The sequence below is a fragment of the Anoplopoma fimbria genome, chromosome 6 (assembly GCF_027596085.1).
Source record: "Anoplopoma fimbria isolate UVic2021 breed Golden Eagle Sablefish chromosome 6, Afim_UVic_2022, whole genome shotgun sequence".
NCBI lineage: Eukaryota > Metazoa > Chordata > Actinopteri > Perciformes > Anoplopomatidae > Anoplopoma > Anoplopoma fimbria.
The window spans coordinates 21,208,075-21,327,488 of record NC_072454.1 but is presented as its reverse complement, the minus strand read 5'-3'; the positions used below and the strand labels follow the sequence as shown (position 1 = coordinate 21,327,488).

The window sequence follows — 119,414 nt, the reverse complement described above, 5'->3', positions numbered from 1 at the left end:
GTTGATGGAATGGAGTTAATCTCATTCCTTAGACAGGGACAGTGCAAATAGATCAATTCTGGTGAAAATCTCCCAAATCGTTATCTTTCATATGTAATGTTTAACTTTTAATTCTATATTTTTGACATAAAAGTCATATTATATTTTTCCATAAAAATGTAATTATATTGTAATAAAATTGACACAATTTATTGTACTAGAATGATGCTTGGGTTAGATTAATAGGAGCTCAGAGCTCTCAACATACATATGAGATAAATGACCAAATGAGCTAATTATGATAAATATAAATGAACTAAAGTTAAAGATATTTATCACTGTGAAGTACCAAAACACAATAAAAGCTAGTCAGGTACAGGTTTTTATATTGAAGATAACTGAGTTAAGTATACAGAAATGGTGATTATGGTTGGTTCACTCCATGTGTACATTCTGATGGAGCTAGACTTCTCATGAGGACAGCGACTGTGTTCTAAATATGTTTTTAGGTCTGAAATCCAAGAAGCATCAATACTGTCTGATATGTGAAAAGCACTGAAGGTCACTTCCTGTTGGATGTTCTCTGGACACTTAACTCATGCTCGTGGAACAGCGCGGACAACTTTATTAAATGATTAAATCCTCACATGAACAGGATCAGTACTGACCTTCAGTGCTTTCTACATATCAGAGAGGTCTGCTGTTTTAATTATGAATTTAATTTCATCTTTATAACAGTTTATTTTTTACGTAATATACAGTGAATTTTTTTCACATGCAATAGTATGACTTTTTCAACATAGTATACTGTGACTTTTATATGACTTTTTAAAACCTACTATACTATGACATTTTTTATGACTTTTTAAAACCTACTATGACTTTTTTCGACATATGCTATAGCGGGATTTTTTCGATACACTATTACATTTTTTCTATGACCTTTTCATGACTTTTTTTGACATGCATTATATCACTTATTTATGATTTTTTTTGACATGCTATACTATGACTTTTTTATTATGCTATAGTGACCCTTTTTTAGATAACTGTGACTTTTTTGACATACTACACTATGACATTTTTTTAATTTTTACGACATTACTATAATATGACTTTTCTCTGACTTTTTGAGACATACCATACCATGACTTTTTTCAAATTTCCTATACCATGACTTACTTTACTGTGACATTTTATGACATACTATATGATTACTTTTTTTTAAACTTTTTTTGACACACTATATTATGACTTTTCTATCGACTTACTACAATATGACATTTTTTTACTTTTTCTGACATACTATGCTATATCTTTATTAGACATAGTATACTTTTTCAAAATATTATAGTAGGACTTTTTTTTAACTTTTATCGACATACTATACTATGACTCTTTCATCGACATCCTTTACTATTAATTTTTGAGAAATACACTATGACATTTTTTTTTTGACATTACAATAATGACTTTTCTCTGACTTTTTGAGACACACCATACTATGATTTTTTTCAAAATACTATACTACGACTTATTTTACTTTTTGAGACATACCATACAATGACTTTTTTCAAAATACTATACTATGACTTATTTTACTTTTTGAGACATACCATACTATGACTTTCTTCCCACTCCAGCGTAGTCTTCCTTTGCCAAACCACTCCACTTTGGCATCAAGTCCAAAATTCTCCCCGAAGTTCAGATATGCTCCTTCTTCCCCTCGTCAAACGTAACTAGACAATCACTATTTTTGAGATTTGATCTGGATCACAGTGGAAAGAGCCTCTTTAGAGATGCTCTATGTTTTTCTCCTCTGTATACCTTTTAACAGCGGTTGAAATGACTTTAACATATATTTAATATATTAAAGCCATTGAGGGGCTGAGATTTTTTCCAGTGCGTTGTATCTCTTTGGATCTGTTGATCCATTTATTCAACCTTAACATTAAATGAGCATTGTTGTGATCTTAATTCAGTTACCAATGAATCGGAGCATGCCAGTGTTGGTATACAACTTTATAGCCATATATAGAACTTGTTATGTTGAACCCCAATAACCTGGTTGTTAAGATCATCTGTGGAAATAAGTTGACTTGCCAAGAACAAGTTGTTGTTTTTGGCAATTCCCATAACAGAGGTAACGTCATGCCAGGAAATAAGAATGACATGTCCGGTAGATGGATAAGCTGGTTGCCAAAAAGGTTATCATGACATTTAAGAACAGGATTCAAGTAGAAAGCCAAACATTTTTTATTTTTCTAAATAATAGTAGTAGTTCCAACTTGAAAGTCTTTACCCATTTAGTTAAGTACAACCAAATTATTTGCTTTGCTCTCTAAAATATTATTTAAGTTGAACCAATTCAAAACATTTTTCCAAAAGTTCTAGTAATATTAAAGTGACCCTATTATGCTTTTCCACTTTTTCCCTCTTCTTTAGTGTGTTATATATATATATTGTTATGACCACATGGCTCAAACATTAACAAATACATGTAAAAACAATAAAAAGGTCAAGGAAATGTATCAGTGTAGATGGCAGCTTAAAACCAAAACCAAAATAAAGAAGTCCACGTCACCCAGCAGCGAGCCCCGAAATGTCTTCCTCCTTTTATAGGCCAATCAGGCCAATCAGGTCAATCAGTTGCACCTTCCCAAATGGCCCAAGTAGTAGCACCACACAGGGGAAGGACACCTCCTGAGCTTGTAAACTGTAGAGTGTAAAACCTTTGAAGCTCCTGAGCTGCCTGAAACTCCTCTCCTTCACTTCCGTAACTTTATGAGGTCATAATGTTATAGAAGTGACGTAAAACTCTCCGGCTAGTTTGGCCTCAAACAACAAAAGAGAGAGACGGTGCTGAAGCTCCGGAGGAAGAGTTTTTTGAAATGTGAAACGTTGACCAATCACAACAGAGCAGGCTAGCTGACCAATCAGAGCAGACATTGCTTTCTGGAGGGAGGAGCAAACGTGGGAGAAGAGATTCTGCAGGACAGCCAGGATGAGAAAAACAAGGCGGATTATGAGCATTAACGCATGTAAACATGTTGTAACTGTAACTTGAGATAAAAATATGCACTGGGGAAATAGCATAATAGAGCCTGTTTAAGTTAACCTGTGCTTGACATCCTCTCGTTTTTTGCTCACCTTCCTCATGTGCTGAATTTAAACCAAAACCAGCAGCACTCTGCTCCCACTGCCAACCGTCCCCATAAGAGGAAGCAGACCTCCGCGGCTCTTCCTTCCAAACCTTCTGCTCAAACTCCAGAGGTGGTAAACAGTGTCTCTCCTCAGTCCTCCACTCCAGCTGCTGACATGCCATTGTTGTTGTCTTTGTCCCCAAGGCCTCTGTCCACCATCCCACCTGCTGAGCTGCCGGTGGACTCCAACGTGGCCCCCAGTCCTCCACTGCTCCGCAGCACCACAACGGCCTTCTGAGGATAATCAACCACTCTGAGGAAGAGTACCGGCAGATCTACCATCAAGTGGTGGATGATATGCTGACGTATGTTTGACTCTTTCATTCAGAATATTATTCTATTATTCAATAATTGCTTTTTAAAAATCTATCATAGATTTCTTTTCCAGATTAAAGCCTTTTAATTTGATTCTTCCCCCTCTCACAGGTTCGAAACTGGACCGTCCCTCGATGAAGTCATCAGCCCCAAGACATGTCCATGTAGACATCTCATACGGGGTTGGGGTGTATTTTACCCCTACTTGATGTGGACAAAAACATTTAACGCAACCACTGAGGAAGAGTACAAAGCCATCAAATTTAACTTTCAACATGGAGAGCAGGCCGGTGATGCTGAATTTCATCTACCAGAAAGAGCTGTTTCTGGTTCTGTTTTCCTTTGGTTTCTCAGTATCTCCCCATCTATTTTAAGACAGATAGAGATGTGTTAGAAATGATCAAGCCTTTAGAAGTCATGAAGTGACAACAGGGATATAAAACATGTTTGAAGGTCTGATTTTTAACTGAGGTTTCTTACTGTATGATATATTCAGAAAATACATTCTCTTTGTGGTTATCTCCAGGCCCTGGTGGACTTCCTAGACTTCCAGATCCGCCAGCAGCTGATCAAGAACCGAGCAGATAAATTCCATCTACAAGATATATGCCACGTCCTCCATGTTAACCACCAACTCCTGCTCTTCTTAGAGCCAAATACAGTCCACCAATCTCAACAGTCATCAGATCAGATCAGAGTCCTCAACGATTGCATAAAAAAAGATTCCTTAATATTTCAGATCTTAGTGGACACCATTTTCTCATGAGACATTTTATAATTTGTTGTTCGAACTTAGAAATTTCAAGTAATAACTTCAGTAGTAGCAACAAACCAAGCTAGTCCTAAGACTTCACTAAAAATATGAACATAATTCATGAAATAAAACATCTATTTGATTCAGTACAAAGTGAGAAATATTGTTTTTGCTTTTGAACAATTCAAAACACTCTGGAAAATGCAGGATAACCACATGGCTTAATCTTTACTTAAGTGATGGAAGAATCAAAGATTTTAAACTGGTAAGAGATATCTGCACACTTTATTCTATGCAGAGCTTTGGGTCTAAAGGATTGCCATCAGAGCAAACAGGATTCAACTGGAACGGCCAATGTAGAAACAAATACATCACATTCTAATCAACTGTATCCAAAACACCTGTGCTAATCATGGTGGTGGAAGCTCCGCCTCCCTAGAGCTGCAGCCTTAAAGTGCTGAATGGAGTACTGAGAGGCATACAGGTGGATGCCACACTTCCAAACCACAGAAAGGGGTGGAGCACAGTGTGTATAGAAAAAAAGAACAAGAACTTTCAAAAATGAATGCATCAGACCAAGTTGTTCAGAAAGGTTGTTAGCTAATGAGCACACTTCCCAGCATGCATTGAGTTTAGAAATGGTGAAAAAGTCCTGCATCATGTATGAATTGTTAAATTGTCATAGTTATAAAAAACATTTTTATCATCAATGAATTGTTAAATATCATCTAAATATCAAACAATCTTACATTTCCTCTTTATTTATTTTCAAATTTGAACAAATAAATTGTAAAGTCAATCATTAACAAATCAAAAATCACAAATATATGAGCTGTAGCATCTTAACAGAAGTAAGAGAACAGGAGAGTCAGAAGGTGAAAGGGTTATTCAAATAAAGAAAATATGTCCACATTGTCATCCCACTTTTCAGCTGCTTAGTTTGATATAGACCGTCACAACAGGCGAAATTAACTTGAATAAAATGTGAAGTTACTGTTTTCACACTGACTGCTTTGTAGGATGAACTGGTGTTTCTTTACCTGATACGTTGTGTTTGCTCACTGGGCTACTTGAACACAACACAGCCATGTTAATGTTATCGTTGACACATTTGCTTGTCCTATTAGGATCAGATACTATGACAACTCAACATGTTGTAAAAACGCTCTTCGGCTCATTACAGAGTGAATTAAGTAGAATCATCAGTCTTTCATTTTGTATTGAGCCATCAGGTCTGCGGAAAAGAATGTTGGTAAGTCATTAACTGATTCTCTCACTGACATCTTGTCCTGCTGAGCCTTCGTGTGCTGGAGGACGGATATGACTTCCAGCTTCTCCATTATTGGGCCATAATGTTAAAAGGGGGAATTTGTTTTCTTGACAGATTTAAACGTCATTTACATGAATGCAGCATGTCAGGACAAACAGTTTGTCCATAAACTTTACAGAGAATGCAAAAGGACGTTTGTGTAGCGTGCATAGATGTCTCCAAAACATCACAAATCCTCTTTCATATATTTAGATTTCTGGCATTTTCACATTGGTCCACATTTTCATAGTAAATGCTCATCAAAATACAACTTTGAATGCGTTAAAGTGAGTGACACGTATTATCATTATAATTATTAATTAAATTAATTATTTTTTATTTTAATCATGACTTCATTAAATAATTGAAGTCATCATACAGCAGCAGAGTTGATATGTGTGTCTCCAAAATAAGGGAGGATCTTACGCTATTGATCTTCAGTGCTTTCTACATATCAGACAAGTGTGCACAGAGACAATCCCCATGAGAGCTGTCGGGAAATCTGTATTTCTAATTTTATCTTATTTACGGTCACGTTATTTGTTGTCCAGCTGACCTCATTTTGGATGATTAACGCCAATCAAATAATATTAAAGTGTTTTTTTTGGGAATATAAACTAACTTTGTTGTTGATACAGTAGAGAGAGCTGAAATATAAAAATTATAAAAACATATTTCCAGCTCGTTAATTTTGGGTTACAATATAGCTACACATAAATCATATATATTTTGGTATTGATGATTCACTGAAATTTATTTTACCAACATTTATTAAATACTGTACTCTTTCATAAGGCATGCAATACTATGACTTTTTATGACATATGCTGGGACTTTTACATGGCATATACTATACTTAAATGTTTTAATGGCAGACCAAAGTGCTGTCAGATAATATTTTTTAGTATAAAACAAATAATAAATCCACAAATAATAATTATCCAGGATTTAAATTTTTCACTTTGTTTCATTGCAGCCATTTGCTAAAATCATTCTTTTTTTTCGCATTAATTAATTGCAACCAGTCGTCCTGTCCCTGCAGCTGAAAAACACCCCCATAGCATGATGCTGCCACCACCATGTTTCACTGTTGGGATTGTATTGGGCAGGTGATGAGCAGTGCCTGGTTTTCTCCACACATACCGCTTAGAATTAACGCCAAAAAGTTCAATCTTGGTCTCATCAGACCAGAGAATCTTATTTCTCATAGTTTGGGAGTCCTCCATGTGTTTTTTGGCAAACTCTATGCGGGCTTTCATATGTCTTGCACTGAGGAGAGGCTTCCGTCGCGCCACTCTGCCATAAAGCCCCGACTGGTGGAGGGCTGCAGTGATAGTTGACTTTGTGGAACTTTCTCCCATCTCCCTACTGCATCTCTGGAGCTCAGCCACAGTGATCTTTGGGTTCTTCTTTACCTCTCTCACCAAGGCTCTTCTCCCACGATTGCTCAGTTTGGCTGGATGGCCAGGTCTAGGAAGAGTTCTGGTCATCCCATACTTCTTCCATTTAAGGATTATGGAGGCCACTGTGCTCTTAGGAACCTTGAGTGCTGCAGAAATTCTTTTGTAACCTTGGCCAGATCTGTGCCTTGCCACAATTCTGTCTCTGAGCTCCTTGGGCAGTTCCTTCGACCTCATGATTCTCATTTGTTCTGACATGCACTGTGAGCTGTAAGGTCTTATATAGACAGGTGTGTGCCTTTCCTAATCAAGTCCAATCAGTTTAATTAAACACAGCTGGACTCCAATGAAGGAGTAGAACCATCTCAAGGAGGATCAGAAGAAATGGACAGCATGTGAGTTAAATATGAGTGTCACAGCAAAGGGTCTGAATACTTATGACCATGTGATATTTCAGTTTTTCTTTTTTAATAAATTTGCAAAAATTTCTACATTTCTGTTTTTTTCTGTCAAGATGGGTTGCTGAGTGTACATTAATGCGTATACATACAATACACTTTTTCGATTTTAGCAAATGGCTGCAATGAAACAAAGTTTAAATTTAAAGGGGTCTGAATACTTTCCGTACCCACTGTATATCAATCAAACAAGCTGAAATTGGCCATTCTACATCATGAGTACTTTTACTTTTGATACTTTTAATATAGATTGCTGTTAATACTTCCATACTTGCACTTTAAATATACAATTGTTTTGAATGCAGGATGTTTACTTGTAATTTTAGCCACTCCTATTACTGCATTTGCTTAAAAAATGATCTGAGAACATTTTCAACCCTCCCTTAAAAGAATGTATTCATCTGATCAGTTCTGTATCTATTGTTTAACAATAAATATACAGGTACTGGTCAGCTCTTATATGTATGTTTCTGCACGCATGTGTGAGTTAGTAGGTCCAACAAAAACTTACCACAGGACAAGGCTTATGTTACCTTAAGCAAAGACAACTTTATTAATGCTCAGGTAGCAAAATTATCTCTAAAATGACATTTTAAACACCTAAACACAAAGTAAACCATTCTGTTGAAAAGTTTCTTGTGTATGAAGAGGTAAAGCTTGGACACGTAGAGAAACGTATCGTCTGCAAACACTCTCACTCTCCATCTCTTATATCCTACGCTAGCAACAGCATGCAGTCATCTAGGATATCCAGTTCAAACTAAATCCAGTGCCATCTAAAACTCATTGGACCCTCATCCCAAAGTACGTAAAGATTTACCATAAATTATTTATTATATTGAAATATCTCCATGCGAGTAAACAAAGGACAATAGTTTTGAGGTCTCAAACACATCAAAGGGGGGTACAAGGGAGACCTAGGATCTATGAAAATATATTCAACAGATATACAGATTGAGACAAAAAATATATAAATACATTTACACCTATCTATATACATATGTACATCAGCAATATCACCCATGTGAATATCACAAATTATTTAGAAATATCCTCTACAAGACGCCTCTTTTCAAAATGTGAGTGCCTTTGTGGTAGTTTGGTTAGTTTCAAAGACATGGTACCCTATGTTTTGATGTTAGGTACATGCAGTGAATAGCAGCACAGAATGTAGTGAACCAAATAATCTGTAGCATCAATTGATAAATGGTAAAGTGCATGATACAGATATTTTCTGATATATATGACAAACTGAAAGAAACGCCTTGGGTTATAAAGATATTGGTAATATTTCAAAACATTAAAGGATGATTGATACCTTGTAACCAGTGTTCTTTTCTTTAACAGCCAGCATATTGTAATACAAAGTAAATATCTGTATCTTACCCAACCGAAAATGAGCAGTAGCTAGGTTGTGGCTAGTGATTGATAATTGTTTGAGTCAGGAATGCTACAATAAACATGCTTGAATATCCGCCTCTTAATTTAAGTGAAATCACCAACTGTTGATGTTTTGAAACTTAACTTTGATCAGTGTTGATTTTCAAAGTACCAACCATCATCAACATTATTGGATTTGAGTGATATACATTTTATTTCTTTGGTCCCATGACTTCCTAACATTTTCCCAGAAAGAAAATATGCAGTGTAAATTCTTAAGAACATCCCGGGATACTATGTAAAACAAAGACCGTGCTCAGTTTGTACACATCCAATTAGTAATTGCTACTGTAGCTTAAGAAGTATGCCTAAATTCAAAATTGATATGTTATTCCAAATTTGTGATGAAATTAAGTATAACATCTGGACCAGCTCCATAGACAGTGAATTGGGAAAGATGTTAAAATGACACCGAGAGAACCAAGAGGAATGTTCTGAGTATATAGGTACATTTTGTACTGTTTTTCAATTTTAGTCAAAAATGTTGTTTTTCAATTTTAGTCAAAATGATGATATAGTCAATATAATATTAATTATTTTGACTTAGTATTTTAATTTGACTTACAAATTAGACATTTTGACTAATGATAACTTTTATTTGTGTAACTCCTAGCATTTAATGTCTTATTTGACTGATGGAAATGGGCTTCCATATAAATCCTCTGGAGATCAGCAACTGCTTCAAAACTTTCCCTTTAATTAGAACTACATTACATAGTTCTTTCAGGGAAACATAAATTATTAGGAAATAATGGGACGTATAGTAATATTTCTACCCTTATATGACATGCTTATGATAAAGAAAATGATTGCCTCAGATTGTAAACATCAATGCCTCCCTTTAGGCAGACATTCTAACCAGATAATAATAATAATAATGATATAACACCGTTCATTTGATTATGCTGTGTGGTAAAACTGACCACGATGACGATTAGAGTTGTAGGACTCTGTATGTTAATAACAGTCCTGTATTGATTGTTTGTATAGTCATTGATAAATCATTTCATAAAGAATGCTGTTACAGTGTGACAAATTGAAAGACATCATTAACAATTGGAGTACATTATGGTAAACTCTTATAAATTTGTCTTTGATCATTAAAGCGGCATATTTACAATTTGTATATGCTCATAGTTATTGCATTACACAAGATTCAAAACACATTTAAACCCTGTTGTCCGGTCATAGCACGGAGTACTCTGCCTGTGTCTCTGAAATAAATAAATATGTATAATATATATATATATTATATATATATATATAAACAAAAAAAACAACATTAATTATTTTTACATTCGAACATTTACATTTTCTCCGATTCTAGATTTTATATTACTGATCAATAAATTAAAAATATCCCTGAAACCAATCAGACTTAGTTGTGTTTTAGAAACAACAAAAAAGTAGAGCACTTGACATTTCAAATGAACTTATCTGGAGGAAAACGCTGACAATTTGATGGATACTGGTGAGAACGGACAGGCTCGGACAGACAAAGCGTTCCCGTCCGCGGTGGAAGTCTTTGAGGAATAGCGTGACTCAAACTCCCGTAGTGGAATAAAAAAACTCCCCGATGGGGTTTTCACAAACCACATTGTACATGCTCTAAAAACTATAGGAATATTTATATCTCAATTTACCACAAACCCTACCATATCTGGACAAATCTAGACATTAGGCATTACAAAATACAAAGAACTCCTGGATAAAAATAAAGTTGAAACACCCAACCTGAAAATATTAGAGCTGGGATAAAAGTCCTGATGCTTTATATTGCATCTTTACTCTACTCCTACGATCGCACGACCACTTTAATTCCTCTCCGGGACCACAGAGGAAGTGAAGCAGGACATCCATCCTCGTCCAACTCGCTTATCTGTTTCTAAATAATGCCACCACCATTTTTGAGTCTATTTGGTCGGTTACTTTTAGAAGAGGAAGAAGCAGCAGTTCATCATTTTCCTTCCGTAGGTGACTAGGACACCTCTCCACAAAACAAACCCCCCAAAACGTAACACTTGCTTCCCGAAAAAACCTCGACCCGATAATTTCATACAAACCTGCTTCATTTTACAAGGATGCTCTCCCCATAATCAGCATGCATTAAGATGAGAAACATTTACAGTCTCTCTGTGAAGCTAGTTTAAGCTCTTCAGTGCAAGTTTAAATTCTGTTTTTTTTAAACACACACACACACACACACACACACACACACACACACACACACACACACACACACACACACACACACACACAAGTCATTCGTGAAATCAACGAGACAAATACCTTCGGAGGAAATTGTGCTTGTTTGTACATGAGTGGTCGTCTGAACAGATCTTAGGTGTGGATTTCAGCAAACCCCCGGGTTCATAAATAAAATCCCAACCACATATTTTGTGACCTCTGGAGGAGAAATGTGCGCATAACATGAATAAATAATAAATATGACATCTGGGTGGTATTTACAGAGGCGTGCTATTTACATAGAAGGGAAAAGAAAAATAACAAAAAAAAACTCCATAAAGCTAATTCATTTCCAGTACAAAACATAGAAGCTACAGCTGTGATGCTATTGAAGTTAATTTATAAAAAAAGGTGACTGGATAATGCCCTGGTTCTGTGTGTTGTGATGGTGGGGGTTGTGCTTCAGGATATATTTGATCTGTAGCTGTGTCTCTTTAAATGTTCTGAACTCAACAGACTTAATTATGACCACGAACTGGAAATTTAAATAGTCCTAAAATGGAAAAAAAATGTGCTCATCTGCATAACAGATTTGGTTCTGTGCCTCAAGACTCCCTAACTTTGCAACATTATTTGCACACACACACACACACCTACTTACGTCATTGCTTTTATAATTATTATTCTCAACTGGTGGATCTAAAAGACCCACCTTTCCTCTCAGGAAAGGTTAGCAGCTAGTAAACATTAATACTTTCAAAACCTAAATACGGGGCAGTTTTCAAAATAAAAGGTCCTCACGCCAGAAGCAAGGAGTAGTTGGACAAATAGATATTTTTTCTGTTGTCCGCTGTCCTGTCCTGGCTTGTGTATAGTCAGTCATTTCCATCTCTGCTCCGCCCACACGGCCCCATATTGCACAAACCAGAAAGACAAGCATCAGAAAAAAAAGGGCAGAGTGGGATTTCTTCTCGTAAAAGAGGAGAACAGCAGGAAACAGAGTGAATCGGACCTTTGTCAATTGGTATTTGCGAAGAATTGTTACGGTTGATTAGATTTAGAAATATACTTTCTGGTTCTCATTCTAATGTCGGACATTGCCACATCTGTGATTAATACTTCACTTTGAACTTCTTGCAAACACCACTCCTAGTGTGAGTGTGTGCAACATATTTATATCAGTATGTGTGTGTGTGTGTGTGTGTGTGTGTGTGTGTGTGTGCGTGCGTGCGTGTGTGCCTCAGACATCCCGGCAGGTTGGCAGGTTGACAAAGGTGAAGATGTTGTACTCGATCAGGCAGGAGAAACACAGGAAGACGGAGTAGAGGAGGAGACACATGAAACCCAGGCGCTTGTCCAAAGTCCACTTGTTGAGGTGAACTCCCAGGACCTGGAATGAGAGATGGAGGCAGGTGGGTGGCGAAGCAAGCAGGTAAACAGATCAGTAGGCAGATCGACACAAACGCATGGAGAGAGACGTCAGAGATCCGTCAGAGGAACTTGTGACGAGACATGATGTCCTAATATACTCACAGTTAGAAACACGGACGCCAGCAGGAGACCCACGGAGAAGATCAGTCCTTTGCTGTTTAGTTTGATCTGCAAGAAGATAATGTATGACATCAGTACCATTATGACATAAGTGGAAAAAGGACACTTTGGAACTTTCATCACTTTTCACAATCTTAAAAGGATAGTTTGGATATTTTGAAGTGAGGCTGTATGAAGTACTCATCCACAGTGAGTGTATAACCTCCAGTAGATGGTGGTTGGAATGCTCTCAGTTTGAAATTTTCGCTAAATTTAGAGTCTTTTCATATTTTACCTTGCCGTCAGCCGGCCCTTTCAGAAGGGGAACTCAAGCCGTTATGTCCATCTATTCTCCGCAATTCTCCATTGACAAAAATGGTAATTTTACCTCGCAGAACACACAAGTTGGTGGTCTACAGCTGCCTCGATCAGTTAGTTTGTTGGTGTTGTTGTGTGATTTTGGGTGACTTTGGTATTTTGAAGGGTTAAGGATTCACCGAAGTCACACAACACAGACGTACAGATGGAGGCAGCAGTAAAGTCTTGTGGCTTTGAAGAGAGCATAGATGGCAAAAAATGAGAGATAAAGCAGTGAAAATAGTATAAATATAGCGCACACTTATATATATACTTTTTTAGGTGAGTTTTTCTTTTAGGAGGCTAAAATATGTTTTTCTGCTTCCCCGTTCCACATCAGTACATTGCTATATACTGTCGGTAGTACACTGACAACAGATAAGTACATATACAACCCCAATTCGAAAAATCTGAACTATCCCTTTAAATCTGCTCTAATGAATATGTCTTATGGCCTGGACACAGCGGGATTTTAAAAAGGCGACATTTTTGCGGCAAAATCCAATCCTTTTTAATGGAGACGGAGGAGATCAGATGATCACCTCAGAGAGGCAAAAGGAATCCGTGCAAATGTTCCACGTATAGTTGAAGTTATAGTTATGGACAACTTTTATCATTGTAATGGACTTTTATTTATCTTGGTGCATTGTGCTACTACTTTTCCCAGACCTATGATCCTCTATGCAGTTAATACAAGCAATAAATGTGGACTTTTTCACATTTCAAGCACATCGTCTGACTACTTAATGCCGAACAGATTATGCTTTGTTCAAAAAATATTAATCACCTTTGCTATATATATATAAAATAACTCTGGCTGAGAGTACCTCGTTTGATTGCATTTTTTATGTCTTTGTACAACAATAAAACACTTATTTATTACTTTGTGTTGATTATTTTTGGATGATGCAGCTGCTTTCATTTAGAACCAGTAAATCAGCAACTAATTCCTTATTATCTCTCCCTACACACACACACACACACACACACACACACACACACACACACACACAACACTTATTACAACGATCACGCCGTAACAGTCTCTGTTCATGCTTGTTTCTCTGCCACTTAATTGCTTTTTTGTTGTTGTTTTATTTTGTATCCTGTAGCCCGTGTTATCATTCAGACTGTGTTATCTGATGAAGCAGTGTGTCATGTTTATCAAGTTGACTTTTTTCGGGGGGGGAGGGATATTTAAGATACGTTTTTTTTAAAGGCAGTTTATTATCTCTAGTTCACAGGTTATCGCTCAGCATCTTTTGACAGTTTTTATCATATTTTATGTGTTTTTATCTCCAAACAACTCAAGAGAACGCAACGTAAAAAATTTTTCGCTTACACTTTACACTGGAATATGGATTTCACATTAAAAAGATGATTGTGTCTGATACCGCTTGTTGTTCACAGTCTGCCTCATGTTAAACTGTGAAATAACAATTTCTTACTCTGACGGCGTGCACGCACAGCGAGCTGCAGCTTTAGACGCCAGTCTGTCAATATGAAATGCGTCTCACAACTCTTTATTCACCAAAGGTTTTCAGCTATTTGCCTTCATCAGAGTGCTGACTGAGGCTATTTCTGATGTCCGTGAAATGATAACATCAAACAAAGGCCAGCAGTGTCCCTGATGGTCTGTAAGCTGCGCTTGGAAGATATGTTGGGTTTTAAAGTGTTTATTTTCACTCACTTTTATTGGTATGTACAATATTAACATGCCATTTCTCTGTTTATGAGCAGTGCTTTCTTTCTAATAAGGAGCTTTATGATCTTTCAAATGCCATTTGATATTTAGCTGAAAGTTGGTGATTTTGTAAATCATATAACGTTCATATCGAGGGTTGCACATTACAAAAAGCAGCAGCCAGACAGCAGGTGAATCACCGCTGAAATATTTACTTGATCTCCCTTAAAGTATGTTTGTCATACTTTAAGGGATATCTTTTGTTAAAAGTTGAGTTATGGACAAGAGGAAATTGAACATTGTCATTCTCTCTGTATTCCAGTTTTCTCGTCAAAGCAGTTTAAACCCTTGTTCACAAAAGCATGTGTGTTTGATTTTTGTATTTATGCATATGATTGTTCCAACATCAGATTGGGGGAAATGCAATGGGTGTCAGTTTTTTTATTTTTTTATTCAACTTTCATTTTGTCACCAATTCTGTTTTTCCTTTTCTATTATTTCCATCTAGGATACAGGTGTTTTGAGTTTTGGCACTACAACTCCCATCCTGCTTGGGTGATGCAAACAGGACGAGATATGTTTCAGCCATGGATGTGTGCAGACAGCAATCTAGAATACTGAAACTGCAAAAAAATAAGATTATCTGAAGTCCGAAGGATCAAATATGTTGTATTTGAGCACCTACACTGTATGTGATTTCTAAACAGAGAACTGCAATCACCACCATTGCTGGAGAGAGTAAGCTGCACTGATTGCAGTAATAAAATGCGATTGATATCTGAGGATTGGTGATTTCTATGATATAATGGTAATATTGAGCGCTTTTGTACTCACATCGGAGCCGTAGTTGATAGCCAGGGTCTTCAGGGCCCAGGGGAGGCCAAGCCCCACCAAGATGTCAAAGACGTTGCTGCCGATGGAGTTGGACACGGCCATGTCTCCCATTCCTGGACAGACGGATAAAGACGGTGGTGTGAAGCGGCAGAAACGGAGAGGACAGGAAAGGGACAGTGAGACGGCAACAAGAGAAAAGTGAGTGGCCAACGAGGAGACGGGAAGTTACACTGGGGGGGTGCGACAGGTTTGGAAAGAGTTAGGCTGACACAGGGTGAGATCAGTGGAGCTATCTATCCGACTGACATCCCACGGAAACAACGAAGCCATGAAGAGACAGCGGCTACAAAGTGGAGGAGGGACGCCAAAATGGCAATGGCGTTTAGTGGTCCACCACCCCACACACAGACAGACAGACAGAGCCGTTTAAATATTTGATGACGGGAGCAAGTATAAACAAAGATGAAAAGGATGGAGGAAGGGACCCTGTCGGCCTGTCTTTCCCCCATCACACCACCCCCACCTCTTCTTCTAAAGCCTCGCCACAGGGACAGAAGAGGGACATCGGAAAAAGATGACAGCCCCCCCCCCACCCCCCCCCCACACACCCCCACCCACCCATCTCTATCCCCCTCATCTCCTCCCATCTTCTCTGGCTCTTTGATAGTGGCTTCACTTTGATGCCGTTGTTTGGCTTCCATCGGGCCGTAGGTGTGTGTGTGTCTGTGTTAAATAACAGATCGGTAACCTGTCATTTTGTGTGTTTGTGTGTGTGTGTGTGTGTGTGTGTGTGTGTGTGTGTGTGTGTGTGTGTGATTACCTTGTCTTGCCACTATTAGGCTGGCCATGCAATCAGGCACGCTGGTGCCGGCTGCCAGGAAGGTGATGCCCATGATGACATCTGGGATGCCGAATGTGAAGCCTATCACTGTTACCTGACAGATGGACAAACACAGAGACTATTACTGCTTGTATCTTTGGCACTTGTGAGTATGTGTGTGTTTTTAACTACTGGGGAGAAAGGGGAAAAAAATTGGCAGCTTTAGATGGGTTTGGAACAGAAAATGCTGTTATAAACTAGACAAAATGTTCAATTATCAATGTTTTGTCATATTAACAATTGATTTGTGGAGTCATGTATAGATGTAGGTCGTATATGAACCCACACAGAATTACATCTGCAGTTCCCGTCAGCTCTACCAGACTTTGCTCTCAATAAACTTATTTCAAGCAGCAGCCAGAAACTGTTCTCAGTGAAAAAAGCTCTGACAAACTAAATGCACACCACCTCGCCATCACCGATAAAAGGAGCCCTGTGGACATTTTCTTGAAAACAAACCAAAGTTGTATTTAAATTCAGCGTAACGCATCATGACGCATTGCGTGTACCCTTTGGGGTCTAACAAACGTGTTACTCATACAATATTTACATAGTAAAAAAACTGTGAGTAAAATTATTTTAAATCCAGCTTTGTTTACATCCAGCTTTTCCTGTTTGCAACCTATTTTTTTGTGGCGTCTTCTTACCTGCTTTTGCATTAATATTCTACTAATGATAGTAAAAACATATATTAATAGGGTTACATGCATACGCATAAGTGTTTTTGGACTCAGAATGACCTAACTGAATAATTTAGTATACCATACATCATAGACTACACTGATATAATACGACAATTAGAATGGATGTTTTTGGATTCAAAATAAAAACAGTATTCTTGCCATACTTAAAGCCGTTAAAGTCATGGACTTTATTCTTTTTTTAAAGGCTTGATTTAATCCCGAAAAAATTAGCAAGAAGAGACTGGATAAGTAACATGGGTCATTACAGAGTGAGTGTGATGTGATTTCTTTGAACAAAGCAATGATGTGTATTACTGTTTTTAGGTTTCCCAAGCTTTATTATAAAAGATATTGACTAATATTGAGATTTTGAGGTGGCATCTGGGGTGGCCAATGTTGATGATATGTCTATGATATATTTCCAGATTGTTTCACTACCCCAAAAGTGACAAAATGATCAGTTGAAACAACTTTAAAACCCGACTTTGGTTGCTAGTGCTCATGACGCAATGCGCCCGCTCGTTGCTAACGCAGAGTAGAGTGCTAATAGGTTGGCCATGTCAAAGCGAGGACACATTTGACACATAATAGGCTTGAAAACTTTGTATGGCTAATGTTTTAGCAACTATTGTCAATTTACACATCCAGCAGAGCAGTCATGGAGCAGCATTAGCATTCATTTATTCCAGGTCTATCACTCCTGACTTAAATATCCGTCTTGTTAGCCGCTAAAGGCTCTACTGTGTTCACCCATGTGCTAACTGTGTCTGTCTACTGTTTGATGCTGGGCGGGTAGAGTGCAGTGTGTTTTTACAGCTTGAAAATGGCAGGGAGAGTGAGTTAAAGCGCTTATGTCAAAAAACCTAATCAAAACAATATCTAAAAGATGCTAAAATTGATAGCTCTAAGAGCCAAAATATGCAGCTCATGTCTACTAACTAATGCCAATTATTTTTTATATGGCTAAACTTTATCAATTTTCACATGTTAAAGGGTCCAGTGTGTTGGATTTTGGGGGATCTATAAGCAGAAATGTAATATAATATTCATAACTGCTTTTTTTATATTTTAAGTTTTCGTTAACTTAGCAAGAGCCCCTTCATATCTATTAGGGGAGTGGATCCTCTTTATAGAGTAGCCCAGAATGCACAAACCAAACACTGGCTCTAGAGAGGGCCTATTTGCATTTTTGCATTACTCGAAGGCCTCCGTAGTTCTCTGACACACTAGGAAAGGGAGGGGTGAGCAGAAGGATATTTAGTTGCATGCAATCTGTGCCACTAGACACGACTGACTGCTACACACTGCTCCTTTAACTGCTACACGAGACATTGAACGATTTAACACATATTCAAATGTATAAAATCACACGAGCTATGGCAGAAAAGTATATAATTTAGAATAATAAAAAGAAATCTAGATCTATGCCAGATTGCCTTCCCCCTCTTTTTTGTTACACGGTTTCTCACCATCCAGACCATGACGTAGGAGAAAGCGGCGATCCAAAGGGTGGAGCAGACGAAGGACAGCATGAAGTAGTTGTCCCAGCGAGGCGCGGAGCTGTTGGGGACCGTGAAGTACAGCATCAGGCACAGAGGCCAGGCCAGCAGCCACTTCAGCTTGTTACACGCACCCGCTGCGAACACACAGGGCCAGATACAGGGTCAGATACAGGGTCAAGACTGAGATACACATGACAGATTATTATCCCCTGTCACACTATAAACACCCCTCTAAAATGTACCACCCATAAGAACAGTTGCATTGTTACAGTATGTGAAATACAGGATATATATTATTGCAAATTGAGACACAGATGAATAAACCAATGGTTAAATGCAGTAAAATGGGTGATATGTTAATATGTTAATCTAAAAACGGATACAAAAATAATATATTTACTATACTTGATAAACTGTTCTCAAATTTCAAATTAATTTGAGGAAAACACAATTTGTAAAAGAAAAAAGTGAAATAAATCATTTTCAATAACAAATCCCACCGGGACCCGTCTCCAGCAGGTACCTGGGCACTGGAAGGGTACTAAGGGTCCACCTCCTTCCTCCTCTTCTTCCTCCTCGTCATTCTCGTTGTTCTCGTTGTCCTCGTTCTCCGTCTCGTTGCCAGCCTCCCGGTCATCGCGGCGAACGCCTCCACCCCTCTCGGCCCCGGACAGCCCGTTTTCTATGCCCCGCCTACTTCCTCCTTTGACTGGAACGTCGGAATCGCCGTTGGTCAAAGTCCGCGTGTTGATGAGACGCTGCCTCTGTGTCACACAAACACACACAGAGTTAAACACAAACCTATTGATATAACTAGCACGTTTCCTATTTATACAACAGCTTCACTTGTCAATTTCAAACTGAGAATTAGGTGACATCTCGATATAAATACTGGGAATTTCTTTCTTCTTTTAAAGTCAGATTTTTTTTTTTAAATCAGTGTAAAATCACCCTTTGTCACGATTGAAGAGGAGTTTTTTTAAGCTGTTGAATGTAATATAGTTGACTGGCCATCTAGGCTCTAGGTTATACCCTGATGGATGATTGTTTGGTGGGTCAGTCGGCAAGCATAAGTGTAAGAACAAGACTTATGTGTCTTTGTTTAAAGATAAGCTGATGTGGGGTTGCCAAATCCCAGCTATAAACTTGCAAAATATAAAGTGTTGTAAAAAGCTGCAGTAGAGTGAATATTGAAGCCAACATCTGTCAATATCACTGGCTCTCATGACAACGGGCACATCCACTCAGCTGTGTGGCAAGAGATTGTTTGCAGTTGAAGAAACACCACTCTACAATTCCCCATTTAATATTTTAATCACATGATTTAATTTGATAGTCGAGGCTATCAAGAGTAACGCTAGCGTTAAACTAACGTTAGATTAAGCAGAGCAGAGTAACACTAGCGTGAGCTTAAGCAGTGCTGTGGACTGTTCATGTCACCGATAGATATTAAACCAAACCTGAATCACTAGCGGTTTGTCATCATTACATTAACTGGCAAAGAATGCAGCTGTTCATGACAACATGTTTAAAGTAGAATAATTTGATTAATCTGCAAATGATTTTATCTACATAGACAGAGAAATGACTGCATTCTGGCAAAGACAGAAAGAAAGAAAATTGGAATCGGCATGTCAGACTTTTGATTGGCCGAGAATACTGCAATCAGAAATAATTGAGGAATGATATATTGTTATTTATTTGACCAGGTGTCAAATGTGTCATGTCCTTGGGAAATGTACAAATAAATACACAACACCTGGAATCTTCAATGGTGGAACTGATTTATCGGCTGGGCCACGGTGCAGCAATAAATTACTTTCCTAAAGAGGATGTCTGAAACACTTTTCCCTCTGAGGGAAAATTCACTGCGATCTCCTACTAATCGAAAATGTCAGCACCCTTTTTTTTCTCAGTGCATCAGTGTGTGTATGTTTTCTGACCTCAGTGATGAGCATCCGGGAAGCCATGGTGAGGCGGGTTCTTGGGGAGAAGTGGCTGGTGATCATGATCCTCATGCCAGCCTCAGAGAAGGACAGCTGGTGGGGGTACGCCGACAGTAGCTCGTCCACCATCAGCACCGAAGGCTTCCTGTGGTGGTTTGCTGTAGGATACACACACACACACACACAAAGACAAACACACATGCATGTAACCACATGTATGCACTTATGACCGCAAGAGAATGCATCCAAGTACCAAAATGGAGATGGAGCAGGGAAGTCTTCAGCTTAGCTTAGCATAAAGACTGTAAGCAGAGGGAAACAGCTAGCCTAACTCCGTCCCGCTCAGTATTTAACCTGCATTTAGTTTCTTAAAGTGGTAAACAAACTTAAATGCTTAACATGTAAACAAGTTTAGTCGTAATGTAACTATTTCTTGTTTAGCCTGTTTACATTTTAAAGGGTACCTTTCTTCAGTAGAACAGAGGTAGCATCACAGCCATCGTCTATCTCGGCGTTATTGGCCGCTCCGTTCCTCAAACCGGGCGAGCTCTTCTTCCGCCTCTCAATAAAACGAACAATGTGGGAGTTCATCCTGAAACAAAGGTTGGGTGGATTCCAATTACCTTCTCACATTTATCAACAGTATAAGTGAAAGATTTTTTTTTTACCACAAATTACTTTGCAACTGTTCATCAGTTTTGTTTTATGAGCGGCCATGGGGCTCTCGGTAGACCACTTTCACGCCACCTGAAATCTCTTACGGATTTATCGTGTTTCACTACACTGCTTTTCTGCAATTTATATCGTATGTAGTTTTCTTTCTTTCATAATTGTTTTTTATCATTTTTCCATCATTTAAGCTTCAACAAGGAACTTTAATTTTATGTTGATTTTGGCGGTCGCTGACGAAATAAGCGGTAGTATTTCGGAGCACCAGAGTCTCTTTAGAAAACCATTTCCCCCCCCTGCAGCAGTGTCTGACAGTCTGCCCTGTGCATTCCTGCTTCTGGCTCTCCCGTACCTACCTTCCTTTCAGCGGACCCAGCGATACGGTGGCTGGCCGGGTTGTAGTGCTGGAGGTCCCGTTTGGTTCTGAGCTTTAGTAGTTTCTGGTAAACGTCTGATTTCGCCAAGCATTAAGAATATATCGATCGGAAGAGTCAATCAACTCGGATTTGGCTGCATATCGGGGTGTGTTATTTTCAGGTAACTGAAAGGGGCTCTGACATAGTGTCTTTATCAACATTCTAGTTTAATACTCGTACAAGAGAATGTCAGTGATGTTGAATCAGACAGTGCCAAATTGTTTCCAAAAATAAAAGTTTACATAATTTTGGCCATGGTATAAATGGGATTATAGAATTTCACCCATGATGTTATGAAAAATAATGATTACATGGAGGCAAGTCCATGGAGATACTGCGGAACCTGACCACAGCTGTTACAATACCATATTAGTTGTTTATACAAAACGTGATGTAATGTGAATTACTGCCTTGTGGTTGTATACCTTCGCCAGTTAGTGAAGTTGCAGTTAACATCCATTTCTGTCCAAATTATCATCACTTCATTTTATCATTTAAGACATTTGGGAGAAATGTTTGTCATAAGTTGCATTTGGCCACCACATTTTAATCAGATCATCCTCGAGTCCATGTAAACAAATTTGAAGAAATACCCTCCAGGCGTTCCTGAGATATTGCGTTCATGAGAAAGCTACGGACGGATGAACGGTTGTCTCTGGCTACGAGGCATAAAAAGAGCAGCAGGAAGTGATGAGTCCAAACATGTGTCTCGGAGAACATTCTGACTGGAGAAACCGAACAATGAGACACTACATGCTTTTTTTAAGTGTCCACATTTTGTCAACGAGGTGTTCTAACCTTGTGTCAGAAATGAAGCTAGATTACTTACTTCATGATCAAAATGTAGACGAAGTACATCAGAATCAAAGTGAGAGCTTCCCACCTGGAAAACACACAGTTTGGATCAATTTAAATTGCTGCTTATTTCTTTCTTTAACAGTCAAAATCTATTCAAAAAAATAAAAAGAATAACTTACCACACTACTTTTTCGTCATATATGAACTGTAAAGTGGGAGAGGAACGTGAGAGATAAGTGAAAATTATAGATGTGAATGTGTTATTTATATACAGCTGTTGATATCACACATTTAAAAAATGTTCTTATTTCTCCACCCGCTACAGGTTGATTCACAATATAATAATATTAATAATTGAAAAAGTGCTATATTAATCTATTTATGTAGCACTTTTAAAAAGCGAGTTAACAAAGTGCTTTGACAAACAAAGCAGCAAAGGCAGTGAGGCCCAACAAAGCAGGTAAGAGTTAAATCCTGATAAAACAATACAATAAATGAAAAAATAAAACTAAACAATCCGATACCAATAGAAATAAAATTAAATAATTTAGTCAAATTAAATAATAATAATAATAATAATATATGACTGTGTTTGGGTATGTGAAGCTGTTCCTTACCACTAAAAGAGCAGAGATTGACAAGGTGTAGTACGTAGAGTCTCTGAGCAGAGGCCAGCGGGTGAGATGTATTGTCTGGGAGAGAGAGAGAGACAGACAGACAGACAGACAGACAGACAGACAGACAGACAGACAGACAGACAGACAGGGAGAAGGAGTGAGACCATGCAAAAAACTTGCAGACACTGAACTACATTTTTTTGGTCCTGTTGAGTAACACATCCCACAAGGTACTCAGTGCTGCACCACTAACAAGATAAACCAAAGCCCTGTGCGTGTGTGTGTGTGTGTGTGTGTGTGTGTGTGTGTGTGTGTGTGTGTGTGTGTTTGTGTGTTTGGTCTTATATAACATGTAATCTAAATAGGGAAAAATCTTTCAAGTATGTTTCTTTTTTCCTCCCGGGATTATAGCCACACACACACACACACACACTTTTGCTGCTAAATAATACAGTTATGAGAAGAGAGACATTATTAATATTTTTTTAAGAACAAATAGTGCTGGAGGCTTGGGGCTGCCTGCATTTTGGAGGGAATGGAAAGAGAGAGAGAAACACAGAGACATAGTTGATAGGTGTGTGTGTGTGTGTGTGTGTGTGTGTGTGTGTGTGTGTGTGTGTGTGTGTGTGTGTGTGTGTGTGTGTGTGTGTGGTTTGCGACCGTACCTGGACGGCAAATATCCCACACACTCCAATAATGCAGAGGATGTTGAAAACGGCCGAGCCCACGATGGTGCCGACCCCGACGTCACCTTTTGTGATGAAAACTCCTGTACAGCAGATAACCAAAACACTGGTTACCACACAGGACGAGCTGTTTGTTACAGAAGCCCTGTGGGCCGGTTAGAGCTTGTTATTTGTTCACATTTCTGGGATAAATCTTTTGTTTTTGTGTTTATGGTTCTGTGGTGTGATTGTATGCTTATAAGCCCTGTAATTGGTAAAAAAAATATATTAAAATAATAATTTAAGCTTAGTTGTATCTATAGTTTTTATATTTATGTTATGGGGATTATATTTTGAAAATTTTAATACCGTTAAACTTTGGGGTCTGCACACCATAGCTGCCAAATTTAAGTCTGAGGGTCACCAGACAATTAAAGGGATAAAAAAAAAAAAATCCTGTCACCAAAAATGTTCTTTCTTTGAAATGTGGGACACTCTCACCTCTTAAAGCATCTGGAATTATAAATAAAATGAATGACGAAATAAATTGAACTCTTTTAGGGTTCACAGGCCTAATGTTTGCAACAAGCCTATTTGCAACTTGAGATGGAATTTTGTGAGAAAAAATACCTATACAATGCAATAAAATACAAAAATACACAATAGAAAAATATACAAAATTATAAAATCAAATATACACATTATTATAACAAAGGTATCATGAGAAAGTAGATAATCAATTCACTTTACAAAAACTTTGTCAACAAGTTGGGTCAATTTATCTAAAGGGTTTAGTTTAATCTCATTGTTATATAAGACATGACTCAGCGTTATGACTAAAGTTAAATGTGGAAAGATAAAAATGATATCAATTTAGTCTTGACTCAAAAATATTTGACTTTTCACTGGTTTCTTGATTTCAATTCACTCGAAAGATGTTTAAATAAATATTAATATATATGGAAGCACATGTGCGTGTGTGTTTGTGTGTGTGTGTGTGTGAGAGTGTTTCTCACCAATGACAGAGGTGAACAGTTCAGGAGCTGAACTGCCCGCTGCCATAAAGGTTGCACCTGCGACATCCTCACTCAGTTGGAGACGCTGGTTGAGAGAGTATGAGAAAGAAAGAGGCAGATAAGGCAAGAAAGAAAGTAAATAAGGTAAAAAAAAAAAAAGAAAGAAAACACTATCCTTCACAGCAATGCATCACAGCGGTTTACAAAGAGAGTTCCTGTGAAGTGATGTAAGCTCAGTGGAAGTGCAGTAATAACCTGCAGCGTTTTCTTACCTCGCAAATCTTCTCCAGAGAGGGGACGAAATAGTCATCGCACACCAAGGCCAGGGCATAGAACATGTAGACCGCCTGTGGAGGCCAAACACACACACAGGCACACACACACACACACACACACACACACACACACACACACACACACACACACACACACTGGTAAGGTATAATACACAACTGGCAAAGACACCTGCTGAAAAAAGAATGGATTTGTGCTCGGTTTGCAGTGGAATCACAGGCTCTATCATCATTCACCTGTTGTGCAAAAACTAAGCCCCGATACAAACTAAGTCAATAGTATAATGCTCCCATACATTATTATCATTGTCTGTTTGTAGTAAGCCTCCCAGAAGGAGCCTTGGTCGTAGAAGAAGAAGTGTCCTCGGGTAACGTACGGTAGCATATTTAGCTACTTTACTTTTCCAGGTCCAAAGGTAATAAACCCGAGAGAGTGTTTCTTATCTCTTGTTAAATAAATTACTATTGAATAAATACATCTATCTATTGGCTAAAGAAACAAGTGGGCTAAAATGTACACTAGAAGCAACACTTCAGCTCTTAAAGCAACCGTCTGTAGACTAAACATCAAACCCAACTTTCCCACTTGGACTCGATGCCACCGGTGTATTCCACTGTAAAGCCTGTAGAAGAATGGGTAGGCAACCTTGAGCTACATTTGCTTTCCTTTTTGTTTTAAAGTATGAATAGCCACCTATAAAAATAATATTGTCCCTGCTTATAGTTTGACTTCAGACAGCCTGATCTGACGACAAACTGAAGCTGTTATCTTTGCTCTCTTCCAAGCCATTTACATTACATTACATTAAAATAAAACAAGCTTTTATCCAAAGCGACTTAAAGGAAGTGTATTCAACATAGGTATTCAAGAGAACTACTAGTCACCAGAAGTCATAATATCTCCTTTCTTAAACAAGCATCTTAAAGCATAAACAGAGCAAAAGTATTTTGCCTGAGGCAGAATGGGTAAACAATAATTGCAACAGACTAATACGAATATAATAAGTGCTACAAACTACTACGAATAGGATAAGTGCAGTAAACAAATACAAATTCAATAAGTGCAGCGAACTGATACAAATACAGTAAGTGCAACAACTAATACGAATGCAATAAGTGCTACGAGGAAGGCTCAGGGTAGTACTTCAAGCCATCTGACTACTTGCACAAAAACAGTAATTTTACCTTGCGGCATAAGTCATATATTATGTGTCTGGTGTTTTTAAAGGGTGAGTTTGTAATCACCAGTCACACAACAACGCAAACGAACTAGATGACTGCTGCAGCGTTAGACATGCCACTCCAGTGTGAATGTTTTTGTCAAAGGAGTCTAGTAGCTTTGAAAGAGCCAAGATATATATACCTGATTCAGTTACCTGTCATAAAGGACTGTCTGGCAGGGAAAGCAGTGAAAATATTTTAAATATAGCGCACACTTAAAGTGATCAATTTTTTTTTTATGTGGGCCCTTTTTGGTTTGTTTGCTCGTCCACAGCTGTACATTGCTTTTTCTTCCATGCTGGTACTTTGGTCTTCTTCTGCAAACTGTAGACTGCCATCTACTTCAAAAATATCCTAATTATCCCTAAAACAGCTTGTTAGATACAGGTTGTAAGGAGTAACAAAGATGCTGTTTCTGTAAAGACACACAACAGAAGTATGAGTTCAATGCCATTCTTTTATACAAGCTTTGTTCTTTCTTCCATCCAGGGACATAGCATACATAGCAGTGTAATATTTGAGCATCTACAAAAAACATATTTGAGAAAGATATATATATATTTTTTGCATATGTTGATATGTGATATGAATATAGCATTCATAGATGAACAGACCAGACCTTCCACAAAAACGAATGCAATTAAAGGGAATGACGTAACCTTGGTTTTTACATGCTGAACATTTTCAGTGTCTAAATCTTTAGACGGTCCGTCAGTGTGTCCTCCCATCACCCATAAGCCTCTGCTCAACATCTGCCAAACACTTATCGCATTACACCACACTGGCTGCCGGCTCGGTGGGTGGCTCCTATGTGTGTGGTGTGTGTGTGTGTGTGTGTGTGTGTGTTTGTGTTTGTGTGTGTGTGTGTGTGTGTGTGTGTGTGTGTGTGTGTGTGTGTGTATGTGTGTTAGTTAAGATTAGACACAGGTCTTAATTTCTAATTTCCCCACTTTTATACAGATTTGTATTATTTCCATCTTTTAGTAAGAATGTTTGTGGTTTCATTTGCTGAAATAATGTTCTTGTTCACAATTACATTTCAAATGCGTCTACTTTGCCGTTTTTTTTAATTGCTCTTACCATTAACAAAAGTCAACACCTCCTGCACAGATGTTTCACATTAAAAGTCTTCCAGTGCATCCAAGGACATAATCTATCCCTCTCCTGGTAGGCTTTTAATTTGGACTGCTAGGATTCATTTGAGGTAACATAAAAAGAGTTTGAAATTTGAATTTAAATTCCTATACATCCTATACCTAAAATATACAAGATAATTACAATAAATAGAATATACAAAGTATTATAACAAAAGTATCTAATCACTCCTCCCAAAAAATTATCTAAAGGGTTTTGTTTAAACTTATTGTCATACAACGTATGAATCAGTGTTGAAGTTATAATAATTCAGTCTTATCACAGTGCATCAGACAAACCCTTATCCTGGTAGGCTTTTAATTTGGACTGCTATTATTCATGAATGGTGACCTAGCAGTGATAAAATAAAGCATAGTGGAGTTTGAAATTGTGAATGTAAATATTTCAGTTGAAAAAAAAAAAAGGTGTCTAAGCAGTGGAGTGGTGAGTATGACGTGACTGTGTTGTGTTACTAAGATTAGTGCTGAAGTAATTGTACACTATGCTGATTCACCGAGTCATCTTTTAGAGTACAGGTCGTCCCAACCCCCCCCCCCCCCCCACTCATGTGTTTGTGTGCGTCATTATTTGAACTAGTGTAGTGAGGTGTCCATTCAGAACAAGCCGATTGCTCTGCTCCCGCATATTGCTGTTTGCAGCGTTGTCCGTTTGGAGTGCATGGCCATTCATAACCAGACGCCATGGAGAAAGTGCCTTAAACTTGCATTCTTTCTACTGGCCATCAGGGGGCGACTCCTCTGTTTGCAAAAATAAATCCAATTGTATAGAAGCCTATGAGGAAATGACTCTACTTCTCACTTGATTTATTCCCTCAGTTAAATTGTAAACATGAGTTTATGGTCTCAATCTCTAGTTTCAAGTTTTTTTCAAAACAGCATGATGTTCATTTAGTAAATTATGGTCCATTTAGAGTCAAATAGACCATGAAGCAGAGTATGCTTTAGGGCGGGGCTACATTGTGATTGATAGGTCTCTACCTGGGCGATGTCAGGTCTGGGAGTTGTGTTTTTACCTTAGAACTTTAACCCTTTCAAAGTTAATTGTTAAATTTTGGCCACCATCCATCGGGTGGCGTCACAGTTACTACGTCCACTGAATAAACTCCCAACACTGCACTCCCTTGGGTCCCAAGTAATACACCAACATGGCGGGAAGTAGATCAGAGGAACGATACTAGAGAAATGCGAAGTACACACACATACAGACAGAGAGACAGAGATTCTTGCTTTATAGTTAAATATTGGCTCTTAATTGAGAATTTACATTACCTTGAAATTTGTAAATACTTTAGGCTTCAGGTTACAATAAGTTCAGTTTGAGAATGACTTCCAAGTCTTAGTTTAGTGTTGCATGTCTCTGATTTTGGTGCCATTACTGAGAGCAGAGTGGAACTGAACACATTTACACACAGAGTGGAAGCAAAGACACGTGGGTTGTTTACAGTCGGTTGTCAGAAAAAAAAATCTGGCAATCCATTTTTTATGGAGGATCTCAATTATTTTCTCTCATGTGTTTAAGAACAAGTGAAAAAAAAAAAGGTTTTTGTAATCTCTCTAAGGTCCTACAATATTTTTTGTATCTTTGAAACAGATCGAAAAGAAAGATATACCAGGATAGAAAAAAAGCTAAAGTGCACCACTACTACCGTGTTTTAAATAGAGCAAAAAGCATAAATTTGTTCTTCCAGGTGAGCTTTTTTTATTTCCCCAGTACATCATGTGTTAGCAAGTTATGTAAATTAAAACTCAAAGTAGATCTGGACGAAAATGTGAATGCTTTATTCCTATTGAAAACTTGGGGAAGAGTTGAAATTCAGCCTCTTGTGGCAGATATTTGTATTACAACAAAAAAAATATACTGACAGAAAACGAGGGAAATAAGCAACTGCAAAAATGTTCACAAATGAAATTCCCCTAGCAAAATTCACTTTTTTTTAACCTAGAAAAGCTTTTATTCCCCCTTTTCTTAAGTCATAGGGGAGGGTGGAAAACAATCTAGATCAAACTAAGAGAACGGATCACCAAATGGTTTTTTTTTCTCACCTCCCCTCTCATGACTTCATTCAGCAGAAAAGGTTTAGTAGATTTAAGAGTTTCTCCAGAAACCACTGGACAGAATCCTTGGCTTCTACATCATTAGATAACAGTGCACACTGATTTGATGCTGCATTAAAAAAGCCTTAAAGACACATCGCAGCACTGATGAAGCTCTGATAGGAGATATCAGTCGCATTCATAATTAACCGTTTATCATTTTTTTATCACTTTGATACGCATTTCCTTGAAGAAAGCCTTTTTCCAATGTGTAATGTGATTGTTGATTTAAGGACAAAGGAAATAAATCAAGAGTTTAATGCAGTGACTATATAAATGTATAAGCAATGGCACCCTTTTCTAAATGTTTAATGCAGGAAACACTCACACAGAGGACATGAAGGCCTACAGCTCCATCAACACGCTCCTGGTAGGTGAAGTAATCCCTGGGGAACTCGTGGATTGCTGCAGAGAAAAAAAGAACACACAAACACATGCTTTAACACTGAAAGAATAATATGAAAAATGATACATCAACTGCAGGTGTGAGTGGGAGATATCCTGAGGGACTCACGGAATCTCTCATCTAACAACGAAACATACATAAAAAAAAAAAAATATATAAAATCTTTATTATATACAATGAGTAAACGCACAAAGCAGTGACACTACGGTGAATTTAAATAAATCCACTAGTTGAAATTCAAAGAATTGATTTCATGATCTGTTTCATCTTTTTCAAGAACTGTTTTTTCCCCTGTGATGTTGGAAAAGAGAAAGACATGAATGACAAGCCACTGTACCAAAATGTATAAACTTGTGTCTGCTTTCCATAAAAAAAATTACGTATGTACTTTTGTTCCGGATTTTGGTCATCGGTCATATAATTAATATTGATATATTTCCAAGACCTCAAACTCATCTGTCTCATCTTGAGTCTGGGACGGTACAACCATGACAACCATTTTAACTGTAAAAACTCATCAGAACTTATTATCACCAACTCAGGCTGCTCTGTGTGCCCTAACCCCCTTTATAGATTTGATTGATTTTATTTAAGTTGATTTTCGTAACATATTCAAACTTCAAATCTTACGGTTGAAATGAAAATGAAAAAAAATCCTTTAAATCCTATTTTAGATCTGATCCCCGGTCATGTATGCAAAAAAAAAATATATATATATCTATGTCTTTGTATTCTTTTATCAAAATCCAATAATCTTTTTCTTCCTGTAAAAAAAAGTGTGCTTTTTAAAGCTAGTACCAACCCTATTAAAACCAATAATATAATGACATCCATCCATCCACAAGCAACAACGGATGTTTGTCCTTTCTCCAGAGGGCCTTGCTGTTCAAAGTAAAAAATATTAAGAGTTTAACTGATTTTTACAATTGTTTCGTAGCACCCTCGCACTAGAAAAAGATGTTGTAATTCAATTTAAAATATTTAATTCATCAGCATAGCAACATATTGCCATTCATGTTACATTTTTCCATCCGGCCATTCTGTTTATTTATTTTTCCGTTGCCCTTCAGAGGGTGTTGTGCGTCATGTGAACTAAGCCCACCCACTTTTTTGGGGGTCCAATAAACTGCTGAGGATTTGTTCTCAATCCCTCTTGGGGGAATTCTCACAGTACAGAGGCTTATGTCATCCAAATTTTCATTTTACTTTGACTTTAAGTCAAACTAATGTTTTCCCCTGTGTAAAAGAAAACAGAATTATTTATATATAACTCATACAACAAGTCTGAGACCACTCCTGAATTCTGCCTGTAATGAGAACATTCTGAATACCAGAAAGTTGGTAAAAGGACATTTAACAAAAAAAATTACTTGCATGATAAATTAGGAACAAATCTATTCATAATAACTGATGTTTTCACTCATGTCATGTTAAAGCTCTGTTCGGAGCAAAAACTGCATATTAAGGGAAAACACGTGTAATTAATTGGTGTCACTTGAGTTCAAAATTAAACCAAAAGCAAAAACTGAACCAAAAGAAAGAATTGCCAGGGGTTTGAATCCAGACACGCTCGGTGTGAAGTGGTCCTGATTGAGATACCACCCTGACTCACTGTCTGACAGCGGTGGCCAATCACAACACGCCAAAATACAGCGTCTTCATCCGCAGCCATCATGTGCATTTCCTGTTGCATATGAGTCTGCATACGAACGGCCGGCTCTAAAAATAGCCCAAATGTTACTGCGTGTGTGTATTTGGGATTTGCCTGACTTGCTCTGTGTGTGTGTGTGTGTGTGTGTGTGTGTGTGTGTGTGTGTGTGTGTGTGTGTGTGTGTGTGTGTGTGTGTGTGTGTGTGTGCGATTTTTCCTTGTTTGTGTGTTTGTCCGCCCATGTTTGTCCGTGTGTGCGCTTGTGTAACGCTGAGGCAACCCAATGTGCAGTGACATTCTCTCTCTCCCCAACAGCCCCGAGAGCTTGTGAGTCAGGCGGCTCCGGCTCCAGCCGGCCCCGCGTGGCCCCGAACACACAAACAGGGGCCTGTCTGCTCATAGGAAGTGACAGCAGCACGGAGGGAGAGAAGAGATGAGAGTGGCAGGAAGGGAAACAAAAAAAGAGAGACAACATGGACAATCTTGCATGATTTGGATCTGTCACTGAAAAAAAAAAGAAAAAAAAAAAGAGTTTGACCATAAAGGAAGGTTATAGAGTGGATTGAATTAATGAAATAGACCTTTACCTCTAATTCTATGTTTATTATGGTCAAACTCAGAGACTGTACATATGTCTTAAGCAAGACAACCAACCCTAAATTGCTCCCGAAGGCTGTTCCTTCAGTGTATAAATGGGTGTGAATGGGTGAATGATGTAGTGTTAAATTGCTTTGACTGGTCGTATGACAAAAAAAGCGCAATACAAGTACAGGCCATTTCCATTTTTTTTTTTTACACTTTCAATCCAATATAAATTCTTTAAAGTTTTAGTTTGAGCTGTCCTCAGTTTGATACCGCATACTTTGATTGGTCAGTCTGAACAGCAAGCAAGGTGTCCGGAAGGTCGTTGGTTCAATCACCGGACAGGCATGATAAACCAGGCAGCGCTTGACGCCTCTCTTTATTCCAAACTTAGAATGGCCCTTGAGCAAGGCCTTTAACCCCAAGCTGCTCAGTGGGCTGCCCAGTGGTCAGGAGGTCAGATGTGGTTGTACTGGATAGATTCCAGATGTATCGTCTACTACAGTGACCGGTGATTGGCAACAGCAAATCATTTCCGTTAGACATCTGAATATATATCCATCTTTTTAGGATTAAAAAAGATGGAAATGCTTATCAGGAAGCTAATTTTGCACAAATTGCATATATTAACAAACGCTATGGATAGCATTTTGTGCCACAAATCTACATAAACATTCTCCCATTTTCTCTCTTCATTTTTAGAGTGCTTTAAATTCTGTTCTAACTAAACCTGGTTACTGTAAGAGCTTCAGCCCAACGCCTCAGATGCTAAACGCAGAGTCATCTTTAAAAAAAAAGGAACAACTTCAGTATCTTTGCCGGGCCTTTTCCAGAAGTAGAATCTGTTTTCCCACAGAACCTTCACAGCAAGGACAGACTGTGCCAAGAAGTAGTGCAACACACACAAACACACAGACACACACACACACACACACACACACACACACACACACACACACTGACAAACAAAGAACTTGGACAAAAACAGAGAGCAGCAGCACACTGAGAACAACGGGGGGAAGACAACAATTAAGTTCAGTCTCCGTGTCGTCTCACATCTGACACATATTGTATGCATATTCATACAATCAGCAATACACACTCACACCACACATATCAACACAAGCACGCACAGGCCTCTATACATGCCGATGAGACGAAGCTTCAGCCAAAATAACCGCCACAAACAGCGTTGGTCTGTTGGCGTGACTGGTTCTCTTTGGAGTCTTTGTGTTTTCGCAATTCACAGATTAGAGGCTCACTGAGCCTGGACGATGCAGGCAAGGACACGGGCCAACTCTTCTATAGGTGTGTGTGTGTGTGTGTGTGTGTGTGTGTGTGTGTGTGTGTGTGTGTGTGTGTGTGTGTGTGTGTGTGTGTGTGTGTGTGTGTGTGAGAGACAGGCCATTGTCACAAAGCTGTCCTTTCTCTTTCCTTTCTTTTCCTCAACCTGGCACTAATGCAGACACTGACCAAGGGAGGGACAAGCTCCAAAAATAAAAAATATCTACTATTCAAACACTCATTCTGACAGACATACATACAGTAATACAGTAGAGGTGTTTAGTTACAGAGACAAAAACAGTCAATACTATCTAAAAAAAAAAGATTATTTTGATAGTACTGATAGTAAGAAAATGTATTCATAATCATTATTTACATTATTCATTCTTTGACCAGACCATTTTCTAATTCAATTAAAAATTTGGCAAAATTAAAAAAAACTAACTTAACTAAATTTAATAACTTTGTCGCTACAAAACCATTTCATTTTCGGGAGTGTACGAGACCCCACTTGGTTTAGACCTGATAGCCCCTCAAAGCATCAACAGCAATATTTAGGGGGTCTCGAAAAAAACGTAAAAAAAATATTTGTCACTTGCAATTGTCTCTAAGTGTCTTTTAAAAGCCTATTATGTTTTTTATTATGCAGTCATTATTAAAATTGCAAAACGTGTAGTCACAAATATGATTACAGAACAATATTGTTGTGGTGTTTCCTGTTATATTGCCATTGAATACCCAGTTGTTTCTGATAAAGCCTTCTTCCAGACATGGCGCTGTTGTGAATTGTCTGCAATGGAAACGTTATGCCCATGTGAACGATAGAACAGTCTTCTATCTCTGGACCTGCTGTATATAGGGTGACACGTTGTACAGCTGAGAAGTCACCCATTGGTTTGTGGACTGCAGTTTTAAAAGCCTTGAGTTTCGGCATTTTGACCTTCACCATCTTGTTTTTTTGCAACCAGGGAACTGAAGTGACCATATTTGGACTACGACTTGAAGACTTTAACTTGAAGATTTTCAAGACTTGAAACTAGAGATTGAGACAATAAACTCATGTTTACAATGTTTACTGAGGTAATAAATCAAGAGAGAAGAAGAGTCATTTTCTTAGAGACTTCTATACAACCAGAGCAGTTGCCCCCTGATGGACGTGTTTTTGGGTGGTGTAATATGAACCCTTTTCACATTTTTTTCCGTGCCATGACATGTCAAAATAGCTGCTGTGAAAAGTGCCTATAGTAGCTAGCTTTGGTCCTCAGCAATACAGTCGCCAAGTGTGAAGTTGATCGGATGTGCGTTGTTGAGAAAATCAAAGCACAGGCATAAAGGCAGAGCTTTTTTCCATTTGAGTTAAATACATGCATATAGATAAAAAATGACTTTTGCAAACTGTATATACTGTACAATAAAGTGTTGGCACCCTTATTCTACTTAAACTTATGATACAAGCTTCTTGGTTACATGGCATGTGTTCATGTATGCCATACAGGATTTACGTTACTGCTGGCCTCTGACACTCTGGATTAAAGTCTCTGCTAAGTGTTTAAATTGTACATGTCAAAATGCTTCTGCCTCATGTCAAGCACAGTCAGTCATATATGAGCATCCATCCTGATTTAGCATTAAACAAACTCGTACTGAGGACAATGGTGGTGGGACCATCCTGACATCAGCACTGAACTGACATCACCCTCTCACACCACTCTAATCTTGTTAAATATTCTGTGGAGAAAAAAAAAGAGGTTGTCATACAGAGAGTGAAACAAAAGCGTTGCATAATCTCTGGATTTAGAGAAAGAAAAAAAGAAAAAAATCAATATGATTTACAGTAGCTGCTGCATTAAAGCTGTTTCTGAAAATGTGTAATCTGCGTTATCTGGTAATTTGTGGGTTTAAGTGCAGTCTGCAGCCTCTCTGAACAGCTTTACACAGTGTAGGATGAACAGAGGATGGGACACACTATTAGAGCACTGGAGTCTTTAGCATAGCACCATATTTGGATTCACTCAGCAGCATGAAAATGTACTCAAAAGCACTCATTCAATAAACACAACTTTGCCACAATTCTGTCTCTGAGCTCCTTGGGCAGTTCCTTCGACCTCATGATTCTCATTTGTTCTGACATGCACTGTGAGCTGTAAGGTCTTATATAGACAGGTGTGTGCCTTTCCTAATCAAGTCCAATCAGTTTAATTAAACACAGCTGGACTCCAATGAAGGAGTAGAACCATCTCAAGGAGGATCAGAAGAAATGGACAGCATGTGAGTTAAATATGAGTGTCACAGCAAAGGGTCTGAATACTTATGACCATGTGATATTTCAGTTTTTCTTTTTTAATAAATTTGCAAAAATTTCTACATTTCTGGTTTTTTCTGTCAAGATGGGTTGCTGAGTGTACATTAATGCGAAAAAAATGAACTTTTTCGATTTTAGCAAATGGCTGCAATGAAACAAAGAGTGAAAAATTTAAAGGGGTCTGAATACGTTCCGTACCCACTGTATTTTATTGAAATAATATATTTCTATGTAGTTTTATTGTATTTTTAACTGATTGTTTGCAGCATTGGAATACATTTGAATGCTATTTCTGTTGTAATTGTTTAAAAATGTGTAAGCTATAGAAATAAAGTGTATCGTTCTATTTTTAAATGAGAGAGAGGAATATGATGTCCCCTTCACACCTTCAGCCAATGACATTTACATATTTAGTCATTTTAAGGGGAGACACTTCAGGCTATTTTGCTTCCATAACATGTCAACTTTTAGAGAAGTGAAGTGAAAACAACCAAAGTTTAGATTTCTATAAAGTTGACCAAAAGTTAGCATTCGATAATGCCTCATTTCAATATTTGAACATAAACATATATTCACAAAAAATGATTGTCTTAATGTGAGGAGTCATCTGGGGAAGACAAACAAAACATATCTTTAAGAGGGGTTTGTTCATATATCATTAATACCTGATTTATGTATTATTTTTAAAACATTGGTAAAAGTTTTATCTGATTTATGGAGTGATAATAAAAGACATATCCAAGAATTCCCTCTCTAGAAATCTAAAATTGAAACAAGAATTTTGAACCTGCCTTAATCCAGTATTCAGATTTCTGAAATGTATACAAATATGCACAAATTTATTAAGATATTGCCTCAAATGCAGTATATCATTTAGAAAATAATTGTCTTAGTGTAAGTAATCAACTGGGGGAAGTGTCATGGAGATATCGATTAGTTAAAGTTTTTGCCTTATTCCCGTGGGAGCCTCCCTTTCGATTCTGCCGTGGGCTTTGATGGTTCACATTACTGAGGTGTACTCCTGTAGTGGTATATTGGAAGAAATCTGACTGAACTGAGAGCAACTCGAAAAAAACGGTTAGATGAAATGTCGACCCTAACCCTAGACGCCTCGGTGAATCCTTGGCCCTGACACTTTGAAATCAGCAGTTCTTTTTCAACAATGCATTGGGATTGTTATCATTTCGTATCATTATTTTGTTTCGCCCAGCGGTTCTCGAATGTTATAGGGTCAAGGACCCCTTAATTTATAAAATGATTAGGACTGCAAACAACTTTGCCATATCATCTTCAAATGTCATGTCAAAGTTCTGTTCACAGCTTGTTTCTGTTGCCCACTAGTGGCCAAATAAATCACGAAGTTCTGTTTTTTTTTAAGTGTGTAGATGTAAACGTATGTAAATATGATTTAGGTGGCGTGAACTGTGGTGAAGACAGATCTGAACGACCTGATGTTTCAACTTGAGCTAAACACTCACAATTAATGTACAGAGACAAGAGGAAAAAGAGAAAAGCAAAGAATGGGATTTCTGGTAAATTGTGAGATTTTTTTTACGAGTATGGAGGATCAGTTTTTGTTTTACAGCCTGAGGAAAGAAGCTTCTCTCTGGTCTGGTGGTACAACTGTGGTTACTTCTGCATTGCTTGACAGAAAGCAGCAGGGTGAACAGGTTGTTGTCGTGGTGGGTCAGGGCTCAACAGCAGGGGTTGCCAGGTTGCCATTGGCAACCATCTTGAGAAATCTGCAACCAATCTTGGCCTTTGGTTGACGTCGGTGTAAAAAATAGGGGCCGCAAACAGCAAAACGTGAACCCAGGTCAAGAATGCGAGAAGGGATTTTGATTTATGCTTTGGCGAGGGTCGTGAGTGTCCACATGAACAAAATCTGTGTCCATCAAACGTTTTCTAACTACGCAGACACAAATGGGCGGAAAAATGGGGAACTTTGAGCAGCTTTGAGATCGTTGGCTTTGCCAAGGTTTCCTCTTCACCATTCCACATGCAACCACCTTGAGCGGCTGTGGCTCAGTGGAGAGCAGGGTCGTCCCCCAATCAGAGGATCGGCGGTTCGATCCCTGGCTCTGGCAGTCCATGTCGATGTGTCCTTGGGCAAGACACTTAACCCCAAATTGCTCCCGCAGGCTGTTCCTGCGGTGTATGTATGTGTATGAATGTTAGTTAGGGTCCTGATGGTCAGGTGGCACCTTGCATGGTAGCTCCTGTCATCAGTGTATGAATGGGGTGTGAATGGGTGAATGATTAGTAATGTAAAAGCGCTTTGAGTGGTCGGAAGACTAGAAAAGCGCTATACAAGTACAGTCCATTTACCATTGTGGAAAAGTACAAGTCAGGCTTCAAGCAGAATCAAGACGGATGGAGGTCGTTTCTGAAAGTAGGGACGTTGGAGTCGCTAACTCCAAGCAGAAAAAACTAAATCTGAATCTCTTCAAGGGTACTGGTATGGGAACTAGAATCCTCATTATTTTACACGATACCCAGCCATATTGATTTAGCTATTGTGTTAACAAGCAATTTCCTTTTTACACATCCAGCAGCCACAGAGCAACATTAGCGTTTATTAAAAGTTGCGTTGTCACCGCAGTCCTGGGTGTACAATCCTTTCTCAAATCACTTTCCTTGACCAAGTTCACCGGCCCTTAAGTACCTCAGCACTGCGGGGATGTGTGACAGCTTAAGATCGTTTAATTGAATGTGTGAATAGAAGAGCTGGGTTAATCACACTATCTAACCCAAGCCTCTTCTTGTTCTACTTCTGAATGACACTTGTGTGTGTTGCTCTAGCGTGTGTAGGTCTTTGCTGACTTTATTCCCCTGAATTTTTTTTTTCTTTTATCTTTGATTAACCTCTGACCTCTATTTTAGGAGTCCTCACAGCCTACGTTATTTCATGACACAGTGTTTTCTGTTAAAACAACGACATTTGACATGTTTCACAAAGGAATCTTTTTTTTTAAGGTGAGTTGGTATCAAATTAATATGGTTTTCTGTCTTCATCAGCTTGACAGTTCAATTTAACAATTTTCAATCCTGGACAGTTCAATCAATTATATTGGTTTTCATTCATTTCTGAGAATGCTACAAATGTGAGGCACAGCTTAAGCCACACACACACACACACACACACACACACACACACACACACACACACACACACACACACACACACACACACACACACACACACACACACACACACACACAAATATCAAATCCCGAGCCGTGTGAGATCAATGTGGATTGACCTTAGTGAAGACGGAGGGCTCGTCACTCCAGGGGCGGAGGAACAACAGTTCCCCCCCCTATCCCAACCCAACCCAACCCAGGCCGATGCCACCCCCAACACTTACATAATACCACAAGCATTACATAAGAGCTCTGCAGCTCCAATAAAGGCAGAGACAAACATAGAGAGAGAGAGAGAGAGAGAAAATGAGAGAGAATCCTCCAAATCCTATACATCATTAAAGGGATCGGAGGAGGCCTCTGTGCTTTAAGAGCAGCAGAAAAGATGCGGCTTTATGCAGATGACAGATGGCTTTCCCTCCATCTATGACAAAGCATGGTTAGCATCTGTTGTGATGGAGAGATAACACGTGCACACATGCAGCGTGTAGAGACAGAGCGCTGTCGGAAATCAACAACGGCCACTACAGCCCTGCTGCCACATGAAAACCATGTATCTCCAAAATGCTCACTTTTCCACCTTGTTTGAAGCATTATTACATAAATATGAGATCAACGGTCTATGTATCTTTCTTAATATTTTTTGGCAGTGTGTCAACGTTTTTTTCTGTTGGGCTGATCCCTCTAAAACTGCCCATCACTGTCCAAGAAGTAGTGTCGTCACATGCCCAATATCACTTGTTAAATTCGGTATGTTTCTGACAAGACTAATAATGCATACAGCTAGCATCAATGCTGACTTCAATATCATCAGGATTTATTTTTACTTTTTAAAAGATTTAATTACTGACAAATTACTGACACAAACTGCAACAATTTTTCCATTCAGCCAATAGGACAAAGAATATATAATTATTATTGTAAATGAATATTTGAAAAATCTAGTTGTATTAACATTGCATGTTTTTTCTTCCTTGATTGTCTGTCTGTCTGTTTTGTGGGCTCATGGTCCCCTTTGACCTGGGAAGTCAGAATTTCCGGGTTCAGAGTCAGTTATATCAACTGGAATGCCCCCTGAAGTCAGATTTCAGACTTGGAAAGTCGGGAGAACTTCTCCAACCCCAAACCCAAAATCCAAGATGACCTCTCCGCACATCTACAGAGGGGAAAGCTGTTTGTATTCTTCAGTTATGACCCCAAAAAACTTGTTTTGTGAGGTCACAGTGACCTTTGACCTTCAAATTTGAATCGATCAAACCTAGACTTCAAGTTGACATATGTGCAACATTTGAAGTAATTGTCTCAGTGTTCCTGAGATACCACGTTCTGTCTTGTTTGTTTGACCACGTAGCAGTTTATTATCAAAAATTATAACATCACCTTTTTCTTGTAGAGAATTATCAGAATCCCCAAAATATCAACACAGACCTTCAAACAATATCACATTCATAAGGAGCAACAGTTTGGTCGGTGAACATTGTGTTGAGACGAGGAGCTTTTCGATGTTCAGTCAAGCGCTCACACACATAATCCTAATATCTCCCCTACTACCTACTAACACAGTTGACTCACACACACACACAAACACACACACACACACACACACACACACACACACACACACACAAACACACACGTATGCCAGTTTTGCGGTATCTGTCCCATTCCTAAAGATGGCGGTTTAATGCATTGGGAGCTAAGCCCGGCGCTGAGGCTCAGCCCCTGACAAAGTGCCATTCTGACAGTGTCATTTGGGTTCAGTGTTTAATGCAAACTGTCTTTGCCTCGTGTATTTATTCTCTTAACTGAGCGGCTTAAGACGCAGTCGGCACGCCATGTGCATGTACGCGGCGTTAAGAAATATGATGTAAGCTTAAAACGTTCAACCCTGTGGCCTTACGCCTGCTAGTGGTTAACAGTTTAGCCCATAAGAAGCCATGCAACTACACACACACACGCACACAAACACAAACACACAAACGGCAGCATGTGGTTGCATTTATTTTCTGCCACAAGTGCTTACAAGTAAGTGGGTGGTATTACCTAACACATCGGACATTCGTCAGCGGGAAAAAAGAGTGAAGAAATTAGAGAAAACGAGGGGGAAGCACGAAGAGAGGTCGACTCTCTTTACAACGTCTTCCTGTAAATCGCCTGCCAACATCAGTGTTGAATAGATACAAATAAACATGACTTTATGACGGCTATTTATGTCTGCAGTAGTGTGAAGGAAAAGGGAATCTACAGAAATGATTTTAAAGGAAGCAGTAAAATAGGAAAAACAAAAGTAAAGCACGGAAAATGGGAAGACTGGATGAGAGCGGAAGCAGAGATCAGATCGACTGTCCTCCGCTCTGTTCCTCTATAAACTGCCGCTTTAACTGTCTGCAGCCTCAGGCCACAATTAGCACCAGAGCCGGCTGAGAGAGGGAGGGCGCCGGGTCCACCGTAGCCCACCCTTGAGCTACAGTAGCTGGGCAACTAACCTAAGTACTGCCCGACTTGATAGTTCGGGAAAAGAAAACCAAAAATCCGATCTTTACTATGTCACTTGAACAAAGTCTTACAACTAGGAAAACACACTACACTTGCTATCATAGGGTGTTTTTTTCCACTAACAACCAATCTTCAACAGCTTGCAGAGAGTCTACGATTAGCGTCTTGTCATTGTATGCCTCTGCCAACCAGTGGAGTCTCACTTTACATCCATGTATGTCCAAAATGTCATCACTTCATCATTTTATCAAAAAGATATATGGGGGAACAGGAACTAAATTCAAGATATCGTTTTCAGAAGAATGGCACCAACATGTGGACCTTTGACAACTAAAATCTAGTCAGTTCATCCTTGGCTCCAAGTGGATGTTTGTGCCAAATTTGAAGAAATACCGCCCAGGTGTTCCTGAGAAATCAGCTTCACGAGAATGGAACAGCTAGACGGACATACAATCCAAAACATAATGCCTCCCATAAAAAAACAACAGACAAGTTTCATTCTGGCATATTAGAAAGCTTTTAAAAAACTTGCTACACTTATCAGTACTTGTACAGTGGGTACGGAAAGTATTCAGACCCCTTTAAATTTTTCACTCTTTGTTTCATTGCAGCCATTTGCTAAAATCGAAAAAGTTCATTTTTTTTCGCATTAATGTACACTCAGCAACCCATCTTGACAGAAAAAAACAGAAATGTAGAAATTTTTGCAAATTTATTAAAAAAGAAAAACTGAAATATCACATGGTCATAAGTATTCAGACCCTTTGCTCAGTATTGAGTAGAAGCACCCTTTTGAGCTAGTACAGCCATGAGTCTTCTTGGGAATGATGCAACAAGTTTCCCACACCTGGATTTGGGGATCCTCTGCCATTCTTCCTTGCAGATCCTCTCCAGTTCTGTCAGGTTGGATGGTGAACGTTGGTGGACAGCCATTTTCAGGTCTCTCCAGAGATGCTCAATTGGGTTTAGGTCAGGGCTCTGGCTGGGCCAGTCAAGAATGGTCACAGACTTGTTCCGAAATCTCCTTTGTTATTTTAGCTGTGTGCTTCGGGTCATTGTCTTGTTGGAAGGTGAACCTTCGGCCCAGTCTGAGGTCCTGAGCACTCTGGAGGAGGTTTTCTTCCAGGATATCTCTGTACTTGGCCGCATTCATCTTTCCTTCAATTGCAACCAGTCGTCCTGTCCCTGCAGCTGAAAAACACCCCCATAGCATGATGCTGCCACCACCATGTTTCACTGTTGGGATTGTATTGGGCAGGTGATGAGCAGTGCCTGGTTTTCTCCACACATACCGCTTAGAATTAACGCCAAAAAGTTCAATCTTGGTCTCATCAGACCAGAGAATCTTATTTCTCATAGTTTGGGAGTCCTCCATGTGTTTTTTGGCAAACTCTATGCGGGCTTTCATATGTCTTGCACTGAGGAGAGGCTTCCGTCGGGCCACTCTGCCATAAAGCCCCGACTGGTGGAGGGCTGCAGTGATAGTTGACTTTGTGGAACTTTCTCCCATCTCCCTACTGCATCTCTGGAGCTCAGCCACAGTGATCTTTGGGTTCTTCTTTACCTCTCTCACCAAGGCTCTTCTCCCACGATTGCTCAGTTTGGCTGGACGGCCAGGTCTAGGAAGAGTTCTGGTCATCCCATACTTCTTCCATTTAAGGATTATGGAGGCCACTGTGCTCTTAGGAACCTTGAGTGCTGCAGAAATTCTTTTGTAACCTTGGCCAGATCTGTGCCTTGCCACAATTCTGTCTCTGAGCTCCTTGGGCAGTTCCTTCGACCTCATGATTCTCATTTGTTCTGACATGCACTGTGAGCTGTAAGGTCTTATATAGACAGGTGTGTGCCTTTCCTAATTAAGTCCAATCAGTTTAGTTAAACACAGCTGGACTCCAATGAAGGAGTAGAACCATCTCAAGGAGGATCAGAAGAAATGGACAGCATGTGAGTTAAATATGAGTGTCACAGCAAAGGGTCTGAAAAATTATGACCATGTGATATTTCAGTTTTTCTTTTTTAATAAATTTGCAAAAATTTCTACATTTCTGGTTTTTTCTGTCAAGATGGGTTGCTGAGTGTACATTAATGCGAAAAAAAAAATGAACTTTTTCGATTTTAGCAAATGGCTGCAATGAAACAAAGAGTGAAAAATTTAAAGGGGTCTGAATACTTTCCGTACCCACTGTATAATGCCAAAGGAATAAGTGACTAGGTGTCAGGTTAAAGGTGATGCTTGAAGTGACAACCCAACTCTGCAGTTTGGACATCAGCTGTTTGGAGCATGTTGGCATCTTTAAGCACATTGTTATGGTTTCACAGACAAAATTTTACTGTTTTGGTTCACTTTCTGTTCTCATCACCATCATTTCCACTTACAGCAAGCAGCTGTTTTTGGTGAAAACCCTCTGGTCTGCCCAGCAGCAAATTACTGATTAAAAAAATGTGCAGCCAGCTGGTGAACACAGCGGAGTATTTAGCAAATAAATAGCCAGAAATTCCATAAGGACTTGGTAGAGACCAAATAGAGCTTCAAGAAAAGTGAATTTTGGACTTATATTCATCAATTCGTCAAATAAATGCAACCTCAAATAAATGCTAATGTTGCACTGTGTCTCCTGGATCAATAGGCCGCTTGCTATCACATTAGCCACAAATTCATATGTCAAAGTTGTGTTTATAGCTTGTTGCCGATCCAAGAGACCAAAAACTAAAAAAAACGTTAATCTGCGGTTGGCGCTGGTCAGACATATGTAGCCTGCTTGCTGATTGATTTAAACATTGCTTTTTTCCCCCAAATAAAATAGCTGTAATTGTTATAACAAAATGGAATTGTCTTTTAATTAGTCTCTCACATTTAAATTCAAAGGAGAAAAGACACCAAATGAGCAAAACACCACCCATAACTGTCTCCAACAGGCCTTTATGTTGGATTCAGATTTATTGTCTCAGAGGCATATTTGTTTTTACAGCCAGCACACAGAAACATACTGTAGCAACCAGTGATGGAGGAAGAATTAAAATCCTTTACTTCAGTAAAAGCATGAATACCACACTGTAAAAATACTATGTTACAAGTAAAAGTCCTGCGTTGAAAATGTTACTTCATTCAAAGTATGTAAGTATCATCAGGGAAATGTACTTAAATTATTAAAAGTAGAAAGATGTCCCCCATGACTGTTATACTAATATAAACTCTAACAATAGATTTGTATTATGCAGGTTTTATTATTCTTGTTATTTTAATAATACTATTAATGAGCTTCATTTATATTAAGGATTAAATAATGATTATTTTCTTTATGGATTCATCTGCTGATAACTTTCTCTATTAATCCAGTGACAGTCTGGTTTTTAAAAATAGTAAGGAATGACATCTCAATTACCCACAGCACCTCAGTGACATATAAACAACGTTTGTTTTGTCCAGCAGCCGTCCAAACCACAACATTATTACTGATAAGTTACAAATAATTAAAAAAGATAATTATTGAAAGGAAAAGCAGCAAATCTTCACATCTGGGAAGCTGGAACCAGGAAATGTCTTTGTATGAGAAAAAATAATTAATAACAATAACTAAAGCTGTCAGAGATATATATAGTGAAGTAAAGGTAAATGTAGTGGATTAGACGAAGGTGGTGTGGATAGAAGACTCAAATGGTTTAGCTGGTGATCCGTGTCATTTGCTATTGAGAGTGCTTGGCGTGCGATGGCTTCATATCAGGGAACCATATTCATTCAGGACGTGACTGACTGGTTTCACAGCTCTCCTGACGGGACACATTCCAAATCAATCACCCTTCCTTTCCGCGATGACAGTAAAAACTTTTAACAAGCGCTGCCCTGGAATAGGTTTTCTCTCTGTACTCTCTGCATCAGAAAAAAAAAAAACTCCTGCATTCTCATCTCCAAAGTGTGTGTAAGTGTGTGTGTGCTACCTCCCAGCTAAAAGGTTACATGGTAATGCTGGCATTTAATCAGCGAGGCAGCGAACGTGGGCAGCAAGAAATCAGATTATGACCCGTGCTGACCTGGGAATCATAATTTATAGAGAATAGTAATATCGATATAATACATCTTCAATGTCTCGTGTGTGGATGATAATATGTGTCATATGTCTCCTTCGTATGTCCTTTGTCTGGGATTCTCCCGCTTTCAAGAGTCCTGGATGAAATATCTGTAAAACACTAGTGTACAGGTTTTCAACATCCAATCACACAAAACATGTCAATGAATGGTTGTCAAGGCTGTTGCTATGACAAAACATGTCAGACGCTAACAGTTTTTTTGCTGAATAGAAGGTCAGACTTTTCAAAAAAGCTCCGTGAGGCTTACTCCTTCCTTAGTAAAGTGTCCGGAAACTGAAATACAAAGTTCTGCCCAAACTGCAGGATTTCCTTTTTTGGTCGGTGGAAACATCGATATATAAGATCATATTAAGACAGCTAAACATAAGCGGTGGATACAAGCGGGAAGCAGCACCTTTGTGATCTTCTTCAGTGGGGTAAACGCCAGTGATAAGGAAAGGGCAGGTCACTAGGGAAGTTACGGTACGTTGGTATCAGAGAAATGTCAATCTTGACAAGCTGAATGTTCAGCAAGAAACGTTTACTATGGTCACCATCTTAACTGAGCACTAAAACACAGAGTTGCATTATGGGAATGTTGTTAGTTTTGCAGGTATTTGGTCATTAACCAAAGTTAATGACAGCTTGAACATTTAACGTTATGGTGCTAGCTAGAAAAGACGCAAAATCTGATATTTATTGAGACATTTCAGACCAAAGATGGGTATTTTTCTGCCAATTAACTCATCAACCACTACATTTTTGTTTTTTCCTCGCTACCAGATAACTCCATTTCTTATACACTGTTCACAGTTTGAACATTGACACAACTTATGATGCAATGGAATATTCATTCTGATACTGTAGCTCAAGGGTGGGCTACGATGAACCCGTCGCTCTCCCTCACTGAGCGCTCTGGTGCTAATTGTGGCCTGAGGCTGCAGACCCTTAAAGGGACAGTTTATAGAGAGAACGGAGCAGAGGGCAGCTCTACCTGGAAGCTTCAATCTTTTTGCCCAGTCTTTCAATTTTCCCCTTCATTAACCTTTCTCATGCCTACTTTGTGGGTTTTACACACTTGTTTCTTCGTTGGAGGGATAATGAAATGTATTCCCACTGTTGCAATATTTCAAAGTAGTATCTACCAAAATAATACCTATATCTAAATATAGACTCACCTTCATCACGCAAAAACATAGCTGTTTTTTTGCCAATCAAAACTTTGACTGTGGGTCACCTCCCTTTTTAATATTGCAAAGGGACGGACCCCATCTGTGTGCTAACAGCCTAGCAATAGCTAATGCTATGTATGCTACAGCTGTAGGGTTGGGCGATAAAACCATGCATGAAGAAGATTTTAATGATAAAACCCTTCTCGATTAAGATGATAAACCTATGAGATTTATTTTCAACCTGCTTTCCTCTCCCTACAGAAGCACCAGACCAGGGCTTGGCAACGTTAGGGTCCGTCCCTAATATTGCAAAGGGACGGACCCCATCTGTGTGCTAACAGCCTAGCAATAGCTAATGCTATGTATGCTACAGCTGTAGGGTTGGGCGATAAAACCATGCATGAAGAAGATTTTAATGATAAAACCCTTCTCGATTAAGATGATAAACCTATGAGATTTATTTTCAACCTGCTTTCCTCTCCCTACAGAAGCACCAGACCAGGGCTTGGCAACGTCAGGCATGCATGCCACCATCGGCCAATGGAACACTAGAAACAAGTGAGCAAAAAGCGTTTTTGGGGAAATTTTAAAGTGCCCTCTCATCCGCAAGCCAAGTGACCTCTTTCACAGCCATTGGCAGTTATTTACAGCAGTTTTGTTAAGTTTAATTTTAGGGCGATAAAACTAATGCAAACATTTTCACAATAAAAGTCTCCCACGATAACAATTCAGTTTTCCTCCGACTTTAGAAAAACTACAAACAGCCAATAATTGTACGCCTACTACATTGCAGCCGCATAATGGCGGATCAATTATTTTGAGCGTCATGAAATGACTCGTTTCACTATCTGAATTTGATTAATTTGGTGTAATAACATTTGTAAAGTCTTGAAGCATGATTGAATCGTTTTATGCACATTTAAGTTAGCATAGGCTAACCAGAAGGTAGCCAGCTTGGCCCGCAGAAATCTCTTTTGCGTTTGCCATTTATACTGTATATATGTCTAATCAAAGCCCTCACCAGCCCGGCCTGTTCTGATTTTAGATAATTGCATATTTTAAACCATAATTAATTTCCGGTTTGCACTGACTGGCACTAGGCAACACCATCCAAGCCCACAATAATGCTTTAGTCCTTTTATACAGAAAAGAAAACACAGTACGTACAAAAACTAGATCGTATGTTACCATGTACAGAACACAGACCTCGAGCCACTTAAGCAGTCGATTTCAACCTGACGACCAACAATGGGAAACAGCAGGAAGTAATGTGAGACAATGTGTAGCTGGACTGAGGTGTTCTCATTCACAGTACACTGGGCCAGTGTAATCCACGTCTCTGACAGCGTGCGACTATGAGCCTGCTGCTTAATTACAAACACACGCAAGCCAGTCAGTGGGAACAAAGACGAAGAGAATGAAGACCATCCTTTTCATTTTTTTCCTTTCTTGCTTCTGAATGAATGTGTTTTGGTCTGTGTTCATCTGTAAAAAAAATCTACTGCATTGCTTTAAGAAAAGAAAGAAAAACACTATGCTCATATCTCTAGATAGTTTAGTGACCTTCAGGCACTTCTGTCGACCAATTTTAAAAATCATTTTAAGCTCATATTTAAATGTAGCTGCTGTATGTGCTCCCATTTTAATCATTGTGACTTTATCTTATCATAAAGACATAACTAAGAATTTGAAGAGCCAAAAGCTGTGCAATTTCACATCACTTTTATACTCAATTTCCAACTCGGGCTTGGTAATATGGCCAAACTCTTCTATCCTGATGAAGGTAATTTCACATCACAATAACGATATAATAAAGCAGGTTTTTCTGGTAATTCAATTATTAAATAGAATATTTTTTGCATACTACTGTGTGAATTAAGTACTTGACAAATGAAAAGTATTTTCTTATTTATTAAGAAATGTTAGACTAAGCCTATATTTTATCTAAAACATCTGATAAATGCATTTCACAGGACAGTTGGCAGACCCTAACACCCCTAATAATTCAATCACACTGTTTTGATCTGAATCAACTGCATGTAAGGTGTACAAAGCCTTTATAACGTCATCGATGATTATATTATTGAATATTATAACCAATGTCAGCTGAAGAGAGTAGTTATTTGTACTGGCTTTGAGAAAATATATTGGGTTTGGGCATACTCTCCTAAAACAAATTGAACGATGCATTTTACATAATTTTGGACAATTAATATTACTACCAATAACAAAACTTGCTATGGTCGAATGATTATATAAGTTTTTACGCCTATCACAGCCTTTGTCTGAACATTGATTCTCTGTGAAATGTTTGGCCTGTAAATCATACGGCTTACGAGGCGCAGAGCAAAAACACTTGCTCTGCAAGGTTATAAATCGCCGTTTTGAATCACCCACATGAACTGACGCCACTGAACTGCCCCAAGGAGGAGATGGAGTAGAGCCTAGATGAAAGCTAAGCTAACCCAGCGAGGACCTAAGACTACTCCACTACCCAGCATAATGCTGGCTGTCTGATGCCCGGTCACAGAAAAATAATATAGATGAAAGCAGCGGAAGACCTGGATCCATCGTTCATTCAGGATCAAGCTGCACTTGACGGGCGGACAGCAGGAAAGAGAGCTCGGGTGAGACGAGAGCAGGAGGACTATGTGTTTACATCATGATGCTTGGTGCTCAAACACAGTCAAGGTTGATGGACAATGTTTTCCTCATGTTGAGTTTTTAATGTGAAGATGTCCGCCATGTTATCTGCCCGGAGAATTATTTAGTCGCTGCTGTTTACATTCCTTATGATACAAATTCAGAAAATGCACTACAAGAATGTTTTACAGTTTTTGTTTTGTTTGTCATGTGTTTTTTTGTGTTACTCATTGGCTACAACTGCATTTGGTTGTGCTTCCCTGTGTTGCATATTGACAATAAATTATCCTTAATGCGATTTGGCCACAGATTTTTTTTACATAACAATGGAAAAGATGTAGAATAACTCATAAAACAGCATTTTGAAGAAATGTATTGCCAAAATAACAAGTTATCTATCTCTGGATACATTATCTGGATAATGACATCTGATCAAGAGACTTCTAAACCTAACCCTGGAATGAAGAAATATTCCATTATTGATTCTCCTTGCACTGCGATTCGATGTCAATATGCCAATTATTGACAATCTAGTCATCGAACACGTTTTTTTAGCTTAGCTAAAGAGAAGTGAGTGTCACCTGACCAATAGAAACTGTCAAAGGGATCCTCAGATTACTGTTCTGAATAAAAATACTGTGCATATAAGTGTTTTAAACCTGGCTGAGATGGGAGATCTAAGATCTTACATTTGCCTGCATTTTCTCTGTAATTCCCATTCAATGTATTTACATTCATTTTTATTAAAATACATATATTGGTGAAATCTGCCCATTCCCATGCTGGATCTGACACTAAAAGCAGCACGATTCACAAGAAACACTGCAGTGTGTAATCTGGAGTAGTTTCATCTCACTAAAACCAACTTCACTGTTTACCGTTGGCTCTCTTTACACCGTGTCGGAGCTGTTACTGAGTGACTGATAATAATGCACCGCCGCCATGGAGCTCCGATTTGATGGTGCTCTTCAGCTGAGCCTGGCCTCCCTCTACTGCTGCTCACCGCAATAGATACAGGACGCAAATGTGTGTGTGTGTGTGTGCTTGTGTGCACATGAGAGAGAGAGAGAGAGAGAGAGAGAGAGAGAGAGAGAGAGAGAGACCCTGTACAAAAAGTGCAGATGTGCTGATGTGTGATGCAGGAGAGAGGCATGGATATTATACAACAATTTTGTCAACAACACAAATAGTTTTGGATATAGTGCGCACACACACACACACACACACACACACACACACACACACACACACACACACACACACACACACACACACACACACACACACACACACACACACACACACACACACACAGCATAAGTGCGTGTGTGTGTTTGTGTTCAAGAGATGTTACTGCACACGTAATCACAGTCCCAGGGCTTGAGGGAAACACAGAGAGACAGAAGTGTTGCTAGTGAACAGGACAGGCTGTTTTGGGAGCCGCTGTTTGAATATGAGGCATCTGTGACATCTGACCCCGGGTTGTATAGAAGTCCATGAGACAATTCTCACTTGCTTTATTCCCTCAGTAAATATTGTGTTTATGGTCTCAATCTCTAGTTTCAAGTCTTCTTCAATACAGCATGATGTTCAGGGTTTAGTAAATTATGGTCCATTTAGACCGTCAAATAGACCATAAAGCAGGGTATGCTTTAGGGCGAGGCTACTGTGATTGACATGTTGCTACCATGGCATTGACCCGTCTGAGAGTTAGCCGTGTTTTCTTCTAAGAACATTAACCCTTTTCCTTCCTTAGAATTTGAGGTCATGGAAACGTTAACCATTACCGCCATTATGTAGTCTTATGTTCGGCGATTTTGCCATCGCCATCTTGGATTACGACCATCACCATGTTGTTTTTTGCAACCAGTGAGCGGAGGTTACCATATTTGGAATGTGGATGAGTGACGTAGAGATGCCATGTATATCTCTGGTAGTGGTAGTGACCTGTCAATCACAGTAAAGCCGCCCTAAAGCATACTCCGCTTTATGGTCTACTTGACTCTGAATTCCACATTGGCTTCACTCGGCAGAAGTGGAGTTTGCCTTAAAATGCATTTGGTTGTACTCAGCTCAACAATAACGCATCTCTTCTAGTTCCAAAAAACCAAGATGTCGACAGTCAAGATGTCAAACCTGAGGCTTCAAAATGAGGGAATTTCAACTTCATCTACTTCCAAGGTGCTTGGAGACAGTTAAAAAGTCTAAAGACGTAAAACTCCAGCAACACCTTATTAGTCCAACATGTCGCCTTCATCGGGGTCATTATAAAAACATAATACAAAGACAATTTTAATAGGGTTGGTATGGAGCTGATACATTTTTTTTAAATATAATTGACAAACCAACATCCACCCAGGTATTAGCCAAAGGGGCACACATGGACGGGCTTGATATGTGGTCATGTGGCCTGGGACAAGTAATGTTCTACAATGACAATGAAAAAAAGAAATGCTAAAGAAGCAATTGGGCCTTAAATGCCTTTCTCAGAGGCAGAGTGTTAACTGTGTAATTGATTCTGAAACAACTACATTCATGATCTCAGGCACATGGATGTTAGATTACACTGGTAGTAAGAAATAAACTTCACTGGTTATTTTGAATATACTGAGGCAATATCCCAATGCAGCAGTGAATCTGTGATTCAGCTGTTCTGCACCAGGCTTACTCTGTGATTATGGCATCAAACAATTGATTAAAAGGTAAATATGTTTACTTTTCTCATAATTATTAAGTTCTGTATGTTGAAATTACAAAGTAGCATCTCATAATTAAAGGAAAACGATTCCCATAATTATGTGTCTAAATAATTACGAGACAAGGAAGCCGTAATTAAGAGTTTTTTTCTTTTAAATAAATGGAGGCACTTGCATTTACTAAATAATTCTGATGGCATACATGCCGTTTGTAGAAAAAAATGGGGTGTAGTGACATGCCACCGTGGAACGCCAGCCAGAAATTCCACACATAGTGAATTAATATATTTGAATCTTTGTTAAATTGAATTGCTGTCAGTAAAAGTTGGAGATTCAGTTTGGAACTACTACGAGGACCTTTCAATTTGTGTTGATTTTGGCAGTCCCTGTGGACAAAAGCGGTAGTTTATGTATGTCTTTTAACAACAAGACGATTGAAAGCTCTTTACATAAATCATCAATAGCCAAAAGCAACACTTTATTAAAGGACATTTATACACAATTAAAATAGTCAAACATTAATTTAAGAGCCAAGAGAAGGTGGAGCCCCAGACTCCCTTTAAAAAAAACCTCTAATTACTGCAGCAGGGGGTGGTAGTCTGCCCAATACAGTCCTGATTCTGGTTCTCCCTTGCCTTAAGAATAACTACATAGAAGTTCCTCACTGCAACTTTAAATAAAATCCAATTGACCCCCAACTCTTGGAAGATCATTTGTGAATAAGACGCTGTTTTAAATCGCCTCTCCGACCTTCTGGCATCAGCTGCGTGTTGTTCGGTCCTGTGGCTTTCTCCTGATGCTCTCCACACGAGTTATAACCATGAAATCTACAGCACGATCCTCCTTCTGACCAACAGGGAGATTACACGCGTCCTCTCTTTAGCATGTGCCCTCTTGACATGGAATACACTATCCTCTTTATGCCATTATCGTCTGTAGAGCTTCATAAAGCCCCACCCACCGGGTCACCCATGCTACACATGCACACCGGACCGCAAAACACTTATTGTTCCATCCACACACATATACACACACACACACATATGTACATCACACATTAGCCTGTGCTTCTATCAGATGACATCAGTGTCTACATGAACAGATGGGCCTGACATTAATCCTATCTCACATGTTGCCGTGTTACTTTAATGTTCCTTATATTCTTCCGACTACATACACTCTCCTCTGCGAATCATGACATCACTCTGTAGACCCAGCATGGGCCTGCATGTGTGTATACGTGTGTGTGTGTGTGTGTGTGTGTGTGTTGTGTGTGTGTGGGTGTGTATTGCATCACTGTACTCAGGCTGATCTGTAGCGTTTCTTTCTCTCCACCACTTTTCTCCTCACTGATGTATATTTTGAGCTGTCATCACTGCAGTAGCTTTTGAAGTGAGGAACTGGGCTGGACAATAAACAATATGATAATTAACGTCTTTCAGTGGAATCATATCATGACGAAATCATAGTCTTAATCAGTCGGACCACTGTTGATCTCTGATCAGTACTGATCCCCCCCCTTGTGCACGTGCATGTGAATTGCAGATTAATTACACAGTTCAACGTTAACCATCACAGTGTGAAATAAAGTTTTACTGACGCTTGTTATCCGCCAATATTCAGTAAAATATAGGAATCAGGTCATTGGCATTTATTCTTTTCTAGTAGCTGATCGCTAAAATGTTACACTGTAAACAACTAATCCAGGTTTAAATTGACAGGAGGAGAGCTAGTAACGTTAGCAGCACCGCTAACAGCTAACGAACGAAGGTTCCGTTCAGTTACATTATGATGCGTTCCGTCTCTGTTTCGGCAATGGTAAATTATAACGTTATCATGATGTGTTCAAATGTAGTCTCGTAAAATGTAATGTTGGTGATAAACTTGAATAAATCCAGTTGTTTGAAGGAGATGTTTTCACATTAATATAAAATAGATATTAAAGATGAATTATGACCTGTCTACACTAGCTCTATGCAACTTATAATACATAATTAAAACTATTAATTGATATTAGTTTTAATCCATAAAAATACAATCTTTTATTTCCTTATCATTTGAATTGTGTTTTTAAGAAGAAACAATTCTATAGTTGACTATAACAACGAAGTAATTTTTTGATGGTTTTCTGACTTTGACTATAATCAAACAACAAAAGGATCTGTATCTGCCAATATGGATCATCAACGATCGGCAATGGTATGGACGGCCAAAAAACGTGATCAGGAATCTTAAAAAGTTCAGAAAAGTTAGTTTTATGATCCATTGCACCACTAGTCTTAATTAATAATAACAGGCACATACTCGTTTAAATATCTCAGAAAATCTGATCATTTTGCACTTAAGTTTTTAATTGAATGACAAAATACTCAAACTTGCACTTTAAGCAGGAGTATACAATTATAGGCTTTACCATGTGGTTATTTCACATAGACTAGGGATGTCAGGATACCAGAAAGTTAGTAAGTTGATAAAAAAAACAATTTTTAATACCCAATTCTATACCAGGGTTAAAATAACCTAAAACAAAACATAAATACTTTGAGCCAGTGTTAAAAAGTTAAACATCAATCTATTTATTATTGCTGTGAAAATATCTCCATTTAACAACTGTACTTATTCAGATGTCTCGACAAACACTACATTTTACAGTATTACATTTGAACACATCGTGATAACCTTGTAATTTAGTTTTAACTTAATACACATTTTGACTGACTAGAGCTTGAACGATGCATAATGAACCTCAATGCGACCTCCGTTAACGTTAGGTGTTAGCTCTGCAGAACTGAGCTGCCCACCAGCAGCTAACAGCTAAAGTTGACTAGCTTTCCTCCTGCCGATTTCAACACAGATCTGTTGTTCACGATATGGCGTACCAAGGAGAAAAATTATACTCGTCGATAGTGAGTCAAAGCCGTCCTCTCGGATTTACCAACGGTACATGCAGTACAAGTACCATCACGTTTCCAGAATTTTGGCATTGACTTGCTACCAAAAACTTGGTTTTCATGGCATCCCTGATATAACCTATTTATTGAATAAAAAAAAAAAAACATGTCATATCGTGATCGAAACTGTTATCCATATAACCTATTTTGGGAAAGAAGACTGTGGCCCAGTGGGAACACAAGATTGAGTTGAACATCAGTGTTTGCATGTTTCTTCTGTGAAAACCAGCAGAAGTAAGCCCTATATCTACGGATTGTGAGGGTTAAAGTATGGATCAGGTGTTACAAGATTGTCATCAAGTACAGCGAGTAAAGATATACAGGCCAGTGTGTGTGTGTGTGTGTGTGTGTGTGTGTGTGTGTGTGTGTGTGTGTAGCTGGTTGGTTATGTCATGATATAATCCTCATCTTTTTGGCTTCATGGTGATATCACCACCGCTGCAAAAGCAACAGCATCATGATAGAAAGCTTACTGATATAGAGCATGAAAACCATTTGAGCGTGGACACAGAAAAAATACCAGGTTGGAGAGGAGAGGGGAGGAGGTGAGGGAAGATGAGGGGAGAGGAGAGCTATGAAGATTTTGATACACAACACTGTGCCTCTAGCTTCTGTGTTCTTAGTCTGTCCTAGACTGTATATAGGAAGAGGACGTAGTCATCGTGACGTCACCCATTGGTTTGTGGACTGATGTTTTTGGAGCCTTGAGTTCAGTGATTTTGCCGTGGCCATCTTGGAGTAGGGCCATCGCCATGTTGTTGTTTTTTTCACAACCAATACACTGAAGTTACCATATTTGGAATGTGGAGGAGTGACGTACGGCTCTGTTAGCTGCAGCGATCTGTCAATCCCATTAAGCCCGCCCTAAAGCATACCCTGCTTTAAGGTCTATTTGACTCTAAATGGACCATCATTTACTAAATGAACATCATGCTGTATTGAAGAAGACTTGAAACTAGAGATTGAGACCATAAACTCATGTTTACAATGTTTACTGAGGGAATAAATCAAGAGAGAAGTACAATACAATCTGACTTATTTTTGCAAACAGAGAAGTGGCCCCCTGCTGGTCAGTAGAGAGAATGCACCTTTTAGGACACTTCTGCAATGGCTTCACTCAGCGGAGGTTGCTGCCTGGAGTTATCACACATTCGTAAAGCTTACTGTACATAGTAATTTGCCTGCAGAAGGAAAGGAGATCACAAGCAAATTACCATGACCTAACCTTTCTATTATATTCTGTATTCCAGTGTCCATGTCCCCCGTCCCCCGTCTCCCTCCTCCTGAACCCTCTGACTTTTGTTCCTTCAGCTCCGTCTCTCTTGCCTCCACCGGGAGCGTTTTTGAAATGTAAACATCCCCCGCGGAGCTTAAGGAATGCGGAGCGGCATGCCGAGGCCCGAGAGACCGCCAAGTGCTGCCGCAAGGCCTCTGGTATGCCAACAGCTGGCACCATGCACCGCATTATCGGCTATCAGCCGAGACGTAGTCGGAGAGAGAGAGACGGGAAAGAAAGAGAGAGATAGAGTTAGAGAGAGAGGTAGGTGAGTCCAGGTGTGTCACTGGAAAAGCTGCAGTATTGAAATATGCATTGGACAGTGTGTGTTTTCGCTTCTTGCTACATACCCCACCCTGCATGAACAGCCGTGCAAAGACACACACATACGCACACAACATCCACTGGCAGGGTCACACAGTTCACTGGTTGCCATGGCAGCAGTGGGGAAGTGGGTCTATTCCCACCAGTGGGAAAAATTGCAGATTTGCCTGAGCTGCAGAATTATCCTAAAAAGTGTAACACACACACGCACACGCACACGCACACACACACACACACACACACACACACACACACACACACACACTACAGCCACTGTCATCGTGACCCGGGCCAGGTTATAGTGTGAGTGCCATGTTACAGCTCTCCTCTGAGAGTTTGTTTGTGCTGGCTGCAGATCAGTGGGGGGCTGCAAGGGCATCTGGTACGTCTGTAATACATTCCTGTTGTTAAAGGGGAATTTCACTCTGTTTCTAGTCCGCTATAAAGAATTTGGTATAATTACAGCGGCATGTGTCCCTGTTTCAACTTATTCTGGCTATGTGGACCTGCTCTTGGTTTCAAGCCCGGCTGATGCTTTGGAGAGTGTTTGCCGAGGTGATATAATATAAGAATCCATTTAAATAATGTTCAAGCTTCCAATATTATCGGGGGATGTGGCGTGCACGGACAAATAAGAGCCAGTTGTTAATGAAGGTGGGGAGTTGGGGAACATCATGTCAAACTGACCCTTCTGCTGCTCTAAGGCTCTGTTCAATAATGGAATACGGATGATAAGTATGATGTAAGGTTGAATATGTAGTGCGTTCTGACCTCAGAGCATGTGGATTCCGTGCATGCAAGAAATTCCCTGGATGTATACTGGAATGGTAAGGAATTTTGGAGTATAGGTTGTAAGCTGACTGGATAAACTTGAATGCAAAAATGCATTGCATCTCTTCAGAGCTAAGGGCTAGGTATACCTCCATCAAATACACGGCGCTCTACTTCACCACGGACTCTATCGGTTGTAGCTGCTATGAAAGTGAACCAATCAGATGTCTTATTAAATCAAAGAAAACTTGCAGTGTGTGGCACTAAGCAAAACCATACAATTATTTATATTTTTATAGATCTGGGTAAACTCAGCAGGTATAGTTCCAGCCCTATGGACTGTGAAGAATTTGGTTAAAAAAATGACAGCAATGAAATAGAAATACCTACTATAGTAAAAAATATTCGTGTCATTAATGGGATATCAGTAATCATTTTGTGCATTTCCATTCATGAAGGGAATAATTAAAAAACGATTGAGTTAAATGAGTGTAGATTAGAAGGCATTACCAATCAATCCAATACCAACAATCCCTTCAGGAGCAGTGGAACTCTCCTTTAATTCCAGTATTTAATTGATTCATTAACTTATACGTGTGACCATGTGCATCGCCTACAAGCTGTGTGTTGTCCTTCTCAATGGAAAAACCTGCAGTGAAAACCTGCCAAAAAGGTCAAAGGTCATTCTTCAGAGGACTGTGAGTCTATCATCACTAATAAGAGATCCCAGTCACAGGGGACGTTTGACTCCTGATTTCCTCAGAGGATTTTACACCGGCGATATAAAGTCTCCAACAATCAATAGCTTTTGCACGTGCAGGTTTAGAGTTCAGTGGAGGCCCAGGGGGTGAATTCAATTGAGGTCCCGCAGGGCTCCATACTAGGACATTTATCTTTTTCTACTGTCTACTTGGAACACAGCTACAGTCAATTAATATTGATTTTTTTTTTCCTTCTACGGAGGACTGCAAGGGTGTGATAGTGTTTGTGTGTGCATTTAATGTGGGGAGACGGTGTGCATTTGGAGGGTGATTCAATGGCTTGTAATTACAAAATTGGGTTTGACATCATAAACAGTGCCATTTTTCCATATCTGTAACCTCAAAAGGATTTTTTTAAACGTAGCGCCCAATCAGCCTCTGGACATTCACTACTGTCATTCATCAGTCTAGCCGGATGCTCACACTGACCACCAGCCATTGAAGATGGTAATTAATTGTGACATGTTGATGAAATGTCACAGGGCATAAAATCAACTCACAAGCTAATTTTCATTAAATGGCACTGTAGGTGCATGTGAAGCTGGTGGTATATTGGTAAAATGTAGTTAGGTTCGGGTAAGATCTTAAAAGGGAAAATGCACTATTCAATGGTTTTTCAACAGGAGAAAGTCTCTAGAGTACCGGTCTTCTACGTGATGCTGGATAATATGTCTCATGGGGTTTCCTGTGTCATATAATCACTCCCAGCTGGGAGCCGTCCTCGGGCCATGAAGTACCAGTTGAAAGTACCTCGCTGTCGGACATTATGATTACGTCCCTTTGAAAAATGGGTACCGTATTTTCCGCACTATAGGGCGCACTGGATTATAAGGCGCACTGTCAATGAATGGTCTATTTTCAATCTTTTTTCATATATAACGTGCACCGGACTATAAGGCGCATTAAGCGAAACAAAACAGTCAGTCAGTCAAACTTCCTCCACTTCCGTACCATTGATTCATTAATGTTGAATTCTCTCGCAGCTGCTCTATTCCCATGTTCTCCTGCGTGACTGATAGCCTTGAGTGTTCAGTCCGCGTCGTAAGCGTGTCTCTTGACAGGAGCCATGTTGGGTCCTTATACACACACACTGTAATATTATGGTGAAGCACAGTGTGTGTTACTCCGCGACGCTCCTGACTACGGTAGCCGTAATGCTGCTGCGGTGCGGCTTTGTAGTTTACCAAAGTCGTACTAAAACATTTTGACAGAGCGCCGTGTACCACACAAAACCGCTTCGAGGTCAGTAAGCACAACCAGAATTAATCCATATATAAGGCGCTCCGGATTATAAGGCGCACTGTCGTTTTTTGAGAAAATTAAAGGCTTTTAAGTGCGCCTTATAGTGCGGAAAATACGGTAATTATTCATTTCCAACAAGTCAGATTTATTTAAAATCAAAATTGATTTTTGAATCAAATCCTTACTATGTTTTCAACATTTTCAACAAAAATGTAACATAAGATTTAATTTAGATCTGTATCTTTATTATTTGAGAAGACATAAAACAATACAGCGATGTAGTACTTCTACCAATATTTCACAACCATCTCATCATTTTGTGCTTTTGGTTTGACTTTGCAAGGAATACTATACACAGTGAGAGTATTAAGTTGTTCCCTTGCCTCTGATGTTATTTCATATCCATGGAAAGAGGACAGTGCTGACATTACTGTCCCTGAAAACTGCAGGTACCAGGAGGTTGGTAAAGCGACAAGGTCCGATGGAATTACGGTATAAGCACGTACTGTACGGACTAATGCGCGCACACACGCACACCTTCACAGCCACACGTAAACGGTTGCTTAACTTTTTCCCCTGACACCATCACACCTCTGTGCTGTACGGTCGGGTCAGCAAAAGGTGAGGCTGAGAGAGCAGCTCCAAACGAGGTTCTGTGATAATCCAGGTAAGCAGACTGCAGTAACACACACACCAGACGCTGATGAAATCTGACACCTCCTGTGTAGCCGGCCCTGCCATAATGCTGCTGAGTAATGTGACATTCAAGCCTTAATCTCCATATGTGTCTGTGGTTGGGTTTGTGTGTGTGTGTACAGTACATGTGCCCATGCGGAGGACAAGTAAGTGCAGTGGCAGACTATGCTTAATGTCACACCATAATGTAGAGTGTGGATTGACTTCCTGATGCATAGAGACACAGCATTAGGTGGCGGATTCAAACACAAACACACACACACACACACACACACACACACACACACACACACACACACACACACACACACACACACACACACACACACACACACACACACACACACACACACACACACACACACGACCGTCTGCACAACAAAGATAAAGCAACAATCTGATAAAATTGTTCAAAAATGATATCCCACTTTGGTAAAGCTTCTGTGTGGAAGTAGTGAAATATCACTGCTTTGACATCCCAGAAGGTGATGTTTGTGGAGGTTTTTTTTTTCTTTTACCAATTACTGTACTTCAACACTATCTAGCCTTTGAGGATCACACACCAACCCACTGAATCCTGGGTAACAAAATATGGCTAAATACGCTGCTACTATTGTTTCCTCAAAGCTCCACCAGAAGCCCTGCATTTTGGTTACCGGCTAAAGCGTTGGAGGTCGGGCCCCGCATTAGGGCCAAATCGCATAAGCTGCCGAGCAACCTCAACCTTATGGACGAACCCGCAGGACAAGGCCAAGCTTTGCCTTCAAACCAGGCGGCAACCTCCGGTTCTGCCAAATGAAACCAATGTGGAAAGTATCTTAAAACGTTGCATTCTCTCTACTGACCAGCAGAGGGAGACTCCTCTGGTTGCAAAAAGAAAAATCGCAGAAGTCAAGGCTTCAAAGCGGCAGTCCACAAACCAATGGGTAACGTCAGAGAATGTCTAATATGAGGAGAACTGGCACTCGTTAGTTCCGGGTTTCCGGACTGGTTGCAGTAATAATCTTTGACCATGCGGGGCGCTTTGGCGAGTCCAGAATGAATGGGAGCCAACGGGGTTTTATCCTCAGAATCCACTTTTCTCACGATGTAATTTTTTGTCAAGTAATTTGAAAGTTGCTATCAAAGGGTGGGGCTAAAATAATAAACTCAGCTGAATATTGCATTTTTTAAGGTCACGTATCTGTTCTAAAAAGGTGTTCAAAAAATGCGATGACGTCACACTGTCAGAGGTACTGCTTTACGGCAGTTTCTGAATCACTTCGGCACTTCCTTTTATTAACATATAATAGTATAATATATATATATATATAATATATAAATACAGTACGCAAAAATAACTTTTGGTTACCGGCTACGGAAAGTCCTCCTTAAGATAATGTTTCCGATGCGCTTCAGCTTCAGATGCCGTCAAGAGGGGTCTCTGGTCGTAATCAGTCGCAAGTCCGTCCCTGACCAATCAGCATTCATTAGCAGAATGCTAGCGTATCTTAACAACGGCCCAAACTGTAAGAAATCGAAAGGACATAAGTACTCACTCATTTGACTTTTGAACCATAATCTATATTGAACTTGCGGAATCTACAATAAAATTTGCGATATTTCAAACAAGCAGGTGAAAGAGGCATAATTAGCAGCCCGATAGACTCCCATTCAATCTGGACTTCACCCCCAGTGGATGTCTCATGGAACTACAACCAAAATCGGTACAATGGGGCGTATAGGGAGTGCCCAGGCTCTTCGTAGACGGGCTCTGGTAACGTCACTATGACTTTGTACACTTCTTATATACAGTCTACGCTTCAAACCTACAGGAGGTGAAAAGACTCTTCAATCTGAGTACTTTCTACATGTCAGCTGACATGGTTTATAACACCTGCTCTTAGCTGCAAAGGAAGTTCCCAGGCAAATATACTATATAAAAATAGGACATATTCGACTATTATTCAGAATATGACAATATTCAGAGTTGGATATGGGTCATGTAAACAGCATATTCAGTTTGGATATCCTTAATTAGTTCTTATTTTCAATGGAGCACATTCCAATTAAGAAAATTTTGAGATGCTGATAATATTCTGGTTTGTGACCAATGGCCTCCTGCTGTAAATGAGTTAAAAACAGACCAACTACCAGCTGTTTGCAGAGATGTATGCCCAAAAGAAAAGCCCACATTTATGGTTTGAAGGAGAAACACACCTTCTTTAAACATTTTTTGGGGGGATATGAACACCAAATCGCAATGCCGACACTTTCAAGAAGTCGGCTGTAGGGAATGAAAGAGGGAGGCTTTGTTTGCACGGCTTAGCGCACCGCAAATGGTTACGTTAACCGGAGTTTGTGAGGCTGCAATGTTAACGGGAATAATAGTATAATAATATTATTTTTTTATGAGCCATGTAAACATCTGAGGAGGAATATTGTCCTTTTTGGGATTAAAACTTCACATTTGGTGTATGTAAACGTAGCCAGTACACGTGTCTGTACAGTTTAGGGAGAAAGTATTTTCTATATTTCAAAAAAAATACAGAACTCTTAAATACTTGAGAGAATATCTAGCAAATAAAATGACAGAATACTTACATATTATTTCCTTCGATGAAGAAAAAAACTGACAAGCTGTGCCGGACTGTTTGTAATGACACCAAACTATGTGATAAAGTAGAAGTAAGAAAACATATTTGATTTGACTATATTGATAGATACAAATCAAGGATAAGGATGTTGTGGCTGTTTGCTGACTTTGTATCACCTTGTTTTTTTTCCTATTTATTTTTTTTCCAGCCGGTTTTTGCTCCCCTTGATAATGTTCTCCTTTCCCCGTCTCTATATTTGGATTATTTGTTTGTGCACGTGGGATTCCTTAACAGGAAGTGATGCGATATGTAGTGACAGAGATAAACCCCTGCCCCCCCCCATCATCATCCACCCCCAACCCCCAACACACACACACACACACACACATAAAATACACGCACACACATTTGCTCCCAGCAGGCCCGCAGTCTCTGACAGGCCTAGTGAGCTCTCTTGGAGTGACAGATGGCTTGGTAAAAAAAAAAAAAAAAAAAAAAAAAATATATATATATATATATACACACACAGAGGCGCACACATAGGTACAAACAGGGGCGCCGAAAAGGGGGGGTAAAGGAGACGGATTCTAGGGGCCCATGATGGAGGGGGGCCCAGAGAGGCCCCTAATGATGATGAAATTATAATACAGAAAAAATAATGACACTAAGTTATTAACTAACATATAATCACACATGTTTTATTTTCCATGTCCTGGTAACAATTCCTTTATTTGTTTGAAGCATCAACCCCTGCAGGGCCCCCCTTCCCCCCTCTATTTACGTCAAAAATACCATTAAAATGCATAATTGTATGTAAAATAGCATCAAAAAAATTTGCCGCTGTGTTGGGGGCCCTGTAAAGATTCTTTTCATGGGGCCCAAAATCCCTAGCGGCGCCCCTGGGTACAAATACACACACATTCACTCTTGGGGGTCCAACACACGTATATCTTCTCTTCAATTGGTGCAAGGTCTTGGTTCACTACGTGGAGCTGGCAGTGGGCCCTCTCTCCTGCCTTCACCCACAGGCTGTGTTCAGGGGGCCGGATCCCCGGGGGGGCTCCACCATGGTGATCCATGACCCGCCTGCCTTTCAAAAACCTGTTTGTTCTCCCGCCCCGCCGAGCACCACAGGGTCGCACAACCAGCTACCCTCTGACCAGGGACGGGTTCTGATAAATGGTCCTGTCTTCAAAAGTGTATATGATGGATTTATGGAAGTATGTCCGACTAATAGAGTTGATCAATCTTCACCTCCCTGGAGTCGACACAAGCAGATGACAAACTGGAAGTAGAATTAAACCGGGACGTATTTCACCGGTGTGAGTAATCAGGGATCAAAACTGTATTAGCCTAATGTAAGACTTGATACCAACTTATGACGATAACGTTACCGTTCCGCTAATTTAATCAATAATCTACTTTATGTCAAAACAAAAATATCGATATCTGTGTATGTTTGATATGTTTGATATGTATCAAGAAATTGCAGTACAAATACACCAAAAAAAGGGTCACCATTACAAAGATTGTCTACCTGAAAGCACTCAAAATGCAAATACAACTCTAAGGGATCTAAAGTATATCAAGATTGTTTATGTTTATCAGATTTTTCGCCCAAATACTGCCATCGTTATCGGCCGCCAACATCCATGTTTTCATTGTCATATTGTCATTTTTGTTTTTAAATACATGTACCCAGGTGAGTGGACTAACCCGGTAAAAATAAGATAAACTGAATTGCTAAGACATAAGTAATAAAAATGTGCACATCTTTATTTAATCTGACAAACACTTGTCAAAGAGTAAAACTGTATTACCCTAATGTAAGACTTGATACCAACTTATGACGATAACGTTACCGTTCCGCTAATTTAATCAATAATCTACTTTATGTCAAAACAAAAATTGATACATACAAAAGTCCAGCATTCAAATGTTTACTTCAGGTGATGAGTAAAAGAGAGGCATTATCAGAACAATGTATGTAGATTTAGGGGTTGAGCTTTAAATTCTAATATGATGCTGGATAGTTAAATTAATTACGATGATTCAAATTTGAATTGTTTTATTCCGTGAGTCAAATCTGAATCTGCAACATAACCAGTAACATTTCTCTGTCAGGTTATTGAGTGCTACAATGTTTACCTCTGAAGTACAAGTACACAGTAATTAGTAAACAGTTGAGTTGCTTATTATTTGAAGTGATTTGGGGGCCTTTGTTCGCTATTTTGGCGTGCAATCCGTGGCACAATTTAATACTTTTCATATCAAAACATTGTTATAAATCAAAAGCTGGGTGGGGCCCTTTTAGATGGGGCCACATGCCAAACGCTTAAGTCTGACCCTGGTGTTGTTGTCCCCTGAAACAGAGTGTATTTGACTGGTGTGTTTCTGTCCGTGTTTTTTGGATGTGTGATGCAAATAGAACTTGGCAGGTGTATTGCTCTGGACCCAAGCAAGCTTCGTCCCGTTCTGAACACTTTCCACTAGCTCTGCTCACAGTGACAATGTGCTGTGTCCTTAATCGTCCTCTCATTCATTCATAAATGTTTTCAGAAATCCACTTTTGGCAGTTTTTTTTTGGCTGCCTCCTTTCTGCCAAAACTGACTTCTACTAGACTCTCGCTCTGTGTTTAAGGTTCATTTTTGCCTCAGTGTGCAGTAATGGAAAAAGGGAAAATAGTCCCATTAAGTAGATAATTAGCTGCATGTTAGGGAAAAACCTGCAGTACACATGCTGTTTATCATGCTGTGCTGCGAGTCAAGGCAGCGGTTTCTCATGTGTTCTTGAAAGAATTTACAAAGCGTTTGACTTTTGAGAAGCTGCAGCAGGAAACATTGAACTGACTGAACTGACTGGGACATAAAGGTCTAAATGATAAACAATATGCTATTGCTTTTTTTTTTTTTTTTTTTTTTTTAAACTTAGCAGTAATGGGGCCAAAAATGTTACGTCTGCTGGTGGTGCCATGGGATCAATACAATCAAAAGGTTTAGCCCTATGGGAGCATAAATGTGCTTAGAAAATGCCCTAGTCCTTTTCAGATTTTGTGCATTATCAACCTATATTGTATGCCAAAATGACATGTACATATGGACCGTAAAAATACTCTTATTTGGAGGTGGTATGATATTGCTGAAGTGGACTTTATTAAAGCCCTCAGGTAACTCTTTGGCCTTAGGGTAATGCAGGAGGAAAGCTTTTGGCGAATCCATTGTAGAAAAGGGTTCTTCATCAGGAGAGCGTGAATTTACATTCTGCAGACTTTCATTGCACATACAGTGGGTACGGAAAGTATTCAGACCCCTTTAAATTTTTCACTCTTTGTTTCATTGCAGCCATTTGCTAAAATCAGGGTCTGAATACTTATGACCATGTGATATTTCAGTTTTTCTTTTTTAATAAATTTGCAAAAAATTCTACATTTCTGTTTTTTTTCTGTCAAGATGGGTTGCTGAGTGTACATTAATGCGAAAAAAAATGAACTTTTTCGATTTTAGCAAATGGCTGCAATGAAACAAAGGGTGAAAAATTTAAAGGGGTCTGAATACTTTCCGTACCCACTGTAGGTGATCGGATTTAAATATTTTGCTAAAAGTGAAAGTTTGGCCAGATGGTGGTGCGACAGAAATTGTCAGACGGTTACCGGAAACCGAGGGATTTATCCTATGTGGACTACGACTTTTTACAGCAGGTTTCATGAATGGCTGACCGATATTGCCCATTTCTTTGCCACATACCACAAAAATGATCGTCCTATTGAATTAAGAGAGAGCACTAATTACCTAACATTTAAACAATAACTATAGTGTTGGCTTAAATCTAACCAAATCTGCACTCACGAGTAACCATAGTACCTCATCTCTCGAACTGTTTTTTTCATATCTGCTACTTTGAGTATGTATTTTATGGTATTTATTGTATTGCACAGGGACTACAGATGAAAATTTGTTCATTAAGTATTTCTGGCACATTTATATTAAGATGTAAGCTGAAAATGTTGATTAAGATGCACCGTCTCTGGTAAATAAATTAACAATTATCATAAATACCTGCGTATTGCAGATATATCGATATCTGTGTATGTTTGATATGTTGTATCAAGAAATTGCAGTACAAATACACCAAAAAAAGGGTCACCATTACAAAGATTGTCTACCTGAAAGCACTCAAAATGCAAATACAACTCTAAGGGATCTAAAGTATATCAAGATTGTTTATGTTTATCAGATTTTTCGCCCAAATACTGCTATCGTTATCGGCCGCCAACATCCATGTTTTCATTGTCATATTGTCATTTTTCTTTTTAAATACATGTACCCAGGTGAGTGGACTAACCCGGTAAAAATAAGATAAACTGAATTGCTAAGACATAAGTAATAAAAATGTGCACATCTTTATTTAATCTGACAAACACTTGTCAAAGACCAAAACTTAAAGTAAGACTGAAGTGTCTCCAGAGAGCTGAACTGCCCAGACACTCCAACAATTCAACTTTTACAAATCCATACTCAAATTAATTAAGAGGGCAGAGTGAAGAGAATTGGAGAGCAAAAGGAGCATAACCTTCTAAATGATGTCCCATTTGTGCAACTGGAGTATAACGAGTCTCTAACAAATCGGGTTTTTTTTTTTTACGGTTAATTAAGACTTGATAGAAAGAAATGTGAGCTGAAGTGTAACTGATAAGGCGGGAGTCAAGAGTCTGCTGCAACCTCCATCACTGCAGACATCCCAAACCTATCTGCTGTTCACGATGGAGCGAGATTGAATTAGATAAGAATAGATATGAGTCACGACAGACAGAGGTCATTGCTACCACGGCGCACACACACACACACACACACACAGACAAATAACTACACACGTTCTGACGAGGCAGAGGTTGTAGTTTGCGGTGCGTGAGCAGAAACCAGAGAGAGAGTGTAAACACGATTATCTCTCATCCGACGCGCTCCACCGCTCTGATGCGTGATCGTAGCTGAATGTGTGCGAGTTGGTGTTTAACCTCAGAGGAGGATGGAAAAATGACAACAATAAAAAAAATAAAAAAAAGTTGCAGTCATGCCAGACATGAGCTTTGAAAAAAAAATGTATGCATCAGTTGTTTGCTGCACATACACATGGTGTGTGTTTGTGTATGAATTTCCTCCAGGGTGTCTGTGTGTGTGTGTGTGTGTGTGTGTGTGTGTGTGTGTGTGTGTGTGTGTGTGTGTGTGTGTGTGTGTGTGTGATGTAATGTAATGTAATGGTCATATGGGTTGTTTTGGAAAACACGGAAAAAATTGCTATTTTGTTGTTTGGATAGGAGGACTTACTGTATTTGTATCAGTTCGCTGCACTTATTGAATTTGTATTTGTTTACTGCACTTATCCTATTCGTAGTAGTTTGTAGCACTTACTATATTCGGATTAGTCTGTTGCAATTATTGTTTTCGTAGTAATCTGCCTCTGCACTATACTTTTGCTCTGGTTTATGCTTTAAGATGCTTGTTTAAGAAAGGAGATGCACTTATGACTTCTGGTGACTAGTAGTTCTCTTGAATACCTATGTTGAATACACTTCCTGTAAGTCGCTTTGGATAAAAGCGTCTGCTAAATGACTGTAATGTAATGTAATGTAATGTAATGTGTGTGTGTGTGTGTGTGTGTTGGAGCTGTCTGTACACTGTATGTGTTGAGATGAGAGGAGGGAGTTAAGTGCCATTGATCCGACAAAATTACAGCACAAACAGAGCGCCGCCGTCGGAATGCAAAGGAGCATCTCCTCTGATGGATATGAGGAGCCTCTTACTCTGTTCTGTGTTTGCACGCTGTGAACTGAGAGTGGGAGTTTAAGATAAGATAAGATAAGATAAGATAATAAGATAAGATAAGATAATCCTTTATTAGTCCCGCAGCGGGGAAATTTGCAGGCTTACAGCAGCATAGAGTTAAAGTGCACACAAGAGACATAGTAAAGAAAGACAAGATAAAAATAAAAAAATGAAAAATAAAAATAAAATTAGTATTATAAATAAGCAATAAAAACAGTAGAAAAACACAATAACTGAAATATAATATTTACAGACAGAAAAAAAAAACTATTTTAACTATTATTGCATCCATCCATAACCCCAGACTGCTGCTCAAACGTGTATTAGTATATCTGTCACACTCACTATTCAACTGTACGTCTAATTAATATGGGTTTAATATAAATATGTATTTCTATATATATTTCTAAGCTGCTACATATTCGTTTGAGTGGTGACATTTTCTTATTTGCAGGTCTTCCATTTTGTTTTTTTTGTTTTGTTTCGTCGCTCAGTGCCGCTGGTGTTTGGTGCTGTGCTTCACCTGTCAATCAAATACTGCAAGCACCTGGGAGGTTTGTTTGATGCTCCTTTCCCTCAGATGAACCAGTTTGGGTGTTACTGCGACGACAAGGATTTTTTTATAAATATATATAACAAACATCTCAAATGTGAGAATTTGCTCATGTTCTCTGTTAATCATTGTTAACTGAGTATCTTTGGGTTTTCGGTTGACAAAACAAAGAACATAAAGATGTGACTTTGGTGTCTGGGGTTTTTTCATGTGGTAATATTCAGGCGGCAACCTCCCATTCTGCAGAGTGAAGCCAATGTGAAATACAATTGAACTTCTTTTTTGCAACTAGAGGAGTCGCCCCCTGCTGGTCAGTAGTGATTGTGCAAGTTTAAGACACTTCTGCTGGTCGGGACTCTCCAGAAGAGCAAAAACATATTTTCCATTTAGGAAGAAGCCTTTACTGCCATTCTTTGCTCTTCTCTCAAAGGAATCTCCTCCAGTTTTGATATAACTGGCCCTACTGTAGCTACGCTAACCTCTTTAGAAGCCTCCATTGTTGTTTAGAACAAACCTCGCCCATAGCTGCTCAGCCCATCCCGATTGGTCCAAACTCATTATTTTGAAGCCTGACAAGATTGGATTTTGGTGCTAGATGATGATTAACCATCGACAAATTATCTGCAGCGCACCCCGGGTGTAACTCCAAACTAACAACATTTCTGTTGAGCCCGAGCCAGCTCCATGCAGTTGAATGGACTCGCTCACTCGATGGAGCCTCGCAGACCCCAGCTGGCCCGAGAGCCGGCAGCAGAAGGAGCAACGTTATTTTTTGGGGGGGAATTTGCCGCGTCACGTGTCCGAGCTCCATTGTTGTGTGTGTGTGTGTGTGTGTGTGTGTGTGTGTATGTATTCGCAGAGAGGCTGTGAAGCGAACGTGCTAAAAATAGAACCGGGGCTCTTTTTATTCTCCAAAAACTGTGAAATCTCAAGGACTGAATCTTCATTTTTCAAGAAACCATTTCCAGCAAATATCCCATTCCCTGATTCCCCTACACTCCTTATCTCTCTTACAAATGGAAAAGATTACACACACCGTCAGTCTCGCCTCATTGAATCCTCCTCTTTCGACCTGTCTGTCCTGCAATTCAAACCGACACACGCATCATCATCATTCAACAGGGGCTAATCTTTAATTCAAGACGTTATCGTTTTGGTTTTGGAGTGTAATCGTGCAGGAAGTTGAACAAATAAAAACAAATCCAATTAACCGCTCCGTCTCAAATGTTCACTTTGTTCCGAGAACAATCGGGCTTGTAGATTCTCCTCGTGGGGATCAAATATTGCTTTGCATGGATTCGTGCGTGCACCTCCTCTGTATTTTGGTGTGCACGTTTTCTTGCGCACGACAAGAACGCTCTGTGACTCGAAAAATGAACCGATGATTGTATAAGTAACGAAAAAAAAGAGAGAGAGAAAAACACAAAAGACAAAAGCAGGAGACAGCGAGTGCTCGGGGGGAGGAGGCGAACAGATGATGATGATGATGGAGCGGCAGAGAGAGAAAGGGAGCGAGCGAGGCCTAAGGAGTGCGTTGTGGAGGCCCCCCTTTTTAGTGCAGGAAAGCAGGAATAATCCCTATTAAGATAATTAGTGTTTCGGCAGACAAAGCGTAATTAAACAGAAACAGGCTATAAACTATGTGCGTCGTCTAAATATAAACTCATATTCCGTCAGACTGCGGGATCCGATGTCTCTGCAGGCAGGAGGAGCGCGTGTGCGTGCGTTTGTGCATGTGCGTGTGTGAATGTGTGTGTGTGTGTGTGTGTGTGTGTGTGTGTGTGTGTGTGTGTGTGTGTGTGTGTGTGCATGCAGGCATTAGACGGGGGCGGCGTGTTTACAATGAGATCAAGAGAATGCTTGGCAGGACGTCAGCCCTGTAAAGCCCCAGGATTCCACATGGAAAACACTCACACACACACACACACACAGCGCGCCGTGGGGAAAACACACGCACACGCACACACACACACACACACACACACACCGACAAGCCCACAGAGAAAACAAACATACGGCATGAGAGAGCTCTTTGGTACACACAAGATGCAGAGACTAGCAGACACACGGGGATACATGCGCAGTCTGAAGGATTTCTACCTTTGGAGAAAGTTTGTGTTTTTCATCAGCTCTCTTCATCTCAGTGTCAACACATCTTCATCTCCACACCAGAGGGAGTGCTGCTAATTTTTTCATCCTCGATTTAGTTTCTCTGTAGCCGGCTCTCCTGAGACAATTGTGTGTGTGTGTGTGTGTGTGTGTGTGTGTGTGTGTGTGTGTGTGTGTGTGTGTGTGTGTGTGTGTGTGTGTGTGTGTGTGTGTGTGTGTGTGTGAAGGTGAAGGGAGGCGGAGAGTCGCACTACTTTTTTTATTTCCTTCACCATACAGGATTCTAACCCCACTGATTTAATAACCACTACTACATGAGGAGAGATGATGTCATAAGATTTACGAAAGTTAAAAGACTTCACAAAAGGAACTGTGCATTTTTTTTTTTCAAATCTGCACAAATTAGACAAAAAAAAAGGAATCCGCCAAAAACACGCTATTTGAACGTATTCAAATTAGATAATAAATCGGCCCCTTTCTATACAAATGTGCCTCATTGCAAAAAAAAAAAAACAGTCCAATTCACAAATATCAGCTCTTATAGCACATCCAGTTACAGTGAAATCATTAGCGTCTTTAGAAAGTTGGGGCTCTGAAGCATAATCCCTGAGAAAGAAACCATGAGGAAAAAAGTTAACGAAAACAAAATATAAGGTTATCATCTAAAACAATTGAAAATGATTTCAAATTATATCTTCCCTCTAAATTTGGTCACAAACCCAAAATATTTAAAAACAAATATGACCTGATGACGTAACTGGAGGAATGACCGAAATGAATACAAATCGATCCGACACGTATATCTGAACCAAACTTCATGGCATCATATTTCACTCAAACACCAATGTGAACCTCCTAATGGCACTCATAAGAAAGTAATTAGGATACATAATCCAAACCAAGAATGTCATTCCATCCAGAAGATGATGAAATATTTTACAGGATAAGTTAAACCTTGACCCTGTAGGTGGAGCTGGAGAAGTCCGTCCTCCTGGAACAGTGAAGGTCTGGACGAGATTCCATCGCAATTTCTTTGTTAGCTGTTATTTCTAGAACCAGGAGAAGCCAACATGGTGGGCTACTTTGGTTAACACGCTGTGCTCGCCAACGTCACTTTCTACTAGGGCTGTCAACGAATATTCGAAGTTCGAATATTCGTTCGAAATGTATCCAAAAACGCGAATTCGAACGTGAAAATTAATATTCGAATGTGAAAAAACACTCCCGCGGTACAAGCGCCTCTATCTGCTTTGTGAATGAGCCTCTGTCTGTTCGATGTCCCTCATAATATTCGAATGTGAAAAAACACTCCCGCGGTACAAGTGTAACAGACTAGTATTGTGAAGAGCGAATGTATTTTATCCCCTCGGGGTTTCCGTACTTGGATATAGGTATTCCAGCTCTCACGCTGTGACTGGGTGACTTCTGATATGTACTAAGTAAACAAGACTATTTTCCCTTCCACGCTTGTGTCATTCTTGTCATATAAATATCTAAGTGCCAACGCTCGGTTACACAAGCGCCTATCTGCTTTGTGAGTGAGCCTCTGTCTGTTCGCGATGTCCCTCATAATATTCGAATGTGAAAAAACACTCCCGCGGTACAAGCGCCTAACTGCTTTGTGAATGAGCCTCTGTCTGTTCGCGATGTCCCTCGTTTTAAAGTAAGGAAATGCCCAGCAGGAAGCCGCCGCCCACCAGCACTCTCAACGAGACGGCAAACATAGAACACATACTGTACAAAGTAATCTGATAGGCTACTGTAGGCCTACAGCGTAATCTGATAGGCTACTACTGTACGTGCATGTGCGCGGGAAGTTTCAACAAACCACTGCAGCTCAAACACAGAACATAGCTACGTAATGACTGTACAGTGTAATCTGTAACTGTAGTTACTGTACGTACTGTACGTGATCTGATACTGTACGTACTGTACGCACACATACCCGGGAAATGTAAACAAATCACAGCAACGCAAAACACAAAAACAGCTACGTCATGATTATATGTGAAAAACCGTTATCAGATGAAAAATGGCTGAAAATACAGAACACGTCGCGGCTGCATCAGAGTCGGGGAGGAGATCATAACCCCCGCAACCTTACAAGTGCCGCGTGGAGGTTTTTTGGCTTTTGGGCTCAGCGGGGAAAAATTGTTGAGCCAAGGCATAAGGTTATTTGCAAGCTGTGCAAAGTTGAATTGGCCTACCACTCGACAACCAGCAACATGCGGGCACATCTGTCCACGGCGCACCCGGGTGAGCTTGAGAGCGGACCAACGGCCAAACAGCCCCGGCTCGATTCTTTTCTGAAGCCCGCTGCCACAAGCTCGTTGGCCGCACCGAGACAGGAGGCCATCACTGAAAAGTTGGTGAAATTCGTCTGTAAAGGCATGAGGCCAATAAGTGTGGTGGAGGACGTGGCATTTAAAGAGTTCTGCCGAGAGATGGAGCCCAGATACCACGTCCCTAGCCGTGGGACTGTGACATCGCGGATCGCGGACCTGTACAAGAGAACTGTAGACCAACTCAAGCTCAGTGTTGCCAGATTGGGCGGGTGCCCGCCCAATTGGGCTTCTTTTGACTGGCTCCGGCGGGCGGAAAACGCCTTCGGCGGGCATATACAATTTGGGCTGCTTTCAACACATTTGGGCGCTTTTGTTCTCACACCAGTCATGCATTTTATTCAGAGAAAAAATGGTAAATGGTAAAAGTGAAGAAATAAATCAGTGTGTTCCTACCACACGGCTGGTGCGCTAAGCACTGGGGGTGTGGCTCAGGGGGCCGCACCAGTGGCTCATCAGTGGTTTCGTAGAGGGAGAACGGGGACTTACGGTCAGGGGCGCATCTGAAGCTGTTTGACGTAATTGACAGGCGCAAATGTGGAGGCTGGCGACGGATGAGAGAGTGTGTGTGTGTGTGTGTGTGTGTGTGTGTGTGTGTGTGTGTGTGTGTGTGTGTGTGTGTGAGAGAGAGCCAGCGGTGTGTGTGTGCAGCGTAATTTTGGTAGGCCTATTACCTCCGCTGTGAACATATGGGAGGATATCTGAATGATGAAATTGTGAAAATAAACTACCATAACTTGTACTCCTTTTGTCAGTCTTTCCTGAGTCGCACTAAGTTGTCCGGTACAACCTGTGTGGTTTAAATTAGGCATACACCTCTACAAATCAGTGCAGCTATGGAACGTTCTGAAATGTATCATTTTTTTCTCACGGAGCGGGAGAAAACAATGATATTTCATAACTTTTCCAAAAGGCTACCAGTTACGGCGCGTGAACTCCGTTTTTCTCACGGAGCGGGAGAAAACAATGATATTTCCAGTTACGGCGCGAAGCAGCTACTCGAATACGAAATGTCAAAGTGGGGGAAGTATAAAAAACATTATAGGAAGGAGTGGGAGTCTGAAGATGCTTTAAAAGCATGGATTGCACCTGTCCTGCAGGATCCGTCCAAGGCAAGGTGTAAATACTGCAAAAGCGAGATCCGGGCTCAACTACGGGACCTTAAAGACCACGCAGAGACAAAAAGACACAAGGCTAACTGTCTCCCGAACGTCAACACTAGCATCAAGTCCTTTGCTAGACCAACAACCAGTTCGGATGGGGAGATATGCAATGATCAGAAGAGAAGGGAAATTAGAGTGGCAACATACGTGGCATGCCACACATCGATAAATGCTGTGGATGATCTGTCAGACATCCTAGAAGAGGAATTCGGGAAGTTTCGGATGCACCGCACCAAGTGCACGGCTATGATTAAATCCGTGCTGGCCCCTCACTTTAGGGATGAGTTAAAGAGCGACATCGGTGAGTCCCCGTTCTCCCTCTACCTAGATGAAACTACCGATATAACGGTGATCAAGCTGCTGTGTATATGTGTTAAGTACCGCTCTATCAAACACGGAAAATTCATCAGCACTTACCTGGGGCTGGTTGAGTTGAGTGCCGCAAATGCCAGGGCCATCACAGACGCGATACTTGCCTTCTTGGAAACCTATGGCCTCAACATCAACAACATGGTGGGAATCGCCACGGATGGAGCCAGTGTTATGGTGGGGAAACACCACTCGGTGTTCACTCTGCTGAAGGAATTGCTGCCCGACCTGAAGTTGATTAGATGCGTGTGCCATTCCCTGGATATTGTAGCGAAGAAGGCCATGGATCACTTGCCAAGCAATGTCGACTTCATGATAAGGGAAACCTTCAACTGGTTCAGTCACTCAGCCAAGCGCCAATCAGAATACAAACTTCTGTTTGAAACACTCAATGATGGACTGTGCCCACTGAAACTACTCTCACCATGCACTACCCGTTGGTTAGGTGTAGCGGATTCCATCGACAGAGTTTTACAACAGAAGGATGCGCTGAAGCTGCACTTTGGTGTCGCTGCTGGTGCTGAACACTGCTACACAGCCAGACTTCTCAGCGAAATGTACAGCGACCAAGCAAACGTGCTTTACATGCAATTCCTCCGTCCTATCCTGGGGGATATAAAAGCCGTCAACAAGATCTTTCAGCTGGAGACGGGGACTCACTGGGCGTCTTTCGTGATCTTGAGAGACTTTACTTGTCCACGCTGAAGAGAGTCGCCAAGCCCAGTGTGTTCAGAATGAACAGCGACTGTCAACTTAAAGATCTCGACTTGGCAGCAAGCAGCGTATACCTCTCGGCCGAAGATGCTGACTTGGGCACCACGTTCCAGGAAGAGCTCAGAGCGTGCTCCTTGGCCCCGAAGCGAAACAAACCATCTCTGCGTGGTGCTTTGCGTTCATCAGAGAACTGCTGGTGCAGTATCAATCGCGCCTCGCCGACTCGCTCGATATGCTGCGTAAGATGGAGCTGCTCTCCCCCAAGTCAGTCATTTCCACCATGGACAGACCAAGGGTGAGGGAGTTACCAATGGAGTTTTTAGGTGCTCCATTGACACCTTAGACAGCCAGTGGAGAAACGTCTCATCCGCTGGTTTCTATGGTGATCAGCCCATCGACGTGTTCTGGATGCAGGTCGAAGTGTTCAAAGACGCAGGAGGAAATGCGTGTTTTAAAGACCTCGCATTGGGTGCCATCCGCCTGCTGTCCTTGCCCATCTCGAATGCGCACGTGGAGAGAGCGTTCTCTCAAGTTGCGCTCCTGAAAGACAGCACGCGAAATCGAATGGGACTCTCCCTCCTGTCCAGTCTGATGGAAGTGCGCGCCGGCCTGTCCAGAAATGGATGGACGTCTGCTACATTCAGACCTCCCAAGCAGTTGTTGGAGAGGCTTAATTATTCAATGTATGAGTAGGCCTAACAGCTGATGCTTAACACGCTGTTTTATATCTTGAATGCTGGTTATCCTGTACTAGTTCTGTTCGTTAATTAGGCCTAGTTCATTTATTCATTCATAAGGGGCATTGTGCGTATCAGGGGAGAATACCCGCAGTTAAAAAAAGGACTTCCACACTGATATGAGAAAAAATAATAATTTGTAACACTATGAATGATACGTGTCATGTGATTAATGAATTCTTTTGTTTCAGAATTTAAGTATTACTCAAATATTAAATGTTTTCATGTGAAATACGGTGTTGGGCGGTTTTTTGCAAAAGTGGGCGGGTTTTGGAACGTGATTGGGCGGAAATCGCTCTACCTAATCTGGCAACACTGCTCAAGCTGTCACTGCAGGGGAAGGACGTGGCTCTTACCACGGACGGGTGGACCTCATTATCGACGGCATCATATGTCACAGCCACGGCCCACTGGATCAACGAAGACTGGGAGATCTTAAACAGCGTGCTCCAAACCAAAGAGCTGAAGGTCAGCCACACTGCAGAGAATGTGGGCCAATGTCTTGCAGAGATCCTGTGTGTTTATGGCCTGAAGGAGTCTGTAATTTGTGTCACCACTGACAATGCCACCAATTACATAAACGCGGTTGAAAAACATCTGGAAATGGTTAATATACCATGTGTGGCACACACAATCAACCTGGCTGTACGGAAAGGGCTGGCGGTCAGAGGCATTGAAATCCCCATCGCTAGACTGAAAGTGGCGGCTGCACATTTCAGCAAATCCTCAGCAGACAGCTACCTCCTCCAGAAAAAACAAGAGCTCCTTGGGTTGAAGGCTGAGAAGCTCATTAATGACTGCCCAACGCGCTGGAACAGCACGTACGATATGGTTTGCAGAGCATCAGCGCAGCAAGCGGCCGTGTCTGCCGTCATCTTTGATAAGAAGCTGTCTCGAATGGAGCTGTCGATGAGCGAATGGTCCATAATGGAGAAGGTGAGCTTCTTAAATAGTAGGCCTACTGCCTATCGTGAATGCAAAGCTGTTGTAATAAGCATACAGTGTGTCCAAACATGTATGGATTATAATCAATATAATAACATATAATATTATAATAGGCCTATAATATTATAATAATTATAATCACCTATATTTTATTTAGGCTACTTTTATAGGCCTAGGTCTATTTAGCCTACCTTATATATATATATATATATATATATTGTGACGCCAATGGCCTATGTTTTATTTACTTGTTCATTGCAGGTGCAAGAGATCCTGAAACCATTCAAAGTGGCGACGGAAGCGCTGTCTACGGATGCCTATCCAACAGCGTCGGCTGTCTTGCCAATCATTCATGTTCTGCTTGCACAGCTCAAGCGAACGCCAAGCGAAGAAGAACCGCCAGCGCTGCTTGAGATGAAGGCAAAAATAGCGACGGATCTCAAGAAGCGATATGGCGAGGAAAGGGTCGCACGTAGGCTTTTGAACAAGGCCAGTTATCTGGATCCTCGTTTCCACCAACTCCGTCATTTGGAAGAGGACCAGAAACGGCAGGTGCATCTGGCAGTTTTGGAGGAGATGAAGGCAAATGTGGGAGGAGGGAGGGATGAGGCTCCCGAAAGACCACGCGAGCAGCAACCCAAATCTGCGTTGACGGCCATGGAGAGTCTCTTCGGAGGCGTGTGCGACACCCGCCCAAACCAGGAGCAGGACATCAGTCTGCTGCTCCAAAAAGAGATGTCCATGTATGAGCAGGAATCCCCCATACCCCCTCAAGAAAATCCACTCATGTGGTGGAAAACGTCGGGCGGCAGATACCCTCACATTGCCCAGATGGCAAAAAAATACCTCTCTATCCCCGGTTCTTCAGTGCGCTCGGAGCGCGTCTTTTCCTCCGCTGGCAACATTGTAAACAAAAAGAGATCAGCCTTGGCACCCTCCAACGTAGACTATCTGGTCTTTTTGGCGAATAACTTGTGAGCGCGACGGTGGCAATGCACTAATATGACAGATTAATTGCAGTCATTTGTTTTGTTTGTTTTTTTCGCTGTTTTTTGTTTTAAGAATGTTAGAAGCCAGCTTGTTTTCGTTTAAGTGCTTCAATTTTAAGGACGTGTTTGTAAAAGTTTGTGATTTTTTAAATTGTAGGATATTATTACTATTACTATATGTTCACTTGCTCGGAGCGCTCCTTGTCGTTAAAAAAAATATTGCGCAGAGTTTAGGTGGGAGAACGGGACATTGATTGTTGTTAACTTCTTTGTTAAGCACTATTTTGTTAACGTTGTAAATGTGTTTAAATAAATTATCAATGATGTAGGCCTATCTTTGGGTTGTTTTGTCCCGGGTTCGAATTAGGCTATAACTTATAACACCAAGCAAGCCGCTCTCGCTGTGTAGGGCACATTGTGGACTGAGCATGCAAGCCAATTTCATTACTGCATAGGGTGGGTTAGGTGCAAGTAGGCTATATCTGGAATTCCCCAAACCGATTTATTTGGTTTCTGCGGGGGGGAAAAAGAAATCCTGCGACACACTTAGCAAACAATAAGGCAGTGAGGCGCAGTTGTCCATCTTAGTTAAATTGTCTCACATTCAAAAAGCCCTTTCCCACTCCGCAGATGACGGGGAAGCAGTGCTGCTTGCGATGATCGTTCTTATAGCCTAATGTTTTTTTTTTTCATTGAGAATAACCCAGCAGTTTAGCCACGGTTGCACTACATTACAAAATCTTATAGCCTACGTTCATCATTTTTGTTCCTGGCGATTTCAATTGGTTGTCTGTGCAAGACAACAGACATGGACATTTATTCTTTCTTATTCACAACTGTTCTGAGCTGGACTTACACAGGCTATGCCATTCAATAAGCATCCGAAGTAGAGCTCAGGGAGCTAGTAGTCTGGCTGGTGAAAGCTGCTATAACGCAATGTTCTCGGCAAAGTCCGAGACAGCTTTTTTTTCATGAATCCGAACGGTGCGTAGTGCTGGCCCTTTCGCTGGCATGGTGGAAGACGTAGGCGACATGCATTTTTTTCTTTATCGATTTTAATAGGCCTTCTCGATAAATGGTAAGCAAAGCAAGGAACGTTACCACTAGCATACTTTGTAACATTCAGAAGCGGGCGTCTTCTTCAGATTACTATAGTTTGCGCGCTTGCAGGTGTGGTGGTGAAATGCAAGCGATACAAAGTTGTGGCTTTTCATGATTAGGCCTCCACGTTACTGGGCTGTTTATAGGATATATATATATCCCACTAATTTGAACCATGGTTTTGTCGCATTATTGACATATTGACGGCAACTGCGTAAAATAGGCAACCAGATATTCGAATAGTTCGAATTCGTGATTTTTTTCCAAACGAACATTCGAATGTCATTTTTGAGCAATTTTGACAGCCCTACTTTCTACCCAGCTGTCCAATCATTACATTACATTACAGTCATTTAGCAGACGCTTTTATCCAAAGCGACTTACAGGAAGTGTATTCAACACAGGTATTCAAGAGAACTACTAGTCACCAGAAGTCATAAGTGCATCTCCTTTCTTAAACAAGCATCTTAAAGCATAAACCAGAGCAAAAGTATAGTGCAGAGGCAAATTACTACGAGAACAATAAGTGCTACAAACTACTACGAATAGGATAAGTGCAGTAAACAAATACAAATTCAATAAGTGCAGCGAACTGATACGAATACAGTAAGTGCAACAACTAATACGAATACAATAAGTGCTACGAGGAAGGCTCCGGGTAGTACTTCTTGAAGAGGTGAGTTTTCAGCCTGCGTCTAAAGATGGGCAGTGACTCTGCTGTCCTGACGTCAGTGGGGAGTTCATTCCACCACTGAGGGGCCAGGACAGAAAAAAGCTGTGACCGGGTGGATCGGCCGCAGGGACCTCTGAGCGACGGGGCAACCAGTTGCCCCGAGGCAGCAGAGCCAAGTGGTCGGGCGGGGGTGTAGGGCTTGACCAAGGCCTGAGATCACAGTCAAATACGGCCTCAACCGCCCGCCCTACATGTATAGGTGGTGAACACCAACATCAAGATGTATCATGAGCCCCCCCTCCCTCAACCTTCTCTTCATCCAAAACCAAATTCTTATATCAACCAGATCGCTATCAAAAAACGCTTTGTGGACACACAGACCCTTTTACAAAAATGTAATAATATGTTATTGAATGACTTCAAATATTGAAAGAGATTATTTGTAGAGGTTAACAGAGACAACATTAAACTTCCATATATATATATAAGATGATGATTATATATAAATATATATGTGAAGTTACTACTCATCCATGCAAGGCTCCATATGTTTTAATGCCGCTTTAGCAAAAATGCATGTATTTGAGTTATTGAGTTATTGATCATACAACTGGATAATGAGACTTTGATCATACTGTCCAAGTTGTATGAGAGTTTTGAATGAATGTCTTAATAATTATTTCATTACTGTAAACGCAGTACTGTTTACTCTGACTAATCAACACTTTTCTCCGTTTCTTTTATTCTCCTTCACCGGGGTGTTTTTGAAAAAAACAACATTTTCTTAAAAAATTCACAGTAAAACAGGGTGAGTACTTGACATATAAATTGTCATTTTGTAGGTGAATTATTCTACTAACAGTGTACAATAAGCTGGCACATTAGAGGTCCACAACAAAAACAATAACAGCAACACCTGACCCGTTTCGGCCAAATGGAATAAAATAAAGAATGTGTCCTCCTGGGCTTTGGCCCCTGAAAAGGCATCGTAGACGATCTACAATGATACTTTATTCTTTGTCATGCATCTCAGCTAGTCCCTACCTGGTTCCGTGCAGTTCTTTTGGGGCTCCAAGTAGAGCTTGGACTCGTTGTCGTAGACCTCTTGCAGGAGGTGACGGCTGTCCCACCTCTCCCCTCCTCGCCCACGAAGCTGGAAACGTGATATCCTGAGCAAAAAAAAGGCAGAAAGAAAGAGAAAGAGACGGAGGAATGGTTAGAATGGTTTCACAAAGGACTGCAAACAAACCAGCCGAACAAACCATTAGTGGCAGGCCGCTCCATCCCGGGGGGCAGTCGTCTCGGTGAAAGACACCGAATGCATCACGTTGCATTCGAGAAACTTGTTTTATGTAACAATTTCACAGAGATCCCACGTATTTGTTATTTCTGCACATGAATGTTAAGTAACGGCTAAAACAGACGCATGTTCCTCATGCGCAAACGGACTAATGGCCGTGACGCACTAGATCTTTGGTTACGTAGTTAATTGCCATTCCTGAATACCTACCCCCCCCCCCCCCTGCAGTACCAAAGGCAGATGAGACATGCGTCTTGTGTCACCGTACTTCCTGCGGGAGCAATAGCGGGGCGGCACGCCGAGTGCCGCGAGGCCGATCATTCCAGCTCAGTCATCTGGGTCACGGTGTCCTCAAGCGCCCCCCCAACCTTCCGACCCATCTCCTCATTTCCACCATGCAGCCCCCGGCCCCCCGACTTAGGTGCAGAGCGTACCGGTATCGTCTATAAATAACGCTGAGCTTGACTATATTTGTCAAAACGGGATTGCTCTGGAGTCATGGCTGTAGCTGCTGTATTCAACGGTAATATGGTGGAAATGTTGCTTGGAAGCATTATGTTTTAAAAAATAAATTGGAACACTAACAATTATGTCAAAAAGTCTTTATGCCTTTTCACAACCTTTTTTCGTGTAATTAATTCACATCAATGTATTTCTTTAACTTTTCTTTTTTTTCTTTTGAGCATTTTCGCACCATCAATAAAGGGATCAACCAGTCACAATGTGCAGAACGGACATATTGAAATGTGCACTGTAGCTTTCAACAACACGGAGGCTCAGTAGTCAGAACAAAGACGGGAAACTTTATTACTCCTTTCAACGCTGACAAAGGCAGCGCAAGACCAGATCAACTCCTCCGGTTCTTACCATTCACAATAAAATCCCTAGACATATACACTACCTAACTGTTAACCATAGGTGAATTTTCTCAGAGCATTTTTCGAAAAGGACACTCAATAGATATCTTATAGTAGCTTGGGGTGAACAATAATAACCTCTGACAGATGCTGCTCTGTCATGTTCTCAGTAGGATCCCTGTAGTTGGTCATGTTTGAGATTTGTGCTTTCACTTTCACACAAGTATGTCTCTACAGAATAAATGATGTATGACTATGAGGAAAATAAATATATTTTGGCTAATCTGCTTCATCAGGGCTGTGTGGGTGTTGATTGATCAGATTTGATTGACAGAGGCTAAACAATCCACCTCCTATCTCTTCATTTAGATAAACCCTGAATGGTGCATGGCAGTATGAGATATCTTTCTTAAGATAATTTGCTTCAATCAGATTCCATTTACTTGCTTGCCGTCTTCTTCTTCGCTGCTTTGCTTTTGCTAATTTCTGCATTTCTTGCCGTGTTACCAACCCCGTTGGTTAATGTGACGGTATGTGCTGTGTATCCTGTAACCAAAGTGGATTAATGTCTTGTACACGCGCATGGGAGCGACATACCTCGCCATGAGACGGCTTTGACCATGTATAAGGATGTGCAGCAACTTAATAATGCAGAAACCGGTCACGCTGGAAAGTTTGCACAGAATTTGAATATTTCGATTCTAATACATAGGAACACCAATGGGAAAGCTACAGAATGATAAAAAAAAAAGTTTGATTGGACCCGGCCTTTAACATCACTCCAAAGCCCTACTAAAGGTCAAAAACTCCACAGGGTACTTTTCAATTTCTGTACTTCTCTATATGTATTACTACACTTTCTGGTATCCATTATTAATTTTACATCTGTCTGTAAATCAAATGAACCCTCCGGGGACATTACTGCTGTGTCAAGAGGGTTGTTGCCGTTAAATGATCTAATGTACTGATATTGTTCAACGTTGTGAGTTTAACATACAAAATTCCATCACCACCATTGTGTTGAGTTGGACGTGGAAATGTCAGAGAGACCGAACCTGGACGACTAAAACCGAAGGACTAATTTCCTGCATGACTAGATATAATCAGAGGTACGTGAACAGAGCCTTTACCGTCAGCGGCAAAATAAATAAATGTTGATTAAATGTTAAAACTGAGCCCAGCTGTGCAGTGACACTCGCTTACAGTGTGTATTGTTCTACAAAGAGAACTGAAGGGTGAAATCTGCCAAGCTGCATCAGTGCAAAGCTTCCATACAGCTGTGACGGCGTTCGCCCTCTTACTGTATGCTCTTCCCCAGAGCCAAAGCTTCTGTGTGTGTGTGTGTGTGTGTGTGTGTGTGTGTGTGTGTGTGTGTGTGTGTGTGTGTGTGTGTGTGTATGTGACATTAGTAGAAGACATTGAGAAACTTTACAACTGAAAACACACAACATACTCTATTTTAGGTTTGTATATTAATCCGTAGCTTTCCGGTGGTGTTTTCTCGTGTATTCAAATGCATCTTGGTTGAAGCTCGTATGTTTTTCCGTTCATTTCTGCATGAACACACTGCTACACGTACAATGTCAGGCTGGCTCAGCATTCGTACCAATACCTACCAAAAAATAAAGCGAGATGTAATTCGTAGATATCTTAAGACATTTTTTTGTATGATATCCAGGTGATCTTGAACAAGGACATATATAGACCACTTAATCACACGTCGAGTGGGCGGAAGTTGAGGTGGATTCAATAAAAAAATCAATCTTTCAGCCAGGGGATCGCAGTTCGTTACCCTTGGGAGACGAGAAGTTGGTGTTTTTGTCAAGTAACTTGCGTACTTCAGTAATGCAACGTCCCGTGGTTATTTCAACGCAAATGAGGATCTCTTCCTGAACCTAACTAATTAGTTTGGTTGGCTAAACCTAACTAACTATTTCACAATCTTTTCCTGAACCTAACCAATTAGTTTTGTCGTCTAAATCTAACCTTTCCTGGATGGTCTATTTGAAAAGACCGCATGCATGTAATGAGCGGAAATTGACACTTGTTGCAGGCTTCGAAGGAAGAAAAAAATATTATAAAATATTTTGTAGGATATCGTATGAACCGTTGCATGAGGATACGTTTACAATATATAAATATATATATATATATATATATATATATATCTTATAGTCAGTGTACTACCTAAAGTAACGTAGATGGCGGTCGGCATGCTCGCAGTTTACTGTACATTTTTTATTTGTATTCTTATTTTTTATTTTATTCTATTTTTATTTTATTGTATAATATGTGTATTTATTATCTGTTTCTGTGTAGTTGAGCTGCTGCAACACTTGAATTTCCCCCATGGGGATCAATAAAGGAATATAATTAATTAAGTTTAGAGAAGCATAGTCAGTCCCTCAATAACACAAACAGACTGATTGATGCAGCCGTAGACCAGAAGCTCCCATATTCTGCAAGGTAAAATTACTGTTTTTGACAATGGGGTCTGGTAGCTGTGAACAGCTTTAGTTTCCCGTCAGAAAAGGCGAAAAGTGTAATGTTTAGGTAAATCACTTGAACTGCTAATGATTTTTTTTTTTTTTTTTAATGGAGCCTTTCTTTTAGGTGGCTAAAATGGTTTTTTTCTGCTGCAGCTATTTCCAACGAGAGAACTGAAGCCTTTATATATCTCTCTTCAAAGCCACAGGATTCCGTTAACAAAAACTGTAATTTTACCTTGCTGACACGTGAGTACACAAACAACCCACTCAGTTATTTCCAAACTAAGCTAACACAGCTAACGTTGACTCAGCTAGTACTAGTGTTCACATTGTTCTTAACCTTATTGATCAGCTTACTGTGGTAACCTCTGTCACTGCTTTTTGTAAAAGGCTGAGTGGGCGTTTCCATTTAAAAAAAACATGGAAAAGAACGCTGATGGGAGTCGACCTTTCATAACTTGAATCTGTGCTCCGTTAGACAGCACACACACACACACACACACACACACACACACACACACACAGACACACACAACTGCAAACGGGCAAGAATCAACATCGACAAAGTGCACACAAACACTCACCTGTGTGGGATACACACATACACTAAAACACACACAGACCTTGGTGAGTGTTGTAGGTGGCTGGTGGTCCAGTGAAGCAGAATGCCTTTAACGGCTGAGGTTACTATGGTGACGTGACGTAACAGATAAGATGCAAGGGGGTGGAGGAGGTGCATGACATAACAGTGAGTAACTCACGCACACGTGCGCACACACACACATAACTGCAAGCACATGCTATGAGATGTGCTGTGCGACGCCGTCAGTCACGGACTCAGATCAGTTGTACATACAGATCCAGATGGAAGACAGGAATGTGAGCCATGCTGTTCAGGATCATGTGAATGGCTACAAATGCATCTTTTCTATTTGCTCTTTAATAGTTAATCATTTTAAAGTTATTTTCATATTAATGTGGATACTGACAAGGCATTCTTTATACTTACACTGTATTGTACATTACTTTGGTATTATTGTCTATGTAAGATGAGGACAACAATCGGACATCGGGGATTTTCTTTTTGTTGTCAAAACGAAAATGGCTACAAACTGTACAAAAATCATATCAAATAAATTACATATTCAGCCCACAAAAGCTAATATGAAGGACTATAAAGAAATAAGTTTCAAAATAAAATAGCCTATTCCAACAAAAAAACAAAACAGACCTGGTTTTGTTGAGACTGTGATTTTGTTTCAGCACCCCGGACAGCACCGCACCTACACATAACGCACAGCGCTGTCCGTCTGAGAATAATTAATTATGAGTGTTATTGCAGCATGAATAATTAGATTAATATTACTTTTTTACATGAGCTATTTGGGATGGAGTAATGCATATATAAAAAAATAATACAAAAAACATCTGACAAAAAGTGATACATTCCAATACTGATTTGGAGGGGGATTACCGCGGCAACAGCCGTAGCTTCTAAGCATTCAGGGTCAGCCTTACTGATTATAGGTTTAGGGAAAGATTGTGATTTGAGTTTAAAAAAAAATATCCAAGCTTGTTACGTAACTGCCGTCATCAAAGTGTACATGTTGCAGGCCACAAAACCGAAACAATGAGCTGAACGATTGCTAAAGTAGTTTTATCCGTTGGTCACGTGAAAGTATTGCTAAGTGCATCTTTAAAGTTAGAGAGACAAATAATAATATCAAGTGAAAGGAAAGGGGAAAATTAGAATGTTGCTGGATTTCCCTACAGATTTCAGACAGTATGGAGTCAGCCAAGATATGCCATACCTGCAGGAATCACCCTCCGCATATAGATCTAGGTCGGCATGGTACATGTGTATGAGATGTGTGTGTGTGTAGGATACTTTCAGGGGAACCAACACCAAGGGAGCTGGAATGATCCTCAAAAGTACACATCTGTCATGTCTTGATACATCTTTCTGCCCACTACCGTTGTCCAGTTCATCCATTCATCTCTCCATAACGCAGCGTCCCATATTGGTCAAAGTACATGAGTCCATATATATAAGGCCATATACGGTCGCTCCTCGACAGTCATGTTTAATTAGCCACTTTGACTTCATTAGCGTCCCTTGGCACGCACGTGAGTACATATGTGTGCTCCATCCGCAAAGACGCGCCTGAGTCCCTGTGTGGGGGGGGCCATCGGCTGTCCATATTAGTGCTGTGTGTATGTATGTATGTGCGGCAGCGAGTGCTAGCTACAACCTCGTCCCTGGAGAGAAAAGAACGAGGCCACGAGCACATGGCTCCTAGTGTACGCTGCTGTAGCATGCTACACGTGATAGCAACATCCTTGGATCCCCATCATAGGACTTGCAACATCTAGGTTACTGTTTTGTATGTATTATCATACGAGGCATACATTATACATACGGAGATACACATAAATATGCACGCATGGGTGATGATCAAAGGAAACATTTCTGTTGTACTTGGGAGTGGGATGAAGGTCACCTTACCCATAGTGCCATGAGACAAGTATACAGTACTTCAGCATACAGTAGTCTATAATGGCATACAGCAATGAATACTTTCATGTAAAAGTGAGAATATAACAACATGTAAAACTCCTAGAACGATAATGGTTAATGGATACATAATGGTGCTGTGGCTTATTAATAATATAGTACATTTCTGCAAATAGATCCAGGTCCCAACACTGGAGCATTAAAAGTATCCTACTTTGAAAATTGACAATAAATATTGTTGAAATGACATGGAAATGCACATTGTTGATTTTATTTGAAAGACATACGGGTAGGCTATATAGAACGCAACTTTTAATAAAATACTCCTCCATCTAAAACAATCTAAGGTACTTCTTATCTACCACTTTATAGATTATGTCACACTGGAACAAGCCGCGTCTTGTGTCCATTTGAGTGCACGTGTAAAGAAGATGTGCCACACTTTGCAGCTGTATGTGAACACTTCATAGATACAGAACACAGTTTTTCACAGTGGTGTTGAATGTTGACCTACTGTGAGAGCTGGACAGAGGAGGTGATACCTCAGCAGAGCATCATAGTATCTGGGGTTGCATTTACATAACTCTTTTCCAGTAATGTAAAATGAAGTACTGTTACATTTTAGTTCATTTTACGAAGGCCAACTGTAAAATGATTACCCAAACGGCGTGTTTTAATTAATTTTATTCAATTATCGGTGTTCCTCGATCTAAACAATACATTTAATGAGTAGTGTTATTAAAACTACTAGACATGATGACCACAGCAACAACAAGAATAATCCCCTCTTGGGCCACTCAGTGGTTTACTCCACTACCCAGCAGGCTGCTGGCTGTCTGATGCCCGGTCGCAGAAAAATAAGATGGATGAAAGCAGCGGGAGGTCAGTGACTGTTGAGCCCACATCTTCACAGAGACCTGGATCCATCGTTCATCCTGGATCAAGCTGCACTTTACGGGGCGGACATCAGGACAGAGAGCAGGACTCCAGTGGGACGAGGGCAGGTCAAACACAGTCAAAATTGATGGTCGATGTTTTCCATATATATAAACGTAGCATCAACAGCTTCTTTCCTGTCAGCGGCAGTCAATGCGGTGTTGCAAATCCCAAATGTCATTCTGCCGACAGAAATTCGGAAATGCGCTGTCTCCGAGCGCTCAGCTGCAACCGCTCAATAATCTCAGAGCAGGAGCTGTGTAAAATCCAGTAGACACACACACACACACACACACACGTTGCGGACGGCATGTCATATACACCTCGCTCTCTCAGACACACACAGATTGCTCGTCAATACATCAATACGCCCATGAGCGGTTAGAATGAAACCGTTCCTTGTGTTTTAAAGAAACACCGTATGAGTATCTGCGGATGATGTCAAAGGGAATATATACTGATTGCTATCTATATATTGTATCTATTCTTATTTGTTCATAAACTCATGTATATGGGTAAAAAAAAACACTGTTAATGATGTTAAAAGGTCAATGCATGCAAAGGCCCGTCAGAGGGTTTCTTTAATTGTTGCTTAACGAACGTGACAGCCCGTTAACGGTCTCATTAGCCGTCACCGTCGGACGCCACTCCCGCTGTGAGTGTGCCAGAGTGCTGTCATCTCAGACGCTTTCTATCGCCTCTCACTCTCATCGCTCTATCCCTCTCTGACTGAGGATGCAACCCAGGCGGGAGGCTCAGAGGAGGCTCTCTGCCCAGGGAAGAGAGAGGTCACATGTGCAAGTTATAAATGTGCTTTTTTTTTTTTTTTTTTTTTTTTATCATCAATCACTGTCAAAATACTTTGTCTTCCCATCATTTTCTAACAGTTTCCTGTCTTCTCTAAACAGATTTGACTGAACATATTTTTTACACTTCAGACAAAATCCTATTTGAAGGTGGTAAATGGGGCGGCTGTGGCGTAGTGGAGAGCAAGGTAGTTCTCCATTCAGAGGGTCGGTGGTTCGATACCCGGCTTCGGCAGTCGATGTGTCCTTGGGCAAGACACTTAACCCCAAGTTGCTCCTGAAGGCTTGCCATCGGTGTGGACTGGATGTTGCATGAATGTTAGTTAGAGTCTGATGGTGGCACCTTGCATGGTAGCCTGTCATCAGTGTGTGAATGGGTGAATGATATATAATATACTACTGATTGTAAGTCGCTTTGGATAAAAGTGTCTGCTAAATGACTGTAATGTAATGTAATGTAAATGTTCCTTTGTCCCGTTTTAGGTCTGCCTCAAAAGGCCCGCTTTTGGCACCACCTTTAAAAACTGATGCACCACCAGGTATGATCAAACGAGTGGGACTGAATGGACCGCTATCTGCCATCACCTGCAGAAGGAGTACTGAACTACCACCGGGCTGTGGTATGTTCTGGCACTATGCTGCAATAGAATCTATGTGTTAAAAAGGCAATGGCAAGCCATTAATGAACTATGAATGGCTCGCTGTGCTTTACATTTATTATGATATTTTTTTGCCAATGCAGTGAAATTGGCATGTGAAACTGTGAAACATGTGAAATTCCAGCTTATGATTATAATGACACATCTGACTGATGACCCTTGTACTGTGAGTACAGTTCACAACACTGCCGGAGTTAGCATTAGCTTGACATGCTAAGAGACTCTCCTTCAACTCTGATTCTTGGAGGCGCCAACTTTCAGTTTATAAGCTGTCAAGCTTTTATGACACAATTTAGTTTGACTGGAAAATTCTCGTTGGGCATTTACACTTAACATCTACCAAGCTAGTTGCTAGCTAGCGTTACCTGACTGAGGCCTCGTCTCCAAATATATGGGTATTTTTTCCTCCATTCTAAAAAAAAAAAAAGAAATCCCATCCATTTGGCCAGACATGCAAAGAACGAGGATGATGTTGGCCAATCAGAAGCTTAAAAACAGCGGTTAACGAATTGCCTCCTGTTTCCGATCGGGTCTTGTCCAAAACTGGCAATGTTGGCTGCGTCGTGGGAGTGTTAGATTATGTAGATGTGACCTCCGTAGAGCATTCTGACGCCTCTGCTCCGCGATATGGTGTAAAAGTAACCATACATTTAAGTGTAACTATGTAGCAAAGTAAGAACCAGCACTACTTCGGTTGTATCGGCCTTGATTTGTGACGCCTCACAATGGAGATAAGATCTTTACTCTGGAAAGAGTTTAACGAAAAGGTCGGTTTTCAATGACCTCAAGGGCCGTCTGCTTGAATAGAAAAAAAGCACATTTATAACTTGCATTTATAAAGCAACCTTAAGAGTCTACGGTCGACATTCACCAATTCATACACTGAGGGCAAAGACTTCTATAAAATGTTACAACCTGCCCATCAAGATACAGTTTCAATGTAAATACAGACATCATTTGCTAGACTGTTGTCATTTAAGCCAGCGAAATCGACATTTGCTGAATACTTTAGTTCACCAATTTTTGCTTGTTCAGACATTTAGTAGACGAATTAAAATATACGGCTCTTGAAATTGCGATTTAGAAAACCTTTCGTAAACTTCTAAAAGGATGCTAATTTTAGTAGCTTAAAATCAATTGATGACTGTATTCATTTTGAAACGTAACCCTAAAATCTGCATGTGACATCAAGACTGAGACAACTGGAATATTCTACTGAACTCTGAAGGCCTTTATACAACGGGGGCCATATTTTTTTGAACCGTTGTTTTTTTCATGACTACTAATGAGAACACAAATTAAATGGCAAAAGAGCAACTGATTTTTTTGCCCTTTCACACCGCCAACAAAGGCATCAACCAATCATGTTGTGCAGAAAAGACGTATTCGGAACATACACTTTAGTGAACAACAACACGGAGTGTCCGTAGTACCGAACCACGGCGGCAAACTTATCAACCCTCGACAAAGGCAGGGCATACCAGACCAATTCCTTCCCTTCAAATCCTCTTAGCAATAAAAGTCCTATAGACATATACATAGCTTAAGTGTTTACCAGAGGGAACTCATTTTCACTTAGAAAAAGTGTTGCAACTAAAATGCTCATCACTTTGACTTAGGAAACATTAGCAGCCGAGTATTTTGTCATTTATTCATCAAGCCCCTGGTGTGTAAAGAGCTAAAAATAAAGATAACACAAGCTAACAGAGCACAAAATCTTTTATATGCTTGTATTAAGAGGAGGAATGAGAAGCAAAAAAGATGGAAATGAGGCAACATTATCCCTCCAAGAGTGATGACATTTATTGAGGAAAGTCCTGTTTCAAATTTAGGTAAGAGAATTGAAGGATACCATAAAATTTTCACTCTGATTCTTTCTCATTTTAATTTCCCTTTTCTGACCTTTCCTGCAGACAACTTTACTAAATCTGCTCTTCCTTTCTGGCCCAGGGCAGTCCGACGTCTCTTTGGATGAGCAACTCATCCAGTATGCATGTCACATACTATAACCGACAGGATACCGCCATGATGTCACAGTGTCTGAATGTGTTACATAAGTGTCATGTTCCCTGTGTCTATCAAGTGCATGTGATTTAAGAAACATCCGGGTCCAGAACCTGAGGAGATATTTTTTACTGCACGAATTCTCCTCTAGAATGCAACACAGACCAAATAATATATGAGCTTCAGAGCTGTGTGTGTGTGTGTGTGTGTGTGTGTGTGTGTGTGTGTGTGTGTGTGTGTGTGTGTGTGTGTGTGTGTGTGTGTGAGAGAGGAAGATGATCACTGAGGAAATGTTTTATGTGTAGAGATCGGACACAAACACACACTTCCACACACATTTCAGTAGAACTTGTCTAGCCAATGCAGAAACTACTTCAGACAAGATAGTTATGTAATCAGGGTGTATTTGCCTAAATTGTCCAAAAAGAGACTGGGGGGGGGAGTGAATTCTTTGTGTGTACAGTATGCCACAGAGGGTTTGAGATGAACGAATAACAAAAACTATCCCAGTTGGACAGAGCTTACAACATGATGTTTTTTTTTAAACTAAAATGTTTTATATAGGTGGTGAACTCTTTTCAGCATTTTCCTAAAAAACTATGTAAAGACTCGTAAATTGTCCCGCTTTATCATCACTTATCACTAAACAGCACTCCAGATGAGATATTACTCGTGCCTAATGCCCTCTTGCTCTTGTTCAACTTAAACATATTTTACATACATCTTTAATTCAGGGTCTTATACATCAACTAAACATATGTTTTGTCCCAAATACAGTGCTTTCTGTTTTTAAAAACTATAAGAATCAGTTTGGTCAGTTGGTTTGGTTACCAACTGCAATTCCTTATCGAAGACAAATGCAATTGTATCATCAATTATGGTTTCTGCCATGTCTACTGTTGAGTCATCAGCATACATGGTGACTTATGCCTTTTTTAGGGTAAATGGTACTTCTTTTCTAAAAACAGCAACAACAATGGGCCTAGACGGTTTACTTGAGGAACTCCACAGCTATTCGGTTTTACATCAGAGACACTTCCATTAAAGAAAACGGTTTCCTGTTGGTCAAATAACTCTCCTGCCAGAGTACTGCAGTCGGACTGAAACCAAAAAATCTTAACAGACAGTTGGATACTTGCAATAGTATGCTGTGAAGTGGACCTCCTCCCTGGCAACCTCCAAGAGTAAGTATTTGGCTCCTTTTAAGATGAGCACTATGAGACCTCTTGGCTTGAAGGAAACGTTACCCAGAGAAGGTCATAAGGGATGGGCTCTTATGATCTCAGAGGGGGGCGTGTCTGCCAAGGTTGCAAACCATAGAGGTAGCTGGTAAGTGAGATATTGTATGGTATTAGTGCCTTCTTTTACTTCAGACAACCCATGAACACAAAGGTTGCTTCAGCCGCTGTGGTTCCTCAGATGATTCTATCTTTGGTATGCCTTCCGAGGCAGGTTGCTGGGCTTTGAAGCTGGTTTTGGTTAGGCATCGACAAGCACAAAGCCACTTGGAAAAATGTTTAGCAGAGCTTTTACGACTTAGAAAAGAGCTGAGCGAAGTAAAAAGCAGCTGATAAGATAGCCATTGAATGGATTTTGGTCCTGGTACACCAATGCAGCCATTTTGCTTATGACACAGAGGCGTGAGCAAAATAAAAGATTTATTTTAGGGTTGGTTCTTTCTCACTTCCATCTTTTCAGCATCCTCAGTCCATGAAAGGTGTGGATCAAATAAAATAATCATACCAACTTAAAGGCAGAGGTCAACAATGACTTAAAAATGCGGTTGACCTACACTCAATACTTTTCCTGAACTTTAACCAAACAGTTTTAGTTGCTATACTTAACCAAACCTTTACTATAGAGGTGGCAGATCAGGAAGCCCTCATATGACTCCTCTTTCTAGTGGTCATATGGGTTGTTTTGGAAAAAATTGCTATTTTGTTGTTTGGATAGGAGGACATGTTTCTTTGTTGATACCTGATGAGACTTTCACAGGTTGAAATTATTGTACTTTTGGTTTCTGGTTCGATGTTAGCAACTATGACGCAGTCTCTTTTTGCAATAAGAAATTCTTCTGAATTTTTGAGGTTTGATTCACTTATTCTTTTCCAAAGCATGGGCTGATGGGTATTGAAGTAGGAACTGCAATACCCACAAAACATGATTTTTCAGAAACAACAAAGAAACAATTTAAACAAAGGCCCCTTACACAAACCTATAGTCAATTCATATTAGCAAAGATACTAACATGTTTTCATAAAGCTGGCAACGCCAGTTCTGCTTACCAAAAGACCTGCATTTCACAAATGGAACAACCTATTGGTAAACCTACAATGGTTACCCCAAAATAAAAATTCTGATGGAACCAGCAACTAGATGGTTGGATTAGTCTTTCCCCACTATACCCAGAACGGATGACTGATTTGCATGACAGGACGCTACAGGTCAGAGTCTCCTCCTGGTTTTGCTCTGCCCAGATACAGTTGGTCATCTTCGGCTCCTTTTGCAAGCACTCATGTCCTACTTTCCTGACGGTGCTATCAAGACAGGACGGTAAGTAGTGTGCCTGACCCTGTGTGGCAGCGAGTCACAGGGTTTCTCTTGTTGGTTATTTTTGAGGAACATAGAAGTTGCTCTGCCTACTTTAAAAATCTATATAGAACATGTTTAATTGTTAAGTACATGACAACTGATAACTCCCAAAGTAGGAGATGTCTTAAGAACATAATACACAATATCTATCCCACTTGGAGAAATACTTATTATCAAGTCAGACTTGAATAGAGCGGGCTGCACGGTGGTGTAGTGGTTAGCACTGTCGCCTCACAGCAAGAGGGGCCCGGGTTCATTTCCCGGGCTGGACAACCTTCTGTGTGGAGTTTGCATGTTCTCCCCGTGTCAGCGTGGGTTCTCTCCGGGTTCTCCGGCTTCCTCCCACAGTCCAAAGACATGCAGCTTAGGTTAATTGATGACTCTGAAATTGCCCATAGGTGTGAATGTGAGCGTGAGTGGTTGTCTGTCTATATATGTCTGCCCTGTGATAGGCTGGCGACCTGTCCAGGGTGTACCCTGCCTTCGCCCATTGACAGCTGGGATCGGCTCCAGCACCCCCGCGACCCTTAACTGGATAAGCGGTTACGGAAGATGGATGGATGGATGGACTTGAATAGAATGGCTTCTGGAAGCCAGACTGCCTATTAAACAGTGAGTTCTCTGAATGAAGAGCAGGCTACAGATAAGGAGACAGTGCCACTCATTATCTTTCCAATGAGAAGATGAATATCCTCAGCATATTTGTCTTTTCAATAGGAAGGGCTTTTTTAATCTCTACCATAATAAGCTTATATCCAACGGTCTCACAACACACATATGCACACAGACACAGACACCTATGCAAACACAGACGCCATGATTGTTAAATTTGATTTGGAGTCATCAGAGAGTATTAATCTGACCGGAGTAATTAAAAGCGTAGTGGGTTCCGCTGGCCCTGCAAAGAGCAGATGAATAGCACTGTGCTTGTGTTTGCATGGTCAGGGGAACAAAAGGGCCCTGCAGGCTAATCGCTGTAGGAGAGCTCAAACACCCATCCCACCGTGTAATCAACGAGAGCCACTCAGAGAATTTAGAAAGAGAGCGCACATATTCAAATAGGCATTTTCTTTTTTTTTTGTCTAATGGAGGTTGTATCGGAACCTGTACACGTGTTGTGAGGAAGGATAAAAGATGTTGATAATTGGTTCGAGATTTTCTATGAGGATAATCTTAACACAGTTTAGATGGCCGCCGTAAAAAATCTCCAAACAAATATAGTGAATGCTGTGATTCTCTCTCATTTCACAACACATAATTATATTTAGAGGCAGCATAAATAAAAACTAAGGCAAACTAAGTAGCAAAAAAGAGCCTTACTACAGGAGTTGTAAAGGTTTCAACTTTAATAAGGGTTGAATTGTCAGAGAAAGGAGCTGAAAACTTTGAGACTTGAGTTCCTGGTTAGTTTTTAACTGTCTGACAGAGTTACTGCTTGTTGTCAGTCAAGGAACACTTTCATTGAGACCTTGGACATTCATGGTTTCCGACGATGTATCTAAGGACTTCAGAACTTCAGTTTATGACTAAATGCTTACAGACCAAATGACATTCCCACCAGCCTCAGATACACATCCATCCATTGTCTGTAACTGGTTATTTACCAGAGAGGCAGGATACATCCTGGACAAATTGCCAGGCAATCACAGGACCGACACATAGGGAAAGACAACCATTCGTGCTCAAATTCAAACCTACTGGCAAGTGGGAGTCATCAATTTACTTACAGAAAGCCGGCCAGCGGTTTCAAACTCAGAACCCTCTTCCAACAGCACTTACCACTGCACCACCATGCCAACAGGATTTTTTTGCATCGCAAGATATTATGCTTTAATAAATTGGCACCAAAGACATTTATGGTCATTTAAATTCAATGTAATCAATAAGGAAAAAAAGTAATTTAAGTAATCGGGGGAAAAAATTTATTTGAACTCGTATAATTCCATGACAACAGGACAAACTCTACCTGTTGATGAGGATCATGCAGTTTAATTGGACATTCCAGAAAAGCTACTTGATTGACCTTGTGACAAGATTGTTTTCTCAACTAGAATCTAATAATTTGTTATGGCATGTGATGGTGTAATGGACAGAAATCCTGGCTTCCAGAGCAATTGATTGCTCAGAAAAGTGCAACCTCAGTCTATGGTGTTAAGGTAATTAGATTTCATGCTGTCATTTTCTCAACTGAACTGACAAGCGCCACATTCAGGAAACCCTATTAACAACAAAACTAATATATTGTTGGCTTATTTGTTAGAAACATTTCAACAGAAATACTAATACTACTGCTGCTAAAATGCAAGTTAAACAAAACATTTCTGTTGAAATGATGTCTGAATCTGTTTTACATTACAGCATAAAGATGCATAACCTTGATTTGAATCCACATTTTACTGCAGAATAATTCTCTGTGATAACTAATGCTGTCAGACCCGCGGCCTTAGGAAAAACAGCAGGTCTGTTCCATTTCTAATGCAGAGGTAAGGACTCCTCTGTATAGAAAGACAGAATGTAGATAGCTGGTGAGAGGATTGGCACGTCTTTGCCAAGCAACTCAATCAAATGCTTAATGAGGAGTTTTTCTTCTCCTGTCGCACTATTTCATGTCTTTATGTCTTAGATTCTAATTAGGTTTTAACTTGCATAGATTTTTATTTTATTTTATTATTTTTGTTGTATACATATTTGTAAGCATTCACTCTATTTATTTTGCACATATCGTAAAAATCGTGGACCAGTCAAGACAAAAGCAACCAAAGCCTTTTAGGACATTTTGAAATATATGTTGTTGTGCAGATGAAGAGGCAGTTAGTTTTGTAAACCGGCTAGTCGGCTTGGAAGGATAATCCTGCAGTTCAAGGATTTCACAATAACAGAATTTTGGTAGTCTACAAACAAAAGCAAACAAACAAAAAACACTTTTGAGCTAGTTTGAGAAAGTTGAAAAGGTCATCATTCCTTCTCCGTTATCTGTTTTATGTTGATCAGCTTCAAACAACAGTATTTATTCAAGTTTCCTGTCGAAAACAAAATTTTGCAACATTGCATGAGTGGATGGATGGATTGGACCTTATCGTGGTTATTTTGTGACTTCTGGATAGAGCTTGAATGCATCACAATGAAACTCAATTCAACCTTCATTAATATTAGCTGTTAGCTCTACTGGACTTTGCTGACCAATGGCTGCTAGCAGCTAGTGTTGACTAGCTTTCCTCCTGCTAATTTCAACAAAGATTTGATGTTCACATTGTGGAATTATCAGAGAAAAGTTTGTGTGCGTGAATGTGAATTAGTTAAGATCCTCATGGTCGGAAGACTAGAAAGGCACTATATATATATATATATATATATATATATATATATATTGTATAACCCTAATACACACACACACAAGTTCATTTACCATACATTTACCTGTAGAGGTTTGGCATTGACGTGGTACAGAAGTATCCCTTCTTGTGACATACTGTTAGCTCAAAATAACTAATTCTGTTCATTTTTGTGTTTGCCTTTGGTGAAACATGAGAACAACCATTCGAAATGATTTATGCAAAATGTTAAGTAATTTAGAAAGCTTTAGCTTGCTTACACTGCTTGCCCAAATATACCTTTCTCGACTGGATTTGCATTCTCCACCATGAAGATGGTGAGTGCAATGTTAACAAGACCCAGAACTGGAAACAACAAGAAGGAAAACACCCAGAGAGAAAAAATACCATTAGCTTTCAAAAATCAGTTTACTGTTTTGCATGAACTGTGTTTTGGAGCGTGAAATCCAATCCTCCAAAAAAACCACAGGAAATGTCAACAATAGATGATAGTGCTAAGCCTTCAGCTGAGCTCATGTCAATTGTGATTACCAACACACCGAATAACAAAGAGCCTAATAGACGACGAGGAGGAACAGGAGATCAGGCGTGGAGGGAAGCAAGTGAGGAGGACATGAAGTGATTAAGGGAGAGAAAGAGAGGTAAAGAAAACAGCAGGTCTACAGAATCTCATACAATGGTCACACTCCTCCTCAGGGATGGACCCCTCTCTTTAACTCTTCCTCCTTTCATCTGTCTCTCCGAAGCTGAGCGAGGATCCCAGAATACACATGGCGGGTGCTAAAATAGGCTTTTGGCTGGGTGATGAATTAGCCAGGGCGTATTTGGGGAGCAAGGGAGCGACAGAGGGAGAGAGAGAGAGAACGATTAGAGAGAGAAAAAGAGCAATGGTGAGAGAGAGTGAGAGAAAGAAAATAGCTCCTAATGTTTAATCACAGCTAGATCTAATACAGAACATGTCCCACAGATAAACGCAGTGACCCTTGTCTAAAATGTGTTCATCCATCACGACTGAGCTCTGACTGTGTGTGTGTGTGTGTGTGTGTGTGTGTGTGTGTGTGTGTGTGTGTGTGTGTGTGTGTGTGTGTGTGTGTCCATATGATTTGATTACAAATACGTGAGAAAAGTCTCCTGAGGGTATAAGATAAAGCTACCGTTAACAGATTGGGGACAATCAGGAGACAAGGATACACACAGAGACACATGCACACACGTAAACACACACCTACAAAATCTCCGGATCTTCAGGTGAAGTTAATGTGAGGTTTGCTTGGTATTTTAAGGTCATTTTAAACTGCATCTCTGGATTTGGACAAAACAAGCAATTTGAATACATCGCCTTGTAGTCTAATTCACTATCTTTTTTACAATGATCTGAAATTTAAATATACTATATGATACCATACTACACTTTAATAATAATAATAATAATAATCAATCCTTTATTAGTCCCACAATGGGGAAATTATTTATCTCTCTGCATTTAACCCATCCCGGAGGAGCAGTGGGCTGCAATGAAGCGCCCGGGGAGCAACTTGGGGTTAGGTGTCTCGCTCAAGGACACCTCGGCATGTTGCCAGTAGAGGGGTTTGAACCACCAACCTTGTGGTTACGGGAAAAGCGCTCTACCTCATGTGCCACAGCCGCCCCAAAGTATTTACTATACTATACCATGGAATAATACACTATACTACAGTACACTATGTAAAGGATAATGCCAAAGAAGTGCCCATTATCAGAATGAATTGACACTTCAAAGGGTATTTGTCCCGCTTATACCAAGGTCACTTGCAAAATAAAAAAAATTAAGACCATTCATTTGTATTTTCATGCATTTTTTACAAGCCATTTACTCTATTTCCTTGGTAACCCTGAGGGTTTGCGAATACTTGTAACAATCATTATTATCCTATAAGGTTCTTATGCAATCACAAAGTTGTTTACTGCTTCAGGTTTTAGGACAGACTTTAGATATAACTTGGCAACAGGAGATATTTCTAGTCCGCTCAGCTCATAGAACCCTTTAGCTCAGCTACAAGCCAGAAAGCTAACGTTACAAGCCAGAAAGCTAACGTTATGCTAGCAAGATTCAAAGTCAATAACATTGCGTACGGGTGACAAACAGTCAATATTAGCTGACAGTAGGTTTATCAATTAGACAAGCTAGCTTTCCAGCCATGTTATTGTCCCCAAAATAATATCAATATATTCACCAAATCTTGAAAAGCATAAAGCTAACATTAAGCTAGCAAGATTCAAAGTCAGTAACATTGCGTACGGTTGATAAACAGTATGTTTATCGATGAGAGAAGCTAGCTTCCCAGCCATGTTATTTTCACCAAATCAATATCATGAGGTCATGTTTAATGCTGGCTGGAGCGTTGAGTTGAATAGTGAACGGGATGTGAGAGACTGTGGTTATGTGTCAGTAAGTTCAAAGGGGCAGTCGAACTTACTTCTTGCAGCTTGTGTGTTACAGTCGCCACCTGGGGGTATTCAGAGGATGAATCACTAAAAGACTAATGTTGTACTCATTGTTGTAAATTAGATTTATTTTATTTTTATTAAAAGGAAGCCAACTGATGAATTCAGAACTGTGAACAGACATCTTAACTGGAACTATTTAGTAGCTGTCCATTATGAGGAATTAATGGACAACCCCGCGGCCAATCTGGATTAAGTATTCACCCAGACCATGGTATAACCATAATATGATACTGTGTTTCCCAACAGGCCCCAAAAAATATTTGTTTAATACCAAAAGTAGCGTTTCCCGTACATTAATTGTGCATGGATGTGCGCACCGATGTGAACTGAAGCGGAGCACTGCTTTAAGTCCATGAACGCAGCGGTGACTGTGGTTAATTCAGCGAGTGACTGTGGTTAATTCACATCTAAGTATAAAGCAAGGAAAGTCTGCCTGTCTGTCTGTATGCTTGTCTGTCTGCCTGTCGGTCTGTCTGTCTGTCCTTTGCATATCTTGTGAACCGTTAATCGGATCGATTTAACACTTACCATAAACTAAGTGACACGCACCAGGAGACACCTTGGATCTCCAGGGCAGTTGCTCAATCTGCCGCATTGGTGATCCAGTCTTGACTTAGTTAAATGAATCGCCATATCGACCATAGTATATTTAGATTACATTGATATGGGTTCTCCTGAAAGCACAGCCTGAAAGCACAATGTGATCTGGCTGCCGCTGGATGAGCCAAGTGGCCACTTGATTATCAGCCTATCACCGGAATGTTTTCTGATGTTCTCCAAGTGCAGACACTCATCAGCACTCTTTCTCTCTCACACACACCCAACATTCATTTACAAACACACTTCTGAATTTACCGTGACATTATTCTCAGCGTGCTTATTAAATCATTTTCTCATTCTCTGATTTGAAATAATCGAGGCGCATGCGTCAGCGTCCTCTTCTCCCAGCAGACTGATAGAGCAGCCTCACCACATGAAACCGCTCTGAGGTTCTATAACCCAAAGTCTTCCCCCCCACAGTTCAAAGTGTCATGCAGTCTGGTGCAGAGTGGATCTGCTCTGCTTTGGATTCATTATTCATCTCCAGGTTTATATTAAACACAGGGATTTTCGTGGAATCGACAGGAACCTTATGACGACATCATTATTTGCGAGAAGTCTGTGAAAACCTGTGTTTGTGTATAAAGTCCTTATAATTTTAATTCACCAGAACTGTGAGAGAAGAATAGCTCTGTTACATTTGAAGGGCAAACATGATGATTAAAAAAAACCCACAAAGTTAAAAAAGCCAAAGGGTCCCTCAACACATCTTGCGAATTTGCTTGAATCTGTTGGTGCTCTTGTGTTTTACAGATGAATCTAGCTTTAAGATATTGACTATCTGTATGTGTGTGTCCTCCCACATCTCGCCAGGTCATATTATATTAAATATAACAGCCAATTCGAATTTCAGCATATTCTGATTTTCCTTGCAAAGAAATATAATTGACAGCAGCTTAATCCAAGATGGCGACAAAGAAATCACCGAACTCAAGGTTAAATACGGCGGCCCACAAACCAATGTGTGACATCACGATGACTACGTCCACTTCTTACATACAATCCATGCTCGCAACATACAGCTAAAGAGCCAGATCATTTTTTGGGAGACAGGTGGCGAAGTATTGGAGCTCCGTACATCAGGTAGACACAAACACAAACAATGTTAACTTTGTGTCTGTTGGATGTGTAACAAAGTAAAAAAAAACATGTTTGCTACAAAAAGTTTTTAAGTTGATAACATGACAATGTTGGGTTTACGCAATTATTGCAACAGAAGCAGGAGCTGCACTTTCTCAAGTCCAAATCGGTTTTCTTTTGATTAGTGCTTTTGTTGGCAGCTCAATAGTAAATGTTGTAACCTGAGCATTGTTTGATGGTGTGAAACATCTAAAATCACATAACTAACATTTTTTGAATCCGGTTAAACAATTTTTCCATAAAAAGGTACCTGCTTCACTGCACTGCTTCTTTCTGCAGCAGCACACACACAATTCAAACCATATCAGTCACCTCATGTGTCCTGTGTTTGAGTGTTCAGAGACCCCCCCGCGGTGATTATGCCTGGTATTCAATGACAAAAAGTCACCCACGCACTCATACAAAGGGAGAATAGAAGCTTTTGAGTGACTCGTACCAGCAGCTGATTGGTCCGCTGAAGGTACATTGCTAAAGCAGAGCTGGAAAAAAAAGGGGGAAAGTGCTGACATCTCACTCAACCCACAATGACACTTTACAGCCTCTCTAGGCCCTTCAGACCCCCGTTTGAAAAAGTATGATCCGAGGGGACCAGCATATAGACACAATGAGACAGATTCACTGCTACTACTCATTTTTTGTACAGCAGCTCAGTGTCGTAAAGGAAAGGACACATTGGCTTTTTTTTTTTTTTTTTTTTTAAACAGCAGCTCATATGCATGTGCACGAAAACAGTTAATTTAAGAATTATTTCTGCTCTCTGGATAACTTTTGCTTTTTATATATTTTCCACTGAGTCTAAAAAAGATCACCATTCAGGGGACGGACAGAGGTATCTGTCATCCAGGACAGACTTTCTCCTCAGTTTGAAGGGTCTGTTGCGATCTAGAAACACGGACCCCATGCTTTGTTGGTGTGACTTATTTGCTGTGTCATCACCGTTCATACTTATACAACCAATGGGTTTATGATTAAACTGTTTACTAGAGCATAACATGTAAATGTAAGCCTTTAACAACTGAGAATAAACACCTTCTCTTGCTTTTTCTCCATTCCCCAGGAGCATTTATTTGCGTGTCTAATCTGCATGTGTTTTCAGGTTCAATCTGATGATTTGTCTTGCAGTTATGAAATTTGGACTTGAGGTGGTGTCGATGTGGCTACATCTGTCACTCACCACTTCTGGTTAGTTTAGTAGATTGTTTACTGCATCACCGTCTGGATTTCATGTGAACCCTGGTCAAACTTCAAAGCACTGGCACAAAGGGTTACTGAATTAACTTCACGTTTTCCTCAGGGGATCTATGATGTCAAATTAAAGGATGTAAAGGGAGGCTGTGGCGTAGTGGAGAGCAAGGTAGTTCTCCAATCAGATTGTGCACATAGAGTATCAAGGTGCAGGACTTAAATCTCTTTTTAGCCTGAGACAAATTCACTCTTAGACAATATCATTTTGTCAGCCGCCAGAGATTTTGCCATCATGTTTAAGTACCATATCGGTACCTATCTTTTTAAAGCTAGGGTTGGCAACATTGGATAAAGCTGCCAGAGTAATCTAACTTTTTGAAATATGTCCAACTCCAAAAACCCAGCCCAGTGTTGCCATCTCTTTTCTAATGAAACTAGCGGGCAGCTCTAGCTCCAAAAGCTGCTAAATCTAGCAAGAAAGTGGCGACGTCGTCAACACTGAAAGCCCGTCCCTCCAGAGCCACACCCAGCCATGCTCACTTCCGTTGAGTGGTTGCTAAAAAACAAGATGGCGACGGCCTCAATTCCAAACTCGAGGCCTCAAAGCCGCAGTCCCCAAACCAATGGGTGACATCAAAAGGACTATGTCCACAGATTAAATTCAGTCTACAGTCAGAGTACAACCAATGCATGTGATTGGTTAATGCCATATCGCATTGCATCTTGTTCGGCTCGTTGAAAGTTACATTTTTGAAAAAATAAAAATACAATTCAGGCTTTTGGATTCTTATTTTTTTTCTAAAATCAGACTTCAAAAGCTACCCAGCCCCCCTTTTATACATATCTACTTCTGTCCTTTAAGTCATTTAATTCTGTGTTAAAACCAACATTTCCTTAATGGACCTTTATATTTGTAACACTTAATCTCCTCGGTCCATTCTATTGAATAGCTGCATTAATATTTTTTGCATGTGGTCACTGTCTGGAGCAGGAAAAAAAAAAACGAGAGCATGCTCCTGCCCGTCGTTCGGTCGGAGAAGAGGACAATATGATTCCCAGCGATGTAACTCCACAGAGATAAGACCATTATGTAGCTCCGCTTGTTACAATAAACACAAAGCCATCTATCACAACCCTGGACTCGCTGTCACAAAGCCGGCTCTATAATGAAGTGCTGCATGACCGTCGGATCAAGAGGGATGTATAACAGAGAAACGGGCTGAGTGAGAAAAGAGAGAGAGAAAAATCCATATAATGTAGTCCCTGATGAACACCAGCAAGCTATTTGCACCTCATGCTCTGACTGTTTCATTCATCACACACAGACTCAAACACACACAGCTTCTTTTTTTTTTCGTGAAGCCGCTGTGTGCTCATCATTTTACAACAGCAGCAGCAGAGAAACGCGAGGCAGAGTTTGTGTTTGGATGACCTTGAAAGTTATTTCATATTGTGCAGATGAAGGTTGCATCATCCACGCTAAACAAAGTCGCTCACAGCAAAGAGGAGAGGTTAATCTGCCAGTACCTGACGTGTGCATGTTTGCACATAGGCTATTTTCGCTCATCAAATATGTTTTACCTGAAGGTTTTTTTTTTTTTAAAATAAAAAAAAAGTATAAAAGCTCTTTATTATCACCTAAATCTGGAGTTCCATTGAGATCTAAACGGCAGTTTTGCATCTTTTAAAAGAGCTGTATTTCACACGTTCTGAACATAAATGTAGGAGCAAAGATATATTTTCTATATAAAGATATAGTGTGGTCATGTCTACCAGTGCAGAGGATGAAGTCAGTCTGCCTGTGTGTGTTGTTATCCGAGCATTTCCTTGCCATGTTGACATCGTCGGCCGGTCGCGCAGGTTTTCAGTGCATGTAAGTACACGTTAGCGTGCCCTACTGGTTAGCTCACGACCGCCTCTCTGCACTGCTCCAATACGGCGGTTGTCATGGGTTAGGGTTAGCGTGACACCCGCACCCCGGTTCCCCCTCAGGTAAACACTGTTAGCTCTATCAGCACTTTGGCTGTAGTTTGCCCTTTTAGCGCTGTTAGCACCATTAGCTATTACTCACCTTCAACGTGTTTAGAGCTGTTGAGAGGCAATACAAAGGCACCTTTAAGCTCCTTGTTTTGGTTTTAACACCCACAACTTCACTTTTTTTAAAAAAATATATAAAGGCCAAATATAAATAAATAATAGTGTTAGATATGTTAAGCAAATGAGACGTTCGTTAGGTTACTATTAACATAGTACTAGCAGCAGCGGTACTGAAATTTCTATTAACATGGGGGTGATGAAGAAACATTTAGATAGAAAATCAATTTTAAGTGACCACTACTAACAGAAACAGTTCCACATGTTGATAATCATGAGATATCACGCTTTGGTCGGAACAAAAAGTAAACAGGACACGGTGCTTTCTTCCTACTGCAAACACACGTATCTCTGTTAGCGTTAACCACTGTGATGATGCTAAAGCTAGCAGCCAGAAAAAAAGGCCATCTATGCATTGTCTTGCGCTTATTAAAACGAGCAGTAGAGAAACTTGGTCTACTGCATTCTGTTCTACAGATTCTGGTGTCTTTGTGACAGCGGCGCCAACTACAATAGGCTAATACGTGGGAACGCTAGGCAGGGACAGTTGAAAATTTGTCTGTTGCCACTTTAACTAAATATAACTTCACGTGCACGTCGTGTCAACGTAGACCACTAAAACTGACCCCCCCTTCAGTCCCCTTACTTATTTGTGGTTCCTGTATTGGTAAATGGCTTTTGTTCTGCCGAGTGAAGCCAATGCAGTCTTAAAACTTGCATTCTCTCTAGGGATCAGCAGGGGGCGACTTCTCTGGTTGCAAAAAGAAGTCTGGTTGTATAGAAGTCTATGAGAAAATGACTCTACTTCTCTCTTGATTTATTCCCTCACTAAACATTGTAAACATGAGTTTATGGTCTCAATCTCTAGTTTCAAGTCTTCTCCAATACAGCATGATGTTCATTTAGTAAATTATGATCCATTTACAACTAAAACAGACCCCCCTTCAGTCCCCTTCCTCATTTGTGTTCCCGCAGTGGTAAATGGCGGAGGTACTAAAAAGGACATCAGTACTAAAACTCATCAAAGCATCATCACAGCTCTAGCATTGAAAGTTGAAATCAAGATTGCTTTATTCAAAAAGAGATAACAAAGTCTAAAACACAAATGTCTTTCCCTTAGTTTGAGCTGCATTAAGTGTGCTCGGGCGAACACAGTAGGTTACCACATTTAACTCTGTAACAATGACGCAGATATGGGACTCCGGTGAGGCGAAGCAGCGGATAAATAAGTCAACAAACAAGGAGAAGCTGCGCTGAGCAAATTCTGCAAACGGGCTTGTGAGGACTGTGTGCTGTCGATACAGGAGAGTGTGAGCGAAGGGTGGAAAAATGGAGGAAGAGTAAAAGAAAACTGGAGCTGCTGCAAGGCTGGGGCGCTACGAAATGGTGCAAGGGTTACGAGCTACATGGGGGATGTACCTAAATGATGGCTGAGTGCCACCGCGATGGAGGGAGAGAGGGACAAGATGAGAGCAGAGTGACCGCTATAGATGGATGGGGGGATGATAGAGGGAGTGCGACAGAGAGGAGGGAGAAACGGATGGATAGGGGGGGAAAAAAGGAGAGAGGGGTTGTTTGTGTGAGGAGTGTTGCTCTCTGTGTTCACGCAGGCTGACCCAGATGCAGCTGAATCAGAAACAGTCCTGTGTCTGGAGGTGCGCGTGCATGTGTGTGTGTGTGTGTGTGTGTGTGTGTGTGTGTGTGTGTGTGTGTGTGTGTGTGTGTGTGTGTGTGTGTGTGTGTGTGTGTGTGCATGCGAACCACAGCGTAGTTGTGAGAGCTAAAGAGCTCGAGGTAGAGGGAGAGGCGAAGAGCGACAGAGTGTTCCAGGCAGATGTCTTTCTGTTTTTTTCAGGGTCACGAGCCCAAAAGCCTAAAAGTAAAAGGTACATATAGCACTTCTATATCAATACTCCGTGGTACTAGCTTTGCAAAGTATACCAATACTAGGAAGGTATTGCAATACCCCTGCCGTTGTATTATACTCCATTTTGGTAGTACGGGAATTTTAAGAATGTACAGTGCGACAAAACAAATGCAAAAAAGGGAAATATGGCTATTAAGTAGGTCAGGGAAATATGGAGAAAATCTGATATTGCATGTGTTTTACCAAAATACATTAAAATCGATATTGCAACAATAGGAAAATAATAGGACAGCTAGAACAGTCACTACTACGTTACATACGTATTCACTGCATCACTGGTCAGAAGTCAAAAGCTAGCGTTAAATAAACGAATTACACGTGTCGCATGACTTGATGTCGCCACCGCTAAGTTAAAGGCGGACTTTTTGTCGTCTCATTTAGCCACCTGTTAGCAACCACCTTTTTTTAATAAGTATTTTAAGTTTGTGTTAGCCACACACTTTATTGCAGGCATCTTACCAGACACCCAATAAATGTGTTTTTTTTTAAAAGCCACTGACTTTGAGACGAGGGAAACAGGAAGTGTAAAAATGCTGACTCATTTCTAGGTTTCATGACTCGCTCCTGCAACACTTTTATACATTAACTGACATTAACAAACCAGATGTTTGCTGAAAAGACAATTTTTTCTACTAATGCTTGTAGTGATAAACCACCAAAATGTGGCCCGTTAGATGAATCAATTAATGCAGCTTTAACGTTTCTGCATATGACATCTCTGATTGCATTTGGGGACGGGAGAGGGAAATGCAACTTTATACTTCCCTAAATAAAAATGGTTAACCATGTATTGTTGAAAAAAAGTTGATTTCACTATGAACAAAGACACGAGAACCTACTTATCACTTCCTGTTAACATCCTTAAATGTTAGTACACACCCATGGGACCTTGCTGCCCTGAGCTGTCATATCATATCTGTCATACAAACATACACATGCTTCATACACAGTAAATATTACTTTTTTTGCTGTTTTTAAAGGCTTCAATATTCCTCGATTCTGACGGCGTTGTCTTCTTTTGAACCAGCTCATTAATGAAGCTGTCGATCAGGCATTAAAAAAGGTACCGCCCAGGGAGGAGCAGCGGTTCATTTAGTGGGGAACGTCAGAATCTGCCCACTGGCAACAGGAACAGAAGATGGAAAAAAGAAGGGAGACGAGGAAAGATAGAAGCTCCTAAGAGTCCGCCTACGCGACAAATATTGAGAATATTGTAGATGGAAGATATCGAGTTTTCTGTAATGTAGCTGCTTTAGATGATGGCTGCCTGCTAATTTGGTGAGCTGAAGCTGCTTTTACTTTGTTGCTCTTCCTATGAAATACTCTTACACATACCTGTTCATCACTCTGTGGCAAATAATAAACCAGAGAAGAAGACTGAAGAATAAAAAAAGAAAAGAACATTTTTTTAGATTTTTATTTTGAATGGCACAGGTTAAAATGGGCAATAGATTTCCCATGTTTGCTACACTTCCTGAAGTGTTGGTGACATATTTCTATGCCAGTAAATATATTCTAATGTAGAATTCATTTCACTTTCCTATAAGAGGGAATATTTTTACATTTAGCAACCGTATTATTCATTTATTTGTTTGTTTATTTATTATTACTTATTTAGTAACTGTTCACAGGGGCAGAGAGAACATTTACATAAGAGAGACCCTGTTTTTTGGTTATTTATTTCCATACAATTTCTATTTATAATTTTTTTAATACTTCCACCTTTCTGGACTTTTCTTTAGAAGCATTAATGCAATGGAGGCCCGGACTATGCTTTCTCTCTCTACTACTGCAGTGAAGTTAAGCTGATACCATAAGGTTCTTGCAATAGAGTTCTGAAGATAGAACACAACACAGTTAAGAGTTTGGTCCGATACCGTTGACAGTTTCAGAAATGCCTCCGACACAGTCTGAAATGCTGGATCTCGGTTATCGTAAATCGATGATGGAAGTAGCTTGCGAGTGAGCCATATCGCTTCTTTATCATCTCTGTGGAGAGTTGCACATGCTCAGTACCGGTGGGGGCAGATGCTAGCAGAGAGTATAACGTTAGCCTGAGCTAGCATTTGGCAATAATTGACACTAGATCATCCGTCAAGCTAGATAATAAAACAAAAGGCTCTACGACGTTCATTTTGTGGATGTATTTGTTCATGTTTTACAAAGGGGTTTAACCAGAGCCAGGCCTGTCCTCGCCTGCTCCCACTTTTCCTCTTCACCGCACCACCTCCACCCCCCCTCCTCCTCGTTTTCCCTCTACTCTTGTCTCTTCTACTTTTTGTCTAATTCGGATACCCGGGGCCTCGTCAGCGCAAAGTGCTCCTTCTGTGTTTCTCCGCTCCCCCCCCACCCCTCCCACCCGCCCGTCCTGGTGCTAGCGTGCAGTAGAGAAGGGGGATCCACCTACGAGGAGCTTTATATTATGTAATGAGAACATCTGGAGACTAATGCTTTGCATATATACCGAGCAGCCATTAGTGGCTTCTCTTTACCATTTGTCTGGCTGGTGCACATGTCTTTTAGGTTTGATCACAGATGGATGATGGAGGGACTTTGGCTCAGTGTTACTAAAACCTCCAGATATCAACATGTGTGTGCTAATATGGGGTAATCCTCCTTCCTATAGTGCTTTTGTCTTGGATCGGGCTTTTACCTTGTGGTGATTTTACAGGAGGTGAGACGTGGATGGACATATGGGTAAGCTTTAAGGGACGGTGGTGGAAGTAAGGACAGATGGAGGACAAAGGGGATGCGAGGAGAGGGCCCTGCACATCCACGTGTCGGTCCGCAGGGCATGAGGGAATAGACACACCTTAACACGTGTTTGTGTTTGTGTGTATGTGTTTATGTACAAGACATTCAAAACCTCAGCGTGGCCCGGAGGGGTAACATGAGAAGAGGTCCTGGCCTGCCGTGTGGACTGTCATGTGAAAAATTCTTGTCAATTAGCGCTAAGAGTCCATCGTACAAGGTGAACAGCGCCGACGGTACGGATTGTGCGGTTCTGTGATGAAACAATTAGTCTTTTACGGGGGGGCTAAGGTGGTTCTTACTCACAGGGTTATTAAAGCTGTGGTAGGAAACATCGGAGAAGCCAGTTAAGTTTAACAAAGTATTCAATCGAAAAAATCCCAGGCCTCCCCCCCCGTCAGCCTCCAAAGCCAATCCCCATAAGTGCAGAGTGCACTCAGGTAGGCAGGTAGATAGGTAGACCATAATTTACTAAATGAACATCATGGTGTATTGAAGAAGACTTGAAACCAGAGATTGAGACCATAAACTCATGTTTACAATGTTTACTGAGGGAATAAATCAAGAGAGAAGTAGAGTCATGAGAGATCCTCAAAAGTGAAGCCAAAACACCTTATTCTCCCCCTAGTGGCTGGCTACAGTATAGGAAACCATCTGAGGCAAATTTGTGATTTTGGGCTATACAAAATAAACTGAATTGAATTGAATGTTCTATGATTTTTAAATGAATGCAACTCAAAGCTGGAACCCAAATTATCAAAATCAATTCTTTATTCAACCCACTCATCCTTTCAGTAGCTCGCTGTTCTCCCATTGCACAGTAGTTATCTTGGGTGAGTATGCTTATCTTTTCTCATTGCCTCTCATGCATTGTTACAGGTGCATGGCTCGGGCTGATAAAAACGATGGCGGACGTACATCGCGAGGAACACGACTCTCTGTCACAAAGCTCGAGTGCCGCAGCTGAGAACATCAGAGGAAAATCATCCAAAATATCTTGACATGGGAAATGTCACAAAGTGAAATGTGCCACTAAAGACATCCGGCATTCCCATAATGCATCTGTAATCAAGTCACCTTCTCGCCTTCTACATGGGCCCCAATATTAAGAGGCCTCAGCACATTGCCAGAAAAAAAAAAGTTGGCGAGTCCGTTGGTTGTCATTTACGTGAACAACCAATAAAAAAAGGGAATCAACAACTGGAACTCATAGATTCTGGTCCTCTGATATGTTTCTAACCCTCTACAACAGTTGTTACATTAACACCCAGTTGACATCACTGGGTCGTCTGGTTTTTGGAAGGGAGTGGATGACGTTCATAACATTAACTGGGGCTGCTGACTTGACCATTAACGAGACCTACTTGGCAAAATACACCAAAACATTGGCTGAGCTTGGAGCTTGGAGGCGGTTACGACACGAAGGCGTTCAAAAGCCCGAAGACTATTTACACCATTTTAACGTGACGACATTTAACATTTCCAGTAACAAGAACGCCGCTCTAAAGCTCGTCATTGAGTCAATGTCACCAACATGGACAACAAAAGTCACACCTCCCATCAAGCTCGTCCGTTGTCCTCTTCCTGTATCTGTATCTAACAGGAAATGGTAGAGAGAAAAAAAAGGTAGGTTTCTGTTAAGTAATTCAAGCAGCAGTCACCGCTACCATTTCCAGGGGATTATTAGTTACAGATGTTGAGCTACAAGAAGGCATGTTGTTGTTTCTACGTTTTTTACAGCCGTTGTAAATGTGTGCACTGAAAAAACTCTACCCAAACAAAAAAATTAAATCTGATATATATACACACCTGTACTTATCCTAATGGGAGCTATTTTGTATTTTTGACATCCAGTTTCTATATATTATTGACTTTCAATCACATTTCTTTCAATGTATTTTATTGCATTTAAGTGTTTGTGTTGGTCCTTTTAATCTCACTGTACTTAATATATTACATTCCTTTACATTAATATTTCACATGTCAGTGACATTGCCTAAACTTTTTTTTTTCTGTATATTTCCCTGTTTTATTAACCCTCACAGTAGAGGTTTATTTTTGTTGTTTTAATAATAAAAATGTAACAAATAGACAAAATTAACAATTTTTTAAAAAAAAGCAGAAGTACAGCCATGACATTAACAGTATGTTTATTTAACCGCCTCCAAACTGCCTGTTGTTCCTGCTTACCGCAAACTTTATGTTTCATAAAATAAACATCAATAATTTGTGTTGGTTGACGGTGAAAATAAGCCAGAGACGTCCGAAGTGGCCCCTCACCTGCTTTCTGTGCCGCGGACTTGAACCCCACAACGAGCCCCAGCAGCACCCCCGCAAAGCACATCTGGATGGCGAACAACTCCTTTCGCTTCCTCCGTCTGGCTTTGCTCCTCCGTCGGTTCAGCATCACTCCTCCTCCTCCTCCTCCTCCTCCTGCTCCGGCGGCCGTCTCCGGCATCCCTTCGACCACCACGCGGGCCATGGCGCTCTTCTCTCGGCGAGCGTTCCGGCGGTACCTCCCCCCTCCCCGGTGGTGGGTGCAAAAGGTACGAGAAACTGAAGCGAGGAGGACGGAGACGGGAGAGACGGTGCTGCGCGGGCACTGGAGTTACTCGACGAGAGAGAGGATACGGACTGGCGTGTCGACTGATTTGTAAAGTCGACAGGAGTGTAAAAGCTAACACTTCCGGTCTCAAAGTTTCAAAATAAAATGTAATAATTGTTACAAGGTGGGTAGCTTTAGCTGACAAGACATATTTTACAGTCACATTATCTATCTTGTAGGTATTTTTTGTCAAATATACTCAATAGTATACAGGATACATATCAAAACAACAGTACAATGAAAATGGCTGAGTTGTTTTAAATGGAAAGCTGCACTTTAAATTCAACGTCTCGCTCTTAACAGGCAGTAGGGGCCTATCTGCAATAAAAACACCTAATGGGCCCAAAAAAACAGTAGGCCCACTAATAATGAATGCCAAAATTAATCAGTTATCAAATTGTAAATTATTTTGTTGAGTTACAATTCAACTAGGGTTCATATCACCTGATGTGAAGAAAAAAATCATACTATGAGAAATTAAAAAATGAATACGTTTCTATCAACTGGAGGTGGAACCAGAATAAACTTTCATCATTCGTCATATATCATCATCAATATTTGCCAATAGTTTTATATAAATAATAGTTTAAATTGATTTAAAAGTTTTCACTTTTAAATCAAAAAAGTGATACTTTTAAATCAAACGTTGTAATAACTATATACTTTTATTTTGAAGTCCCCATTTCCTGTTATTAGCTAACTGTAAAGCTTTTGACGCACTTTGAACTGGTTGGTGTCAACCGCCTCCCCACCACTGATCTGCCTTCTCCGTGTTCTGAGCGAGAGGGCGGGCTTCCTGGCTAAACTATCCGGTAAGGCAGCGCGGTTTCTCGGCGGGGATGGTCGTGGAGGGGCGCTGCTGGAGCACCGTGGCAGGTCGAACCTCGGGCTTGGATGTGCTGGTTAAGGAGCTGGAGATGTCACACAGAGAGAGAGATGGAAACACTAGGAAGAGAGAGAGAGAGAGAGAGACATGATTGTATGTTAGTAAAGTACATTGGATTGTGTGTAAAATTATGTTTTGGATTATGTTTTCTATTATTGAATTATCCCTTTTCTAAAGTGGTTATGTTGAAATTTATAAATGTTTATTTTCCACTGTTAAGTAGATTTTTTACTGTATGAATGATAAAGAAGGGTGCTTTGTTTTCGTATTGCATTACAATAATATAGCTACAATATATGGGCATAAAATCTCGAGTTTACTTTTATGTAAGATGTTCTTTTCCCCCGAGGCATCACAAATTTCTTTCATCACTCATGCAGAGCAATCATGCCGACTTGTCAATTATTTTTTATTTTTTTTCAGTTAAACTGGAAAATGAGTCTCTTGGGAATAAATTATGTGCATCTATGAGAAGAAAAAGTCTGATGTAACAATGACTCTTTTGAAGGAGATGGCCATTATGAGCCAAACCGTAGGAAAACCTATGATCTTTTCGCCCTCAGAGGCACTACAGCTGATTAAGGCCAAAGGTCAAGCCCTCCGATCTCTCTATAATGAAACATTGGATGCTTTTTTTTTGGAAGCAGAACGGAGAAAGGAACATTAAAAGAGAAGCAGGCACTTGAGAGTGTCATTTAAAATTGAGCCGTCACGTTAAGCTTTCCAGTTCCTGTGGTGCAGGAATCTGATTGCACTGAAACTTTCACGTATCGCATGTAAAAGTGTTTTTTTTCCCGTCCCACAGATGTGTGTAATGATGTCATCGCAGGGATGACGGACAGAAACTGGAGACCCATAATGCGATGTGAGAGATAGAAGGCAGTGTGGCAGATCTCCCAGATTACACCCACTGCCCCTTGGCCCGTGCTCACACACACACAAACACGCTCACACACACACACACACACACTTCCTTCATGACGGATTGGGCATAATCCTCATCCTGAGCAATAGCGTCAGACAGCCTTGATTTGAGACAATGACATGGAGTGTGCTGGATTAGGGGGCAGCGAGGGATTTTTACCCTTCATCCTTTGGGTTAAAAATCGCCAAACAGATCTACATCCTGTTTTTTTACATCTACATCTCATTTGTTTTGTTTCAGTGCAGAATGAGACCACCAATCTCATGGTTTTGTTTAATGTGCCAACATGCTGACATGACATATTCTGTTGCTACTGACGGCATAAAGATATATATGTTGCATAGATTAGATCATCTCATTGGCATCAATGCTGAAGTTTGACAGGACATAAAACATCAAGTACCAGTGCATACTAGTTTTAGCTCATTCACCGAAAATTCCATATATTTTCTAATACTACTGACCATTTTTTCTTGATATTGTCTTCGCCAGAAAAAACAACATGATTGGATATTTGTTCAAAATCACTTTTAAATAACCTATGTTTCAATTTAACTGACAAGCGTCCTTGTCTGATATAGCAACACATAATGTAATAACTGCACGTAATGTAATAAAAGCTCATAATGTAAATGGAAAAATCAATTTCTGAAAATGCGATGTGAATGATGAATGCTGAAAAGCGGACGCTACACTGAATTGCTGATCTAAATGCGTAGGAAGAAGGTGAAGTTGTATGAATAGTTGAAAAAGTGGGAATAGATTTAATAACCATAAATGCCAATAGTGTACCAATAGTGTATAGAAAATGTGGAATATTTTAAGGCATTTTTTGGGAAAGCTGACGCCACACCTCATTGTTGACTTAAATGTGAATGAGTAGTGGGAACAGTTGGATTAGTGATAATGTAAATTTAATAATGTAATTGCTTATCTTGCTCTTTAAAGGAAGGAATATAGAGCCAAACACTTGGGACGCAGAAAAAAAGAATAATTTTAGCAAATAAATGAATTGTGTTATTGGGTTTATTTTTGGAGGCGTGGCCAATCAGAATGGTGCCAATTACTTGGATCCTGGAAATGCTGCTTAAAGTGTTGTATGCGGGTGTTCCAGGCTAATTTACCTCCTCCTATCAGTGTTTTTTCTGAGCTAGGCTGATTGCCTTCCTACTTTCCTTATACTCATGGTTTAGAAATTTCAACAATATATATTTTGTAAATTTATGCAGTTAACAAATACAATCAACTTGTAAGTTAGTCCATTGCTGCTTTTACACCACCCTCATTGGACTCATCTCTGGTGGGGATGAGTCCTCACACTACAAGAGACTAGAATAACGGTTCACCCTGTGTGACTCCCTAAACAGGTTGGGTTAACATCAGCTCAAAACCTTAATCTGCAGTTGGGCTCATCAACAAAGCCCAGGATGTTTGTTGCGTCAAAATAGTATGTTTGTCACATCGCTAGTTTAGGTTTATTTACGCAACAAAACCACTTGGTTAGGCTTGGGAAGAGGTTGCAAAAGACGTAAGTTATGTAACGTAATTATGGTAAAAAAATTGTTGACTTGGTTTCACAGGGGACATGAACAGCGATGTCCTGGGTGAAAGTCCTTGAGTGTATTTAACCCGTTCATCCTCTGCTCCCACCCTACCTACGTAGACTTTATCACTCTTTATACTGCTTCAGTTGCTCTGAACATCTAAAAATGATGGATAGTGAAAATGATTTTGTTAAGATTGATCTCCAACCTTTCCTTTAATTCAGTAAAGTATGAAATATGGAGCATAAAATATGTTTCTTGACTTTGCAAACAGATTTAGTAATCTCAACTCAAGGGTCCATTCACTGTGTATGTTCTCAGAGCTATTAACTGCATCCAACGACCTTCATAAATCAATTCAGTTCCACACTTAGGTAATTCGATTACTCAACCGAATCAGCTTAATTCATTGATGAAGACAAACAAGCTTTTAGTTTCAACAACTCCATGTATGCCTGAGAATTTTCAGCCGTATATCTTTCCAACATTCTGCTTTTTGTGGGCCAAATAACAAATCGGGGACGTCAGAAAATCCTTGTGTTTTCGATAACATAGCCACTGAATCCAGTTACATTCCTGTGCAGAAATATTTACATCCATCAAAAATTCAAAGTTATCTCCCATAAACAACTGGGACAACGGTGTGCAAAACTTCTGTCTTGAGCTTTCAACATCCTTTTGAAATAATACAATATCGCCATTTCAAAAGCCGGCTGAGAACGTGTTAGTGTCCATTCAAAACTTCACACCGTCTAAAATGATTTTCTAAACACCTGATCACAGTTTGTGCGATTTCACAGTTGACCACCTAAAATGTAGGCTGTCAAAAACTAAGTTCTGATTTATACGGTAAATGTAAACATTAGGGTTTTTTAACATGAGGAAAATCAGATCAGAAGTCTGTTGTAGATCATGCACTCTCACTCTCCTTGCATCTCTCTCAAACACTTGCATCATACCTGTCCTCCCTCTATGCACACTCCACACACACACACATCCACGCAGACACACACACACACTGCGTTTGTAGTGTGACGTTACGCCTGCCTTTGATGTGTTGTTAGACCCAGCATTGTCCTGTAAATCATTCCAGGATTCCATGTTTATTCCATTGAAGCTGCTCATCGTCCTCTTTTTGATCATCGGGGGATTTGGTTGGAACCGCTAAAAGGATTTTTTTTTTCTCTCATAGAAGATTGATTAGGTGTGTTTGAACATCATTACGTGAGACAGAGAAGACACTGACAGAGGCACCGTTCGTTCGGTCTGTCTGTAAAACACGCAAATATTCATGATAAACTGAAACTTAAAAGCAACCTATAAAACCATCCTCCAATGAACATCTGCTCCATCAGTAGAGAGCTGGACTAAGTAGCAATGGCTGAACCATTTTTCACTTCAAAGTCTATTTAAATCAAAGGGTAAAGAACATGCAGTGAAATTTCTCATTTGCTATTTCCCTCAGGTTAATCAGCTCAGGAGTACAGTTTAACAAATGACAGTAATCAACATATACTAGCTTTTTTAAATAAGGCATTACAATGCTCAATTCAAGGGGATTAATTTAAACATTTTAAGAATTTGACATTTTAAGATTATTATTATAATATAGAACAAAAACTCCCGCACACTGGCTTCTTCACTTGCATATAAATGTATTTTAGTCACGACGTTTCGGTGCATAGAAACTTCATCAGGTTATTTTACATGAAAGTGAGGATGCATGCATTTAAATAACATTTGGGGTTCGTAAAATTGGTAGACCAATCCGATTGCCCCAATCACATGACATCCACAAATCAAAACCATCGACAAATAAACAATCAATTTAAATCATATGTGGCACTAAAAGCCTACAAACATGAAAACATACACATAATACATAATATATATGAGGTATGTCTTCAATCAAAAACCACATAAAGATAAATATAGAAATTATAGAAAGGCTAAGATTATTAAGAATAACATTAAGCTCAAAACAACAGGTTATACACTATAAACAGAATTATATAGTTTATTGAAAAGTATATAGCTGACCATTGTTGTAGACCATAAATTGGATGACGATATTTGGTGCACTGACATTATATAAATACATATATATATATGTCAAATCAGTGCAGAATACCAAAATTACCTTTCAAAAGACACAAAGAAATAAATACAAATTAGAAAAATAATAATTCCTATATGTTATTATGACAATCAAAATAAATCATAATAATTTCATAAACTATTGTTTCATTTATATGTTTTATGTATGATTAATTGTTCCTTAATTAATATAAATGTATCTAACTAATATCAATCACTTTGGAGTTCCCCTAAGAATACCATGAATTTTGATGTGTAGCTACATTTATTCTCCAAAGGGGATAGTTTTTGTTGGATATAATGACCATGAACTTAACCAAAACTCCAACCGGGGAACAAACAAAATATCCAGGACAATTTGACAATTTGTTGTTAACTTTGGTGAGTACATTTGTAATGTGTTACGTAATGAACATCACAACTTCTACAGGTCACTTGTGGGGATTTTAATCTTGTGGAGAGAGAAGCTGTGCTTGAGCTTTACATCGTAGTAAATGTGCAGTTTACCTCAGATGAACCGTATCTAAGGAAAGCAGCAATTTAATTTCAACAGGTATAACTATGAGAGCGTGATGCGGTGCATACAAGTAGGTGCAGGTTGCCCAGACAGGAAAGGTTGCATTAGAGGAATCGTTGCTGCCCTCTGCATGAATAATCCTGTCCTCTATAAGAAGATTAAGGAGCGTTTTGTTCGGGTTTCTGGTTAATATTCACATGGATGTGCACGCACACATCACACACACAGATACGCTCATTGGAGTGCTAACAGACAGACAGCATAGATGAAGCTACGCCTGAGTGCTTTAAACGATGTTATTTGGGAGATTTTCATGGCACACACACATACATATATACGGTATGCAGAGAGGCTCTCATGTGAACAACACACATAGCGGGACACCTGTTTGCTCCCGAAAGCTTTTACCTGTTCCACTTTAGCGCTGAGTGTTATTGTGTGTGAGGGAACACACACACACACACACACACACACACACACACACACACACACACACACACACACACACACACACACACACACACACACAAACACAAGGGCCAACAAAACACTATTAGGATACTCAATCCATTGTCCTCATTTTAAAATGTGAGTTAGTTGTCCACAAAACAGCATAAAGCCAGGTGACAGTGGTGAGGCAGTTGTGATAGGAGAGGTCAAGAAGCTGTACACTTACTGACAGTTTTAAGTGATCAGAATATAGTATTACAGTTAAAGTCACTACAAGTAACTTAACTGGTTATGTACCAGCCTTAATTTACATTACATTACATTACATTACAGTCATTTAGCAGACGCTTTTATCCAAAGCGACTTACAATCAGTAGTATATTACATATCATTCACCCATTCACACACTGATGACTGGGCTACCATGCAAGGTGCCACCATCAGACTCTAACTAACATTCATGCAACATCCAGTCCACACCGATGGCAAGCCTTCAGGAGCAACTTGGGGTTAAGTGTCTTGCCCAATTTAATACTGATGCCTATATATATCCCACATAAGCAAAGGAAATCATCAGCAAGAAGATTGACAATAGAAATAATACACCACAACAGAAAATATTGACAGCATTAGCGCCTTGAAGCTCAGCCGCTGATCAAGAAGGAACTGGCCAAAGACAAGGTGGTGGTCAGGGGGATCCTTCACGTGGTCCAGGACAACCTGAAGTTCCACTGCATGCACCTGCAGAGAGGAAGCGGTA

At 40.2% G+C, this 119,414-nt stretch overlaps 1 protein-coding gene across 1 annotated transcript; it reads right to left on the bottom strand.

Moving 5' to 3' along the window:
- Positions 1-12,285: 12,285 nt before the first annotated feature.
- On the bottom strand, positions 12,286-112,112 carry slc24a3 (solute carrier family 24 member 3). Its single transcript, XM_054600136.1, is given in 18 exon segments — positions 12,286-12,435; positions 12,579-12,644; positions 15,451-15,563; positions 16,271-16,385; positions 18,483-18,649; positions 19,039-19,279; positions 20,459-20,619; positions 20,926-21,053; positions 22,376-22,429; positions 22,524-22,549; positions 22,962-23,036; positions 23,627-23,730; positions 24,643-24,727; positions 24,915-24,989; positions 29,733-29,809; positions 81,001-81,090; positions 81,093-81,125; positions 111,911-112,112. Coding segments are annotated over 18 exon segments (1,962 nt in total).
- Between the last annotated feature and the right edge of the window lie 7,302 nt (positions 112,113-119,414).